The sequence below is a fragment of the Lithobates pipiens genome, unplaced genomic scaffold (genome assembly GCF_037356315.1).
Source record: "Lithobates pipiens isolate NorthernLeopardFrog02 unplaced genomic scaffold, aLitPip1_a1.2 Scaffold_8, whole genome shotgun sequence".
Taxonomy (NCBI): Eukaryota; Metazoa; Chordata; class Amphibia; order Anura; family Ranidae; genus Lithobates; species Lithobates pipiens.
The window spans coordinates 619,523,717-619,667,895 of NW_027507903.1; the positions used below are offsets into that span (position 1 = coordinate 619,523,717).

Sequence of the window (144,179 nt, forward strand, 5' to 3'; positions counted from 1 at the left end):
ACTGTGTCTCCATTGCAGCCTCACTGTGCCCTCATTGCAGTCTCACTGTGCCCCTTGTAACCTCACTGTGCCCCTTGCAGCCTCACTGTGGAAGAGGAAGGAAGAGGAGAGCCGGAGATCACAGAGTGGATAGCACGCTGTTACAGCTTACATGAACTTGCCTCCGCTCTGCTCACCATCACATACAGCCCCGCCTCCTCCTAACCCTGCGCCTGTGATAGACAGAACACACCCCAGCATTGGACCCGCATTCTGTCTATCACAGGTGTGGGGTTAGGAGGAGGCGGGCTGTGTGTGACAGCAAGCAGAGTGGAGACAATTTCAATAGCTTTGCTCTAGATCTGACCGCCCCTGATGGGGCCCCATGTGTATCTGGGGACCCTGAGCTGTACCCAGGTGTGCCCTCTCAGAAAGATGGTCCTGTGAATACCCCTTTCTTAGATGAAGGCCTGGTATTGATTATGGCACAAAAAAGAAGAAAAAACAGCCACCAGCATCCTAGCCACTGAAGGTGCTTTGCTGTCTGGCCACCCACATCTCATGATGCCATTGGTGGCCAGGAAACAAGCCAGGAGCTACATGGTCATTGGTTCCAATTGTGCGCCAAAACATAACAACCAATGAAGGTTTAAAAAAACAGCATGAAATCCCCCAAAATCAATAGAATAGAATTTCTGGTTAATATCTGACACCGTTGACCAGCATTGTATATCCATGTCAATCACAATGAAAAATGTCTTAATGGCCGAAATAAAACAGACTGAGACATCTCCTCTTGTCCACTACAAATGACAGCTCCTGAGTCCTTAGCTGAATGTAAACAAAGGACAAAGGACATGACTAAGTATGGACATGACAATATTTGATCACTTTTGTCACCATGGATGCTCTGTGACATCACTGACTATATAGTCCTGTCCATATTTGGTCAATGATGTCCCCTGTAATACTTTGCCTCTTTGTTTACATTCAACCATGGGCCTGGGAGCTGTCATTCACGACAAGCAATTGACAGAAGTGAATGTGTTGGTGTCAGTTTCTTTTTTTTTTGTCAGGTCTTTAGCATTGTTGTTTGTGATTGACATAATTCTACATTTCTGGATTACATGATTGATGGTAGATTTCATTGTGGGACTTTTTTGCTTGTTTAATAAGGGACATTGCCCGGTGTCAGTGTGTTTATTTACTATTGTTACTTTTTTGGTGACCTTACTCATTTACATAGGCAGGACTGGTCTCTTGGGGCTCCCTTATTTTGAAGGAAGTTTCCAGATTCTGATTAATCTCCTCCTCCAGCAAACCCCCACAATCACCCTACTTGGGATCATTATATAAGACAAAGGGGGAACTATGGGGACCTGATGTAATTGGAGGGGGGGTGCTCTGAGAGGGGAGGATTCTGATGTAAGGTGAAACTCTGAAGACCCTGATGTAAAGGGGGTCACCCTGAGGACACTGATGTTAGAAGGGGGGAACTCTGGGACCTTGATATAAGGGGGGACTCTGGGAACACTGATATAAGAGGGGATACTGGGGACCTTGGTGTAAGGGAGGACTCTGGGAACCCTACGGTAAGATGGGCTTTGGGGACCCAAATGTAAAGGGGTGACTCTGAGGACTCTGATGTAAGGAGAGAGGAACTCTGTAACATTGATATATAAGGATATAAGGAGACTCTTGAGACCCTGTTGTAAGGGGGAAATCTGGAAATCCTGATGTAAGAGGGGAAGGAAACTCTGGAGACCTTGATTTAAGGAGGTATAGTCCAAGGTGCAGCGCTTATACACGTTCCATCATTGAAGAAACCAATGTAAAGAATAGATAATGAAGAGACCTCCACCTTTTTCCAAAAAGGCTGGAGCCTTTTTACAAAGTATTCTATTATTTTATAATATTTTTTTTTAATTCTTCTTTCTTAATATTCAGCGTTTTTTCAGGAAAAGTATTTATTCATTTATTGCTAATTTTTTTGAGGATTAAGTGAACATTCCACCTTCACAGTGTGTACGTCCTGTTGCTTAACCTGACATACTTTGCATGCAGTTGAAAGTGAATTTGCCACCTGATGTTCATAATAGGTTATTATATATAGAGCATGCTTGCATCTTTTAGTCATGCCTCTGATGATAGCCCTTAGGATGAAACATGTAAGGCTGACTGATGCAAGCATGCTGGATGTGAAATTCTGACGATCTTTATTGCTACTTTTACGCCCGTGTATAACTGCATTCTTGTAAGTGTACTACAATAACGTTTTTTACATTTGCATAAGCGGGCTTCACTATGTTTTGTTGCTTCACTTCTTGCCTTGCATGGTATGTGTAAACTATCTGGAACGCTGGAGCTTGAAGTGTTATGATTGCTCCTTTTTTTCAATTAATATATGATGATTGAGGAGGATTGACATCAATTTGAATAGACCACATCCCAGTGATCACCCTTTTATCCAAGATGAAATAGAAGTTGTGCTGCCAAAAATAATTTTTTGATGCTCCATTTTATTTTATGACCTGGTAAGCAGATTTGATACACATGGGTGCTGTGTGATCTTTCCTGCACTTCTTGGAAAAAGGTGTAGATCTCTTCATTATCTATTTCTTACCTTGGTTTCTTCAATGATGGAACGTGTATAAGCGCTGCACCTTGTACTATATATTTTTAAGTTTGATGATCAATGAATTGTGCTAGCCGCTAGTCCTTTTTTCTTTGTGTTATTTTAGCGCTGTTACCTTACCTTCTTTTTATACGTATTACATTTGATTTAAGGAGATGCCTCTGGTGACCCTGATATAAGGGGGTACTCTGTGGACCCTGATGCAAAGGGTGAGGCTGTCACTAAGTAACTTCTATTATATACTATGTCTACTAATTCCTGTGGCTGAAATTGGCAGCTGTGTGTGGATAGCTATGGCCACTGAGCGTGTACAATGTAATGACAGTCTGCCAGCGGCCACAGATATTCCTGACGATTCGCACAGCCATTTCACCATTTTCAGGTGGACCTGATCAGAAGCTCCATGCAGGTCTGTAGGCAGGAGTATGTGAATGGACTTCTGTCTACTTACATCCAACTTCCTCTGAGTCTTCCATTTTTCTGAACCTAAATGTGGCAGATCAGAGGAAACCTAGTGTAAAAGGACACAAGTCTGTTAAAATCCAACAAAGATCTCAAAGATCCAACACGGGTCCGACAGCAGGGGTGGACCAGGCTGACCATTTCCTGGTTGAAGCAATCAGCCAGGAAACTGTCAGCTGGAGGACACAGAGCGCAAGGGCCGGACTGCCCTGGTGCCGCTTTGCACTGAGCTGAGGCTGCAGCTTTCCCCTCCATCTCTCTCTCCTTCTCCTTTTGCATGTCACGGAGCTGGGTCTGTGTTTGGGGCTGTGTTTGACAGTGCGGTGTAACAAGGTCTCGCCCCACTAGACCGACTCATGTAATGGGGCTAGGGGGGGCGGGACCTTGTTACACCATGCCACCGAACACAGACCCAGCTCTGTGACACACAGCGGGACATGTCCCCTGTGTGTGTGATTCATCATCCAGGTGAGTCTGCATTGATGGGGCACGGTAAAGCTGCATTTGATGGGGCACAGTAAAGCTGCATTTGATGGGGCACAGTAAAGCTGCATTTGATGGGGCACAGAGAGGCTGTATTGATGGGCACAGTGAGGCTGCATTGATGGGCACAGTGAGGCTGCATTCACAGGCACAGTGAGGCTGCGTTCACGGGCACAGTGAGGCTGCATTCACAGGCAGTGAGACTGCATTCAAGGGCAGTGAGGCTGCATTCATGGGCACAGTCAGGCTGCAATAATGGGCACAGTGAGGCTGCAATGATGGGCACAGTGAGAGTACATAGATGAGCATAGAGGCTGCATTTATGGGCACCGTAAAGCTCCATTTGATGGGCACAGTGAGGCTGTATTGATGGGCACAGTGAGGCTGCATTGATGGGCACAGTGAAAGTGCATTGATGGGTATAGTGAGGCTGCATTCATGGGCACCATAAAGCTCCATTTGATGGGCACAGTGAGGTTGGATTGATGGGCACCGTAAAGCTGCATTTGATGGGCACAGTGAGGCTGTACTGATATGCTTTATGTTAATTTTGTTAAAGTGTTGTTAATATTTTTTTTTGGAACTTAATTCTGCTTAAAACATTTAACAGTGTAATTTCATGAGATAATTTACAAGGGCGTGTTTAGGGGTGGATTTATGGGTGGGGCAGGGGAAAGGTTGGTGGTGGCATCTGGAGGTGAGTAACTCTTAAGGCCTGGCTAGTGGCTCAGGACTTGAAATTTTGAGCCCTGTTTTAGCCCTTGTACACAAGGTCGGACATTCCGACGGAAAATGTCCGATAGGACCATGTTGTCGGATAATCCGACCGTGTGTGGGCTCCATCGGACTGTTTCCATCGGAATATCCGACCGACAACATTTTAGAGCTGGGCTATACAATTTTCCGATAACCTGATCCGATCAGACTTTGCCAGATCATGTGTAGAGAATTCCGATCGGACAAAGTGCCACGCATGCTCAGATCAAATTCCTAGACCAAAGCTATTGGCTACTAGCCTGAACGTAGTCCCGTCGTAACGAAATAACGTCATCACGTTATGTACAATCGGATTTTCCGACAACTTAGTCCGACCGTGTGTATGCAACACCAGTTTCAGACAAAATCCGTCGGACATAATCCGACGGATTTTGTTGTCGGAATGTCCGACCGTGTGTACAAGGGCTTAGAATGTCCTTGCCGGATTCAGTATATTGGAAGGACCAAAAGAGAATTATGGAACAGATTAAGAGAGCATACTCCGAATATAAAAAATGGTTTTATCAAACATAGTTTATCTAGACATTATACACAGTATCATAATAGGGATCCTTCATCTCTGATGGTATGTGGGATAGAAAAGCACAAACCCCATTGGAGGGGGGACAATAAAATGATTAAATTGAGTCAGTCACAATCTCGCTGGATACATGAGTTACTTACTTTAGCACCATTAAGACATAATGTAGAGTTCGATTTGAACTGTTTTATATCCAATTTTTAAAATATATTTTTTCTCTTTTAAATGTTTTCCTTTTTTTCTGTGACTTTTTCCCTCATGGTCTATTTATAATTATCCACTAGATGTCACCATTGATTTTCTGTTTATGAATGAATGAATGAAATACTTGTATAGCGCACAATGCGAACTGAATCGCCTCTAGGCGCTGTGGCGAGCTTTGATCATCTGCTAAAAGAGGAAGGTCTTGAGTTTTTTCCTAAAAGCCAGGTGATTTTCTTCCAGGCGGATGTTGATTGATAGAGCATTCCATATAGATGGGTGTTGTATTAAGCTTAGCCGCTAGATGGCAGGGTTCGTTATTAGAATAGATTTATATTTAGAACGTTATTTAGTTATGAAATGTTTATTTTCAGATTGTTTTATTTATTTTTTGAAATGTATATTTATTGAAAATTTTTGCAAAACATAAGAACAACAAATATGTTACAATGTTGTTATTATCGACAAAGCACAGCGCTGGAATCATCCTTCAAGTTACAAAAAAGGAAAAGAGAAACATATACAAGTAACATACAGGAGAAAAAAAAAAAAGAAGAGGGAGGTACACCATGTATCTGTATAATGACTGCACAGTGATAAAACATGTTATGGGGGTAAGAGATAAAGGTACTGATGCGAAACCACAGTAGGTCGCCCTAGGGGGAATTGGCAATGGAACCAGGAGTGGATTCCAGGTTGAATAAGGAGTTGTCCCAGGGATCCCATATCTTAGAGAATCGAGGTAGGGAGTCCTGAACCACTGCCGACATATGTTCCATCCTACGCATCTGTGCAATGGTTGAGACTACTTGGGCTTGTGTTGGAGGAACAGGAGACAACCAGTGGGTAGGTATTACTCTTTTGGCAGCTAGAAGTATAAAGGCCATCAGTTTTTTTGGCATATTTAGGGATACCCAGGCCCGGAAGGCCCAATAAATAGTGTGCTGGATTCAGCGGAATATCTCTCCCCAATACTGATTGGAGCAGGGATTGAACCATGGACCAGAAAGGTATGATCAATAGGCAATCCCAAAAGATATGGTAATGCGTACCCACATCCTGTAGGCATCTCCAGCAAAGTCGGGATAGTGAGGGATCATATTTATGCAAAACTTCAGGAGTTTTGTACCAGAACATAAAAACCTTGTAGGCTGTCTCTCTCTGCTCCACGCACCTAGAGGCTTTAGAAATGGAAGTCCAGATCTCCTGTCATTGAGGAAGAGATATAGGAGTGGGTAAAATCTTGGCCCATTTCCGCATGTAGAGGTGAGATTCAAATGTTGGTGGCGATGAGTCATGGAGAATCCTGTATATAGAGGATATGAGATCTCTCTGGTAAGGACCATGGGTACACAGGACCTCAAAGGCTTTGGGTTTTTCTAAGGTCATGGCAGGAGATATGGAGCAGAAATAATGTTTAAGTTGGAGATAAGTAAAAAAAGACTGTTGTGGAATTTCGAATTTGTTTTGGAGATCTGGGCAAAAACAACTGTGTGGGAAATTCTATGTGATTTGTTTCCCCATATGAATTTAGTGAAGGCAGTTGAATATTCCTAAGCTGAGGCATAGGGAGTGCAATTGGTAAGGTTTTGAAAAGATACAGAAACTTTGGAAGTAAAGCCATTTTGAGAATGTTTATCCTACCCAGGAGAGACAAAGGACAGTCCATCCATTTACGGAGTAGGCTGTGTGTTTCCGTGATTAAGAAAAGAAAGTTAGCTTGGTATAATGCGTGGTAGGATGCCGTTAAATGTATGCCCAGATATTTGAGTGACACAGGGCACCAATGATATGGGAAGTTGTTTTGTAAGGAAGCAAGAAGTGTAGGAGGGATATGAATGGGGAGGGCTTATGTCTTGGCTGTATTAACTTTATAACCCGAGAGTTTGCCGAACGTTTCTAATATGGCGTGTAGGTTGGGGAGCGAAATGTGTGGTTTCGTTAGAGTGAGAAATATGTCTCCTGCGAATAAAGACAGCTTGCATTCCCCCCGTCTCAGGGAGACCCCACTTACATCCGGGCTCTCTCGGATAACTGCAGCTAGGGGTTCAAGGCACAGGATAAATAACAGGGGGGAGAGGGGGCAGCCCTGTCTAGTGCCATTGCTGTGTGTGAATATTGGGGATATAAATCCAATTGAACTTGTGATGTGGGACGGGAATACAAGGCTTGGAGGGCCAATACAAAAGAGCCTGAAAAAGCATAACGAGTAAGTGTGGCAAACATGTAGGGCCAACCGAGCCTGTCAAATGCTTTTTGTGCATCTAAGCTGAGGATAAGGGCAGAGTGGGAAGTTTTATCGAGCAGGTCAAATTTTCAGATTTTTTAACTTATTTATATGAAATGTATAGAAGGATGCTTAATATATATGCATTATGCTTGTTAATTATTGAGAATTCTGGAAGGAATAGGAGCTTTGCATATTAGTGTTACCATGACAGCGGAGTCTACTATTTATAACAGCATCGTACACCCGACTCCATACCTTTTGATGAAGTCACGTGTTCAGTGACGCAACGCGTCAGGGAGGAGTAGGGTGTCGTCACTTCCGGCCATGGCCGAGATCAGATGTTCCCTTGTTTGTGAAGCTGTACTGAGTGATTTTAAACTGTAATTTACTACACTATGGAACCCCCCCCCCCCCTTCCCTTTTATTGGATGTAAACTGCATTTGATGAGCCTGGAAATTCATCACTGGCGTTGTCTTGTCTTGGATACCTCTGGAAATTGATCGATCACTGTGGATTAATTATTCCATTGACATAGAGGCTTGACTTGACCTGTAGGGGTCTCCATATAAGGTGAGAGGCTGGGGCACACTAGTGATGCACAGCAGATGGTGGAAATACTTGGATGAAGTGGATTTCTTTGCTTTTTGCACTTGCACTTTATTTAATGAACTGCCTATTTGAATCTTCATGATTGGACACTATTTTTTGCACTTATTATCACTTTTTTGCGCATTTTGCACTTTATCTTTGAAGTCTATTTACACTTTCTCACAAAAGATACTAATGCTGATGATACTGTATTTATGCACTTTTTTATGAAGTCTCTCATTATTGGATATTCATTTTTTGCACTGTTTATCACTTTGGAGCATCTTGCACTTTATTTATCTTTGCACTTATCCATGAAAGTTATTAATGTTGATGTTATTGTACTTTTGCACCTTTCCATGAAGATTTTCTTAAATATTGTACTTTTTATTCATTGATTGTAGTTATTATTGGTTACAGAGTAAGCGCCACATTACTTTCTATTAAAAAAACATATTATGGCAAGACTTTTTGTTTTGTGAATTTAGTTTTAAACCTAAAATGGTTGTAAAGGCAGAAGGTTTTTTTACCTTCCTTTATTCTATGCATGAAGGTAAACAATGTTCTGAGTGCAGCTCCCCCCCCCCCCTCCAGCCCACTCTTATACTTACCTGAACCCGATCTCAATCCAGCGATGTGCACCAGAGCCGAGGCTCTCTGGGCTCTCTCACTTTTCATTGACTTAGAGACAGCAGCGAAAGCTATTGGCTTACTGAGAAATGATCAATGTGTTAGCTGGGTTAAGGATCTCTCAAGGGCAGTAATGGCGAACCTTGACACTCCAGATGTTTTGGAACTACATTTCCCATGATGCTCAACTACACTGCAGCGTGCCAGAGCATCATGGGAAATGCAGTTCCAAAACATCTGGGGTGCCAAGGTTCACCATCACTGCTCTAGGGAATGACCATTGTGTATGCTGAACACCATTCAATATGCAAGTGACCAATGTGTGTGCTGGAAGTGGGATCTCACCGAGAAAAGACCATCATGTGTGTGTGTGTGTGTGTGTGTGTGTGGGGGGGGGGGTGAGGTCCTACTTTGACAGACCAATGTATGTGCAAAAGGTGGCATCTCCCACTGGGGAAGGACCAATCTGTGTTCAAGGGGTGGTAATGTAATCTAACGTGGAGAAAGACAGATCTGTACTCTGGAGGTTGGATCTCAATGAGAAAAGAAAAGATCTCACTTGTGAGCTGGGGTAGGGATCTCACCAGGGAATGCCCATTGTGTTTGCCTAAAGTGGTTGTAAAAGCAGAAAGTTTTTTATCTTAATGTATTCTATGCATTAGGATAAAAAACCTTCTGTCTGCAGCACCCGCCTCAGCCCCCCTAATACTTACCCGAGGCCTATCTCGATCCAGTGATGTTGAGAGACTCAGCTGTCCAGCCTCCTCACTGGCGGAGACAGCAGCGAAGCACCATTGGCTTCCGCTGCTGTCAATTAAAGTCAGTGAGCCAATAAGGAGAGAGAGGGGGTGGGGCCAGGCAGCGGCTCCATGTCTGAATTGACACAGGGAGCTGTGGCTCAGCTCAGGTGCCCCCATAGCAAGCTGCTTCCTGTGGGGGCACTCAACGGGAGGGAGGGGCCAGGAGAACCAAAGAGGGACCTGAGAAGAGGAGGATCTGGGCTGTTCTGTGCAAAACCACTACACAGAGCAGGTAAGTATGACATGTTTGTTATTTAAAAAACAAACAACCAAAACTTTACTATCAGTTTAACACCACTCAATATACTGTACAATTGACCAATGTGTCCTGGGGGTGGAATCTCACTGACAAAAGACTAATGTGGGTGCTGGGGGTGGGATCTTACTGGGGGAATTAGCTATATGTGTTCAAGAGGTGGGATCTCCATGGAGAATAGCACTCAATATGCAATTTGTTTGATGGATTGTTGTTCCTGCAACCCATGTGCATAGTGGGAATGGGATCTCACTGGAGGAGAGACAAATCTGTGTTCAGAGGATGGAATCTCACTCAGAAAATACAAATCTGTGTGTGGTTGGTTGGCTCTCAATGGGAAAATACCAATATTTGTACAGGGGGTGGAACCTCACCTGGGAAAAACCAATGTATATTCTGGGCACTGTTCGATATTCAATTAATGTGATGGATTGAGGGTACTGCATGCCATGGACATACTGGGGGAGGCATCTCACTGGGGAAAGACCAGTCTGTGTGCGGGGGATCTCAGTGGTCAAATACCAATGTGTATGTGAAGGCGAATTTCACTGGTCAAATACCAATGTGTATGTGAAGGGGAATCTCACTGGTCAAATACCAATGTGTATGTGAAGGGGGATCTCATTGGTGTGATGTCACTACCGGGGAATGCTCTGCATTCACAACTAGAGGCAAAAGCCACCAGTGACACATGGCAAAATTAAATTAGAACTTATGCATTATATCAGTAAGGATATTCCATTCCCAATGTTATATTTGTATTAAACTTTTACTTGTGCCCTTGAAGTTCTCTTTATTCTATGTGATACGTATTCATTGTAATGTATCACAACACATTTATCGAATTTAAACACAACACAACACATTCAACATCTAATCTGATTCCTTAATTAAAGTATTATTTATTTAAAACGATAGCATGAATCATTTTATTGCAAGCAAATCTTCATATTTCTCTTCTTATTTCATTTATTTTTATAATTGTGATCCTGATTTTAACAGCATCTGAAAATAACATTATTCAGGGCCGTGTCATCATCTTTTCCTTGGGGAGGCTCCACTCTGGTTCTGATGCCACAGATTCCATTTTGGCACATGTTACTCCAATCTCCAAATGTTCCCCAGACTCCACCATTACCTGTCAGGATATTATTATCAGAGCATTGGAACATGATGTTGTTGACTGCAGTATCGTCACCCTTGCCCTGAGGCCACTCAACTTGCAGAGCAAATCTGATGAGAAACCCCGAAGGACACCACCGAATACCAGTCCAACTTCCCCATCTGTAATACAAAACCAATAATCTCATTGCTGGTCCAAGGAGATCTGCTTATTTTACATTGCAGCAATACTAGACTTTACTCAAATACTAGGCAATTGGCTTTACATTTGAACTTTGACCATGCACTTAGATGCTCAGAGCCACTGTTTCTACGCACCTTCCCTTTCACTGTTCTGCTATTCTGAAAATGAGAACACTGATGTCAATCTAAGGACTGTGTTGCATGGGAAAATCACAAGTTCACATTTAAAGTGGTTGTAAACCTTTACAGATCACTTTTTACTACAGGCAAGCCTATAATAAGGCTTACCTGCAGCTACCCCAGATATCTCCTAAACCTGCCCGGTTTAGGAGATATCCCCTGCATCATCGGCACATGCACACTGGAGCAATGGCAATGGTTGCTTCAGCTAGTGTGCGGTTACCGGCAGCTCCCACGCACATGCACAGAAGTGACATCATCGTGGGCTCTGGCCAATCACAGCGCCAGAGCCCACGATGCATATATATATATATATATATATATATATATATATATATATATATATATATATATATATATACTGTATGGTTTTGTCAAAGAAAAACGGAAGCACTCACAAGTGGTTATAACTTACAGTATATCATAAATACAGAATTATAATAAATTAAAAAATATAAATAACAAGTGACAAATATAATCAGTGTCAATCATCCTAATAACAGTCTTTTTAATCTTGTTTCACCCTTGCTCAAGTCAAAATGTACATCTCTGTATAAAATACATTGCCTATGGAAAGCAGCTTACTATTATAATATGACTCATTGTAATCAGTGTAGCTGTGTTTGATAGTTCTTGTCTGTTCTTTGTTTCAGTGGCTTTGGGATTAACTGCTTCCCCCTGGTTGTCCATAAATGTTATGGAAGTTAGTGGACAGGAAGGGTCTAAATCAGCAGCTGAATATTTATGTGGCCTTAGCCAATTCCTGGGGAGTTTTCCCAGAGGGTAGCTGGGAGAGAGCATAAATACACTGAGACTCAGGAAAGCTATGATGTAATCGGAATTGCTGAAACTTGGCTTCATTCCTCACATGACTGGGTTATTAATATTTCTGGATATGTACTCTTTCGGAAAGACAGGGTAAAAAGGAAAGGTGGAGGGGTCTGTCTATATGTGAGACGTGATCTCAAAGAGAGTGTGAAAGAGGACCCGGTGGATGGAGAGTGTGATGGAAAGGGCTGCAAGGGCTAGGACAGTGCTAATAAGGTTTTTTTTTAACTACCCAGAAATTGAATGGAGTAATGGCACTGCTGGGACAGTTAAAGGGCAAACATTTATAAACCTATTACAGGACAATTTTATGGTCCAGTTTATTGAGGCCCCAACTAGGAATGATGCTCTGTTTGGACCTGGTAATCTCAAAGCATGCAGAGCGTATTACTAATGTTCAGATAAAGGAACACCTGGGTAGCAGTGACCATAACATGATTTCATTTTATGTTAGCTGCAAGCAAAAATCACATATGGGAAAGATAAAAACACTTCATTTCAAGAGAGCAAATTTTCCAAGGATAAGGGCTGCTCTGCAGGACTTAGACTAGGTGAGAATATTGCCATCAATGGGCACAGAACAGAAATGGGAATTCTTCAAAAAGACTTTTTGTGAACTTACTGCAAAGTATATTGCCATGGGCAATAAGTTTAAAAGGCTAAAAATAAAACCTATGTGGCTCACGGCCAAAGTTAAAAAAGCTATAAACTATAAGAAAAGAGCTTTGAAAAAATATAAAAATTAAGGAACAGTAGTGTCATTTAAATGTTACAAAGAATATAACAGAATATGTAAAAAGGAAATCAAGGATGCAAAAATTCAAAACAAAAGACAGATCAAAAAAAAGATAGTAGGACAAACCCCCAAAAAATCTTCAAATATATTAATAGTAAAAAGGTCAGGTCTGAGCATGGAGGCCCTTTACAAAATAAGCTAGATTGGGAGACTGGGGACAAAGAGAATGCAAATTGAATAAATACTTTCTCTGTGTATACAAAGGAGCATGGGGGAGCTCATGTCCATAATAGGTGGTAGTGGCACAGCCCCAAATCCACAATGGCTCAAAAGTGATATGGTTCAGAAATATTTGGACAGAATAAAGCATCTGGACCTGATGGCATCCACTCACTGATCCTAAAAGAATTGAGCTCTGTAATTTCAAAGCCATTGTATGTAATTTTTAGGGACTCATTAATGACAGGAATAGTGCCACTGGATTGGCGCAGGGCCAATATGGAGCCTATATTTAAAAAGGGAACAAAGTCTTTACCAAGTAACTATAGACATGTTAGTTTAACTTCTATAGTTGGGAAGTTCTTGTTCTTGCAAGAAAAAAATATTTTAAGCAACAGACAGCATGGATTCATGAAAGACAGAAGTTGTCAGACAAACCTGATTTCTTTTTATGAGGAGGTAAGTAAAACCTTGGACAGAGGGGTATACTTGGATTTTGCGAAAGTGTTTGGTACAGTTCCCCACACACAGCTCATGTGTAAGGTAAAGTCAACAGGTTTGGAAATATCAGTTTGTAAATGTATAGAAAACTGGCTAAAAGATAGAGTAGTGGTTAATGATTCTTACTCTGAATGGTCTAAGGTTATCAGTGGTGTACCCCAAGGTTCAGTGCTGGGACCCTTACTTTTTCATATCTTTATAAATGATATTGGGTGTGAGATCAAAATTAACATTTCTGTCTTTGCAGATGACACCAAGCTATGCAGTGGAATAACGTCCTTACAGGATGTCTCCAATTTGCAAGCTGACCTCAATGCTCTGTCTAATTGGGCGACTATGTGGCAGATGAGGTTTAATGTTGAGAAATGTAAAGTTATGCACTTGGGGGCTAAGAATATGCATACTAGGGGGAGTACAACTGGGGGGATCCATAGTGGAGAAGGCTCTGGGGGTTTTGGTAGATCTAATCTGGTACCATGAGGTGAAAGTGTCTGGAGGATATTGAAAAGGGAGCAACCAATTTTCCAAGGACATTAGTTAGTAGGGATGGCCTCTCGGTTCACGGCAAATTTTGCGTGTTTGCGATTCGCCAAACTAGTGGACTATTGGCGCTGTTTGCCCATCAGACATATGTGTTTACAGTGTGAAAGAACTTTGACCCATGATGACACATCCATCATGGGGTACAGGACAGCCAATTGAGACATTTCAGCACATGGACAATTGGACATTCCCCCTACCTTATAAATAGACCTGATCTGGCGGCCATTTAACATTCTGTCTTATGTCAGTGTAGGGACAGGACGCTGTGTGGAGCAGGGAGAGACTGTAGTGACACAAATCACTAGCTATTAGGTCCACGAAAGTCCTTTTAAGGACTGGTATAGGTGTACTACAGTATATAGGGTTCAGTGCACTGCTGTGCTGGTGATTGCAGCTGTCTTTTGTCAGTGTAGGGACAGGACGCTGTGTGGAGCAGGGACAGTCAGTTTAATCACTAGCTATCTATTACTATTAGGTCCGCAAATGTCTTTTTAAGGACTGGTATAGGTGTACAATAAATAGGGTGCTGGTGCACTGCTGTGCTGCAGATTACTGCTCGTTTCTGCAGCAGTCTTTTATCAGAGTAGGGGCTGAGGGACAGTCTGCAAATCACTAGCTACTAGGTCCACAAAGGTCCTTTTAAGGACTGGTATAGGTGTACAATATATAGGGTGCTGGTGCATTGCTGTGCTGCAGATTTCTGCTCGTGTCAGTGCTCTCTATCACAGTGCTGATGTCAGTGCTCTCTATCTCGGTGCTGGTGTCAGTGCTCTCTCTCTATCTCGGTGCTGGTGTCATTGCTCTCTATCTCGGTGCTGGTGTCAGTGCTCTCTCTTTATCTCGGGCTAGTGTGGTGTCAGTGCTCTCTATCTCGGTGCTGGCGTCAGTGCTCTCTATCACAGTGCTGGTGTCAGTGTTCTCTATCTCGGTGCTGGTGTCAGTGCTCTCTCTCTATCTCGGTGCTGGTGTCAGTGCTCTCTATCTCGGTGCTGGTGTCAATGCTCTCTATCACAGTGCTGGGGTCAGTGCTCTCTATTACGGTGCTGGTGTCAGTGCTCTCTATCACGGTGCTGGGATCATCTCCTGCACCCTCTTCATAGACTACCCTGACCTTTCCTCTCCTCCATTGCCTTCATGTGCTCCTGAGTCCTGAATTTAGTCAAAATTTCACAGATAAAAAAAGAATGCTTGTCGTTGTCGATCCCAGATTCACTTCATACTTTTGTTATGTCAGTGGCCATGTGGTGGAATTATGTGTGCGCAGCTAGTAAGTATTTTGTGGCTGAAAATATGACCTGTAGGTTTTTAAGGTTCGCCTGCCATTGAAGTCAATGGGGCCCGCTACCAACTTTGCGGTTCGCAAACTTTTGGGCGCGTTTGCGGTTCGCGTTCACGAAACGTCCAGTCGGAAGTTCATCCATCACTATTATTTAGTACAGACTGGTGAGAGAGATCCAAGAGACTGTGTGCTGTTGCCATCCCTCTTATGCCAGAGTCAGTGTGTTTAAATGGGACATTGTGTTCAATTCTTAGTAAAAGAACTTAACTCGGATGCCCAAAGAGGAAGAGCAAGTTGCAACTACAAAGCTCAATCCATCTACTTGTGCAAAAACTTGTCTCACAGTTCTACAGGAAAATGTTTGATGTCCTTAACTAACTAATGGTTCCTAATGGTTACTGGAGTATCCTACCATTACCTGCTACCTATCCAAGTTCTCATTAACCACTTCCATACCAGGTACTTTCCCCCCTTCCTGCCCAGGACAATTTTCAGCTTTCAGTAACTGTGAATGACAATTGCGCGGTCATGCAACACTGTACCCATACTAAATTTTTATAATTTTCTTCCCACAAATAGAGCTTTCTTTTGGTGGTATTTGATCACCTCTGGATTTTTTATTTATTGCTAAACAAACTAAAAAAAGACAGACATTTGTGAAAAAAAAGTTTCATTGTTTCTGTTATAAAATTTAGTTTTTTTCTTCACTGACGGGCACTGATGTGGCAGCACAGATGGGCACTGATAGGTGGCACTGATAGGTAATATTGATGGGCACTAATAGGCGGCACTGATGGGCACTAATAGGTGGCACTGATGGGCGGCACTAATGGGCACTGATATTCGGCACTGATAGATTGCACTTGATAGGCAGCACCGATGAGGAGCTACTGACAGGCATTACTAATCAGCATCTGAAGGGCATTGACAGGCATTACTGATGGGGCACTGATTGGCACTGACAGGTGTTACTGATGGGGTACAGACTGGCAGCTGGTGGGCACTGATGGGCACCTCTCATGGTGGCTGAGCTGATAATCAATGTACTGATTATCAGCGCAGACCCTCCCTCTGACAGGGAGAGCCTACAGTTGACTCTCCCTGACGGTGCAAACTTAGGAAAGTCTTGTTCGCGCTGAGATCAACTGTGATTGGTCACAGCTAACTACGTGGTAAAGAGCCTCCGTCAGAGGCTCCTTACCATGATCGGAGATGTGGTGTGTCAGAGTGGCACACAGCATCATCGTTCGCCATGCTGTGTGCCCCCTGCTCTATATTCTGAATAATGCTCCTGATGCAGTAGGGAGAGGGCACCCACAAGTGTCAGCTGAGCTGAGGTCAATATATTCTGCTTTGGGTTTATAGAGTTTAGTTAGCAGAGCCAGAACTCACACCAGTGGCAGAACTATCAGGGTGGGTCGCAACATTCGCCCGAAGACTGGGCCCTCCCATTCCACCATTGTGGGGGGGGGCAGGACGGTCAAATAGTGCTCGGGTTTGGACAGACTCGGGGCAGCGGGGGGCGGCGGGGGGCCACGTGGTGACGTTCCAAGGAGGAGGAGGATAGGTCAGCACAAACCAATCCTGCAGAACATCTGCAGAGTCGCACTCCGGCTTGCCTGGTTGGGAAATTTCCCCCTCAGCTCACCATCAGCTGGAGCCCCCTGCCAAGCTAATGTCTCCATTGCTGGCGCCATTTTGTTGAAGTTTGCCAAGATACATAGAGTGGAGTTGGTGTTCAAACAAAATGGCGCACAAAACCCACAACTATGGGACAAATTTTATTTGTTAATGAGATAAACTACACTGAACGGATGGGTGATATGAAAAGGGGGAGTGGGATAGCCAGGAGAAGAGAAGAGGTATACGATTACATGTTTCAGGGTTTAACCCCTTCCTCAGATAAGGTTTAACCTCTTCCTCAGCTTGTTATCTGAGGAAGGTGTTAAACCCCGAAACATGTAATCATATACCGCTCAAGCTCCGGCACCTGCTGTGATACTCATCACATCTCCTGCTCTGATCCGTTCGATCCACCAGGCTTTGCCAATGTCTGCCTGCGGTTGGAGCACGTGAAATGGCTGGGGAGGAGTCCTGTGGTGTCCAGACACCTTGCAGCTCAGCCTCATACCCGCTGCCCCTCCAGCATCTATCTCTGGTCTCACCTGCCACTGCAGCGGCTCTGCCATTTTACACTCCCTGATGTAGCTCGGCTTTGGTTATGGTCGCCTCTCCCAGCTGTTGGGAAGTTTTTTCAGGCTTCCCATTTTTGGTCTGCAGCCCCCTCGGTCCACAGCCCTCACGGAAGCAGGACAGCCATTTCTCCACCACCTTTTGGCTCCATTGCTGCCACTATCACAGTGGGTTTGGCCATTCTGATGATTTTTCCCATTTGTACTGTGTATTGGTTACATATTTTATCAGCAATAAACTTTTAAATTTCACATGGATTCCATCTCCAATTGATTCCTTGCCACCTCCTGGATCTGCACTTCCCAATTCAGTTTTTTTTTCTGTTTCTCATTTGGTCATTTGAGTGCGGTAGCAGTGGTCCAGTGTGAGTTTTATAATTACTTTGGCTCCTTGGTTTAGTTTCTGTGCTTGGCTCCCTGATGGAATTTCTATTTTAGCCACCCAGATTGCACCCTTAAGCCCCGTACACACGAGAGGACTTATGTCTGACAGACTTCCGAAGGAGTCCTGCCGGAGTTCTGCCGGAGTTCCGACAGAGTTCTGACGGACTTTCCGAATGAACGGACTTGGCCACACACAATCACACCAAACTCCGACGGATTCGAACGTGATGACGTACGACTGGAGTCGAATAAGGAAGTTCATAGCCAGTAGCCAATAGCTGCCCTAGCGTCGGTTTTAGTCCGTCGGAATAGCATACACACGAGCAAATTTTTCGAAGGGACCAGGTCCGGCGGAGTTCCGTCGGAAAAATTTGAAGCATGTTCCATTTCTAAAGTCCGTCAGACTTTTGCGAATCAAAAGTCCGTTGCAGCCCACACACGATCGAATAGTCTGACGGAATCAGTCCGTCTGACTTTGGATGTTGAAAAGTCCGCTCGTGTGTACGCGGCATTACATTTCTTGTTGCATTATTTGTAAAGTTGGAATGCTGATGATGATCCCTCAACATTGTATTTTTTGAAGGCCTTCTTCTTTGCTTTTATATGCATTTTTATGTTGGAGTTAAGCCACCCAGGACTTTTATTACCTCTTTTAAATGTATTTCCCATTGGGACGCACTGGGTAATGCCCTTATTTAATATGCTCTTAAAGCATACCTGTAAGAGAATTCCGGTAAACAAACGTGCATAGGTGTGCAGGCATGTCCACACCAGAAACATGTATTGGCACATGCATGGGTGGGCACAAGCAGGCGTGCACGCACACACGCCTATTTAAACCAAGCAATGACATGAACACATTGCTGAGTGGTCTTTCAGCTTGTTCCTGTTGACCTGTGTCCTGATCTGTTTCCAGTTTACCTGTGTTTGACCTGGCTTCACCTGAATCCTCCGCTGGAGTCCAGACTTCTGCCTAACTACCTGTGACCTTGGCCTGTGTTTGACTCTGCTCTTGTCTCATGCTCCTGTACCTTGCTGCCCGATTGTGTACCGAACCCGGCTTGTATCCTGTCCCTGCTTCAGCCTCACATTCTTGTACCTGCTCTGCCCGGCTGTTGCTGTCCCCCTGGCTTATCTTCCAGCTATGCTTCCGCCTACTGATCCAGCGACATGAAGTTCCAGTTCCCAGTGCCTGTCCAGTGATCTACGGCCATCGGGTTCCTGTCAAGCATCAGTTGGTGCCACCTGCTATACTGGCCTTGTGCCACTCTGTGTTCTACATTCTCTGTCATCTCAATCAGGAACGTTGGATGGGAGGTGCATGAGAAGACCTCTCTACAGCTCAGTCTCCACTTGGTATGTGTCAATACCTATTTCTCTTCCATGTTCTTTGTTCCTAAGATTTTATACCAATTTGTATATTCTAGCAAGGCTCATAGTTGAGGGAAGTTGGCTCTTTTGAATTTCAGTGTCTTTGTATTCCCTTTATGTTTCATATTTGTGTGATTTATTCTGAAACGAATTGACCTCATGTGACATGAGTCACTTTTGGGCACAGGATGATTGAGAAAATATATTTTGGATTACTTAAAATGAGAAAGTATATCTTGGATTACTAAAAATGAGACAGTAATATTTATCCACAATATCTCCCAGGATATATGTAAAGACTATTCGTGCTTTGTTTGATTCTGAACCCAACATGTTAGTTGAGAGAGCTGATCGCCTTGGCCTCTAGAACTGGGTAGGAGCCGGACAGTCTACTCCTACTATAGTTTTTTGTCTACCAGACTGAAGAGGGGGGGAGATCACTGTTTGTATTGTTAATTGTAATTAGCTCCGGCTATTGTGAGAAGGTGTCCTGTGTTTATACTAATGTGCGAAGCTTGGTGACAACAAGTTTGACCTGTAGTGAAATCCTGATTAATAGTACAATGCCTAGGAGGGCACAGGGTCACATCGGCTGCTTTAAGGGGTTCGATAATTAGTTCATGTTAATTCTGTTTTTGGTTACAGTTGTATTGTTAGAGTAATATGAGCAGGAGGGGGGCCTCCTCTTCTACTGTATATAAGACTTGTAATGACACCCCCAGTATGAAAGGGGTTAAAGTTATTTAAGATATTCCCTTCCTGAACACCAAGGCAGCTACCGAACACTCCAATCAGCCGAACAAGAAACCCATATGAATAATTTTCCCCCAAGTACGAATCGAGGCTCTGTATTGTATATGCTCTGTATATGCTTCATGCAGAAGATGATACATTATCAGAAGTTTAAACACAGGACATATTCTCACAATAGCAGGAGCTCCACTAGGAGTCAGCCCGTCTCCTACATTGTACAGAGGTCAACGTAATCAGCTCTTTCAATTAAGTTCATGTTGAGTTCAGAATCAAACAAACCAAGAATAGTCTTTACATATATCCTGGGAGATATTTGGGATACATATTACTGTCCCATTTTAAATAATCCAATCACATCTCAGGGATCATTCTTTTTTTGGTCACCCTATGCCCAACAGTGACTCCCGTCACATGGCTTCCTCCTTTTGGGACACTCTGGCAGACCCGGCTTGATCTTTCTCGGGTCAACTTGGGGATGTCCGGAACTAGAAAGCTGGAGTGACGTCTGTTTGCTGGGGCAACCCATCAGCATTGCCATTTTGCTTACCAGGTCAGTAGCTGATGGTGAAATTGTAAGGTTGCAGGGCTAAGCTCCACCGCAGCAACCTGCCATTGTCTCCTGAGACCCGGTTAAGCCAGACCAATGGGTTGTGGTTGGTGACTAATGAAAATTCCTGTCCGTAAAAATAAGGGTTCAGCGTTTTAAGGGCCCAGACCAGGGCCAAGCATTCCTTCTCCACTGCCGCATAGCTCACTTCCTGGGGTAATAGCTTTCTGCTCAGGTATGCGATAGGGTGTTCTCCTCCATCCTCTCGAATTTGGCTCAGCACAGCCCCCAGTCCAAACATGGAAGCATCTGTGTGGACAAGGAATTTTTTTTTTGGTACTGGGGCAGCCAAGACAGGGCCATTTACAAGTGCTTGCTTGAGGCCTAGAAATGCGGCCTCACAAGCTGGAGACCACAGGACATGTCTAGGTAAATTATTTTTCGTCAGATCAGTAAGGGGCTTGGCGATAGCACTATAATCAGGGACAAAATGTTGCTAATACTCTGCAGTCCCCAAGAAGGCTAATAACGGGTCTTAGTACAGGGTGTGGGGCAGTTAGCTACTGCCTCTACCTTGGCTGGCTCTGGTCTCTGGTTCCCACACCCTACTCTGTGTCCCAGGTACTGCATCTCCCCCATACCTAGATGGCACATGTCTGCTTTCAAGGTCAGGCCTGCGGCTTGAATCTTGTCTGGAACCACCCCTACGTGAACCAGGTGCTCCTCCCAAGATCCACTGTAGATCGCAATGTCATCCAGGTATGTACATGCAAAATCCTGAAAGCCATTGAGGAGCCTATCCACCATACGTTGGAAGGTAGCCGGGACATTTTTCATCCCAATGGCATGACCATAGACTGGCACAGGCCAAACTAAGTAACAAATGCCGACTTGGGGATAGCATCCTTGGTCAGGGGAATCTGCCAATAGCCCTTACACTGGTCTATTGTAGTTAAATAATGTCCCCATGTTAAACGATCTAGCAGTTCTCCTGGAGAAAGCCTGCTGGCTTTCTCCACTACTAGGACTGCCTGGCTGGATTCAATGGACAGTCTGGCTTTTTGTGCCCTAGCTGTTTACACCCGAAACACCTGGTTGTGAGTAGTCCTGGGAGTTGAACCTGGGTTGCTGAGAATAAGTCGCCGCTGGAGGTGGTGCTGTATGATGGTACGACTGTGGTTGGTAGGAGTCAGCTGGAGGGGGTGCCGCTGATCGATACTCCACCCGAACTGTTGTCTTAACTACATGATTATCCAGTTTGCGGGTGTCTGTGTATTCGTCTGCCAGACAAGCTGCTTCAGGCAAGTTGAAAGGTTTTCGGTCCCAGACCAACTCTCTGACTTCTGGGGACAGCAGGAACAGCTGCAGCACCTTTTCCCCAGATACTGCTTGGCATCCAGTGACCCAGTGGGATGCTGTGCGGTGTAGGCGGCATGCCCACTTGGTATATGAGTCTCTAGTCTGCTTGCTCGTCTCTCAGAACCACCTCCAGTATGCCTCCTGTGTGACGGCATACCTGGCCAAAAGTGCTTCTTTTACCAGACCATAGTTCATAATCTCCTCATCTGGGATGGCCCTGAACGCTTCACTGGCCTGGCTGGAAAATTTCCCAGACAAAATGGTAACCCATTCCTCTGTGGGCACCCGGGGGGGGGGGGCTCACCAATATGGTCACATGGGAATTAACAGCACTGCGTCCGTTTTCAGTCCTCTTCACCTACTGCCGCTAATCCCCCAGACTCGCCTGCATCCCAGGACCAGGCATGCGGAGGAGGCAAAAGGACCAGCCGCAGACCTTAAAACTGCCCGATTTCTACCCGGCCATGACTCGCGGGTTACGACAAAATGGAGGCAGGAGTCCACAAGCGCTGCATATCACCAGACCTCTAGTGCCAGCAGTGCCTGATCACACAAGGAGAGCGGAGAGAGACACAGATGCAGATTCTGCTGCAGATGACACTCAATTTAATGACTTCAGCTCTCCCTGTGGCTCTCCCTGTGGCTCTCCCTCAACTAGGAGCCCTGTAAAATCCAAACCAAGACTAGATCCAGAGTCAGATACACATAACAACAGATACTCTGCACTATCTATGGAGGTGAGTGTATCCCAAAACATGGATGCAAATACTACACCGTTTCCCACCACGGGACAACCTATTTCTGACGTTACTATGAAAAAGATGCTGATGTCCTTAAGATCCTCTCTACATTCAAATATGATATCATGTATTCAATAGTGCAGAGCAGAAATGCATGACCTCGGGGACAGGGTTCACCAAGTGGAGTCAAGGATGTGTAAAATCACATCATCCTTCAATGCGTTTGTGGACTCCCACTCGTCACAACAAGAGGTCATATCCAAACTCCAGTTAAAATTAGCCGATCTCGAAGATCGCTCTCGCAGAAACAACTTAAAGATCTGCGGGATCCCCAAAACAACTACCTACCTATGTCCGTGGCCTCTTTCAAGCGGCGATCCCATCATTGCCCCCAACGGACCTCATTATTGACAAAATTCATAGGGTACCAAAACCATCCTTTCTGCCCAAGAGGTTCCAAGAGATGTGCTGCTGGGAGTTAATTTCTTTCAAACCAAAGAAAAAATTCTCAATGCATTCCGCAAATCAGAAAACCTCCCAGATCACGCTGCCAACCTGCAAGTGCTACTTAACTTCTCGCAACACTACAACATTACATTACAACAACGTCGCAACATGGCGACACTCACCAAAGCTCTGAGGAACAACAAGATAATTTACCGATGGAAATATCCAGCCAAACTCAGCATCTCCTACAAAGGCTCCAATCACCTTATCAACTGCCTGGAAGAAGGCCTTCACCTCCTGAAAAATTGGCGGATACTACAACCAGACATGGGACTCCTTCTGACAAAGTCCCCCAAGATTGGCAAATCAAACACCAGTGGAAATCAGTTGCAAAACAGCTATGGACCTTCCGTTCGACTCCTTCACTAGGATTCCTCGAGTGCCGTTGATACCTGTCACCGTACCATCACCCTGCTGTTTTTTGCAGCCTAACTGTCTTGTCCTTTCGGACCCCTTTCTTAACTTTAAGTTTGCTAGTTAAAGTTCAGTTTCTTGGTCCCCTGTTGGGATCGTTGCAGCTCATTTTTCACATTTAGCTTTCATTCAACCTTAAGCATTGGTATTCCATGTCTACACTCAATATAATTTCGGACATATCTCTCTCCACCTCTGCACTCCTCCCCCAACTTTATCCGGCACTTTACATCTTTCTACTTCCAAATTTACACTCTTGTCATATAAGAGAACCTTTCTCTCTTATCGAGATCAGTCAAACTACCCTCATGGATTAATATATCATCTGGAACTATACTCATGAATCTTAAACTCCTTTATATAAAGGCAAGAGGACTTAACCATCCTGCCAAAGGAATATCCACATATTCTCCCAGGTACAATTCCTATTCTAGGATAGATATGTTTTTATCAGATAAGATATTGTTGCAGAGAATGTCCCACTTATCTATCCAAGACATAAGGTGGTCCGACCACGCCCTCATCATAATTCAAATAGAGGGTGGGAATGCCTTTGCAACAACACGAATATGGAGATGCAATGAATCGATAATCCAAGACCCAGAATCACAAAAAGAGACAACCCAACAACTAGAAGAATTCTTTCGCCTTAACAACCCATGCAACGCTAATTCCTTTATTAATTGTAATGCCCATAAGGCATATATATGCGGTGTTCTTATACAAAGGAATGCCAGATTACGACGCACCTGATCAGCGAAAATTACGGATCTCCTTATCTGTGATTTGGAGTTGCAAAACCATTCAAACCAAACTACATATTTGGCCTGGAAGTTGTCCGGTCTTTGCTTCAACCTTAGAGAAATGTTCTGTACCCAAAATGATCATTATATGCGTAAGCTTAAATTAAATTACTATGCGAATAATAACAAAGCAGGTAAATTTTTAGCCAACTGTTTCAAAGTACAAAGAATTAAAAGTAAAATCTCACATAGTTCCCATTCCACAACCTCTGCCAAAGTTGAGAACCCGCAGGTAATTGCAGACACTTTCGCAGACAACTACTCTTCGTTGTACAATCTTAAAGATGATCCCACAACTCCACAACCGATCAGCGTGGACATGGATAACTTCCTGACCTAAATCACTGTATACCGCTCTTTCTATATCTCAGTTACAATCATTAAATACCCCATTCTCCTTAGCAGCGCTTGAGCGTGCTATACAATCTCTCCCGGCCAAGTAAAGCCCCTGATCCAGATGAACTTTCAAACGCATATTATAAAAAATTCAGTCACACTCTAATTCCCAACCTACTACCCCTATTCAACGAAGCCATGTCCATGGGCACTTTCCCAGTAGAAATGCTTAAAGCCTTTGTCATTATCCTGCCCAAGCCTGGAAAATCCACCATCTAACCTTCCTCCCATTTCTTTATTAAATGTGGACATCAAACTGTACGCTAAATTATTAGCAAACAGACTTTTCGACATTATGCCATTATTAGTGAGACAAGACCAAACAGGGTTCACTAAGGATCGCCAGGCCTCTGATGCCACAAGACGTTTACTAAATATTATCCACTAAGAATGAGCCAAACACCCCCCCGGTTCGGTTCGCACCAGAACCTGCGAACAGACCTAAACTTCGTGTGAATTTTAGAACCCTATTAAAGTCTATGGGACTTGAACGTTCAAAAGTTCAAAATGCGAAATTTAAAGGCTAATATGCAAGTTACTGTCCTAAAAAGTGTTTGGGGACCTGGGTCCTGCCCCAGGGGACATGTATGAATGCAAAAAAAGTTTTAAAAACGGCCATTTTTTCGAGAGCAGTGATTTTAATAATGATTAAACTGAAACAATGAAAGTGTAATATTCCTTTAAATTTCATACCTGAGGGGTATCTATAGTATGCCTGTGAAGGGGCGCATGTTTCCCATGCTTAGAACTTTCCCTGCACAAAGTGTAATTTCTGCAGGAAAAAAAAGTCATTTAAAATCACTTGCGGCTATAATGAATTGTCGGCTCCCGTAATACAGAGAACACTCATTGAAAGTCATTGATAAAAAAAAAAAAGCGTGGGGTTCCCCCAAATTCAATTACCAGGCCCTTCAGCTCTAGTATGGATATTAAGGGGAACCCCGTGTCAAATTTTTAAAAAAAATTGACGTGGGGTTCCCCCTAAATCAGTTCTGGTATGGATATTAAGGGGAACCCCGTGTCAAATAAAAAAAAAAATTGACTAAAAATCCATACCAGACCCTTTATCCGAGCACGCAACCTGGCAGACAACAGGAAAAGAGGGGGGGACGAGAGAGCACCCCCCTGAACCGTACCAGGCTACATGCCCTCAACATTGGGAGGACAAGGGGACCCCCAGATCCTGCCCCCCCCGTTTGAAATGGTAAGGGGGTACCCCTACCATTTCGCAAAGAAAGTGTAAAAAATAGTTAAATAAGACAAATGCACTTTTGAAAAATTCCTTTATTAAAAATAATTTTTTTTTTTAAAAGATTCCAGCGGTGGTAATCCACTCTTGCTATACAGTGACGGATGATCATCTCTCCGGGATCCAGCGATGGGTGATCTCTCAGTCCAGTGCAGCGCAGTCCATCCATGTAAAAAAATTTTTTACATTTGACGCGGGATTCCCGTGAAGGGTCTGGTATGGATATTTAGGGGAACTCCACGCCATTTTTTTTTAAAATTGAAGTGGGGTTCCCCTTAATATTAATAGTAATTGAATTTGGGGGAACGCTTTTTATTTTTTTTTTTTTTTTTAATCAATGACTTTCAATGAGTGCTCTCAGTATTGCGGAGAGCCAACAATTCATTATAGCCGCGAGTGATTTTAAATGACTTTTTTTTCTGCAGAAATGACACTTTGTGCAGGGACAGTTCTAAGCACGGGAAACATGCGCCCCTTCACAGGCATACTATAGACACCCCCCGGTACAAAATTTAAAGGAATATTACACTTTTATTATTTCACTCTTTTTGTATTTAATCTTCTTTATTTGACTTTTCTTCCTTCATACAAAACTTCATAATACAAACCAGCATAAAATCATGTAACAAAAAATTATTTTTATAAAAAATATCATTACTCCTGCCCTTCTCCTCCTCTGTTCCTTTCTTTTTTCCTTCCTTCCCTTCCTTCTTTCCTTTCCTTTCTTCCTTTCCCTCACTTTTTAATCAGATGGGATACCCCATTTCAGCCAGGGTCTCCATATTTTCTCAAACCCTCTAAGGTTTCCCCTTTGTATATATACTGTCTTCTCTTTCCATAATAGTTCACTGAATAACTTGGATCCATTCACTCAATAGCGGTGCCTCAGAATGCCATTTCTGTGTGATCAGTTTTCCTGCTGGAAATAAGCAGCGTATAACTGCCAGTGTGGTGCTCTTCCGTCCCCCTGGGGTCTTCCTGTATTCTAATACACAGAGTTTAGGCTCTTAAATCCAGCTCTGTCACAAAGATCTTATTTATAGTTTTAACAACTCCCCCCCAGTAGCGAAACAACTTTGAGCATCTCCATACCATATGTATACGATCCCCACACCCTTGGCATCTAGGGCAGTTGGCATCCGCTCTCCTTCCAAACAAAAACAACCTCTTGGGGGTATAATAGGCCCTACAGTATATACCGACATCAGGTGTGATACTTTTTGTGAAGGGGAGACCGATATCATTGGCCCCAACTTCATTATTCTCCTCTGAGATTTCCCCTATATCCTCTTCCCATCTCCTCTTTTGGTTAGAGGAGTCAGGGTCCATGTCAGAGCCGTTACACATCTGGCCATATATAGTAGATATGAATCCCCTTTAAGTATCTTTTGGGACAGGGGGGTTTTATCCCACAGAGGTATCTGTGGACCAAACTGGGCTACCAGGGCATGCCGGAGCTGTAAGTATCTATAAAATGTCTGTTGCGGTATATTATATTCCTTTTTTAAATCTGAGAATGTTTTTAGAATTCTACCGTCATATTATTGAATCAGCCTAGTTATACCCTGTCACTCCCATATATTAATCTTCCCAATTAATAATACTTCCTGTAAATTCTTATTATCCCACAGAGGTGTATACTCTAACGGTCCTGTACATCCCATCAATGTTTTTACTGTTTTCCATACCTTGCTCATCATATTTGTTATAGGGTTCATATACTGAAAGGAATCTGCCTCCAGCACATCCACCAGCGTTTCATGTAAATCTCCTGTCAGCATTATTCTACCACTTTAATTACCCCCCACATGATCACAACCCACCAGATGCTGCAACTGCGCCGCCAGATAATAGTTCCTAGGGTGGGGTACCGCCAGTCCCCCTCTTTCCGTTGGTAACTGTAATGTCTGGAGCCGGATCCTTGCCTGGCCACATTTCCAAATCAGCTCCCGAAAAAGAGTTTCAAACTTTTTAAACCACTTTTTGCATATCCAAACCAGGGCATTATGCAAGGTGTATAACAATTGTGGCATCCATATCATCTTGATCAAACTACACCGACCTGCCTCCGATAAAGGAAGCCAGCTCCAGACATCACAATTCCGTTTAAATTTACTCAATAGTGGAATTATATTTTTATTAATGTACTGATTAAGATCTGTTGTTAAGTATATACCAAGATTGCATCTACCACCTCCATTTGTGGTGTCCCCAGTGCAACCGCAGCATCTAGAGGGTCAACTCGAAGCAACTCTGACCTCCCCCAATTAATTACTAATCCCATAAATCTACCAAATTCTTCTACTAGTTTAATTGCCTTCCTAAGAGATTGACAGGTGTCTCCTAAAAAGAAAAAGGAGAACATCATCCGCATAAAATGCGATTCTCTCCTCCCCACCCCCTTTCCTCTGAAACCCTATTATCTCAGGGTTTGACCTAACTGCGGTTGCCAGCGGCTCCATTGCAAGTGCAAAAAGTAGGGGAAATAGTAGGCACCCCTGCCTTGTCCCTCTGCTCATTTCTATTTTTTCAGAATATTCATTATTAATTCTTACTTTGAACTAGGGGCTCTATACATCATTTTAATCCATCCAATAAAAGAAGGTCCAAAACCATATTTCTCCAAAACACCCCATAGGTACTCCCACTCTAGACTATCAAAAGCCTAAGGCCGCGTACACACGGGCGGATTGTCCGCCCAACTTAGTTCGTCAGACAGTCTGACAGACAATCTGTCCAACTTTTGAATGAACGACTTGACCACACACGATGAACGAACAGTCCGCTGAAAACTTGCGCGATGACGTGTACAGCACGTATGACGGGACTAGAAATTCGACGTCCAATACACTGCAATGCAACCTTCGCCGTCGAAATCCTTTCTGAGCATGCGCCGTACTTAGTCCGTCCAACTTGCCTACACATGAGCGGACTGTCCGCTGAAACCAAGTTTGGACGGACAAAATTACGGAAATTCCGTAAGACTTTGTTCGTCAGACAGTCCGCTGAAAAAGTCCGCTGAAGCCCACACACGAGCGGATTGTCCGCTGAAACACGGTTCAGCGGACTAAGTTGGGCGGACAATCCTCTCGTGTGTACGCGGCCTTAGTCACATCCAGGGACAGGATAGCTCTTAATTCCTTATTTACCGATGGCGTCTGGATATTCAGGAATGCCCTTCTAATATTCATGCTAGTGGATCGTCCCGCAATGAATCCTGTCTGATGAATTTATACGTTTTTTTAATGATTTTGTTTAACCTATTTGATAGTACCTTAGCTAAGATTTTAACTTCTGAACATAGCAGTGATATCAGCCTATACGAGGCTGCGTCCAAGGGGTCCTTTCCTTCTTTAGGTATCACAATAATAGTCGCCTCCATCATAGAGGCTGGCAACATCCCCTCGACCATCGCCCCCCTCAATGTCCTAAGCAACTCTGGGAGCAAGGTCTCACTATATTGTTTATATGTCTCCACCGGGAGGCCATCTGGTCCTGGAGATTTTTGGATGGCCATCCCAGCCACAGCCTGCTGTAACTCGCCTAGGGTTATAGGGGCCTCCAAGTCTTCCCTCTCCTCTTGAGTAAGGGTTGAAAGCTCCACACTCTCCAGAAAGGCACCCATATCTTCTTCCACCCTCTTTACTTGTGAGCTATAGAATTCCCTATAAAAGGCCCCAAACGTTTCTACTATCTCCTTCGCATGTGTAGAGACTGCCCCTTTCATAGTCCTGATCATTGGAATAGCAGATGAGGGGGAGTTAGTTTTCACCAATTGGGCCAACATTCTTCCCACCCCCTCCCCTTCCCCAAAGAGGCGCTGCTTCTGAAATAACCGCCTATTTTCTTCCCTTTTTATAATTGCTATCTTATACCCCTGCTGTTTATTTAACCATATTTTCTGTTTCTCAAGTGTTGGATCCTTAATGTAGTTATTCTCTGCCTCTATCAATTCCTTCCTGATAATTTCCTCCCATCTCCTAGATTTCTGTTTAATTTTGGCCACTGCTGAATCAAGATACCTCTGAGAAATGCTTTTAGGGTGCCCCAAATTATATTGGTTGGAGCAGTGCCTGTGTTAAACTCTATAAACACTTTTAACTTTGGTGGAACTTCTTCTACATCCTTCATTAATTCAAACCAAAATGGGCTTATTCTCCAACCCCCCGTTGTTCTCCCCCCCCCCCCCAGACTCAGTGACACCTTCAGAAGTGAATGATCCGATAGCCCTCTAGGGATAGGGACCAATGTGAGTGTATAATGTACAGGGATAGGGACAATTGTAGACACTCACTCAGGTTGAACTGGATGGATTGGTGTCTTTATTCAACCTAACTAACTATGAAACTATGAAACTATATACTCTATATTCCTTATGCTTTGTAGCGCTTCCACATTACCCAGGGCCATGTCTATTTTGGAAAGTGTGGAATAAGATCCTGAAAAACAGGAATATTGCTTGACACTCAAATTCCTCTCTCTCCACATATCCAGTAATCCCAATTCCTTCAAAAAATAGCTCAACCTTGTTGCCCCCAGTTCCCCTGTTTGAATTCTGGGGGCAAATCTATCAGCCCCACTATCAAGCACTTCATTAAAGTCTCCCATTATTATAAGCGGCACATCTTCCTTATCCGCCATGAAAACCATAAGTCTATACACTACCTCCATCTTAAATAGAAGCGGTATATAGACATTTGCCAACACATAGTGTTTATCCTCTAAGACACAAAAAATATATAATGGCCCAATTCATTAATACTGGCCTGTCTGCAGGAAAAAATCACCCCCATTCCTATCATCACACTCATCAGTGGCGGAATTATAGGGGCGCCCTTGCTGCAGGGGGGCCTTGAGGGATAGATTCATGCTTAGCATAGCATGAATCTATCCATGGCCACTGCTGCCATCCCCATATTTAGGTGTCTGGACCCTTTTGGGGTGCCGGGCACCTAAATCACAGCGGCGGGGGGTGTTTTTGCAGCACCTGATTAGAGCCATGGGCTCTAATAGGCTTCAAAATGGGTGAACTGCGAACGCCATGCTTGACGCTCACAGTTCACCCAGATGTGTTAGAAAAGTGAATTAATATTCACTTTCCTAACACTGAACCGCCTCTCCACCAATCAGGTGTGCGTGTCTGTTACCCATCACCTGATTGGCTGAAACGATAGGCGCAGCTATTGGACGACTATCAGGAGGAGAGGACGGGAGATGAGGATGGCAGGAGACACATGGAGGACCCCACTCATGGCCGTTACCCGCTGCCCCACCAAGACAGGGTAAGTGGCGGGCAGACAGCGAGCGGGTGGTGGGGATTCACAGTGGCAGCATTTGATGGGCACACCAACAGCATTTGATGGGCACAGCGGCTGAGTTTGATGGTACAGTGGTGGCATTTGATGGTACAGTGGTGGCGTTTGATGGGCACAGTGGTGACGTTTGATGGTACAGTGGTGGCGTTTGATGGTACAGTGGTGGCGTTTGATGGTACAGTGGGGGCATTTGATGGGCACAGTGGTGACATTTGATGGGCACAGTGGTGGCATTTGATGGGCACAGTGGTGACATTTGATGGGCACAGTGGTGGCATTTGATGGTACAGTGGTGGCGTTTGATGGGCACAGTGACTGTAATTGATGTTTTTTAAATCGGTTCCTTTATATGCGGCCACCCACTTGGGACTGGGCCCTGGTGTTCCACCATCAGGCACGGAGAAAAGAGCCCTGTCCGGAGGTCAGGGGGGGCCCTCCAAGGTTTCCTGCATCGGGGCCCTGAAGGTTCTAGTTAAGCCACTGACACTCACCCCCCTAGAATAGGATGTATAAATAGAGTGATACTGATTTTGATACCTCCTATTCTTAAATTGGGGTATAGTTAATTTTGTTAAGTGTGTCCAATCCCATGTCTCTCCAGCATAGAAAAAACTGTTGCTCTTTTGATCGGACTACCCAAGCTTCTTACATTCCAAGAGACAATATTACGTATTTTATCCTGCATTATCTAACTGTGATAAAAAAAAAAAGATAATTGAAGAAAGGGCAAAAATGTAAACAGTAAGAAAGGCAACCTTATAATATACAATTGCACCCAGGTTCCACTCACTTCCTCTTAATTTACCAATAATTCTATTTACTTGTGCTTTATACTTTAACCTCCGTGTACGTTTCACCATTGTAGTGATAACTAACATTTGAGCTATTATTTGTTTACCAACCATGCAATATTTAACCTTAAACATCTTGTGAGGATTTACATTAAATGTTTCTTTTCCCTCCCTCCCCTCCCAGCAACTCCTACCACCCCCACCTCCCTTTCCCCTCCAACCCTCCACCTACCTAGCTGCTCCCTAAGGGGATTTAACGTGACCATCTCACACACTACTCTTCCATCCCTCCCTTCATCCACGTTTCCAATCTCATTCCACCCTACCCCCAAAAAAAGAGAGGCAAAAAACAGTAATAGCAACAGAAAAATAAAAGAAAAAAAACCCCTTTAAGCCCCGTACACACGAGCGGACTTTTCAACATCCAAAGTCCGACGGAATGATTCCGGCAGACTATTCAATCGTGTGTGGGCTGCAATGGACTTTTGATTCGCAAAAGTCTGACAGACTTTAGAAAATGGAACATGCTTCAAATTTTTCCGACGGAACTCCGCCGGACCCAGTTCCTACCGAAAAATTTGCTCGTGTGTATGCTATTCCGACTGACTAAAACCGACGCTAGGGCAGCTATTGGCTACTGGCTATGAACTTCCTTATTCGAGTCCAGTCGTACGTCATCACGTTCAAATCCATCGGAGTTTGGTGTGATTGTGTGTGGCCAAGTCCGCTCAGTCGAAAAGTCCGGCAGAACTCCGGCAGAACTCCTTCGGAAGTCTGTCGGACATAAGTCCGCTCGTGTGTACGGGGCTTTATCCTCCCTTTCTATCATAATTTCACTCCTCATTTGTGTCTCCCTCAACTAACTCCCTATTAGCTAGTATTTAACCCTCTTCCCGCCTTTCTCCTTTTACCTTCCCTCCTCCCATCTCCCTACTACCTATCTTCCTTTTCTATCCCCTTAATGCATCTGTAATGCCCCCTTATTAGCATCTAGCCATGATGTCACATCGGCCGGAGAGTCGAACATCTGAATCCCACCCAGTGCTGCTACACGCAGCCGCGCTGGGTATAAAATTGCATATGTAACTTTATATGACTGTAAAGTACGTTTCATTTCCAAAAATTCAGCTCTACGTCTCTGCAGATAAGGCGAATAATCCAGATAAAGAGAGATCTTCGCACCATCATAAGTAATGTTACCCAGCTCTCTTGTTTTACGCATCGATGTCGCTTTATCATTGTAATTAAAAAATTTCAGCAACAATGGCCTAGGGTGACCTCCAGGAGGTGGGGCTCTAAAAGGAACTCGTGAGCTCGTTCTATTGAAAAAAAAAAGATGAAAAAGTTTCCTTTCCAAATAGTTCTATAAACCATGTCTCCAAAAATGTTATAGGATTAGAACCTTCACTTTTCCCAGGTAATCCCATCATCCTAATTTTGTCCCTTCGAAGCCTGTTTTCTATTTCATCCATCTTAGAAGCTTGGTTAACCAGTTGCTTTCTCATGTTTTTAACCTCTTGATGTAATGGATGTAAATCGTCTTCTACTTGACTTATCCTTGTATCTAGTGCTGCTGTTCTTTCCGCTGCCCTCTGCATGTCCTGTCTGACCAATAATAGTTCCTCCTTTCATACTTTTAAATTGATCACATAGTTCTCCTAATAAAGATTTACACACATTTACAGCTTAAAAAACATCTCTCAATGTTGGATCCTCCTCAACAAGGGAACTACTTTTGGAAACAGATCCAAGCTCACTTTGAGTTACCCCTTGGTGTTTATTACTAGCGTTATTTTGTCCTGATGTCCCACTGCAGCTGTTGAGGGTAGATGACCTTGACTTTTTCTGTCCACTAAGGCCCCCTGTTGTGTTTTTACTTGTGCCAATTGAACCTGTTGTACCGGCTGCTCTCCCTTTGCTGGGGACTGGCCTGGGGTGCGAACATATCGCTCTAGTTTCGCTGCAGCTTCTTGCACCAACTGAGCATTCTTTTCTTTTGAGGAGCTTGAGTTGTTGTGTCCCTCCATTCTCCTGTAGAACCTGTTCCTCTCCTCGCTGCCATGATATCTCTACCCTGGGTTTTTATAAAAGCACAGTCTTGATCAGCTAGATGGTACAGAAATCAAAAAACAGAGGAGTGACAAAAATAGAGAACAGGGGGATATTTGTTAATATTTACTTTCTCCTTTCCCCCTTTTTCTTTCTTTCCATTTTTCCCTTTTCCCCTCCAAAACCTGGGAGAGGGATCAAAACGAATATGCAGCTGTAGACAATTATACAACGCTTATGATAGAAATTAACGCATGGTGATTATCTTTCTAAATCACCTGCTGCACAGGGTAAAACACACTGATGAACTCAAAATACCGGTTTTCCTGTTGATTTCAATAGGTTTAAACGTTCCTTTAATGCAAGGCTTTATATAATATAGAGTATACCAGTACACTAGTTCCTTATATCAAAAACAGCCGCAAATGAAAAGAGGAGAAAAGACAAAAAAAAAAAAGAGCTGACCTTCCCCCCCCCCCCCCGACTCTTATGCTCCTGGCTCAGTCTGCCGCCGCTGCCTCAGTCCATCCACCTTATTGCCACAACACATACCTCCGAGGCCCTCCTGCTCCAGTCTGGTCCCACTCCTCGGGGGGGGGGGGGGGGTATCCCTTCCCGGCTACGATCAAGCCCCCGGGACCCAGCTCAGCCCGTTCCACTCCTCACAGTGCACCGCCGTGAGCGTTCAGCCCTGGTTCTGCTTTTGGCAATCCTCGGAGGTCCTCGGCAAACTTCGGCTTTCCACAGCAGTTTCCGGGAATCTTCGGCAGCTTTTGCCAGTCCATGGCCAGCCTCTGCGTCTCTGTATCCTCAGCGATCACCGCCCTCTCAGCTAGCAACCGCCAGCAATTCAAATCACAGGGAGAGAGCTCAGAGACAGCTCACTCACATCTCCTCACTTCACACGCTCCCAAACGCTCCATTCACATCCGGCTACTCCCCCGACCAGGGTTATTTCACTTTAATCATTATTAAAATCACTGCTCCCAAAAAAACAGCCATTTTTAAAACTTTTTTTGCATTGATACATGTCCCCTGGGGCAGGACCCAGGTCCCCAAACACTTTTTAGGACTGTAACTTGCATATTAGCCTTTAAAATTAGCACTTTAGATTACTCCCATAGACTTGTACAGGGTGTTCCGTGGCTTTTCGAATTTGCCGCGAACACCCCAAATTGTTCACTGTTCACTGAACAGGCGAACAGGCAATGTTCGAGTCGAACATGAGTTTGACTTGAACTCGAAGCTCATCCCTATTATCCACTATGCCGAATCTCGAAAAACACCTTCACTGCTTCTTTCTATTGGCGCTTCTATTGGATTTCAGGGTCAAATTCTTTCCGCAATACTCGCTCTGTACTAAAACCCCTCAGCACAAGTCCTCACCTCTGGCTTATTGTCGAAAAAACTAATTAATGCCAATGGTACCCTCCAGGGTTGTCCACTCTCCCCCTTTATTTTCAACCTAATGATGGAACCCCTGGAGGAGGCCATCCGTTCTCACCCTCATATTTCAGGCTTTAAATTCCAACAGAAATCACACGTAATAAATCTTTTCGCAGACGATATCATTCTTCTACTCAACAAGCCCACCATATTGCTGTCTTTCGCCCATGATACCCTTAATCTCTTCAGTTCCTTGTCATACTATAAAGTAAACTTTAGCAAATCCTTAATCCTAGATCTCGGAATCAACCACCATGCTCGTATGCACTTAAAATAATTACTTCCCTACACCTGGGCGGAAAACTCCATCCCGTACCTAGGTACACTACTGACAACTAAAACATCCCTTTTAGCAGAGACCAATATCAAACCTCTCCTATCAGACATTCGCAAAACTCTAACTTGCATAGCTAAAACTGAATTATCTTGGGTGGGAAAAATAGCTTCTTTCAAAATGCTGATCCTTCCAAAAGAACTGAATGCGATTTTCAAACATTATATCTGGCAGGGGAAAAGAGTGTGATGCTCTCACAAAATCCTCATTCAACATAGAAAGGTGGGTGGGGTGGGTCTACCAGACCTAAAAGACTACTATTGGGCAACTATATTATCACAAATAAAACAATGGTTTATGTCCCCCTAGGAACCCCTCTGGATGGGTGTCGAACCTGACATGGCCAAAACCCCCAACATGAAACTCCTACTGTTGGCAGATGCGTGGAAACAATTCACGCTTTCCACCCTCCCTCCAACAACCCAAGCTTCTCTATTAGAATGGAGACATTTACTGTCTCAATCCATGCATGACAACTCAACATCCACGATCAGACTCCCAATCCAAACATTAGAAATGTTAATCCCCTACTGTTCAGTGAACATATGCAAAGAAAAAGGCATAGAGTGCGTAGATGATCTCCTCGAAGAGGGATCCCCTAAACCATTTGCATCCCTACAGACTAAATACAACATTCCAAACTCGAGTCAATATTTACACAGATGTGTCGCCTCCTTTCTTGCTAAAAACCCACCCCCATCGATTAAGCTACATTCAAAAGTGTGCCATAAGTACCAATCATAACTGCAAAGGCATTTCTCTTAGCTACAATATGCTTCAATTTAAACAACAATTTATTAAAACTCCTACCATTTTGTCCTGGGAAAATGACCTGAACCAAGTATTTGACTCAGAACAATGGTCCACAGCGTTCCGATACAACTATGCTGCTTCTCATTGCATTAGTCATTGGGAACTTACTCAGAAAGTCTTAACTAGATGGTATAGAACCCCCCATCTGCTAGCCAAAATGTTTCCATCTCACTCCACACTTTGTTGGAGAGAGTGTGGCATCCCTGGCACAATTCTTCACATATTTTGGCAATGCAAGAATTTGTCTAGTTTCTGGAGGAAAATCTTCAGTGTTTTTGCAGATATTACTGGAATACTACAAACCCCAGAGTCAGCGTTGGCAATCCTTCACCTAGGTATAGACAAATACCCTCTGACTTCACGTATAGTAGTTGTCCACATTCTAATCACTGCAAAACTAGTTATAGCCAGACACTGGAGAAGTACTTATTCTCCTAACCCCTCAGAAGTTTTAGTACAGGTCAACCTCAACTACCAATACGAAAGACTTATAGCTATAAGAAAAACCTCTTGCGCAACTTTTGACAACTATTGGAAGTGTTGGAAAGAATGGTATAGGCGGTAATCCTTATAGTGGTTAAAGCGGGAGTCCACCGCTACAAATACTGCAGCTGCGGACTTTTAAAATAGTGACACTTACCTGTCCAGCGCGCCCGCGATGTCGGCACCCGAAGCCACCTTTTCTGCGGTCTACAGGAGGATGAGTAGATCTTTCCTTTGGGGAACTAAATCGGCACACGTCGGGTGGGGGCGAAACTAGTACTACCGAAATCTAAGGGGGGAATTGGCCTCCTGGATCTACAGCACTACTATTGGGCTGCACATATGACTAGAGTGAAGATTCATACCCGTTGCAAGGCTTGGGTGAATCTGGAACAAAGGATTTTGGGAACAGAGCTTGGCTCGGTCTCATGGTTCTTAAAAAAGCCAGCGAGACCTAGCCTTTCACACCCATCCCCCCATTGGAGCAACTCTCCTTGAATTTGAGTATGTAAAGTACATGCGCTGTCAGCCTTGGAATGTTTGATCACCCCCATTAGAGTTAACCCATACTTCCCCCCCCGGGATTAGACAAAACCTTCCTGGCATAAGAATGCCCATATGCAGAGATGCAAGCAAAACACTTCTTCCATAGAGGCATGCAAAACACTTCTTCCATAGAGGCATGCTCACCCGAAAAGCAAACCTGGAAGCAGTGTCAAACACTAAAACCTTTCCCTTCTGGTCTTATCTCCAATTAAAACACTTTTTAGATGATCCATTCACTTGTTTACCCACAAAGGTTCTTTGAACGTGAATACGCAGGAAAATGAGTATAAAATCAAAACCAGATGGTACAAGACTCCAGAAATGCTTCATAGGATTTTTCCGACAGTACCTGATCAAGCCGCGATGACGTCACTCCCGCACATGCGCACGGGAGCCGCCACTCGCGGGATATCGCTGTTGACAGTGGCGCGCTCAGTGCGCCTGCACACCTCTGTCTATAGCGCATGCGCCGTAGACAGCGATGCCTGTGTCTTAATCTAGGCTTACCTGTAGGTCAAAGTGGTTTCTAAGGGTTTACAAACACTTTACATTCCACAATAAAATCTTTATATGGTTAGGGGGCCTATAGCATACTCCCAGTTATTCTTTCCCCTTTGTTTCATCCCTTTGCAGCTCTACCCATAAGGATTCCACCTCCTTCCTTGCTCCCTTAGTGATGTCATCTCTCACAGTCACTTGTACATAATTTGTGATATACAGGCATACCCCTCCCCTTTTACCCTCTCCATCCCTGCGATATAGGGAATACCCTTGAATGGTTGCCCGCCAATCATGAGAACTGTTGAACCAAGCCTCTGAAATTCCTACAAAATCGAAATCCTCCTGGAAAAACAGTAGCTGTAATTTTCCCATCTTGTCTGCCCGATTCCTGGGATTGTTGAACATGCCACGTAGTTTAGACTGGTCACATACTGTATCTTTATTGGGTGTTCTGAGGTTGCAAATAGGACTTGTTACTAAAATTACCTCAGGGTTAGGTGCTTTAGTCAACCTACCACTAATGCCCCCAATGATACCCTCTGGAATATGTTACGCGCTGACTGACTATCTCTACCTCTGGACTCTCCCCCCGTTGCCTAATTTAAAAGCCCCTCTAACTTTTCATCCATCTTCACTCCCAACAGATCTGCACCCTCCTCATTTAGGTGCATTCCATCCCTTCTATACAGCAGGTGGCCGACTGAGAAGTCGACCTAGTTCTCCAGGAACCCAAACTTCTCCTTACTAAACCAGCTCCACAGCCACTTGTTTACTTCCCTAATCTCCCTCTGCCTTTCTGGTGTGGCTCGAGGTCCCAGTAGTATTCCTGAGAATACTACCTTGGAGGTTCCTTTCCTCAATTTAGCTCCTAAGTCCCTCAAATCATTTAGGATACTCCATATTCCTCTGCCTTTGCCATTGGTGCCATTGTGCACCATGACAGCCGGGTCTTCCCCAGCTCCTCCCAGTAATCTGTACACCAGATCCATGAGGTGCGGACCCAAACACCAGGTAGACAACATACAGTTTGGTGCTTCAGGTCTGTGTGACAGATTGCCCTCTCTGTCCTTATAAGAAATGAGTCTCTATCACCAGAATAGGTCTTTCCATTCCCTTGACTTTACTCCCACCCTCACTGGAGAAGTTATTCCCCTGGAAGCTAGGGGAGTCACTCAGCTCCAGCATTGCTGGTCCCTGACTGGTTTCATCAATGTCACTCAACAGAGCATATTATTGGGATGTTCCAGCACAGGAACTGCCTCCCTGGCATTTTCCCCTCTACCCTTCCTGACTGTAGCCCATCTACTCTGCTTTGGTGCCTGCCCCTCTTTATCTCCACCGCCTCTGTGCTGGCCCCACTCTCCTTTAGTGTGGAGGGTCTTCTCAGTGTTGATAGTTGCTTCCCTAGATTCAGAACCTGGGCTTCCAGGGAAACAGTGTGCTTACATTTTGCACAGCAGTATTCGCGCTCGATCAGATGATCAAGGAACGCATACATGCCGCAAGATGTACACCGAGTCATATCTCTACACCCGCCAGGCATCGTACCTACTAATCGGATGGGGATTGAGGATTATACCCTGTCCAAATTAACAAAAAACTAGCTTCCTGACACTAATACTCAACAATACACAGGTACTCAACAATACACAGGTACTCACAGTCCACGTGCACTCACAGCACTCATGCACTCACAGCACTTGTGCACTCATAGTCCATGTGCACTCACAGTCCACGTGCACTCACAGCACTCATGCACTCACAGCACTTGTGCACTCATAGTCCATGTGCACTCACAGTCCACGTGCACTCACAAAGCACATAATACTCTGGTACTAACAATACACACACTACACCAGTACTCACAATACTCAGGTACTCACGGTACACACAGTACTCAGGTAATCCCAATACACAGGTACTCCCAATACACAGGTACTCCCAATACACAGGTACTCACAGTACACTGTTAGTCAAGTTTTGTCGTTTGGGTCTGTCACTCTGCACAGCCTCCCCTTGTAATCTGACACTAGCAGTCAGCCACATTCAGTGCCGCCGCTTCCCTAATTTGTCTCACACACTGTCTCCTGCGGTCTGCACTTCACTTACCCGCCACCTCTCCCTGTCAGCCTTCCACCTCCCAGTCCCACTGGATGTGACTGGAATACTACCCATGGAAGATATTCCAGAGGGTAGTATTGGGGGCATTAGTGGTAGGTTGACTAACGCACATAAACCCAAGGTAAATATAGTAACAAATCCTAGTTGCAATCTCGGAACACTCAATAAGAGCATAGTATGTGACTAAACTATGTGGCATGTTCACCAATGCCAGGAGCCTGGCGGACAAGATGGGTGAACTAGAGATACTGTTGTATCTAAGGGGTATTTCGATTTTGTGGAAATTTCATAGACCTGGTTCAACAGCTCTCATGATTGGCTGGCCACCATTCAAGGCCCTTTATCGCCGGGATAGAGAGGGTAAAAAAGGGGGGGAGGTATGCCTATATATCAAGAATAATGTACAAGTGAATGTGAGAGATGACATCACTAAGGGGGCTAGAGAGGAGGTGGAATCCTTATGGGTAGAGCACCAAAGGAATGGCTAAGGGGAAAATATTACTGGGAGTAAGCAATAGGCCCCCTAACCTGAGGGAGGAGGGGGAGGGGGATCTCCTATCACAAGTTGGGTTAGCAGCAAGGATGGGAAGTGTTATCATAATGGGGGATTTTAATTATCCAAAGACTGGGTGGAGGGAACCACGCATTCGTCTAAGGCTCGCCAATCCTTGCAGGACAATTTCATGGTTCAGATGGTAGACACACCAACTAGAAATAAACCGTTACTGGATCTACTGATTACCAACAATACAGACTTGATCACTGATGTGGAGATACAGGGCAATTTAGGTAACAGCGATCACAGGTCAATTGGCTTCAGTATAAATCACACAAATAGGAAATATAAGATAAATACAAAGACAATGAATTTTAAAAGAGCCAACTTCCCTAAACTATGAACCTTGTTAAAAGACATGAATTGGGATAAAATCTTAGGAACAAAGAACACGGAGGAGAGATGGGTTTTCTTTAAGAGCATATTAAATAAGGGCATTAGCCAATGCATCCCATTGGGTAATACATTTAAAAGAGCAAACAATGGCTTAACTCAAATGTAAAAATCCATATAAAAGCAAAGGAGAAGGCCTTCAAAAAATACAAGGTTGAGGGATCATCATTAGAATTCAGACTTTATAAATAATGCAACAAGAAATGTAAGGGTGCAATTAGGGTGGCTAAGATAGAACATGAAAGACACAGCAGAGGAGAGCAAAAAAATCCCAAGAAATTCTTTAAGTATGTAAACAGTAAAAAAGGGATGACAGACCATATTGGCCCCATAATGAATGAGGAAGGACATCTGGTTACAAAGGATGAGGAGATGGTAAAGGTATTGAATGTATTCTTCTGCTTAGACTTCACGAGGGAATTGGAGGGCTTCAGTAACCAAAACTGAAGTGTTTATCTTTATGATACATCACAGGAAGCACCTCCATGGTTAACAGAGGACAGAATTAAAATTAGACTTGGGAAACTTAACATTAATAAATCACCGGAACCAGATGGCTTGCATCCGAGGGTACTTAGGGAACTCAGTCAAGTAATTGCCAGACCATTGCTCCTAATTTTTATTGACAGTCTACTGACTGGAATGGTACCAGGTGACTGAAGAAAAGCCAATGTAGCACCAATATTTAAAAAGGGCCCAAAATACATCCCTGGGAATTAAAGACCAGATAACCCAACATAAATAGTATGCAAGGTCTTGGAGGGGATGATAAGGGACTATATAGAAGATTTTAGTAACGAAAACGGTATCAGCAGTAATCAGCATGTATTCATGAAGAATCGTTCTTGCCAAACCAATCTATTAACCTTCTATGAGGAGCTGAGTTGCCATCTAGATAAAGGAAGGCCCGTAGACGGGGGGGTATCTGGATTTTGCAAAAGCATTTGACACAGTTCCCCATAAACGTTTACTGTACAAAATAAGGTCTGTTAGTATGGATCATAGGGTGAGTACATGGATTGAAAACTGACTACAAGGGCGAGTTCAGAGGGTGGTGATAAATGGGGAGTACTCGGAATGGTCAGAGGTGGGTAGTGGGGTCCCCCAGGGTTCTGTGCTGGGGCCAATCCTATTTATTTTGTTCATAAATTACCTGGAGGATGGGGTAAACAGTTCAATCTCTACATTTGCAGATGATACTAAGCTAAGCAGGGCAATAACTTTTTTTCCACAGGATGTGGAAACCTTGCAAAAAGATCTGAACAAATTAATGGGGTGGGCAACTACATGGCAAATGAGGTTTAATGTAGAAAAATGTAAAATAATGCATTTGGGTGGAAAAAATGTGAATGCAATCTATACACTGGGGGGGGGGGGGAACCTCTGGGGGAAATTATAATGGAAAAGGGCCTGGGTTCCTAGTAGATGATAGGCTCAGCAATGGCATGCAATGCCAAGCTGCTGCTAACAAAGCAAACAGAATATTGGCATGCATTAAAAGGGGATCAATTTCAGTAGATACAACTATAATTCTCCCACTCTACAAGACTCTGGTCTGGCCATACCTAGAGTATGCTGTCTAGTTCTGGGCACCAGTCCTCAGGAAGGAAATGGAGCGAGTACAAAGGGCAACTAAGCTAATAAAGGGTCTGGAGGATATTGGTTGTGAGGAAAGGTTGCGAGCACTGAACTTATTATCTCTGGAGAAGAGACGCTTGAGAGGGGATATGATTTCAATTTATAAATACCGTACTGGTGACCCCACAATAGGGATAAAACTTTTTCACAGAAGGGAGTTTAACAAGACACGTGGTCGCTCATTAAAATAAGAAAAGAGGCTTAACCTTAAAATACATAGAGGTTTTTTACTGTATGAGCGGCAAGGATGTGGAAATCCCTTCTACGGGTGGTAGCCTCAGCGGGAAGCAATCAATAGTTTCAAAAAACGATTAGATAAGCACCTGAACGACAGCAACATACAGGGATATACAATGTAATACTGACATATAATCACACACATAGGTTGGACTTGATGGACTTGTGTCTTTTTTCAACCTAACCTACTATGTAACTATGTAGGTGGAATGGCCTTATGTGCAAAGAAATAGTGACTGGGAACCTGCCACTGTGCTGCAGCACATGCTGATAATTAATGACAGAAAGGTAGGAGTTGTAAAGCCAACAATTTGGACAAGCTGACATTTAGATGTAGGCTCATGTTACTCCCTTCCTCTATCTCAGAACCAACATCAGTAACGCCTGTGTATCGTCAAGAAGCAATTGGCTGGCACTGTGTTGAAATTCTTCAGCTGACTCCTCCATGCATGATGCTGGGGCTATGGCAGGAGAAGCTGTCTACTGCTAAGGAACTGGCTTCCATTTTTGCTCAGGAGATCTTTTGATTATATGGGCTACCCAAGGTGATTGTCTCGGACAGGGATAGTCAGTTTGTGTTCTGGTGAGCCTTTTGCGCACAGTTGAGAATTCAGCTTGCTTTGTCCTCTGCGCCTCTGCGTCTCACTCGCAGTCTAATGGGGCCACAGAACGAGCCAATCAGTCCTTGGTACAATTCCTACGTTGCTATATTTCTGACCATCATAACAACTGGTCAGACCTCTTACCGTGGGCAGAGTTTGCTCACAATAGTGCCTTGAATTCTGCTTTCCAATTGTCCCCATTTATGGTGAACTATGGTTTCCAACCTTCCATGTTGCCTGACTCTTTTGTTCCGCAGAGTATTCCTGCGTTAGAGGAGCATTTCTGTGGTCTTCGTTCCAATTGGGCACAAGTCTAGGAGGTGTTGTGACATGCTAATAATAGGTACAGACTCCATGCTGACAGCAGACTCCTGCCTGCACCTTCCTACTAGGTTGGGGACAAGGTCTGGCTGTCATCTCGCAAACCTCCGGCTTCGTGTTCGTGTTCCCTCTCTGAAGTTCGCACCTCAGTTTACTGTGCCTTTCCATATTCTTTGCAGGATTAACCTAGTGGCATTAGCACTTCCTTCTAATATGCGTATCTCAAATGTTTTTCATGTCTCCTTATTAAAACCTTTTGTCTGCAACCGCTTTACCACTTTGGGGCCACATCCTCACGCTGTTCAGGTTGAGAACCATGAGGAGTATGAAGTACAGTCCATTAACATAACTAAGGAACAGCAAACAGATTATGCTAATCCACCACTAGCAATTAATATCTGACAGTAATATCATTAACATGAGCTTATAAACTAGTCACTTAAACCATCCTAGGTGGCGTGCACAGAACTCTTAAGGATTATAGTTGATAAATATTTCTGTCCCAAGTGAAGGAACCTCTCCAACCCAGTCTGCTGAAGGGCTACCATATTTCCTCTGACCATTAGCATGTACAAGAGTAATATTACATCTTTCTATCCACTTCAGAAGGAAAGCTTTATTGTACTTATTCAGAGCAGTAATCCAAGCTTCGCTCTATTACTAGAGATGGCCTTGCTGTTCGCCCGGCGGTCGGTTTGCGGCAAACTTTGCTTGTTTGCGATTCGCCAAACCGGCGGACTTCTGGCGCTGTTCGCGGCGGACATATTCGTTTACATTGTGAAGAACTTTGACCCATGACACATCCATCATGGGGTACAGGACAGCCAAATGAGACATTTCAGCACATGGACATACCCCCTACCTTTTAAATAGACCTGATCTGGCGGCCATTTTACATTCTGTCTTTTGTTAGTGTAGGGAAAGGACGCTGTGTGGAGCAGGGACAGTCAGTCTGTTACTATTATGCCGCATACACACGAGCGGACTTTTCAACATCCAAAGTCCGACGGACTGATTCCGTCAGACTATTCGATCGTGTGTGGGCTGCAACAGACTTTTGATTCGCAAAAGTCTGACGGACTTTAGAATATGGAACATGCTTCAAATTTTCCCGACGGAACTCCGCCGGACCCGGTCCCTTCGAAAAATTTGCTTGTGTGTATGCTATTCCGACGGACTAAAACCGACGCTAGGGCAGCTATTGGCTACTGGCTATGAATTTCCTTATTCGAGTCCAGTCGTACGTCATCACGTTCGAATCCGTCGGAGTTTGGTGTGATTGTGTGTGGCCAAGTCCGCTCAGTCGAAAAGTCCGTCAGAACTCTGTCGGAACTCCAGCAGAACTCCGGCAGGACTCCTTCGGAAGTCTGTCGGACATAAGTCCTCTCGTGTGTACGGGGCTTTAGGTTCACAAAAGTCCTTTTAAGGACTGGTATAGGTGTACAGTATATAGGGTTGTAATACACTTATAATATACTTTCTTTCAAATATAGAAAGCATATTATCGTGCACTGCAGTGTTGACCGATTCTGCAGCTGTCTTTTCTCAGTGTAGGGACAGTTTGGTGTTTGGAGCAGGGACAGTCTGCAATTCACTAGCTACTATTAGGTCCACAAAGGTGCTTTTAAGGACTGGTATAGGTGTACAGTATATAGGGTTGTAATACAAGTATAATATACTTTCTTTCAAATATAGCAAGCATATTGTAGTGCACTGCAGTGCTGCTGAAGGATTCTGCAGCTGTCGTTTCTCAGTGTAGGGACAGTTTGGTGTTTGGAGCAGGCCAGGACAGTCTGCAATAAACTAGCTACTAGCTAGCTACTATTAGGTCCACAAAGGTCCTTTTAAGGACTGGTATAGGTGTACAGTATATAGGGTTGTAATACACGTAAAATATACTTTCTTTCAAATATAGAAAGCATATTATAGTGCACTGCAGTGCTGCTGACCGATTCTGCAGCTGTCGTTTCTTAGTGTAGGGACAGTTTGGTGTTTGGAGCAGGGACAGTCTGCAATCACTAGCTAGCTACTATTAGGTCCACAAAGGTCCCTTTAAGGACTGGTATAGGTGTACTATTTGGTGTGCAATATATAGGGGTGTAATACACGTATACAATACTTTCAAATATAGAAAACATAGTATAGTGCATTTCCACTGTGCAGCATTGTGACTGCTGAGCGGTTCTGCAGCGATACTACAAAGAGTGACAAACGCAATTAGAAAAAAGTATTATAACTGGTGTGATAGACCAGTGGCCCCCCAAAACGACAGATTGAAGCGGGGTGTTATATACCTTCTTCCACATATACTGCACTTCTCTAGAGACTTTTGTCACAGGGTCATTTAAAAAATGATAGGCAGAGGAAGAGGCAGGCCCTTCCGCAGGGGTGGTAGGGGTAGGGCAGGAGCAACAGGCTTGAGCCAAAGTGGCAAATTGCAGAAGGTGCGTTCGATTACGTCAAAGGACGCATCAGACTTGGTTGAGTGGCTCACTCAGCCTTACTCTTCTGCACCCTCCTCATCCTCTTCACTCTCTGCTGTGTGCACCGCCAAATACACTACCACCAACACCACCACCATATAGACTTCCGCTTGAGTCACAGGAATTATTTTCCGATCCATCACAAGACATTGCCAATGCGCAGCCATTATTGGCATTAGATCAGGAAGAGGAGGTAGCAACAACTGCCACTTAGCAGTCTGATGACAGTACCCATATCAGCCCAAGGAGGTTGGTCCCCGGTGTTGCTGCCTACTCCGAGATCTCTACTTATATCGGTGGGGAAGGTGACGTCGATGATGACATGTCTAGTGATGTCACGTGGGTGCCCACAAGAGAGGAAGAGAAGGGGAGTTCAGAGGGAGATATGGACCAGCAGATAGGGAAGAGAAGCAGGGATAACTTACATTGCACAGGAGGGACAAAGCAGACTACTAATGTATCAGAAGCAAGGCATAAACCATGTACGGTCACATCTGGCGCTCCCAGGATGCCGGCACATGGCTCCGCAGTGTGTTTTTTTTTTTAACGTGTCCGCTGCTGACAATAGTGTTGCCATCTGCAGCCTTTGCAGTCAATGCATAAGTCGCGGTAAGCCCAACACTCACCTAGGGACGACCGCCTTAAGAAGGCACATGAGCTGCCATCACCGAGCCCATTGGGAGCAACGGAACCCACAAAGCCACACTCCAGGCTCTCACCGTCCAGCCTCTTCTACTTCTCCTTCTCATCTCTCCTCAGAATTGTCCTCCACTCCACCTTCCATCATGCCGTCCTCGCGTTTTTCTGGAAAAGGCAGGCTTCCGTGGGCAAAATGTTTGAGTGTAAAAAAAATGATGACACCGGATAACCCTCTTGCCCAACGGTGGACCGCTGGCTTGTCAGAACTGTTAGCCCGCCAACTACTGCCATATAAACTGGTGGACTCGGAGGCCTTTTTCGAAAATTTGTGGCCATTGGAACACCACAATGGAAGGTCCCAGGAAGGAAGTATTTCTCAGAGAAGGGCATCCCAGAGCTATATGGCCATGTTCAGCGGCAAGTGAATGTATCTCTGGCACACAGTGTCGGTGCCAAGATACATCTGACCACAGGCACGTGGTCTTGCAAACACGGGCAGGGAAGGTATATAACTTTTACTGCCCACTGGGTGAACCTTCTGACGGCCGTCAAGCATGTAACCTGTGGCACCCGTGTAGATTTGGTTTTACCGCCACGGATTGCATGCAGGTCTGGCTCTTCTTCTCCTCCTCCATCCTCCCTCTCCTCCTCGGCTGACTCCTCCTTTTCAGCTGCTAGCGTCTCTTCCGCTGCACCGCCCAAGATCCCCAGAACCTATTCGACATGCCAGGTGAGACGTTGCCATGCCGTGCTGCGTCTGTTGTGCCTGGAAGCCAAGAGCCACACTGGCCCGGCACTCCTTTCAGCTTTGTGTTCACAGGCAGATCAGTGGCTCACACCGCTCAATTTGACAGTTGGTAAAGTGGTGTGTGACACAAAATGACTACACTGTGCAGCATGCAGTGCGTCCCATAAATGTTGGTGTTCTACAAATGAGCGAACAGGCTATGTTCAGGCCGAACATTTGCTTGGCTCAAACTGTTCGCTCAAATCTAGCGATCAGTTGCGAATGAACAGATCATGCTTGATTAGCTTATTCAGCAGGCAGGAATGACAGCGCTAAAGCCAGAAGTGATGAAAAGTTAATTGTTTCTGGGTTCATTCACTGGAGAGATCAGTGAACCGATGTTGGCTGCTCTTCCTCTGCTCTAGAAGCTGGCCCCTGCCATAGCTGTCCCTGTATCACAAAAAAAAGATAGGGAACCAACATGGAGGTACCACTGGGTATTTATCAACACACTTGAATCCAGTGGCCAAAAAAGGCATATGTAAAAATATGCAGTATGCCAAAGAGAGGGCACAGTGCCAAGTGCCACACAGAAAGAGCCCAGGGAAATAACCAAAAAATTGGACATATTATATTAATTTATTGAAAAATCTGTATGACTAAAAGAAGGGGCAGCAGAGCATGGGGGGTGTTACATTCCAGTCAGGGCCTTCTTTAACGCAGGGCAAAAGGGGCAGCTGCCCTGGGCCCTGTCATTGCTGGGGGGCCCAAGGCAGCTGCCACTTAAGCCCTGCGCTTCCCGCAGTTTTCCCGGAGTAGCGCATGCATCCCATTTCATATCCCCCCGCGCTCTCCCAAGTGCTGGCCATATTTATTATACAGGAGAGTGGGACAGCTGTGGGCTTCGTGTGCTTGAGCCAGCTCTTCCCGCTTCTCCCTCTGTCAGAAGCTGCGGACCGGAGTCAATGACAGAGCGAGAGCGGCGCTCCATGTTCCTCCCGCCCCCACCCCCGCCTGGCAGACCTGTGCAGCACACAGCGAGTGAAGTTTTCTGGCTGTGTGCTGGGTCTGATAGACGGACTCCGGAGACTGTGTTGCACCGCCCTGTGATCAGGTAAGAAAGAACAACGTGGAGAGAAGGGGAAGGGGATTCATATGTGCAGACTGCAGAGAAATGCTGGTACTGGGGTGGACATGGGGGGTAGAGAAGTGAGAGGTGGACATGGGGGGGTACAGAGATGGACATGGGGGGGTACAGAGATGGACATCGGGGGTACAGAGGTAGACATGGGGGGGTACAGAGGTGGACATGGGGGGTACAGAGGTGGACATGGGGGGTACAGAGATGGACATGGGGGGGGGGGGTACAGAGATGGACATGGGGGTACAGAGATGGACATGGGGGGTTCAGAGTTGGAGGAGGTACAGAGGTGGACATGGGGGTACAGAGATGGACATGGGGCAGGGGTACAGAGATGGAGGAGGTACAAAGGTGGACATGGGGGGTAAAGAGATGGTAATGGGGGACAGAGGTGGAGGGGGTACAGAGGTGGACATGGGAGGGTACAGAGGTGGACATGGGGGGTACAGAGGTGGACATGGGGGGTACAGAGGTGGACATGGGGGGTATGGAAGTGGACATGGGGGGTACGGAAGTGGACATGGGGGGTACAGAGGTGGACATGGGGGGGTACAGAGGTGGACATGGGGGTACAGAGATGGACATGGGGGTTTCAGAGTTGGAGGAGGTACAGAGGTGGACATGGGGGTACAGAGATGGACATGGGGCAGGGGTACAGAGATGGAGGAGGTACAGAGGTGGACATGGGGGGTAAAGAGATGGTAATGGGGGACAGAGGTGGAGGGGGTACAGAGGTGGACATGGGAGGGTACAGAGGTGGACATGGGGGGTACAGAGGTGGACATGGGGGGTATGGAAGTGGACATGGGGGATATGGAAGTGGACATGGGGGGTACGGAAGTGGACATGGGGGGGTACGGAAGTGGACATGGGGGGGGTACGGAAGTGGACATGGGGGGGTACGGAAGTGGACATGGGGGGTACAGAGGTGGACATGGGGGGGTACAGAGGTGGACATGGGGGGTACAGAGGTGGACATAGGGGGGTACAGAGGTGGACATGGGGGGTACAGAGGTGGACATGGGGGGTACAGAGGTGGACATGGGGGGTACAGAGATGAACCCAGAGGTGGACGGGGGTACAAAGGTTGACATGGGGATGTACGGAGGGGGATGGGGGGGTACAGAGGTGGACATGGAGGGGGTACAGAGGTGAACATGGGGGGATACAGAGGTGGAGGGGGTTACAGAGATGAACCCAGAGGTGGACGGGGGTATAAAGGTTGACATAGGGATGTATGGAGGGGGACAGGGGGGTACAGAGGTGGACATGGAGGGGGTACAGAGGTGAACATGGGGGGATACAGAGGTAGAGGGGGTTACAGAGATGAACCCAGAGGTGGACGGGGGTACAAAGGTTGACATGGGGAAGTACAGAGGGGGATGGGGGGTACAGAGGTGGATAGGGGGGATACAGAGGTGGATGGGGAATAAATAGGTGATCTGTGGATGGGGGGATGCAGAGGCAGGGGCGGATCCAGAGTCTAATCTCGGGAGGGGCACTGCTATAAAATATGTTTTTTGGGGGGCAATTTATATGGGAAATGGCTGGTATTGGCGCTTCAATCATTACGGCACCATGGTTGTTATGGTGTCAGGATGATTGAAGCGCATTATTTCTATTAATACATTGTAATATAAAATTAAATGGTTCAACTCACCATAATGCAGAATCAGTGGGAGCCCTGAGGATGTCACTTGCCATGTCGCCTGCCACCAAATGTGGATTGTCACTTGTCACCAAATGCGGATTGTTACTTGCCACGTCACCTGCCACACATTGCGGATTGTCACTTGTCACGTAGCCTGCCACACATTGCAGATTGCCACTTGCCATGTCACCTGCCACACATTGCGGATTGTAACTTGCCACGTCGCCTGCCACCAGATGCGGATTGCCACGTAGCCTGCCACACATTGCGGATTGCCACTTGCCACGTCACCTGCCACACATTGCGGATTGTCACTTGCCAAGTTGCCTGACCCACATTGCGGATTGCCACTTGCCACGTCACCTGCCACACATTGCGGATTGTCACTTGCCACGTCACCTGCCACACATTGCGGATTGTCACTTGCCACGTCACCTGCCACACATTGCGGATTGCCACTTGCCACGTAGTCTGCCACACATTGCGGATTGCCACTTGCCACGTAGCCTGCCACACATTGCGGATTGTCACCTACTGGTGGTCTTTTGTTGGGTCCCAGAGTGAACATAGGCAGCAGAGAGATGATGCAATCTCTCTGCTGCACACAGCTTCCTACACAGTGAGGGCGGAACTGGAGGGACGCAGGGCAGTGAGAGATGATGTCATCTCCCTGCTCCCCTGCCTGCTGGCTTCCTGATTGGCCAGCAGCCCTCCTAAGCCGCCCAGCTGCCCCCCCTCACCCGTCCACTCAGCGCGGGTACCCGCGGAACCGGCCGCGATTGGACCCGCGGAACCGGCCGCGATTGGACCCGCGGAACCGGCCGCGACCGGACCCGCGGAACCGGCCGCGATTGGAGCCGCGGAACCGGCCGCGGGTACCCGCGGAACCGGCCGCGATTGGACCCGCGGAACCGGCCCGCGGGTACCCGCGGAACCGGCCGCGATTGGACCCGCGGAACCGGCCATTCTGTCATCAGCTGGCGGTATTCTCGGAGGGGGCAATTGACCCGTTGCCCCCCCCCTGGATCCGCCCCTGTGCAGAGGTGAACATGGATGGGGGGTACTACAGAGGTGGATGGGGAAAACAAAGGTGGACATGGTATTACAGAAGTGAGCTGTGGATAGAGGGGTACAGAGTTGAGCTGTTGATGGGGGCGGGGGACAGAGGTAGACAGGGAATACAGAAGTGAGCTGTGAATGGAGGGGTACAGAGGTGGGCTTGGACTACAGAGGTGAGCGGTGGGTGGAGGGGGTACAGAGGTGAGCGTGGAATACAGAGGTGAGCTGTGGGTGGAGGGGTACAGAGGTGGGCTTGGACTACAGAGGTAAGCGGTGGGTGGAGGGGGTACAGAGGTGAGCGTGGAATACAGAGGTGAGCTGTGGGTGGAGGGGTACAGAGGTGAGCGTGGAATACAGAGGTGAGCTGTGGGTGGAGGGGTACAGAGGTGAGCATGGAATACAGAGGTGAGTTGTGAATGGATGGGTACAGAGGTGAGCGTGGAATACAGAGGTTGGCTGTGGGTGGAGGGGGGTACAGAGGTGAGCTGTGGATGGAGAAGTACAGAGGTGAGCGTGGAATACAGAGGTGAGCTTTGGATGGAGGGGTACAGAGGTAAGTGTGGAATACAGAGGTGAGCTGTGAGTGGAGGGGGGTACAGAAGAGAGCTGTGAATGGAGGGGTACAGAGGTGAGTGTGGAATACAGAGGGGAGCTGTGGATGGAGGGGGTACAGAGGTGGGCGTGGAATACAGAGGTGAGCTGTGAGTGGAGGGGCACAGAGGTGAGCGTGGAATACAGAGGTGAGCTGTGGGTGGAGGGGTACAGAGGTGAGCATGTAATACAGAGGTGAGTTGTGGATGGAGGGGTACAGAGGTGAGCGTGGAATACAGAGGTTGGCTGTGGGTGGAGGGGGGTACAGAGGTGAGCTGTGAATGGAGAGGTACAGAGGTGAGCGCTGAATACAGAGGTGAGCGTGGAATACAGAGGTGAGCTGTGGATGGAGGGGTACAGAGGTAAGTGTGGAATACAGAGGCGAGCTGTGGGTGGAGGGGGGCACAGAGGTGAGCTGTGGATGGAGGGGTACAGAGGTGAGTGTTGAATACAGAGGTGAGCTGTGGCTGGAGGGGTACAGAGGTGAGCGTGGAATACAGAGGTTGGCTGTGGGTGGAGGGGGGTACAGAGGTGAGCTGTGAATGGAGAGGTACAGAGGTGAGCGTGGAATACAGAGGTGAGCCGTGGATGGAGGGGTACAGAGGTAAGTGTGGAATACAGAGGCAAGCTGTGGGTGGAGGGGGGCACAGAGGTGAGCTGTGGATGGAGGGGTACAGAGGTGAGTGTGGAATACAGAGGTGAGCTGTGGCTGGAGGGGTACAGAGGTGAGCGTGGAATACAGAGGTGAGCTGTAGGTGGAGGGGGTACAGAGGTGAGCTGTGGATGGAGGGGGGTACAGAGGTGAGCTGTGGATCGAGGGGTACAGAGGTGAGTGTGGAATACAGAGGGGAGCTGTGGATGGAGGGGGTACAGAGGTGGGCGTGGAATACAGAGGTGAGCTGTGAGTGGAGGGGCACAGAGGTGAGCGTGGAATACAGAGGTGAGCTGTGGGTGGAGGGGTACAGAGGTGAGCATGTAATACAGAGGTGAGTTGTGGATGGAGGGGTACAGAGGTGAGCGTGGAATACAGAGGTTGGCTGTGGGTGGAGGGGGGTACAGAGGTGAGCTGTGAATGGAGAGGTACAGAGGTGAGCGTGGAATACAGAGGTGAGCGTGGAATACAGAGGTGAGCTGTGGATGGAGGGGTACAGAGGTAAGTGTGGAATACAGAGGCGAGCTGTGGGTGGAGGGGGGCACAGAGGTGAGCTGTGGATGGAGGGGTACAGAGGTGAGTGTTGAATACAGAGGTGAGCTGTGGCTGGAGGGGTACAGAGGTGAGCGTGGAATACAGAGGTTGGCTGTGGGTGGAGGGGGGTACAGAGGTGAGCTGTGAATGGAGAGGTACAGAGGTGAGCGTGGAATACAGAGGTGAGCCGTGGATGGAGGGGTACAGAGGTAAGTGTGGAATACAGAGGCGAGCTGTGGGTGGAGGGGGGCACAGAGGTGAGCTGTGGATGGAGGGGTACAGAGGTGAGTGTGGAATACAGAGGTGAGCTGTGGCTGGAGGGGTACAGAGGTGAGCGTGGAATACAGAGGTGAGCTGTAGGTGGAGGGGGTACAGAGGTGAGCTGTGGATGGAGGGGAGTACAGAGGTGAGCTGTGGATCGAGGGGTACAGAGGTGAGCGTGGAATACAGAGGTGAGCTGTGGATGGAGGGGTACAGAAGTGAGCGTGGAATACAGAGGTGAGCTGTGGGTGGAGGGGTACAGAGGTGAGCGTGGAATACAGAGGTGAGCTGTGGAATACAGAGGTGAGCTGTGAATGGAGGGGTACAGAGGTGAGCATGGAATACAGAGGTGAGCTGTGCGTGGAGGGGGTACAGAGGTGATCTGTAGGTGGAGGGGTATAGAGGTGAGCTGTGGGTGGAGGGGTACAGAGGTGAGCATGGAATACAGAGGTGATCTGTGAATGGAGGGGTACAGAGGTGAGCGTGGAATACAGAGGTGAGCTGTGAATGGAGGGGTACAGAGGTGAGCGTGGAATACAGAGGTGAGCTGTCGATGGAGGGGTACAGAGGTGAGCGTGGAATATAGAGGTGAGCTGTGAATGGAGGGGTACAGAGGTGAGCGTGGAATACAGAGGTGAGCTGTGGATGGAGGGGGGTACAGAGGTGAGCATGGAATACAGAGGAGAGCTGTGGATGGAGGGGGGTACAGAGGTGAGCTGTAGGTGGAGGCATACAGAGGTGAGCGTGGAATACAGAGGTGAGCTGTGAATGGAGGGGTGCAGATGTGAGCGTGGAATACAGAGGTGAGCTGTAGGTGGAGGGGGGTACAGAGGTGAGTTGTAGGTGTTGGGGTACAGAGGTGAGCGTGGAATACAGAGGAGAGCTGTGGATGGAGGGGGGTACACAGGTGAGCTGTAGGTGGAGGGGTACAGAGGTGAGCTGTGGATGGAGGGGTACAGAGGTGAGCTGTGAATGGAGGGGTGCAGATGTGAGCGTGGAATACAGAGGTGAGCTGTAGGTGGAGGGGGGTACAGAGGTGAGCTTTAGGTGTTGGGGTACAGAGGTGAGCGTGGAATACAGAGGAGAGCTGTGGATGGAGGGGGGTACAAAGGTGAGCTGTAGGTGGAGGGGTACAGAGGTGAGCTTGGAATACAGAGGTGAGCTGTGAATGGAGGGGTACAGAGGTGAGCGTGGAATACAGAGGAGAGCTGTAGATGGAGGGGGGTACAGAGGTGAGCTGTGGGCGGAGGGGGTACAGAGGTGAGCTGTGGATGGAGGGGTACAGAGGTGAGCTGTAGGTGGAGGGGTACAGAGGTGAGCATGGAATACAGAGGAGAGCTGTGGATGGAGGGGGGTACAGAGGTGAGCTGTGGGTGGAGGAGGTACAGAGGTGAGCGTGGAATACAGAGGAGAGCTGTGGATGGAGGGGTACAGAGGTGAGCATGGAATACAGAGGTGAGCTGTGGGTGGAGGGGGTACAGAGGTGAGCGTGGAATACAGAGGAGAGCTGTAGATGGAGGGGTACAGAGGTGAGCGTGGAATACAGAGGAGAGCTGTGGATGGAGGGGTACAGAGGTGAGCATGGAACAGAGGTGAGCTGTAGGCGGAGGGGGTACAGAAGTGAACTGAGGGTGGAGGGGGTACAGAGTGAGTTGTGAATGGAGGGGGGGTACAGAGATGAGCTGTGGGTGGAGGGGGTACAGAGGTGAGCTGTGGATGGAGGGGGGTACAGAGACGAGCCGTGGATGGAGGGGGTACAGAGGTGAGTTGTGGATGAGGGAGCAGAGGTAAGCAAAGTGATGTGCAGAGGTGACCAATAGATGGTTACTTTGGGGGAGGGGGGAGGATATGCAAGCATTGGCCCTTGTGCTGATTTTTTCTGTGCCCTGTATGATACAAACACCTCAAAGTACACACCGCCAATTCCTGTGTGTCATCCTGGACTCCTATCTCCCCCCTTCCCCCCATCATCTTGAACTCCCCTATCTCTTCCCCCCCACCCCCAATCATCCTGGACTTCCCTATCCCCCCATCATCTTGGAATCCGCTATCCCCACCCACCCATCATCCCAGACTTCTCTATCTCTTCCCCCATCATTCTTATTATTATTAGGGATTTATATAGTGCCAACAGTTTGTGCAGTGCTTTACAACATGAGGGCAGACAGTACAGTTACAATACAATGCAATACATACCTTTACGTGTGTGTTTTGTTTTTTCGAATGTTGGGGTGGAGATACAATGTGCATGGGGGGGGGGGGGGGGCAAGAATTTTTTTTGCACAGGGCCCAATCAATAGTAAAGACGGCCCTGATGTTGATGGCAGTGAAAGGACTAAGCCAACCTACAATATTTTATAGATTATTTATAAAAACAAACAACTGTGCACGTAACAAGTGTAAAGTGTGCTGCTTTTACTTTCTGACCTGGCTGTTATTTCTCCCTGCTTTCCAGGGAGAACAAACAGCCAGATCGCTGTTCCTATACACACACAGAGTTATGTGTGTTTTTTACTAATAGGCTGTGTGATTATCAGCTGATTTCAACCAAAATCATTGGCTGAAAATTGCTGCCAAACTCATACTGTGTTCAATCTCAGTATGGGTTGGGAGGGGGTGCATGTATATAGGTACGTTGTCTGGCCTGCCTGTGCTGCCCGTCAAGCAAGCCCTTTCTTCTTTGTACATTTGGATCTAGTACTATATATCAGAACTGTGGGGAGTATGTGAGTCTCAGATCGCTCCACTGAGAAAATGTCAGTTTCAGATGGACTTGTTTTATTGTTGGGGTGTGCATAATGTAATATAAATATATGGACATACCCTGCCTCCTTTGACGTTATTTCTAATTGAACGGTTCTGTCTCCGGGTTTTGTACATAACAGTTTGATTGAATTTAGCGCCGTGTCATCTCCACCTCCTTGAAATGGCTCCACCTTAAACAGACACAAAAGTTTTATGAAAATATATTTTTGTTTAGTTCTTAGAGAATTTTTAATGATATACCTTTCTCAACCTTTTCAACAAAGAGGAACCCTTAAAAATAGTTCTCCAGTCTCGGGGAACCCCTGCTAAAAATTATAAATCTACAACTCATGATACATTAGTGTGATGGTCAATGGGAAGAATGGTCCTTACACTTGTGGTCATTGTAAAGAATTACCTCCTCACAGATAAACTAAAAAGATCAATGGTGTCGGTGGGAACTTATCTGAGAGGCAGAAATTGTCCAAAGCTGAAGGAACCCCTAGCAACCTTTGGAGGAACCCTGGTTAAGAATCACAGATATAGACTTTGCAATGAAAATGAAAATATGGTGTGTTTACGGCGTGACTTTAGAAATATTATTGTAGTGTTTCCCTTATGGGCATTTCTTCCATGTGTTGTTATTGGATTAAATACTAAGGGCTTAAAAAACAAACAAAAAAACCCCACTAAGGGCTTATTTAGACTTGCTTAAAAATCTGACATTGATTACACTTTATTAACTGCATCCCGACCAGCCGCCATTGTTATACTGCGGCAGGTTGGCTCCCCTGGGCAAGCCATCGTAGCTGTATGTTGGCCGCTTTAAGACTACTAGGGGGTGCTTGCACGCCCGCGATGCGATGACTGAGACAATGTGCGCGTCCAGAGGTCCCGATGTCCGCCGGGCATCTGCGATCGCTCCACACGGAAACAGAACGGAGGTCTGTTAATGTAAATAGACAGATCTCCTTTATGTCAGGGGTGAGGAGATTGATCAGTTGTTCCTAATGCTTAGGAACAAAAAACGGTCTCCTCCCCCAGGCAGTCCCATCCCCCACAGGTAGAATCACTCCCTAGATAACATATTTAACCCCTTGATCACCCCCCAGTGTTAACCCTTTCCCTGTCAATGACATTTATACAGCAATCAGTGGCTATTTTTAGCACTGATCACTGTATAAATGTCAATGGTCCCAAAAAAGTGTCAAAAGTGCCCGATATTTCTGCTGCAATGTCGCAGTCCGGATAAAAATCACAGATCACCACCATTACTAGTAAAAAAAATAAAAAAAAATAATAATAAAAATGCAGTAAATCTATCCCCGGCCTATTTTGTAGATGCTATAACTTTTGTGCAAACCAATAAATATACGCTTATTGCGATTTTTTTTTTTTACCAAAAATATGTAGAAGAATACATATCGGCCTAAACTGAGGAACAATTTTCTTTTTTTTTTATAAATTTGGGGAATATTTATTATAGCAAAAAAGTAAAAAATATTGTTTTTTTCAAAATTGTTGCTCTTTTTTTTATAGCACAAAGAATAAATATCGCTGAGGTGATCAAATACCACCAAAAGAAAGCTCTATTTGTGGGAAAAAAAGGATGACAATTTTGTTTTTGTACAAAATCACATGACCGTGCAATTATCAGTTAAAGCGACGCAGTGCCGTATATCAAAAAATGGCCTGACCATTAAGGGGCCAAATCTTACGGGGCTGACGTGGTTATAGCATTCTAAATGCCAATCGAAGCTCCTATCACTAAATATAATGGTTGCCTTACAGTCCAGTTCACACGCTGTGTTTGCTTAACTTCACCTCAATAATTATACCCCATGTTCCTTTCTTGGTGGCTTCAAAGCATCTTCAAAGCCTCCATAGACATCTATGACAACACTCGCTTACAGCACCTGCAGATTTTGAAAGACTATTATTCCGCATTAGCTTCACTTTGTTTTGGAGGTATTGCAGATATAAGATATCCCAGGATGCACTGAGAAATCAACAAGCAAACTGGAAAGACATCATCAGCAGTCTGGACTGTGGTGGAGCAACTAGCAGACTGCACACAAAGTATGCAACATGGGAATGCTACAGCATAAGATGGGCTTGGACCGGAGAGAGACAGGACAGATCAGCAAAGCATCAGCAGAGCTGGGGGACCGGAGCAGGAAAAAATAGAAAGGTTACATGTCGCAGCATAGGAGCAGTATAGTGGGAGGTGATCGGGGACCAGAGAGAGAGGTGGATAAGCAAACCAGAGAATCAGCAGAGCTGGGAGTTACTACAGAGTGGGGTATTAGCAGAGCTGGGGGTTACTACAGAGCGGGGTATTAGCAGAGCTGGGGGTTACTACTGAGCAAAGTATCAGCAGAGCTGGGGGTTACTACTGAGTGGGGCATTAGAAGTTCTGGGGGTAATTCTGAGCAGGGGATCTGCTGAACTAAAGTAGTACTAAGCTGGTGATCTGCTGAACAGGGGTAATAATGAACTGGGGATCTACTGAATGGGTGTATTACTGAGCTGGGGTTCTACAGGGCCTCTTTAAAACAAATCAAAAATCAACACACACACAGGGCATTTGTCAAGCTTCAAAAAAGCATCACCAAAGCATCATCGGACCATCAAAACACATCAAAAAAGCAGGTTGAAACGGTAGGCACTTTAATGTGTTTTAAAGTCAAAGCAAGGGTAATTGAGCCCTTAGGGCTTTTGATGTGTTTTTGAGGCTTTGATGATGCTTCTGAGGTGCTTCAATTATGCTTTGGTGATGCTTTTTTAAGCTTTAATGAAGCTTGGCACATGCCCTGTGTGTGTGTGTTAAGTTTCTTTTTGTTTTAAAGGGGCCCAGTAGAACCCCACCTCAGTAGTACACCCACTCAGCAGACCCCAGAACATGAATACCTCTGTTCAGCAGATCCCCAGCTTATCAGTATCCTAGTTCAGCAGACCACCTGCTCAGTAGCAATCCCAGCTCTCCTGATGCCCCACTCAGTAGTAAACCCAGCTTTGCTAATCCTCCGCTTAGTAGTAACCTCCAGCTCTGTTAATCCTCTGGTTTGCTGATCCTCCTCTCTCTGCTCCCCAATCACCTCCTGCTATATTGCTCCTATGCTGATCACCACATGTGACATCTGCTGGTTTCTCCTGCTCCAGTCCCCCAGCATTGCTGATCTTCTGCTGCTTAGTCCTCTCTCTCCGGTCCCCACGCATAGCTGCTCCTTTTTTTCCTTTTAGTGGCATTGACTTATACACCCTCATCCGGGTGTTTGTTCATGCCCTTTTGAATTTTCTGATTGGAATTTTTTGATTTGACTGGCTGCCTAACCAGGCTTACCATGTGTGCCTGTCTATAAATACTTGAATATTTTCTAGAAATTGAAAAATCAAAGAATATTCCATTTTGAGAACACTAATCTCGAAGACCGGGGCGCTGAAATACTCTCTGTTTGAATCAAGTTATCATCCCGTACCAGCATCATACAAATTGTAACCAAATATTTCTAGTAAGCGCCTCCGTTTTTTGTTTAAAATATGTTGCCATGTGTGTATGCCTTTGTCCTAATGTTCTGATGCATAAATCTTATTGTAGCGTCGGCTCCTGAAGAGCACGCGCTATATGTTTTGAAAGGTAATGTTACACCTGAACTGCAGTTTGGTTTGGGTATAATTGTTCCAAATTTGGACCTCAGCATCAGTCTGACTGGACTATAGGGTGTTCGGCCTGGCCATAGGGGGCACTGTCTCTTCTGGCAGGCATGGAACCACAGTCTGGTTGGGTGCTTTAAGGTTACTTTCTCTTGGAGCTCGCCCAGTGGGAGTGTCACTCTTGTTGTGCTTTCTGAAAGAGGGTACTTAAAGCGGGATTCCACCCTAAAGTGGAACCTCCGCTGATCGGATCATTCCCCCTCTCCGGTGTCACAATTGACACCTTTCAGGGGGGTGGAGATACCTGTCAAAGACAGGTATTTACACCCACTTCTGGGCATAGACTCCCGTGGGAGTCTACGCCATTTCCTGCCCTGCCGCGCTGTCTGCTGGGACACACACGGGTCCCAGTGACAGCGCGGAGATTTCCTATTGCGTGGCGCAACTCGCGCATGCACAGTAGGGAACCGGGAAGTGAAGCCGATTCGCTTCACTTCCTGATTCACTCACCTAGAATGGTGGCGGCAGCAGCCGAGGGCCGAGCGATCGATCGGCCTCGGCATCGCTGGAACCCGGGACAGGTGAGTGTCCATTTATTAAAATTCAGCAGCTGTAGTATTTATAGCTGCTGGCTTTTAATATTTTTTTTTTTTGGTGGAATCCCTCTTTAAGACGCGGATGTCACGTGGTTTGGGGGTTCCGGTCCAGAAGTATGTTCTGACTCCATGGTCCTGGTCCTCCTGACCAGCCCCCAGGAAAGCTATGGTCTGCGGTGCTGATCCTCCCGACTTTGTCTCGGGGCTGGTTAGCCCCAGCAAGGAAACTAAGGAAAGGATTCCGAGGTGGTCCGGTGCTGTCTCCAGTCGTGGAGAGGCCCATCAACTTTGTAATTATCCAGGGGAGGACTCTTCAGAAGAAGGCTACGTACGGGTTGGCTTCTTAGCAAGAGCCTGGCGGAGCTGAAGTACCTAAGTGAATCCAGTCTCGTGGGTATCGCCAAACTGGCTGATAGATCCAGGTATCACACGAGTGTTCTACAAGTCCTAGTTTCCTGCATGTTCTACAACAACGTATGTGCCAGAGACTTATTCCTGAGTAAGCACCTTGTTGGCTGCTAGGCCTTCTGAGAGAGGGACTATCCAACTTGAGTGAACATCCAGTTGTGAATGGCTATTCTCTGGATTTAGTCAAAGTAAGCAACCCTTTATTATTGACTTTGACACTAAGAGTACCTAAACTTTCTTCCTAACACTCTGATCCTATTTTAAGACTATTCGTTAACTACGTTTTTTGCAAATAAAAATCCCTTTATGCGGATCTGTCGTCAGTCTCTAAAGTTACTGGGCCATCTACCACAGGAACCCCTAGATGTAAATCGAGGAGAAGAAGGTAACGGTAAGCCCAATCAAACCAGCAGCTCCTTCGGGGGTTAGTGCTACATTATATATTATATTTCTAATTTGTACTTATTAGTCTTTATGCTAGACACTACAGTATATATCTTCATACCCCTGAAGAAGGAACTGTAATGATTTTTCCAAAACATGTTAGGTATCCTGTTTTGATATGTCAGTTTGTGCTTTTGATATAGAAAGAGTCTCTGTGGCCTGTTTTTCTGGAGCTTTATCTGTACTGTACTGTTCTATTTATTGTTTTATTATGTATTTTTATATATTTTTTGAATAATTTATTTTTATTTTTTCTATACTTCTTTAACTCATTGATACTCATCAAAACCCTTACCCGTACTATCCCTGGGACCTTTTTCCTCTGCTTTCTCGATTTTTCTGGGATGTGGTTTGGGTTATGTTATTGCTAGTAGGTCACCTCTATTTTTCTTACTCACCTTCCGCTACAGCATTCCCACATTGCACACCTGCGCTCCAGTCCAGACTAAACCGGAAGTGACTGCTGTTGACATCTTTCTGGTTCGCTTGTTGGTTTAATAGTACATCTCATACTTGCAATACCTCCAAAAGAAAGCAATGCTAAAGCTGAATTAAAAGCCTCTCAAAAACTGTGGGTACTGTAAGCGAACTTTGTCATAGTCTTCTATGGAGGCTTTGAAGCACCAAGAAAGTGACATGGAGTATACTTTTTGATGCGAAGCAAAGCAAACACAAAGTGTAAACAGGACTGTAAGGTAACCATTTTATTTAGTTACGGGCGCTTTGATTGGCATTCAGAGTGCTTTAAAAAAGCAGTGTCCGATCACACATATTGAAGCAAGTGTAAATAAACCCTAAGCCCTTGTACACGCGATCGGAGATTCCGACGGAATGTGTCCGATTGGAGCTTTTTGTCGGATATTCCTACTGTGTGTGGTCTGCATCGAACTGTTTCCGTCGGAATATCCGTCGGACCAAATTTTCCAACTTGCCGGAAATATTTTCAGACAAAATGCTCCGATCGGACATACTCCGATCATGTGTAGAGAATTCCGATCGGACAAAGTGCCACGCATGCTCAGATCAAATTCCTACATCAAAGCTATTGGCTACTAGCCTGAACATAGTCCCGTTGTAACGAAATAACGTCATCACGTTCTGAACGATCGGATTTTCCGACAACTTCGTCCGACCATGTGTATGCAACAGTTTCGGACAAGATCCATCAGACAAAATCCGACGGACAGAATCCGACGGATTTGGTTGTCGGAATCTCCGACCGTGTGTACAAGGGCTTAGTGTAAAGATAATAAGGTCTGAGGACCACAAACTCATGATAGGGTGTCATAAGCAGGTTATATTAAATCCCATTAAACTTTCTTAGAAGGGGGCGTGGCTTGGCCGTACATGCTAAAAGACGTGCCTCACAACGGCACTGGTACCCACCATTCCTCCTGCTGTGAGCATGATTACCTGCAGAAATTGACCATACACTTCACTCCTGGTGTGGAGCCACCCTTACAACGACCTCCAGTCATAATCTTCCTAAGGCAGGGAGGACTAAAAGGCAGGAAGAGAGCTTTCATGCCAAGCGGCAGATCCAACATGGCGGATCCCCGCTCCGGCAGCGCACAGTGAAGGACCGACAACACTTGGTCCAGCATCCATGCTGGAGAAGTATGCACACGGTGCAGGTGGATAGAAATCTGTGCTGCAGCCACACACTTCCTGTGCAGCCAAAGCGGCAAAGAACATCCCGCTTTGAAACCTCAGCACATGGAGCAGCATGTAGCAGAGAAACTGGCGACGGCAGCTAATGGGATCACAGTGAGTACTCCCTCTTCCCCCCTCCCACCACATGGAATAGCAGACCCCTCTGACTCTGAACATCAAGAATCCTCTCTGCCAGAAATCCTCACTGCAGTACATACCTATGGCTCCTCTCTTACTTAATTGTCAACAGAAGTTAAAAGTATGAAGGAAGGTATACTGCATATTAGACATGACATGCAAAAAAAAAAAATCAGAGAAAGGGCTACTGGTTTGGAGGGTAGGGTGAGCTCAATAGAGGATGAACTGCCTCCACTTCTGCAAGATGTTCAAATGAAAGTAGCTTAAATGACAGAAACAGTGGCTAGAGTTGAAGATATGGAGAACAGGCTGCACCATAGTAATATATGTATTGTTGGCATGCCTGAAAAATCTGAAGGAAAGAACCCTGTTGACTTAATTGAAATTTGGCTAGCTAACACGTTTGGAAGAAATAATCTTACTCCATTTTTTCTGTGGAAAGAGCTCACAGGGTGCCTGCCTTCTCTGCCACCTCCACCAGGGGGCAATAACAGACCATTCTTGCTGAAGCTCTTACACTATAAAGACAGAGATATTAGCCTTTGTGTGGCTAGGCAAAAGGCCAACATGGAAGTACAAGGCACCAAAGTATCCATATATCCAGATTTCTCAGCTGCAGTTCAAAATCAGAGGACAAAATTCACGGAGCTGAAAAAATATCTGTGTGCAATATCAGTAATTTACTCAATGCTTTACCCGCCCATACTACATGTAGTAGCATAAGGTTCTGTGCACTTCTTTGAAAACCCTGTTATGGCTACCAACTGGCTGGATGAGAGACAACTGCTAGCGGCTGCTTGTTGTAATGATCCAAGTTAGAAAATTGCATTAACCTGCCTACCTATATTTCTGTTTGCTCACCTTGCTAACAATAGAGCTCAAAGAGGAACACACCCGGATTTGCTGTTTTACTCCATCATTCACCAGCAACCCGTGTGCTTGATTTTAAGAACACGAGGTCCTAGCCCTTGCTAATCCCCCTTACATAGCCCTGCGAGGCACATTTGGAAAGCTTTCCAATGGGAACTTCTGTTTTTTTGGTTGGAAGACTGTTTATCTTTCTTTTATTGTTTTCAGGCCCAGGCTGGTTGGGCAATACCTCTGCAAGACACATTGTTGTTCTATTCTACCACAAGATACTGTTCTCCAGACTGAGATGATTCATGCCAGCTACATGGAGTACCCCCTGCACGCTAGAGTCCATGGTGCACTGATTGACCAGACCTCCGTGCCACACGGCCACGGGCCTATCTCCCACTGGCCCTGGATTTCTTCACATGTATGTTTAAATGAGTAACCATACAGATTTGGTCCTCTCCTGGAATGTGAGAGGCTTGCATGATAATTAAAAGAGGACTGTCGTTTTTACTTTTCTCTCACACTAAGCTCCCACTATTATTTGCTTGCAGGAGACTCATCTCACTAGTGACACTACAAATTTACTACGTCTCTCGAAATATCCTGTACAATACCATTCTGTGCATCGATATTCTAGGAGTGTTAGTGTATTATTTTCCAGAACTACCTCGTTTACTAAACTTGATACCCAAATAGACTCTGAGGGCAGGTTTATTTTTCTGATGGGTAAGGCATGTACGTAGCTATAGTGCAACGTAAGCGTAGGGCATACATGACAGGGTGCAAGGCTTACGCAGGGGAATGGTGCGAGGGGTTAAGGAAGCTTCAAGGCTTACCTGATTGGAGGATGGAGTAAGAGTGGGTGGAGTAGAGTTGATGTGAAGGCACGTGAGAGTAGGAAGGTCAGCAGTCTGGAGCAGCAGGTCAGGAGGAACGTTCCCGCCCACCCGCCCCTAATAGGGATATTTTGGGATATATTTGTTCATAAAGGGTGAGGGTGGCGGTAGGGTCCTTGACGGCTGGTATACAATTTATACTGTTTAAGATGAGGTTTTGCAAAAGGTTAGGACCCATCATAGGTATGGAGTCCTCCCGGGTGGTCTGGCGGCTGGCCAGACTGACGAGCTAATAAGTTGGGGGTCTGTGGTCAGTTGGTAAGTCCCTGAGGCAAGTTGGCGGCTGGGGACGAATGCCATAAAAAGTTGGGATTACAGGCTCAAGAAGAAATGGGGTCGTCAGGGATCAACAACTGTTTATCTGATGAGCTGGTTTTGGTTATAAGAAAATAGATGGTAAAATAAAATGGTTTACAGAAGTTTGAATGAAAGTTTAGTTTGGTTTATTGTTAAAATAAAGACCTGAAAGGCTATTTGCATCCAGCAGGTGTCTGTGTCTTTATTAATAAAATAAGGATTAAAAGGGTGTACATGTATGGATTGGCGTAGTAAGGCATCTGGCTACCCTTGTCATGTGGGAATCTCATGCTTGTGTGATTGCTAGTGTTTATGTGCCTCCACCTTTTACTTTGGTAGTACTACAATGTTTGTCTAGGTTTCTTGCTAATTATCCTCAGATCTCAGTGTATGTCTTAGGAGATTTTAACCACTTAAGGACCGCCATATTGCCATTGTACGTCATCGCAATGGCACAGGCAGGCACAAGCACGTACATGTACGTGCCTGCCTTCCAGCGGGTGGGGAGTCCGATCGGACCCCCTCCCGCTGGATACGGCAGTCCGGTTCGCTCCAGGAGTGATCCGTGATGAGGGGATGGCCGTTGGTTTCTGGCCACCCCCTCTGGATCGCTCCTGGCCAATGAGAAGCTTCCTCCCACTGTGTATTGTTTACACAGGAAGGAGGAAGTGATGTCATTCTCCTCGGGGCGGTCTTTTTGACCGGACTACGAGGAGAAGACTAAAAGTAAGTGTGCACCAACACTACACTGACATGTAGGTACACACAGGCACACAAACCCCCCCCCCCCCGATCCCCCCCGCCCCCCCCCAGTCACAGTGTCACTGATTGCATTGATAATTTCTTTACTGATCACTGCATTCAGTGTCAGTTGTAACAGTAAAAACTGTCAGGGCAGTTAGTGTTAGGTCCAGGGTAGCCCCCTATCACCCTCAATTAAGATTTAACCCCCTGATTGCCCCTAGAGTTAACCCTTTCACCCCCTTTTGCCAGTGTCACTAAGCGATCATTTTTCTGATCGCTGCATTAGTGTCGCTACTGTCGCTAGGTAGCTATTTTTTTTTTTAGGTTCACCGCCAGGTTTTTATATCGCTAGGTACCCCGATATACTACCCAATAATGGTTTTAACCCCCTGATTGCCCCTAGTTAACCCTTTCACCCCCTTTTGCCAGTGTCACTAAGCAATCATTTTTCTGATCGCTGCATTAGTGTCGCTACTGTCGCTAGGTAGCTAGTTATTTTTTTAGGTTCACCGCCAGGTTTTTATAGCCCTAGATACCCCGATATACTACCCAATAATGTTTTTAACCCCCTGATTGCCCCTAGAAAACCCTTTCACCCCCTTTTGCCAGTGTCACTAAGCGATCATTTTTCTGATCGCTGCATTAGTGTCGCTAGTGTCGCTAGGTAGCTAGTTTTTTTTTAGGTTCACCGCCAGGTTTTTATAGCGCTAGGTACCCCGATATACTACCCAATAATGGTTTTAGCCCCCTGATTGCCCCTAGTTAACCCTTTCATCCCCTTTTGCCAGTGTCACTAAGCGATCATTTTTCTGATCGCTGCATTAGTGTCGCTAGTGTCGCTAGGTAGTTAGTTTTTTTTTTAGGTTCACCGCCAGGTTTTTATAGCGCTAGGTACCCTGATATACTACCCAATAATGGTTTTAACCCCCTGATTGCCCCTAGTTAACCCTTTCACCCCCTTTTGCCAGTGTCACTAAGCGATCATTTTTCTGATCGTTGCATTAGTGTCGCTAGTGTTGCTAGGTAGCTAGTTATTTTTTAGGTTCACCGCCAGGTTTTTATAGCGCTAGGTACCCCGATATATTACCCAATAATGGTTTTAACCCCCTGATTGCCCCTAGTTAACCCTTTCACCCCCTTTTGCCAGTGTCACTAAGCAATCATTTTTCTGATCGCTGCATTAGTGTCACTAGTGTCGCTAGGTAGCTTTTTTTTTTTTTAGGTTCACCGCCAGGTTTTTATAGCGCTAGGTACCCCGATATACTACCCAATAATGGTTTTAACCCCCTGATTGCCCCTAGTTAACCCTTTCACCCCCTTTTGCCAGTGTCACTAAGCAATCATTTTTCTGATCGCTGCATTAGTGTCACTAGTGCCGCTAGGTAGCTAGTTATTTTTTTAGGTTCACCTCCAAGTTTTTATAGCGTTAGGTACCCCGATATACTACCCAATAATGGTTTTAACCCCCTGATTGCCCCTAGAGTTAACCCTTTCACCCCCTTTTGCCAGTGTCACTAAGCGATCGTTTTTCTGATCGCTGCATTAGTGTCACTAGTGTCGTTAGGTAGCTAGTTATTTTTTTAGGTTCCCCGCCAGGTTTTTATAGCGTTAGGTACCCCCATATACTACCCAATAATGGTTTTAACCCCCTGATTGCCCCTAGTTAACCCTTTCACCAGCGATCACAGTATAAGTGTCACTGGTGACGCTGGTTAGCCAGTTAGTTATTTAGGTTCCCCGTCAGGTTTTTATATAGCGCCAGGGACCCCCCATATACTACCTAATAAAAATTTGAACCCCCTGATTGCCCCTAGTTAACCCTTTCACCACTGATCACCGTATAAGTGTTACGGGTGACTCTGGTTAGTTTGCTTTTTATAGCATCAGGGCACCCACCATTTATTACCCAATAAAGGTTTAACCCCCTGATCACCCGGCGGGTCATATCAATTAGGTTTTAGGGTCAGGGTCTGCGTCGCCCCAGGCAGCGCTAGGTTAGTGCCAGTACCGCTAACACCCACACGCAAAGCATAAACCTCCCGTAGTGGTATAGAATCTGAACAGATCAATATCTCATCTGATCAGATCTATACTAGCGTCCCCAGCAGTTTAGGGTTCCAAAAAAACGCATTGTTAGCGGGATCAGCCCAGATACCTGCTAGCACCTGCGTTTTGCCCCTCTGCCCAGCCCACCCAAGTGCAGTATCGATCGATCACTGTCACTTACAAAACACTAAACACATAACTGCAGCGATCGCAGAGTCAGGCCTGATCCCTTGCGATCGCTAACAGTTTTTTTGGTAGCATTTTATATTTAAATCCAGAAGGCAGTGCTTGGTTTTCGGGGTCCCGTAAGTGGCTAGGCTCCCAAAAAGTCCCCCACATGTTGTATCCCTGTACTTGGGAGAAGCAGCAGAATTTATTTTGGGGTGTAATTTGACTTATGCCCATAGCATGTGTGAGCAATATATCATTTAGTGACAACTTTGTGCAAAAAAAAAAAGTTTGTAATATTCCCGCAACTTGTAGCAAAATATAAAATATTCCATGGACTCAACATGCCTCTCAGTAAATAGTTTGGGGTGTCTACTTTCCAAAATGGGGTCATTTTGGGGGGTTTTGTGCTATTTTGGCATTTTATGGCCTTTGAAACTGTGATAGGTAGTGAGGAGTGAAATCAAAAATTTGCACCCTTAAGCCCCGTACACACGAGCGGACTTTTCGACATCCAAACTCCGACGGACTGAGTCCGGCGGACTATCCGATCGTGTGTGGGCTGCAACGGACTTTAGCGAAGCTAAAGTCCGACGGACTTTAGAAATGAAGCATGCTTTAAATTTTCCCGACGGAACTCCGCCGGACCCGGTCCCCTTCGAAAAATTCGCTCGTGTGTGTGCTACTCCGACGGACTAAAACCGACGCTAGGGCAGCTATTGGCTACTGTCTATGAACTTCCTACGTCGAATCCCGTCGTACGTCATCACGTTCGACTCCGTCGGAGTTTGGTGTGATGGTGTGTGTCCAAGTCCGTTCGGTCGAAAAGTCCGCCAGAACTCCGTCGGAACTCCAGCGGAATTCCGGCGGAACTCCTTTGGAGGTCTGTCAGACTTAATCCCTCTCGTGTGTACGGGGCATTAGAAATCCTGAAGGTGGTGATTGGTTTTCGGGGTGCCGTGCGCGACTAGACTCCCAAAAAGTCCCACACATGTGGTATCCCCATACTCAGGAGAAGTTGCAGAATATATTTTGGGATGCAATTCCACATATAACCATGGCATGTGTGAGCAATATATCATTTAGTGACAACTTTTTGTAAAAAAAAATTATTTTTTTATTTTTTGTCATTCAATCCCTTGGGACAAAAAAAAAATATTCAATGGTCTCAACATGGCCCTCAGCAAATAGCTTGAGGTGTCTACTTTCCAAAATGGGGTCATTTGGGGGAGTTTTGTGCCATCTTGGCATTTTATGGCCTTCAAAACTGTGATAGGTAGTGAGGAGTAAAATAAAAAATGTATGCCCTTAGAAATCCTGAAGGCGGTGCTTGGATTTCGGGGTCCCGTACGCAGCTAGGCTCCCAAAAAGTCCCACACATGTGGTATCCCTGTACTCAGGAGAAGCAGCAGAATGTATTTTGGGGTGTCATTTCACATATGCCCATAGCATGTGTGAGCAATATATCATTTAGTGACAACTTTGTGCAAAAAAAAAAAAGTTTGTAATATTCCCGCAACTTGTGGCAAAATATAAAATATTCCATGGACTCAACATGCCTCTCAGTAAATAGCTTGGGGTGTCTACTTTCCAAAATGGGGTCATTTTGGGGGTTTTGTGCTATTTTGGCATTTTATGGCCTTCGAAACTGTGATATGTAGTGAGGAGTGAAATCAAAAATTTGCACCCTTAGAAATCCTGAAGGTGGTGATTGGTTTTCGGGGTGCCGTGCGCGACTAGACTCCCAAAAAGTCCCAAACATGTGGTATCCCCATACTCGGGAGAAGTAGCGGAATATATTTTGGGGTGCAATTTCACATATAACTATGGCATGTGTGAGCAATATATCATTTAGTGACAACTTTTTGTAAAAAAATTTTTTTGTCATTATTCAATCCCTTAGGACAAAAAAAATAAATATTCAATGGGCTCAACATACCCATCAGCAATTTCCTTGAGGTGTCTACTTTTCAAAATGGTGTCATTTGGGGGGGGGGGGGGGTTTGTACTGCCCTGCCATTTTAGCACCTCAAGAAATGAGATAGGCAGTCATAAATTAAAAGCTGTGTAAATTCCAGAAAATGTACTCTAGTTTGTAGACGCTATAACTTTTGCGCAAACCAAAAAATATACGCTTATTGACATTTTTTGTACTAAAGACATGTGGCTGAATACATTTTGCCCTTAATGTATGACTAAAATTTAGTTTATTCGATTTTTCTTATAACAAAAAGAAGAAAATATCTTTTTTTTTTCAAAATTTTCGCTCTTTTTCAATTTATATCGCAAAAAATAAAGGGGGGCGTGGCTTGGCGCCGAATGGAGATGGCCGCCTGATCCTCTGGCTCTGTCCATCGGAGGTCCTGCCGCCTGTCTAAAGGAGCGAACCTCACCGCTTTTATGGGGAAACTAAAGGGGAAGTCCCCGCGACCACGGTCCCGCTCCCCAAGGTGAACGGATCAGCCGCCTGAGCGCAATATACTGGACATATTCCGGGCCCGATCACGCAAGGCCGCGGCTTCACCTCAGGCCTACTCGGGAAACCGCTCCTCCAGCCTGAGCCCATCGCACAGGAGAGAAGCTTCTCTCACAGAGAGCCCCACTGCTGCCCGCCCGCTGAACATGCAGGACCTCAGAGATGTGGCAGCAGATATTAAGGATTCCTTGACAGCAGTGATAACTGACCTCAGAAGGGACATACAGTCATTACATGTGAGGATAGAGGAGCTGGAAGACACAACAGTCCGCCATGACACCACCATGCAGCAGTTACAACATGCCTCACAAACCCACAGCAGCCAACTCAGAGATATCCACAGACACGTGGAAGATTTGGACAACCGCGGACGTCGCCATAATCTGCGGGTAAGAGGCATCCCAGAAACTGTTGATCAAGCCCACTTATCCCAAGTGACGGTACAGATTTTTTATGATTTGTTGGGCAGACACCCTGAATCCCCTATTGAATGGGAAAGACTGCATAGAGCACTTAAACCCAGAGGTAGAGACACGGACCCCCCCCCAGAGACGTGATCTGCTGCCTGACGAGCTTTAGATTGAAGGAGGACATTCTGCGCAGGGCCAGAGACCGCCATAACCTGAACTACCAGGGGGCAGAGATTAAAATATTCCAGAACCTCTCCCCCATAACTCTTCAAAATAGGAGAGATCTCCGTCCACTTTTAGATGTCCTCCGCCACAAAGGGATCCAATACCGCTGAAAGTTCCCCTTCTGCTTATCGGCCTCTTCGGCAGGGTGAACAGCTTATCTGAGAGTCCCGGAGGACCTCAGGGAATTCTGCAGTACTCTACAAATCCCTCTCGTGGACCTTCCAGACTGGTACAGAGCCTACCGCAACCCGCCAATGCCGAGAACCAACTCTATGGAAGCCATTCCGGTCCGGGATGACTTCCACATCCGGAGACGCAGATCGCTGTCCCCTAGGCCGCTGAATCAAAGGTACCTGAGAGATAGAGACCGCCAGAGCCCCACTGCATCCCCAGCCCCCAGGAGAGCACGGCCGGATAGGCCTTGAGGTTCTGGTCCTCTTTCCAATATACATCTTCAGCTTCAACCTGCCCCAGAACTGCTATTTTTCTTTTTTCCCTTTTTTCTGAATTTTTTTTTTTTTCTCTGATTTTCTCCCCCTTTTCGCTCAGTCTCTTGTCCTGACTGTTGGGAATCTCCTCATAAAAATTCTCTTCTCTCCCGTATCTTCACATACCAGCATACCCGTTGTACTACATGGGACTGATTTCTCTGACATTTCACTTATGCTCCTGTGCTTGATTTTCTCCCTAGGGACCAGTGACCAGTCTTCGGATGGACAGATTTTCTGGTGCGAATCTACACTGTAGGAGGGTGGAGGGGTGAGGGGTTATTACAACCTTCTGCTTTTAGTGTAACTGTTCCCTGAAGACCTCAGCCGGTCATCGTACGTCTCATGTACGTACAGACATGGACTCCTCCAGCATGTCAAGATTCCTTCTTCCCTCTCTCCGACACCCTCTTTGTTTCTAGACACCAACACCTCCTTATTCTTCTTCTCCTCCTGCTCATAGACACCTTTTTCATGCTCATACATCCTGACTTGCTGCGATAAGATACATGGTGGTGGGAGGGGTGGGCTGTGGTCGCTCTCAAGATATTTTAAACACCTAATTTGGTTTCTGCGATTTATTATGCTACCAATGTTCTCTGTTTCTCTCATCCTTTACAGCAATCTTCCTGCATGTTAGAGTTTTTTTCCAGTAAGAATAGCCAGGCTTGATAAGGCTGCATCCCCTTGCCTACCACATGACTTAATATAGTTGTATTCCTTAAGGAGTTTGACTCTTTGGTTTACCTTGAGAAGCTATCACCTGCTCTGTGATCTAATGTCCCTAACCTTTCTCTTCTCCTCCCGAAACATAAAAATTAGGCACCTGCTCCAACACCTAAAGCCTTTAACCTTGACCTCCCATGGACCAGAAGCACCACCGACTGATACTTGGACGCCTTTCACCCCCCCACACAACGGGAAAGTGAATATCTCCGTTGACCCATACCGGACGCAATCCACTGCGACAGGGTAAAGTAGCTGGACTACACTCGCCCCCGGTAAGTTCCTTACCCGACACGCCAACCCCACCTTATTTACCCTTATCCCGCCTTCTTTACCCCAGCCCCTGGTAGATCTCCTACCTCTACCTTCCTTCCCCCTTTCTTCCTACTCCAGGGCCTCGCCTTCTCGGTCCCTCGCCAACCACCCTATCTAGCCGTAGCACATTCGGGGTCCGCATTCTACCCCCGATAAAGCCTATTGGGAATTGCCACTCGGCAGCAGGGTGTACTGAAGACTTTTTCGCACACCTGCCCGGAACTCGATCACTATGTCTACCACAAACCTTACCATGCCTCTGACCAAAGTTAAGATAATCTCACAAAATGTTAAGGGCCTAAACATCCCTGAAAAACGTAGCCAAGTCTTAGAAATGATGGCCAAACTGAAGGCGGACATAGTGTTCCTGCAAGAAACTCACTTCCATGCAAAAAGCATACCGAACTTTTCGAACCGTCTGTATCCGACAGCTTTCCATGCACCTAACCCGATAGCTAAAACGAAAGGGGTCTCGATCCTACTGTCAAAAAATGTCCAATGGCATACGATTGACACCCTCATAGATCCAGAAGGACGCTTTTTGTTTCTGAAAGGAACCATTCACAACAGATTGGTTACTTTAGCCAATGTGTATAGCCCTAATAAAGCTCAGGTCAGTTTTGTCCGATCTGTCGTTTCTGCCCTGATAGGTTTCCAATCTGGAATCCTACTTTTAGGAGGAGACCTTAATGTTCCGCTTCAACCCCTCCTAGATTCATCGTCCGGATCCTCATTTCTGCCGTATAGAGCGCTCAGACAAATTAAACTGCAATTGCAAGATCTCCTTCTACACGACACCTGGCGAACACTACACCCTACCGAAAAGGACTACACTTTCTTTTCGGCCCCCCACAATAAATACTCTAGAATTGATTACCTATTCCTCTCGCAGAAAGATCTACCCCTCATGACATCAGCTACAATTGAACCGATGCTCTTAGCAGACCACCACCCTATAACTCTCACCTTAACGTTCCCGGAACTATGCTCAACCACCAAAACATGGAGGCTTGATTCCTCCCTCCTCACATCAGAAAGAGATATAGCAGACATACGGGATCACATAACTCAATATTTCAGAGAAAATGCCAACCCGGAGATTTCTCCCATTACCTTATGGGAAGCGCACAAATGTGTAATTCGTGGCAAACTCATCAACCTAAAAGCAACCCGGAAAAAAGAACAACAGGCTATGCTCGCAGAACTGACCACCAAAATTCGGACATTAGAAAAAGCCCACAAACACTCACTAGCTCAAAGCACATACCTAGAGCTTACACAAGCCAGAAAATCGCTCTTAGACATTCTCAAACGCAGGACCCAATGCAAATTTACCCTGACCCACAAACTCTTTTATGAACAAGGGAACAAATGTGGGAAATTTTTAGCGAAAGCTCTCCAGAACAAAAAGGCCGCCACCAGCGTCCACACCATTAAAGACCCTAACGGTAAAGCTTACTCAGCCACACCCGACATAGCCACACAATTCGTGCAATACTTTAAAGATCTATACAACCTCCCCCAACAAACTGACACCCCTTCGAGTACTTTTAATAGACAAACGCTCATCACAGACTTTCTTAACAAATATAACCCCAATCCCATCCCGAGAGAAGAGGCTCGGGATCTAGACAACCCCCTATCCGAAGATGAATTCAAATCGGCCATTAAACAATTAAAGCCAGGCAAGAGTCCAGGCCCAGACGGCTTCTCAGCGCCATATTTTAAAACCTTCACAGACCTCCTCTCGACCCCATTCCTTAAGGCCTTTAACTCCCTTACACCATCCTCTACTCCTTTTCACAGGTTACTAGAAGCCCATATCACGGTCATACCGAAAGAAAACAAAGATATCACCTCTGTCACGAACTATAGACCGATCTCCCTACTCAATGTAGACCTCAAAATATTTGCCAAAATTTTAGCGAACCGCTTATTGCCCTTTTTACCCTCTGCTATAAGGAAAGATCAGGTTGGTTTTGTCCCTGGCAGGGAAGCCAGGGACAACACCATCAAAGCGATTAACCTACACCATTTGCTTACCATCCAAAATCGTAGGTTTTTTTTTCTGTCACTGGATGCAGAGAAGGCATTTGACAGGCTGGCCTGGGACTATTTAGGAGCGGTCCTGCACCATTTAGGAATACCGAATCGAATGTTCAATCTTATCATGTCCTTATATGTCAATCCTACGGCAAGAGTCAGGGTAAACGGCCACCTGTCAGATGCCTTCCCCATCCGAAACGGTACGAGACAGGGTTGCCCTCTATCCCCCCTCCTTTTTGTCTTGACCCTGGAACCCTTCCTTCAGTGCATACGTTCCAATGATAACATCAAAGGGATACCAGTAAGGGGACACACATATAAGTTAGTGGCCTTTGCCGACGATGTCCTACTATTCCTGACCGAACCACTGACATCAATCCCCTCACTACTGAAAGATTTCGACCTATTCCGGCGCATCTCTAACCTGAAGATCAATTTCTCTAAATCCCACGCCCTCAATATATCCCTACCCGAGGATATAGTTGCCCAATGCCAACACAACTTCCCTTTCGTTTGGAAAAAAGACGCCATTACCTACCTAGGGACTCAACTCACTGCCCAACTGTCCGATCTGTACGCCAAAAATTTTGCCCCTTTGGTCCACGCCATCTCTGAAGACTTACGAAGGTGGGATAAACCACATTTTTCTTGGTTTGGCCGTGCGGCCATTCTAAAAATGAATGTACTTCCACGTATCTTATACCTATTACAAGCACTCCCCATAAAACTCCCAAAAACTTTTTTCCAGACGTTTAGACACTTATCCCTAAAATTCCTCTGGAAACACAAACGGCTAAGGATCAGTTTCGCCCAACTTTCCAGACCCAAGGCCAAGGGGGGAATCGGCCTCCCCGATATTCAAAATTATTACAGGGCTTGCCACCTTGGCAGGATCGCAGACTGGACACTACACAAAGGAAGCAAGGACTGGGTTTCCTTAGAAGATTCCTTCTCAGACTTACCGCTGAATTCCATACCATGGATCCCAGTCTCCCTTACCCCTCACTCTCTAAAGAAGCATCCTCTCATAGGAGCAACCCTTAGTTATTTCAGAGAGGCCTGCAGGAGATTCCAGGTTTCCTCTAATCCAGGTCCTCTTACACCTATCCGCCTTAACCCGGCGTTTATCCCGGGGATGTTCGGTAACTTTCTAAAACATACATGGCCCCATGATACAGTCATTGTCCGTCACTTCTTTCATTCTGGTAGGCTCCTGGAACGCACCGCACTTCCCACCCTTCCAAATAGCTCTCCCATCCCATGCTGGACTTACTTTCAGATTTGTCATTTTCTCTACACAAACAACAAGGCAGCGTGTCTTTCACGGGAACTTACCCCATTCGAAACCTTATGCTCCCAATCTTCACCACAACAACACCTAATCTCAAATATTCACTCAATGCTGTTCTCATCAATCTCTCCTAAAAAGGGGAGGGCATGTCAAGCTTGGGAAAGAGACCTTCAGCTTGACCTGTCTGATGCAGAATGGGAACGACTTTTCACGATAGCTCACAAAGGTTCCCTTAACGTGGCTATACAAGAAAATAATTACAAAACACTCACTAGGTGGTATGGCACGCCAGAGCTTTTACACAAATTCAAACCCGACATGTCGGACAAATGTTGGAGATGCTCAGAAGATAAAGGTACTCTTCTTCACATTTGGTGGTCGTGCCCATCTCTACAGACTTTCTGGACACTGGTCCGTGATATAACTGCTCAAGTAACTACATATCCGGTAGAGTTTACACCAGCTCGGCTTATTCTTCACCACGCCTCTATCTCAACCCAATCCTATACAAGATCCCTGGGGATCCATATGATAAACGCAGCCAAATTATGCATCTCAACCCACTGGGGTACGTCACATACCCCAACGGTGTCTGAATGGCTTACATGTGTGGGAAGAATAGCCGAGATGGAAGAGCTGATCCACATAGCCCGAGATTCTCCATCTAAATTTGCACAGACATGGGCTTGCTGGTCCCACTTCCGAACTACGGAAAGATACTCCTCCCTGATGACCCTTACTACCCCTAATTGTTCCAATAGATGATAAATAGTAACATAAATAGTAACATTACTATAGTTGACCTCTCCCTGATAGACTATATTCCGGCTTTACCATTGAGAACCTCGAGACACCTTCTACAAGGCCCCAGAAGGAACTCCTGCAGGTCGGGGGTCCCCACGGGAAACCTTCCCCTGATGTTGGGGGGGCCGAGAAGGTGACGCCTATGGATTACTCCCGCCCTCCTCTACCTCCCCTACCCCCGCTATTCACCTGAACCTCCCCAACACTTCTTCCCTTGTCACTGTCCCTGGTATACCCCCCCCCCCCCCCCCCCACCTTGAATGACCGTTATCTCTCCTTACTACTTGAACCTGTCAACGACAGGTGACAACATTTTCCTGTTCAGGACCTCAGATCTCAGATGCAGTGAACCAGCACACAGACATTGCAGGTCAGTTTCCGCCTGAATAAGGGTGATTGATCTTCCATCCCTTACCGTGGAAGATAGGGCCCAACAAGCACACGTATTCTGCTTTGTAGTAAGCACCAACATTCAGCGGAGTTACAGCCAGTTATTGGAATATTGTTAAAACCTGCTTGTAACAAATGCTCAGTCAGATTTATCCTGTATTAGAGTATGAATACGCACGTCACCGGTTCATTCATTGTATACTTTACATTTCTGTATCGGTTTTGCCTCTTTGTTTTTTTCTCTCTGAAATCTCTAATAAAAATTTTCATGGAAAAAAATAAATAAATAAATAAATCGCAGAGGCAATCAAATACCATCAAAAGAAAGCTCTATTTGTGGGAAGAAAAGGACGCAAATTTCGTTTGGGTGCAATATTGCATGACCGCGCAATTACCAGTTAAAGCAGCGCAGTGCGAAATTGGAAAAAGACCACTGGTCCTTAAGGTGTTTATTGGTCTGGGGCTGTAGTGGTTAACAGTGTTCTTGACGTATCACTTGATGAACACTAGAAATACTGCCCTTGGGGGCCTAAGAAAACATGCTGCTTTTGCCAAATATATAGCAGAACTTGGATTACTAGAGCTCTGGAGATGTAAGTTTTCTCTCAAGGCTCAGTTCTCCTGCCAGTCACTGACCCACTCTACTCTATCCCCTATAGACTTTGCACTGGCAATATGTTGACCCACTGTTATGAACCTAAGGCCGCGTACACACGAGAGGATTGTCCGTCCAACTAAGTCCGTCAGACAATCCGACAGACAGTCCGTCCTACTTTTGAATGAACGGACTTGACCACACACGATGAACAGACAGTCCGCTGAAAGCTTGCGCGATGACGTGTACAGCACGTACGACGGGACTAGAAATATGACGTCCAATACACTGCAATGCAAACTTCGGCCGTGTAAATCCTTTCTGAGCATGCGCCATACTTAGTCCGTCCAACTAGCCTACTCACGAGCGGACTGTCCGCTGAAACCAAAGTTGGACGGACAATATTACGGAAATTCCGAAAGACTTAGTCCGCCAGACTGTCCGCTGAAAAAGTCCGCTGAAGCCCACACACGAGCGGACTGTCCGCTGAAACCCGTTTCAGCGGACTAAGTTGGACGGACAATCCTCTCGTGTGTACGCGGCCTAAGGCATCAAATCTGGCCACAGGCCTCTCTGACCACTCAACAGTGCAACTCAGCTTAAATTTCCCTAAGGTTAAGTTACTCATCCATTGGAAGTTGAATTCATTTTGGCTTCAGCTGTTTACTGACACTGAACATATACAGACTCAAATCTGAAATATTTCGTGGATAATAAGCATTCGTCCACTTATGGTGTAGTGTGGGATACCCTGAAGGCTACCCTGAAGGCTTTCATTAGAGGTTTGTGCATTAGAGCGATTGCTATGATTAAGACCAAAAGTAGACAATGGGCCAAAGATGGAAGTGCAGCTGTAGATAGGTCTGGGGAAGAATTTCTGTGAGCTCCTACACCTGATCATGAGAGGAAGTGGATAGATGCACAAAAACTCTACAGCATTATACATCAACAGTAACCAGATAACACACGTTTCTTGATCATACATCACGGGACACAGGAGCTTCATTACATAGTGGGTTATATAGGCACCTCTGGTGATTGGACACTGGTTGACCCTAATTAAAGAGAATTCCTCCCCTATATAACCCCTCCCATCTGGGAGGCACCTCAGTTTTTTCGCCAGTGTCTGGTTGATGGTCACGTAAAACTTAGCTCTATGCAGGTCCCTGCGAGGGCCGAAGGGCTACAACAAACCGGATCCATACCTCGGGCCGATATTTGACTCCCAAGATGGTATGGTACCCGGGCCTCGTCTGCCGAAGAAACGAGGTTTTGCCTGTAAGTCCTCTCCATTGGAAGACTGGGCTCTGGGAAAACCAGACTTGGGGTACTGTTTACTCAGAGCGCCCGTAAGTTTCTGGCAGAGCTTTCTACATGGCCCAGGTGGGAGGATCTTTTCGTAAGAGCCCCAGATATACCTGAAGGTTGGCTAACAATACCCGCCGTGATGGGTGAAGGCTGGAATTGGTCTGATATCAGCAATTCCTGCGGCGGGGACAGGTAAGGGAAGTCATCCTATATATTTAAATATATGAATGGATTTCTTCATTGTGAGTAGTTGTATGTCTTACCTGGTTTCCACCACTAGAGGGAGTAAGAGCAGCCTGATGCATACTTACATGCCTTTCAATACAAACACGCTCAGTGAAGGCCTGGTTCTCCAGCTACTCACGTCTCCTTACAGTTCCTGCCACAGTTAAAGTTAAAAAGGGGTCCCACGCAGGTCAGGGGTCCCACGATGCTCCCTTTGGGTTCTCCTTCCCCCCCGGATTCAGCGGTCCTCGTGCACGCACGCCGGGCGCGCTCCCGGCCTAATGGAGGAGGGGGAGGGTGTGGTTGCGAGCCGTGCACGTTAGTGTGCACGGCGCTGTACTGCGCAGGCGCCAGGCGGCAGTTTTAAAAAGCCCAGAGCGTCAGGGGACTGTAACTGGAGACACAGGAGCTGTGGGCTGTAAGCATCCATGGGGATTGGATCCAGGCAAACTTTAAGACACCTACTCAGCATCAGGTTGTGCAGTTTAAGCATATATTGATTTATTGTGAGACTTTAAGCGCAACAGTGATCGCATTTGTACTAGTACCTCTGCTTTGTAGCTTAGTACTATGTCTCCTCGTAAGAGGGTCTCAGGGGGAGGTAATAAGAGCACTGGCAAGTCACCGCCTAGGTCCAGGGGTTCCAAAAGTGCCTGTAAATTACCATCCCCCTCTGCAAGACTGGAGCCTGCCTCTCAAGACGAGTCGGTGCCCCTTTCAGGCTTTGCAGCCTCTCCTAATGTCGCAGCCCCGGTCTATGTCACTGAGGACTCCCTTAGGGCTACATTGGAGGGTTTTGAAGGGAGGATCATGAATTTTATTTCTGCTTCCCTAAAAGATAGCAGGAAAAGGGGTAGATCCCCTCCCTCTGCTGAAATCCCTCTCTCAGATAGTTGTTTTGAAAATGAGGAGGGATCCCTATCTTTGGATAAGGGATCATGAGCAGTCGGATGAGTCAGAGGAAGAGGAGATAGTCCCCTCCTCCCAGGCACTCAGAAAGCAGGTGCAGTATTATACTGAATTGGTGCATACCACATTCAGAATGCCGGCTGCGGAAGTCGCTACATCCTCTGTCTCTTCCCTGGGAGTCAGGAAAGCCCCACAGACTGCTTGTTCCTTCCCAATTCATCCTTTAATGGATAAATTGATGTATGAGGATTGGGGACATCCCGATAAACTGTTTACTCCTCCCAAAAGGTTTTCTATGCATTATCCTGTGGAGGAAAGTTTCACCAAGAAATGGGGGGTCCCATCTGTCGATGCGGCTGTTTCTTGTGTGAATAAAAACCTAACTTGTCCTTTGGATAATGCGCAGGTATTTAAGGATCCAGCTGACAAAAGGCTGGAAACCTTATTAAAAGCCTAATTTTCCATGGCTGGCGCTGTGGTGCAACCTACAGTCGCAGCCGTGGGGTTGTGTCAGTTCCTCAAGGAACAGGTTAAACAGATGTTTGGACTCCTTCCCAGTGAGGAAGTAGAGAATTATGCAGAGATGCCTCACATCTTGTGTTTCATAATTGATGCGATTTTGGATTCTGTCCAACAAGCATCGCGTTTGTCCCTCATGTTGGTTCACATGCGAAGGACCCTATGGCTAAAAAATTGGGCTGCTGAGATGTCATGCAAAAAGCATTTGACTGGGTTCCCGTTTAAAGGGGAGCGTTTGTTTGGGGAAGAATTAGATAAATTCGTCCAAAATATTTCAGGAGGTAAGTCTACTCTCCTTCCAGTCAAAAAGAGCAAACGTCCTTCATTCAGGCGTACTCTCTCTCCCGAAGCATCAAGCTCTAAACAGTGGCGACGGCCTTCCCAGCCCTCCTCTGCTAGAAAGCCTCAGGGCCGAGCCCAGGGACAGAAAAAGACTTGGGGGCGAAAGCCTGCCAAGCAGACCCCCAAGACCTCCTTGTGAAGGGGCGCCCCCGCTCGGCAGAGTGGGGGGAAGGCTCCTGCAGTTTGCAGGCGCCTGGCGGGAAGAGATTCAGGACAGGTGGGTGATCTCTTCGGTATCTCTGGGCTACAGGCTAGAGTTTCAGGAGATTCCACCTTCTCGTTTTCTAAGGTCAAGGATCCCCAAGGATCCAGTAAAGCAGAAGCCGCTATTCCTGGCCTTAGATCAGTTACTATCCCAGGGTGTGATAGTAGAAGTGAGCCCGAAAGAGCAGGGTTCAGGTTTTTATTCAAATCTCTTCACCGTCCCAAAGCCAAACGGAAGTGTCAGACCTATCCTGGATCTGAGAGACCTAAACCAGTTTTTACATATCCAGACCTTCCGGATGCAGTCAATACGCACTGTGGTCTCCTCCCTGCAGGGAGGAGAATTCATGGCATCAATAGATATCAAAGACGCATATCTCCATGTGCCAATATTTCCCGCACACCAGAAGTTTCTAAGGTTCGCGGTAGAGCGGCGCCATTTTCAATTTGTGGCCTTGCCGTTCGGGCTGGCTACGGCCCCTCGAGTCTTCACGAAGATTCTGGACCCTCTCTTAGCAATCTTAAGAGTTCAGGGCATAGCCGTCATGGCTTACCTAGACGACTTGCTTCTCGTAGAGAGAACTGCAGCGTGCCTAAGTCGCAGCGTCACCAGGACGCTAGAACATCTAGAGCGCCTAGGTTGGATTATAAACCTAGAAAAGTCGTCCTTGCAACTGACCACCAGGTTGGATTACCTGGGTTTGATTATCGACACCGCTCAGGGCAGGGTGTTTCTTCCAAGGCCAAAGGCCTTGGCCATTGGAGATCTGGTGCGCCTGATTCTGGGCAGAAGTTCTTCCTCCATTCGGTTATGTATGAGACTTTTGGGAAAGATGGTCGCCTCATTCAAGGCCGTCCCATTCGCCCAGTTCCACTCAAGGCCTTTGCAAATATGCATCCTTGCGGTTTGGAACAGGAAGCCCCAATCCCTGGATCTTCCTATGCGTTTATCCCCCGGGACACGCAAAAGTCTTGTCTGGTGGTTACAAACCAGGAATTTGCTGAAAGGCAAAACTTTTCTTCCCCTCTCATGGAAGATTGTCACAACGGATGCCAGCCTGACAGGCTGGGGAGCCGTATTAGAGGGAACGTGCTCGCAGGGGAAATGGTCTGCGACCGAAAGTCTGCTGCCCATAAATATCTTGGAGATTCGGGCAGTTTACATGGCACTCATAGAGTGGTCTTACAGACTGCGAGGTTTCCCAGTTCGGATTCAGTCCGACAATGCCACCGCAGTGGCTTACATCAATCACCAGGGCGGTACCAGAAGTCTGGTGGCCCAAAAGGAGGTGAATCGCATACTTGTCTGGGCAGAAGAGCATGTTCCGTGTCTTTCTGCAGTCTTCATCCCAGGAGTGGAGAATTGGCAGGCGGATTTTCTCAGCCGCCAGCAGTTATGCCCAGGAGAATGGGCTCTGCACCCCGACGTGTTTCAGAACATATGTCACAAGTGGGGCACTCCAGACGTGGATCTGTTTGCGTCCAGATTCAACAGGAAACTGGACAGGTTTGTGTCAAGGACAAGAGATGCTCTGACGGTTCCCTGGGATCAGTACAATCTGATCTATGCCTTCCCCCCGAGCCCGCTGCTATCGCGGTTCCTGGGAAGGGTCAAGAGGGAGTCGAAGTCGGTCCTTTTGGTGGCCTCAGCTTGGCCCAGGCGACCATGGTTTGCAGAAATCATGAAGTTGGCAGTGGGCAGGCCATGGACCCTCCCTCTCCGGCCAGATCTGCTCTCACAGGGTCCAATCTACCATCCTGCTTTACGCAGTCTGAATTTGACGGTCTGGCTGCTGAGACCCACATTCTGAGAGACCGTGGCCTTTCGGGGCCAGTCCTTTCTACTCTGGTCAATGCCAGAAAGCCGGCCTCCAGGCGTATCTATTACAAGATCTGGAGGACATATGTTTCCTAGTGTGAACTCAGGAGATGGCATCCTAGAAAGTATGTCATTAACAGAATCTTGGCCTTTCTCCAGTCAGGCCTAGAAATGAATTTGGCCATAAGCACCATCAAGGTGCAGATTTCGGCCCTGTCGGTATTTTTTCAAAAACCTCTTGCATCACACTCCCTAGTACAGGCTTTTATCCAGGGGGCTATGCGGATAAAACCGCCAGTTAAACCTCCGGTATGCCCATGGGATCTGAATTTGGTTCTCTCGGCCTTACAGGGCCAACCATTTGAACCTTTGCATCTGGCTTCTTTAGCTCTCTTGACTAAAAAGCTGGTCTTAGTAGCCATATCCACGGCTAGAAGAGTATCAGAATTGGCAGCTCTTTCCAGTAAAGAGCCGTATTTAATTATCCACAAGGACCGGGTGGTTATGCGTCCCAGCGGGTCCTTTCTACCTAAGGTGGTTTCGGGTTTCCATCTGAATCAGGATATAATCCTACCATCCTTTTTTCCGAATCCTCAGTCCATAAAGGAAGAATCTTTACACACTTTAGATGTGGTTAGAGCAATCAGTCTTTATCTTCAAGCAACTGCCCAGATAAGGAAAACTGACTGTTTATTTATTCTGCCGGAAGGCCCTAGAAGGGGTCAGGCAGCGTCAAAGTCCACTCTCTCAAGGTGGATCAAACAAGTTATTTTTCAGGCCTATAGCTTAAAGGGGAAGATTCCTCCTTTTCAGGTGAAAGCGCACTCTACTAGGGCTGTCAGTGCCTCTTGGGCAGTGCATCACCAGGCCTCCCTGGCTCAGATCTGTAAGGCTGCGACTTGGTCATCAGTCCACACATTCACCAGATTCTATCAGGTGGATGTCAGAGGGCAAGAGGATATCGCCTTCGGGCGCAGTGTACTGCAGGCTGCAGTTTAGGTCCTCAGGTCCCTGGCGGTCTATATTTATGATCTGTGTCTCCCTCCCCTCAACCTGAGCATTGCTATGGGACATCCCACTATGTAATGAAGCTCCTGTGTCCCATGATGTATGATCAAGAAAATGGGATTTTTATATACAGCTTACCTGTAAAATCCTTTTCTTGAGAGTACATCACGGGACACAGGGCTTCCGCCCCTCTTGGGTTTTACGTGGTTTCTTATTGCTTTTCTACAAAACTGAGGTGCCTCCCAGATGGGAGGGGTTATATAGGGGAGGAATTCTCTTTAATTAGGGTCAACCAGTGTCCAATCACCAGAGGTGCCTATATAACCCACTATGTAATGAAGCTCCTGTGTCCCGTGATGTACTCTCAGAAAAGGATTTTACAGGTAAGCTGTATATAAAAATCCCATTATAATTCTCCACTGATATATTTAAAAGAGAATAATCTCTTTCCTAACGCCTTCATGGCAGCACACACTGGGTTGTGACTCCCCCCCACAACCTGACAGGATTGGATAGCTATAAATTTGAAGGGGAGACCCCCCGCTGCATTCTCTTTTTTATCCTCACCTGACAGGTTGGTCGGACGCGTTTCAATGTGACAGATGAATTAAGCCTCTACCGCATTCGCCCCAGCAGATTCAAGCCTCTCCTGTTTGGAAGTCCCTCCTGTACAGTCTTTAAAGGAGCTTCTATGGAGGGAGCCCCCCGCTCTGGTGGTCTCAAGGGGTGTTTATTTTTTTTTTACTGGCGTTTTGACAAGCTTTAAAGAAGCTTACTCTGCAGTGGATTCCCCTTTCTTGCCTCTCTACTTCCTTCTCTGACTTATTTCTGCACCTGGCATCCTCAAGTTATGTATACTGTGGGGGAGATATTTTGTACCTTTTTCTTCCCAGCGGAGGGTACAGGTCTTACTGGCACCTGTTATCCCTCTTGTCCGCCATTCTGCGCATGCCCAGTCCTAAGATTTTTCTTCCTATACTTTTCTTAGGGCTTCCCTCTTCTAAGATGGCGCGGGGGTGCTCGTATCGCTTCCACGCATGTGCGGAGCGTCACACAGCGGCGGTATGGCGCCATTTTTTAAAAACACAGTGCTCCTGTGTAAATTTCAATGCATAATGTGGTGATGGCTGCTGCTGGAGAAAAACTGCTCTGCATCCCTAGATTCAATTTCTTCTAAAGGTAAGTCCCTGTGGGGTTTCTTATATTGCTTTTTTAACTATTTCTTGTTATGTTAAGTATTATTAAAATAATTATGCTTAAATATTTAATTTATATTTAATTTATATTTTGTATTTTTCTATGCATTTTTAGCAATTAAATGTTTTAAAAAAAAAAAAATGTTTCGGTGCGAATCATAGTAGTCCCTTCCTGTTTATGCGTTCCTTCTTACGTTTTAAACTGTCCTGTACCTTTTCCTTATGGAGTCCACTGCCCACGCAGACCACCATCAGCAAGTTAGGTAAGAGGCTTTTCCAGTTAGGTATGTATTGAAGGGGAGATCAAAAGAGTGCCAGATGCTTAGTACTGCCTTTTTTTCTTCCGGAAGCCCGGCTGAGTCAAGAACAGCAAGTTCTAGGCAGGGAAGAAGATCCAGTCATACCTCAAGCAGAAAATCTCGTAGAAGCCGCTCAAGATCCCCTTCACGCCACCGGAGGCATAGCCATTCACGGCATAGCCACACACACCGTAGCCAGTCAAGACGTAGGAAATCTCCTCCTTCGCACCATCAGAGTCACCATGCTCGTCCTGCACCAAATGCCTGCTGGGTATGCGGTGCCCCAGCTTTGCCAGACAAGCTTGCTTGTCGTTCCTGCTTCAGTGAGGCCACTAGGGAAAAGGAAGCAGATGCTAGAATGGCCACGGATCTCATTAGGGAGTCCGTACGAGAAACATTGCTGGAGTCAGCAACGGCAGCTATGGATAGAGCAGTTCCTAGCACATCCTCTGCGGAACCTCGTCTCACCCAAGCATCAGAATCCTCCTCTGAGGACGAGGTTCAGGATATGTCAGCCGGCTTTGACTTTTCCCTGGTGGAGCCTTTTGTGAAATCCGTTAAGGAGGTAATTGGCTGGCAGGAGGACGCGGCTAATCCTCCTAAGGTACGGAAATATTTTCAGAATTTGAAAAGGGATCCGGAAACCTTCCCTTTTATTGAGGAGCTTGAGGACCTCATCAAGGACGAATGGGAGAGATCAGATAAGAGAGCTAGCCTCTCTAATAGACTGGCAAAAATGTATCCTTTGAAGGAGGCGAAAGTGAAGCCCCTAATTAATGCCCCCATCGTCGACTCTTCATTGATGCGCCTGGCCCGTCACGTAACCTTACCGATCGAGGATGCGGTCTCTTTCCGGGATATTTTGGAGCGAAAAATGGATCTGGAGTTAAAAAAAGCTTATTCCACAGCTGGAGGGGCCTGTAGACCAGCGATTACTACGGCGGCAGTGGCCAGGGCCATCTCAGGATGGGCATCCGGAGTGGAGAAAGATCACAGAGACAGCGTTGAGATGGAGAAAATAATATCCTCCTTGCAGGAGATCAGACTCGCAGGGGATTTCGTGGCAGAGGCCTTGGTAGATATTATTAGATCTTCTGCGAGGTCAATGCTGGCTTCAGTGACAGCAAGAAGAGCTCTATGGCTCAAGCCATGGATAGCAGACGCAGCCTCTAAAACTAACTGGTGTCAGATTCCTTACGATGGTTCAAACCTGTTCGGTGCCAAACTAGATTCGGCCATCTCCAAAGTTTCCGGAGGAAAATCAGGTATGATCCCTTCCGACAGAAGACCTAGGGCACAGAGAGGTCCAGCCTTCAAGCGTAATTTGCCAGACAAATACCGGGAATCCAGATCCTACCGTCCAGGTAGGGAGTTTAGAAGGGATTGGAGGAGCACAAAAACCTCCTTCCTCAAATTACAGAAATCCAAGGCCACCCCGGCTGGGGATCAGCCAAAATCATTTTGAAGATCCGCCTGCCCACCCGGCCCAGGTGGGAGCCAGGCTGAAAAGCTTTTTCAAAGTTTGGGCAAGACACATAAAAGACTTATGGACACTTTCCACGATAAAATTTGGCCACAAATGGAAGTTCAAGAACGGTCTTCCGCCAAGCTACTTCCGCGCAACCAGGCTTCCGTCTTCATTATCCAAGAGGAGCCTGTTAGTAAAATATATAACGGAACTGAGACAAAAGGGTGCAATCCTAGAAGTACCATCACACCAAAGAGGGAGAGGGTTTTATTCCCCTCTTTTTTTGGTGAAGAAGAAGACAGGCGACTTGCGGCCCGTACTGGACCTCAAAAGACTCAACAGAGGCATCCAAGTGGAGTCCTTCAAAATGGAGAATTTACAGTCTATTCTCCTAACCATAAACCTGAACGACTGGATGCTTTCTATAGACTTGTCGGACGCTTATCTTCATGTGCCAGTTCACCTGTTTTTCCAGAAATTCCTGCGCTTCGCCATAAATCAACACCACTTCCAGTTTCAGTGTCTTCCGTTCGGCATCTCCTTGGCTCCCAGGACATTTACCAAAATTTTGCTACCATTAGTAGCTTTCCTCAGGGAGAAAGGATTACGAGTCCACCACTATCTGGATGACATCCTGCTGTTAGCGAAGGATCAAGAATCTCTGACTCTCCATCGGGAGATTCTCCTTGCGACCCTCCAGAAATTTGGGTGGATAGTCAACTGGAGAAAGAGCAGTTTGCAACCTACACAGAGAATGCTCTTTCTGGGGGCAGACCTGGACACCAGACTAAACAGGATACAGCTTCCACAGGAGAAGGTCAGACCTCTAGTACAAAAAATGCAAAGGCTATTGTCGACAGATCAGTTACCGGCCAGAGTCTGCCTAAGTGTTCTGGGGTCCATGTCAGCAACTATACCTATGATCCAGTGGTCCCAGTGGCACATGAGACCTCTCCAGAGCTCATTTCTCAGGCAGTGGGATGGAGTATCGATGCGTCAGACCATCCTGGTCTCCAGTACAGTGAAGCAGTCGATATGGTGATGGACTCACCACAGCAATCTCGGGAAATACAGGCCGATAGTCCCTCCAGATCCAGAAGTTATAACTTCGGACGCCTGCCAGGTTGGGGAGCCCATTTTCAAGACTTGGCAGCCCAGGGGCAGTGGCTTTTTCAGGCTTTGGGCTTAGTTTCCAACATCTTGGAGCTCAGAGCGGCTTTCCAAGCCTTGCGAGCCTTTGCACCACTCCTGAGAGGCAAGAATGTAGTTATCTGCATGGACAACAAAGTGGCAGTGGCCTACATTCAGAGGCAAGGAGGTACCAGGAGTGTCACTCTGATGGAGGAAGTTCGGCCCATTTTAGATTGGGCACAGATACATCTTTTAGGGCTGGGAGCAATATATGTTCCAGCAGCGCAAAACATGTTAGCCGACTGCCTGAGTCGGGAGACCCTTTCCAACAACGAGTGGTCCCTGAACCCTCGAACCTTCGCTCTTTTGACGGAAATTTGGGGAATGCCGGAGATAGACCTTGCGGCTACACCAGCAAATACCAAATGCCTCAGGTTCCTATCAAGAGGGTCATTCCCATCGGCAGAAGGGGTGGACTGTCTGAGTCACCCATGGAATTTCAGGCTGGGGTACATTTTTCCTCCAACTCCGTTGATAGCGAGATTTCTATCCAGACTCCGGAGGTCCTCAGCGACGGTGATCACAATTATCCCACTGTGGCCGAGGAGACCATGGTTCACGACACTTCTGCAACTCAGCCTTCAACCTCCTATTCCCCTTCGGGTGTCTCCGGATCTTTTGTCCCAAGGTCAGTTCCTGCACCCCGCTCCGGAGAAGTTGCACCTGATGGCCTGGAAATTGAGAGGGCTAGGCTGAGAGCCCAGGGATGTTCTCAGGAGGTCATATCTACTCTAATGCAAGCTAGGAGATTCACGACCAACTCTATTTATTCTAGAATTTGGGAAAAATTCTGTTCCATGGCTCAGCAGAGAGGATGGAATAGCGTTTCTCCAGAACCTGCTCACATTCTGGAATTTCTCCAGTCAGGGGTCAACAAGGGCCTGAGTCTAAGTACCCTCAAGGTTCAGGTGTCTGCCCTATCAATCAAAACGGACACGAAGTGGGCCTTTCATCCTCTAGTTGTCCAGTTCTTGAGAGCCTATCTAAAAATCAAACCCCCCAGGAAGCCGTCTTTTCCGTCATGGGATTTATCAGTAGTTCTTCACGCCCTGTCTTCACCTCCATTTATTCCATCTGAAAAAATCTCTCTATGGGACTTGACTTTGAAGCTGACTTTCCTGATTGCAATTACATCAGCAAGAAGGGTATCAAAAATACAAGCACTAATGATCTCGGAACCTTATTTAGTGCTTTTTCCTGACAAAGTGGTTCTAAGACCCTCAGAGCAGTTTATACCCAAAGTAGCCACTCCATTCCACTACAACCAAGATATCATTCTTCCATCCTTCCGTAACGATCAGGGGGATCCGCACCCTCTGGATGTGAAGTCAACCATTATCAATTATCTATCTGCTACTACCTCGTTCAGAAGGACAGATTCTCTCTTGGTCATCCCTCACGGTTCCAAGCCGGGTCAAGCAGCCTCTTCACGCACCATCGCATCATGGCTGGTTAGGATCATTAAAAAAGCATATTCCTCCCAGCAACTGACAATTCCTGAAGGCACCAGGGCTCATTCTACAAGGGCAGTGGCTACCTCCTGGGCAGCATATTGTAGGGTGTCTCCGGAGACGATATGCAGAGCAGCATCTTGGTCCTCCAGACATACCTTCATTTCCCATTACAAAGTGGATTCAGCTTACTTGTCCATGACTGACTTCGGCAGATCTATTATTAGAGCAAATTCTTCCGTGTTATAAGGAATTAAAGTTTATTTTTTACTTGCACCCACCCGACTGGCGAGTTATTTCCCAGTGTGTGCTGCCATGAAGGCGTTAGGAAAACGGAAAATTGTATACTCACCTTTCGGTAATTTTCCTTTTCTGACGCATCTTCATGGCAGCACACAATTCCCTCCCTGTCTCTTTGTGATAATATATACAGAGAATGCAGCGGGGGGTCTCCCCTTCAAATTTATAGCTATCCAATCCTGTCAGGTTGTGGGGGCGGAGTCACAACCCAGTGTGTGCTGCCATGAAGATGCGTCAGGAAAGGAAAATTACCGAAGGTGAGTATACAATTTTCCGTTTTCCACCTGGAAAGAGGGAATGGGGAGGAAATCGGATAAAAGTAGAAAATGCTCAGCTTAGACACATAATACACGGAGGGAAAATAATTACACAAGAAAAGTTAAAGGGGAGAAAAGAAATGTTTGAACTAAATGAATGGCGATATCTCTAGCTTAGACACCTGGTCTTGACCCTACCGGGCCCTTTGAGAGGCAGAGAAGAACTGACAGCCTTGGAGCGTATGTGCGATGGTAAAACTGTATGAATAGGAACCTCTCAGATTTATAAGATCTTGACGTGGGAGGAGGAGGTGGAGATACCGCCATATATAAAAAAATTGGAGAGGGAAATAGGACCACGAAATGATAAACAAGAGTTAGGGAAAATATTGAGACTGGCCCATAGCTCCTCAGTCAATATAGGAATAAAGGAAACAAAACTATAAATGCCTAGTGAGATGGTACTGATCACCGGATATAGTAACAAAATATCGAAGTGGGCAATCTGGTGAGTGTTGTTGGGGATGTAGACAGATAAGATCAATGGCCCACCTGTGGTGGAATTGTCCAAAAATGAAGAAATATTGGGAGGAAGTATTAACATATATATAGAAAAGATAATGAATGTTAGTGTCCCAAAAAACCCATGGGCATGCCTGTTCCATGGGACATAATTATCCTTAAAAGAGTATAGCAGATCCCTGATACCCCAACTATTAAATATTACTAAAAGTATGATCCCGAAGAAATAGAGAGAACTGGAAGAACCCACGATAAAAGAATGGTTTGGGAAAATAGACCATATTTTGAGGATGGAATATTTTGAAAGGGAGGAAGAAGGTGACAGAGAACCCCAGAGAAAATGGGAAATATGGAAAACATTCAAATTAACAAAGACATATAGCGAGGTCTATGGGTTACAGGGATAATTTTAAGAGGGGGGAGGAAAGAAAAAAAAAGGGTGGGAGGGCTAGGAGGGAGAAAGTAAGGTTTAAGGTATAAAGGGACAGAGAAATAGGAAGATTAGGTCTAAGATCACAGGGGGGTTGGGGGTAGGGGTTAGTTGGGGCCTATGGAGTATGGATAAGGAAAACTTGATATTGTCCTCTGCGAGTTATGTTGTTTTGCTGCTGCTGTATAAACCTTTAGATATGATTCTGTCTCTTATCTCTTTTACTTTTTACTTTACTTTATTTGTAATGAAAAAAAGAGATTTAAATAAAGAATTAAAAAAAAAAAACGACCACCTTCTCCACCGCTCCTTCTGTGACTGACCGAAGTCTCAGCAACACGTTGTCCAGGACCAGGAGTTTGTAACCTCCCAGTCTCTGGGAACGCATTGCACAGACCTTTCTGCAAGGCCTCCCGGAGATGTCTCATCCTCTGCTCCCTCTGTGATGGCAAGATAAGGTCGGCAACCTTACCCTTGTACCGTGGATCAAGGAGAGTGGCCAGCCAGTAATGGTCCCTCTCCTTAATCCAAAGAATATGAGGATCCTTCCACAGGCTTTGCAGTACCAGGGAGGCCATGCAGCGTAGGTTAGCTGAGGCATTCGGTCCGGAGTCCTCTGGGTCACTAAGGACAACATGATCGGCAGCCACCTCCTCCCAGCCACGTACAAGTCCACATGTAAATCATCCCTAAAAGACTGCTGCTGCTGATGCTGAGTGCCAGGCTCCACCTCCATGCTGACACAATCATCCTCCTCCTCGTCCTTTTCCTGTGTGATGGGTGGGAAAGCAGTAACACTGTCTGGATAAAGGGGGCCTTGAGAGGCAAGGAAGTCCTCCTCTTCTGGCCTCTGTTCTGCCTCAAGTGCCCTGTCCATTATTCCACGCAGCGTATGCTCCAACAGGTGGACAAGAGGTACAGTGTCACTGATGTATGCACTGTCACTGCTCACCATCCTCGTGGCCTTCTCAAATGGTGACAGGACAGTGCATGTATCCCTGATCATGCCCCACTGGCGCTGTGAAAAAAAAATGAGCTCCCCTGACCCTGTCCTAGTGCCGTAGTCGCATCGGTACTCATTGATGGCCCTCTGCTGCATGAGCAGCCGCTGCAGCATGGCCAACGTTAAGTTCCACCTGGTGCGCATGTCACATATAAGGCGGATCTTGGGCAGGTTCAACTCCTTTTGGAGATCAGCCAGCCAAGCACTGGCATTAAATGATCGGCGAAAATGCACACAGACTTTCCTGGCCTGCCTCAGGACATTCTATAAGCCCGGGTACCATCCCAAGAACCGCTGCACCACCAGGTTAAGGACGTGAGCCACACAGGGCACATGGGTCAGTTGTCCCTGTTGGAGGGCGGAGAGGAGATTGGTGCCATTGTCGCAAGCCACCATTCCTGGCTTAAGCTGGCGTGACGTCAACCACCTCTTGGCCTGCCCCTGCAGAGCTGACAAAATATCTGCCCCAGTGTGGCTCCTGTCCCCCAAACAAACTAGCGCAAGTACGGCATGGCATCTTTTTGCCTGCGTACTTGCGTAGCCCCTTGAACGCCTACGGAGCACCGCTGGTTCTGAGGACAGAGCACCGCTGGTTTCGAGGACAGAGCACTGGAAGAGGCCATGGAGGAAGAAGAAGAGGAGGAGGTGGAGGAGAGAGGTGTGTCACAACCAGTAGTAACATTTTGGAGGCGTGGTGGTGGAACAACCTCCAATACTACTGTACCTTGTCCTGCATCCTTCCCAGCTGCCAGAAGAGTGACTCAATGGGCCGAGAAAGATAGGTAACATCCCTGTCCATGCCTGCTGGACCATGAGTCAGCGGTAATATGCCCCTTACCGCTGACCGCCCTGTCCGGCGAGGCATAGACATTGCCTTTCACACGCTGGTAGAGCCGGAATCTCCTTCCATGAGAAAAAGTGGCGTTTGGGGACCTGCCACTGAGGAACTGCACATTGCACAAACTCACGAAGGGGGCCGAGTCTACCAACTGAAAAGGCAGCAGTTGAAGTGCTAACAATTTAGCCAAGCTAGCATTCAACCACTGGGCATGTGGATGGCTGGGAGGGAACTTCTTTCAACGGTCCAGCAGCTGGGGCAGGGAAATTTTCCTGCTACAATCGGATGTGGGTGTACTGCTAGCAGAGTGCCCGCAAGTACTTGGCTGTGACACACCTAATTCTACACCTTCATTCCTCTCAGTGCAGGTTTCAGAGAGAACTGAAGGTCTAGTGGGGTTGGAGATCCCAGCTGATGAGGAGCAAGGAGAGGTTCGCTTTGTTCTTTGGTGTGGGTCTTTAAGGTACACTTGCCAACGAGCTGCATGACAGGTCAACATATGTCTGGTCAAGCATGTGGTGCCCAAGCGGCTGATGTTTTGGCCACGCGGGATACGCTTGAGACATATTTTGCAAATAGCAGCGGCACAATCTGATGCACTCGTCTCAAAAAAGGCCCACACCAAAGAACTTTTGGAATAACATGCAGAGGCTGCGCCCTGCACAGGCGGAGCTCTGTGGTGTGATTCAGTCGGTGTGCTGCCCCTAAGCTGGCCCCCGGAGGGCATCCTGCCTCATTGGAGATGTGCATCCTCCTCCGCCTCCTCCTCTCTCCTATCAGGCACCCACATGGAGTCCGTGACCTCATCATCCCCTCCCTCTTCATCACTGGAGCAAACCTGGCATATGCTGCAGCTGGTGGAACATGACTACCAGATTGCTGTCCTTCTTGAGCATACCCTCTCTCTGCGCTCACACTGCTGCCTTCCTCTAGCTGGGAATCATCATCAGAGCCTTCAAAACGCTGGGCATCCTCCTGGGGCATGTACCCAACACTGTGCTCAAACAGTTCGGGGGACTCCCCAGGAGGACATGGTGGGTCTAGGGAAGGAGTGACTGATGACATTGAGATGAAGGAAGAGGACGCGTTGACAGCTGCTTTGCTAGTACCCTGAGCCTGGGTGAGAGAAGATGAGGAGGATGAGGAGGGCTTGGTCATCCTCTCTACCAAGTCTTCGGCATGATGTGGCTCAACACGAACAGCTGCCGAAAATAAGGACAAGCGTGTCCCATGGCCACGTGCTGATGACAATGCACCGCATTCACGACCATCACTGTTATCTCTAAACACAGAGCCTGCTTTCCCTCTTTTATTGGCTCCTGACTGTCTGCCTCTCCTTGTTGGCCTTCCAGACATAGTAATGGCTTCCAGGAAGATGGGAAAACCAGCAATTTTGTAGTGTATATTGTGCTGGAGGCACACAACTCCCACTGGAAATGCTGCAGATGCCTGTATTAGAGAACACCAGCAATAAAGGGTAGATACAGGTGTATACTGTGCTGGAGGCACACAATACCCACTTTAACTCCTGCAGATGCCTGTTTTAGAGAACACCAGCAAAAAAGGGTAGCTACAGGTGTATACTGTGCTGGAGGCACACAACACCCACTTTAATTCCTGCAGATGCCTGTATTAGAGAACCCCAGCAATAAAGGGTAGATACAGGTGTATACTGTGCTGGAGGAACACAACACCCACTAACTCCTGCAGATGCTTGTATTAGAGAACACCAGCAAAAAAGGATAGCTACAGGTGTATATTGTGCTGGAGGCACACAACACCCACTTTAACTCCTGCAGATGCCTGTATGAGAGAACACCAGCAATAAAGGGTAGATATAGGTGTATACTGTGCTGGAGACACAGAACACTCATTAACTGCTGCAGATGCTTATATTAGAGAACACCAGCAATGAAGTGTAGATACAGGTGTTTACTGTGCTGGAGGCACACAACACCCACTAACTCCTGCTGATGCATGTACTGCAATGGCGCAGTGCATTGTGGGCCACGAGCGCCACATGAATTTGGTGTGAACGGCCCATAACATTCGGTATTCGCCGAACGGGTGAACAGCCGGTGTTCGAGTCAAACATGCTTTCAACTCGAACACTAAGCTCAACCCTACTGGTTTTACACTAAAAAAACTGACCATCTTTTTATCATTGCTTGAAATTTTAGCAATGAGAAAAAGAAAAAAGAAGAAAAATAAACCTCTTTATGTCACTCCTCAAATCATAAGAGGCTAATGCTATAGCTGATACAAAGCATAAGAAAAGGATTTAAGAAACCCATTAAGGGAGGAACAATGACGTCTCGTTACACTATAAAGGAGAGGCGGGAATCTAGGTCCTCCACGTTCAGTTGAAGCTACGTAACGCTACGTTACGAAATGCATTGGCGTAAGTACGGATAGTGGGCCCTCACAGGGTATCTTCCATCAGGAAGAGTGAAAATCAACTTGTCAGCGGCAAACCTTTTTACGGGATTCGGACTGGCAGCATTGATTGCTTAAATCCTCAGGGGATAAAAGCGTAACCAGTAGCACATCTTGGGATGAGAATGCCTGACGGCTGAAATCATGCAGTGTGGAAGTGATAGCTACCATATACGTTCACCAGCATCAGCGTGTTAGGATATCTTAGCCCTTGTACACACAGTCGGACATTCCAACGGAAAATGTCTGATCGGACCATGTTGTGGGCTCCATCGGACTGTTTCCATCGGAATATCCAACCGACAAAGTTTTGGACTTGGGCTAGAAAATTTTCTGACAACATGGTCCAATGGGACTTTGTCCTATCGTTTGTAGAGAATTCCGATCGTACAAAGTGCCACGCATGCTCAAATCAAATTCCTAGACCAAAGCTATTGGCTACTAGCCTGAACGTAGTCCTGTCGTAACGAAATTACATCATCACGTTATGAACGATCGGATTTTCCGACAACTTTGTCCGACCATGTGCATGCAACACCAGTTTCGGACAAAATCCGTCACAACAAAATCCGACGGATTTTGTTGTCGGAATGTCCGACTGTGTGTACAAGGGCTTATACAATTAACTTTTTCACAGGCTGAATCGACTACTACTAATCAGCGCCCGCCCGGAGGTATCCAGGACCAGGAGCGGTAATGTAACCAGTGAAACATCAGTTACATTTTATACCCAATACATGCTTATTGCGTAATAATCTGCTGGCAATTAGCTGCACTTCATTGCAAGTAGGGATGGACGAACTTCCGACGGGACGTTTCGCGAACGCGGCCGATAGTTCGCGAAACGGAAAGTTTGCGGCGGGCCCCATTGACTTCAATGGGAGGCGAACTTCGCAAACCTTTAGGTCAAATTTGCAGCCACAAAAAAATTATTAGCTGGGCAAACATAGTCCCACCACATGGCCAATGACATAATACATGTATGAGGTGAATTTGGGATCGATAACTACAAGCATTCTTTTTTTATATGGGAAATTGTTCTGACAATTCAGGACTGTGGAGCGCATGAAGGCAATGGAGGAGACGGAAGGTCAGGGACCAGGGTAGGCAAAGAAGAGGGTGCAGGAGATGATCACCAGCAGCGTGACATACAGCAATGACACCTGCACCGTGATAGAGAGCACTGACATCAGCAGCGTGACATGAAGCACTGACATCAGCACCGTGATATACAGCACTGACAGCAGCACGGTGATAGAGAGCACTGACATCAGAAGCATGACATTAAGCACTGACATCAGCACCGTGATATACAGCACTGACAGCAGCACCGTGATAGAGAGCACTGACATCAGAAGCGTGACATTAAGCACTGATATCAGCACCGTGATATACAGCACTGACAGCAGCACCGTGATAGAGAGCACTGACAGCAGCAGCGTAACATTAAGCACTGACATCAGCACCGTGATATACAGCACTGACAGCAGCACCGTGATAGAGAGCACTGACATCAGAAGCGTGACATTAAGCACTGACATCAGCACCGTGATATACAGCACTGACAGCAGCACCGTGATAGAGAGCACTGACATCAGAAGCGTGACATTAAGCACTGACATCAGCACCGTGATATACAGCACTGACAGCAGCACCGTGATAGAGAGCACTGACATCAGAAGCGTGACATACAGCACTGACATCAGCACCGTGATATACAGCACTGACAGCAGCACCGTGATATACAGCACTGACAGCAGCAGCATGATATTAAGCACTCACACCAGCACCGTGATATACAGCACTGACAGCAGCACCGTGATAGAGAGCACTGACATCAGAAGCGTGACATTAAGCACTGACATCAGCACTGTGATATACAGCACTGACAGCAGCACCGTGATAGAGAGCACTGACATCAGAAGCGTGACATACAGCACTGACATCAGCACCGTGATATACAGCACTGACAGCAGCACCGTGATATACAGCACTGACAGCAGCAGCGTGACATTAAGCACTGACACCAGCACCGTGATATACAGCACTGACAGCAGCACCGTGATAGAGAGCACTGACATCAGAAGCGTGACATTAAGCACTGACATCAGCACCGTGATATACAGCACTGACAGCAGCACCGTGATAAAGAGCACTGACAGCAGCAGCGTGACATTAAGCACTCACACCAGCACCGTGATATACAGCACTGACAGCAGCACCGTAAGCAGCCCCAGGAGGAAGTCAGCACAGCACAGGGATGGTGTGATCCCCTCATAATAAGAACCCCCAGGAGAAAGTCAGCACAGCACAGGGATGATGTGATCCCCTCATAATAAGAACCCCCAGGAGTAAGTCAGCACAGGACAGGGATGGTGTGATCCCCTCATAATAAGCAGGCCCAGGAGTAAATCAGCACAGAACAGGGATGGTGTGATCCCCTCATAATAAGAACCCCCAGGAGGAAGTCAGCACAGCACAGGGATGGTGTGATCCCCTCATAATAAGAACCCCCAGGAGAAAGTCAGCACAGCACAGGGATGGTGTGATCCCCTCATAATAAGCAGGCCCAGGAGTAAATCAGCACAGAACAGGGATGGTGTGATCCCCTCATAATAAGAACCCCCAGGAGGAAGTCAGCACAGCACAGGGATGGTGTGATCCCCTCATAATAAGAACCCCCAGGAGAAAGTCAGCACAGCACAGGGATGGTGTGATCCCCTCATAATAAGAACCCCCAGGAGTAAGTCAGCACAGGACAGGGATGGGGTGATCCCCTCAAAATAAGCAGGCCCAGGAGTAAATCAGCACAGGACAGGGATGGTGTGATCCCCTCATAATAAGAACCCCCAGGAGAAAGTCAGCACAGCACAGGGATGGTGTGATCCCCTCATAAGCAGCCCCAGTAGAAATATGACACCGCTCAACCTCTTCAAAGAGGAGGGTAGGGGCATATAGTACGGTGTGCTTTTTTGGGACAAGGAAGTGAGCCAAATGAAGAAAGAAGGTCTGTGTGCTTGATTAAAAAAAATTGTTTATAGACATATACATGGTCTACTGGTCACATGTGTTGAATTCCTCCGAGATCCATGCCTCATTCATTTTTAGAAATGTGAGGTAGTTAACACTGTCGTGAGCTAGGCGAGTACGCTTATCGGTCACGATCCCCCCTGCTGCGCTGAACGTCCTTTCGGACAGGACACTGGATGAGGGGCAAGCCAACAGTTCGATTGCAAATTGGGCAAGCTCTGGCCAGAGGTCAAGCCTGCCCACCCAGTAGTCCAGGGGTTCATCACTCCTCAGAGCGTCCACATCGGCTGTTAACCCGATGTAGTCGGACACCTGACGGTCTAGGCGTTCCCTGATGCTGGATCCGGATGACACCTGTCGATGGGTCGGCTGAAAGAATGACCTCATATCCGAAGTCACCAACACATCTTCAAACCGGCCTCTTCTTGCAGGCGCTGTTGGATTGGTACCCGCAACTCCTTCTCTGGGAGTAGGAATTGCTCCTCTGCCATCGCTCGCAAAAGCAGAATGCAGCATTTCTCGAAGCAAGGCCTGGAAGTGCTGCATTCTGACAGCCCTCTGCGACGGCGGTAACATTTCCACCATTTTGTGTTTGTACCGGGGGTCTAAGTACGTTGCCACCCAGTACTGGTCCTTGACCCTTATGCTTTTTATACGGGGGTCCCTATTAAAACACTGGAGCATGAAGGCCCCCATTTGCACTAAAGTGGAAGCGGTGTGGTGGCCTGGCTCCTGCTCATCATCCAGGATAATGTCGTCCTCTTCATTCTCCTCTCCCCATCCACGCACAACAGGGATCCCAGAAAGGTTTAAAGCATGCTCTTCTTGCTCCGCCTCATCCGCCCCGGCACCATCCTCCTCTGACTCCTCATCAGACTCCTGTTGTTGACTTGTCTCAGATAGAGTAGCCCCCCCTGGGAATTCATCCAGCATTGCGACTTCCTCATCTTCCCGCTCCTGCTCCTCCACAGCTTGATCAATGACACGACGCAATGCACGCTCCATAAAGAAGGCATAAGGTACCATGTCACTGATGGCGCCATGGCTGAGACTGACCAGTTTGGTGATCTCCTCAAATGGCCGCAGAAGTCTGCATGCGTCGCGCATGAGCAGCCACTGGCGCGGTGAAAAAAAACCCAGCTCCCCAGAACCGTTTCTTTCGCAGAGTTCATACAGGTAGATGTTAACTGCACGTTTCTGCTGGAGCAGCCTATCAAACATATAGAAGGTTGAGTTCCATCGCGTCGGGCAATCGCAAATAAGACGTCTGACCGGCAGATGGTGTCGCCGCTGAATGTCAGCAAGGCGAGCCATGGCCGTGTACGATCTTCTGAAATGGGCCGAGATTTTCCTTGCCTGCTGCAAGATGTCCTGGACCCCAGGGTATTTGACAAGGAATCGCTGCACGACCAAGTTTAAGACGTGTGCCATGCATGGCACGTGCGTGATTTTGCCCTGTTTCAATGCGCTAAGCAGATTGGCACCGTTGTCACACACCACTTTACCAACTGTCAAATTGAGCTGTGTTAGCCACTGATCTGCCTGTGAACGCAAAGCTGAAAGGAGTGCCGTGCCAGTGTGGCTCTTGGCTTCCAGGCACAACAGACGCAGCACGGCATGGCAACGTCTCACCTGGAATGTGGAATAGGTTCTGGAGAGCTTGGGCGGTGCAGCAGAAGAGACGCTAGCAGCGGAAAAGGAGGAGGCAGCTGAGGAAGAGAGGGAGGAGGATGGAGTAGGAGGAGGAGGAGAAGAAGAGTCAGGCCTGCATGCAATCCGTGGCGGTAAAACCAAATCTACGCGGGTGCCACGGGTTACATGCTTGACGGCCGTCAGAAGGTTCACCCAGTGGGCAGTAAAAGTGATATACCTTCCCTGCCCGTGTTTGCTAGACCACGTGTCTGTGGTCAGATGTATCTTGGCACCGACACTGTGTGCCAGAGAGACATTCACTTGCCGCTGAACATGGCCATATAGCTCTGGGATGCCCTTCTCTGAGAAATACTTCCTTCCTGGGACCTTCCATTGTGGAGTTCCAATGGCCACAAATTTGCGAAAAGCCTCCGAGTCCACCAGTTTATATGGCAGTAGTTGGCGGGCTATGAGTTCTGACAAGCCAGCCGTCAATCGTTGGGCAAGAGGGTTATCCGGCGTCATCATTTTTTTACGCTCCAACATTAGGCCCACGGAAGCCTGCCTTTTTGCAGAAAAATGTGAGCTTGGCGTGATGGAAGGTGGAGTGGAGGACAATTGTGAGGAGGGAGGAGAAGGAGAAGTAGAAGACGAGGCTGGACGGTGAGAGCCTGCAGTGTGGCTTTGTGTGTTCCGTTGCTCCCACTCGGCTCGGTGATGGCTGCCCATGTGTCTTCTTAAGGCGGTCGTCCCTAGGTGAGTGTTGGGCTTACCGCGACTAATGCGTTGACTGCAAAGATTGCAGATGGCAACGCTATTGTCAGCAGCGGACACGTTAAAAAAAGCCCACACTGCGGAGCCATGTGCCGGTGTCCTGGGAGCACCAGATGTGACCGTACATGGTCGATGACTCGCTCCTGATACATTTGCAGTCTGCTTTGTCCCTCCTGTGCAATGTAAGTTAGTCCTGCTTCTCCTCCCTATCTGCTGGTCCATATCTCGCTCTGAACTCCCCTCCTCTTCCTCTCTTGTGGGCACCCACGTGACATCACTAGACACGTCATCATCAACATCACCTTCCCCACCGCTATAAGTAGAGATCTCGGAGTAGGCAGCAACACCGGGGACCAACCTCCTCTTTGGGCTGATCAGGGTACTGTCGTCAGACTGCTGAGTAGCGGTTGTTGCTACCTCCTCTTCCTGATCCAATACCAAGAGTGGCTGCGCATCAGAAATGTCCTCTTGATATGGATCGGAAAATAATTCCTGTGACTCAAGCGGAAGGTATGTGGTGGTGGTGGTGGTGGTGTTGTTGGTGGTAGTGTCTTTGGGGGTGCACATAGCAGAGAGTGAAGAAGAGGGTGCAGATCAAGAGGATGAGGAGGGTGCAGAAGAGTAAGGCTGAGTGAGCCACTCAACCAAGTCTGGTGCGTCCTATAAAGTAATTGAACGCACCTTCTGCAACTTCCCACTTTGGCTCAAGGCTGTTGCTCCTGCCCTACCCCTACCACCCCTGCGGAAGGGCCTGCCTCTTCCTCTGCCTGTCATTTTTTAAATCACCCTGTGACAAAACTCTTAGTCCCTATACCGATGAAGGACTGCTGCAGTATAGGTCAGCAGTGGTGCACGTCAACCCTATCTATTGTGGACCGATACCAGTCCTTACAGAACTGCAGACTGTACCTCACTCAACCCTATGTACTGTAGCACCCTTCACCAAGTTACCAGTCCTTATAAGGACCTTTGTGGACCAAGTAGGTTGTGTGTGACTGAATAGCAGACTGTACGTCAGTCCCTATACCAATGAAGGACTGCTGCAGTATAGGGCAGCGGTCAGCAGTGGTGCACGTCAACCCTATCTATTGTGGACCGATACCGGTCCTTACAGAACAGCAGACTGTACCTCACTCAACCCTATGTACTGTAGCACCCTTCACCAAGTTACCAGTCCTTATAAGGACCTTTGTGGACCAAGTAGGTTGTGTGTGACTGAATAGCAGACTGTACGTCAGTCCCTATACCAATGAAGGACTGCTGCAGTATAGGGCAGCGGTCAGCAGTGGTGCACGTCAACCCTATCTATTGTGGACCGATACCAGTCCTTACAGAACGGCAGACTGTACCTCACTCAACCCTATGTACTGTAGCACCCTTCACCAAGTTACCAGTCCTTATAAGGACCTTTGTGGACCAAGTAGGTTGTGTGTGACTGAATAGCAGACTGTACGTCAGTCCCTATACTGCTGAAGGACTGCTGCAGTATAGGGCAGCGGTCAGCAGTGGTGCACGTCAACCCTATCTATTGTGGACCGATACCAGTCCTTACAGAACGGCAGACTGTACCTCACTCAACCCTATGTACTGTAGCACCCTTCACCAAGTTATCAGTCCTTATAAGGACCTTTGTGGACCAAGTAGGTTGTGTGTGACTGAATAGCAGACTGTACGTCAGTCCCTATACCAATGAAGGACTGCTGCAGTATAGGGCAGCGGTCAGCAGTGGTGCACGTCAACCCTATCTATTGTGGACCGATACCGGTCCTTACAGAACAGCAGACTGTACCTCACTCAACCCTATGTACTGTAGCACCCTTCACCAAGTTACCAGTCCTTATAAGGACCTTTGTGGACCAAGTAGGTTGTGTGTGACTGAATAGAAGACTGTACGTCAGTCCCTATACCAATGAAGGACTGCTGCAGTATAGGGCAGCGGTCAGCAGTGGTGCACGTCAACCCTATCTATTGTGGACCGATACCAGTCCTTACAGAACGGCAGACTGTACCTCACTCAACCCTATGTACTGTAGCACCCTTCACCAAGTTACCAGTCCTTATAAGGACCTTTGTGAACCAAGTAGGTTGTGTGTGACTGAATAGCAGACTGTACGTCAGTCCCTATACTGCTGAAGGACTGCTGCAGTATAGGGCAGCGGTCAGCAGTGGTGCACGTCAACCCTATCTATTGTGGACCGATACCAGTCCTTACAGAACGGCAGACTGTACCTCACTCAACCGTATGTACTGTAGCACCCTTCATCAAGTTACCAGTCCTTATAAGGACCTTTGTGGACCAAGTAGGTTGTGTGTGACTGAATAACAGACTGTACGTCAGTCCCAAACCAATGAAGGACTGCTGCAGTATAGGGCAGCGGTCAGCAGTGGTGCACGTCAACCCTATCTATTGTGGACCGATACCGGTCCTTACAGAACAGCAGACTGTACCTCACTCAACCCTATGTACTGTAGCACCCTTCACCAAGTTACCAGTCCTTATAAGGACCTTTGTGGACCAAGTAGGTTGTGTGTGACTGAATAGAAGACTGTACGTCAGTCCCTATACCAATGAAGGACTGCTGCGGTATAGGTCAGCGGTCAGCAATGGTGCACGTCAACCCTATCTATTGTGGACCGATACCAGTCCTTACAGAACGGCAGACTGTACCTCACTCAACCCTATGTACTGTAGCACCCTTCACCAAGTTACCAGTCCTTATAAGGACCTTTGTGAAACAAGTAGGTTGTGTGTGACTGAATAGCAGACTGTACGTCAGTCCCTATACTGCTGAAGGACTGCTGCAGTATAGGGCAGCGGTCAGCAGTGGTGCACGTCAACCCTATCTATTGTGGACCGATACCAGTCCTTACAGAACGGCAGACTGTACCTCACTCAACCCTATGTACTGTAGCACCCTTCACCAAGTTACCAGTCCTTATAAGGACCTTTGTGGACCAAGTAGGTTGTGTGTGACTGAATAGCAGACTGTACGTCAGTCCCTATACCAATGAAGGACTGCTGCAGTATAGGGCAGCGGTCAGCAGTGGTGCACGTCAACCCTATCTATTGTGGACCGATACCAGTCCTTACAGAACAGCAGACTGTACCTCACTCAACCCTATGTACTGTAGCACCCTTCACCAAGTTACCAGTCCTTATAAGGACCTTTGTGGACCAAGTAGGTTGTGTGTGACTGAATAGCAGACTGTACATCAGTCCCTATACCAATGAAGGACTGCTGCAGTATAGGGCAGCGGTCAGCAGTGGTGCACGTCAACCCTATCTATTGTGGACCGATACCAGTCCTTACAGAATGGCAGACTGTACCTCACTCAACCCTATGTACTGTAGCACCCTTCACCAAGTTACCAGTCCTTATAAGGACCTTTGTGAACCAAGTAGGTTGTGTGTGACTGAATAGCAGACTGTACGTCAGTCCCTATACCAATGAAGGACTGCTGCAGTATAGGGCAGCGGTCAGCAGTGGTGCACGTCAACCCTATCTATTGTGGACCGATACCGGTCCTTACAGAACAGCAGACTGTACCTCACTCAACCCTATGTACTGTAGCACCCTTCACCAAGTTACCAGTCCTTATAAGGACCTTTGTGGACCAAGTAGGTTGTGTGTGACTGAATAGAAGACTGTACGTCAGTCCCTATACCAATGAAGGACTGCTGCAGTATAGGGCAGCGGTCAGAAGTGGTACACGTCAACCCTATCTATTGTGGACCGATACCAGTCCTTACAGAACGGCAGACTGTACCTCACTCAACCCTATGTACTGTAGCACCCTTCACCAAGTTACCAGTCCTTATAAGGACCTTTGTGAACCAAGTAGGTTGTGTGTGACTGAATAGCAGACTGTACGTCAGTCCCTATACTGCTGAAGGACTGCTGCAGTATAGGGCAGCGGTCAGCAGTGGTGCACGTCAACCCTATCTATTGTGGACCGATACCAGTCCTTACAGAACGGCAGACTGTACCTCACTCAACCGTATGTACTGTAGCACCCTTCATCAAGTTACCAGTCCTTATAAGGACCTTTGTGGACCAAGTAGGTTGTGTGTGACTGAATAACAGACTGTACGTCAGTCCCTATACTAATGAAGGACTGCTGCAGTATAGGGCAGCGGTCAGCAGTGGTGCACGTCAACCCTATCTATTGTGGACCGATACCGGTCCTTACAGAACAGCAGACTGTACCTCACTCAACCCTATGTACTGTAGCACCCTTCACCAAGTTACCAGTCCTTATAAGGACCTTTGTGGACCAAGTAGGTTGTGTGTGACTGAATAGAAGACTGTACGTCAGTCCCTATACCAATGAAGGACTGCTGCGGTATAGGTCAGCGGTCAGCAATGGTGCACGTCAACCCTATCTATTGTGGACCGATACCAGTCCTTACAGAACGGCAGACTGTACCTCACTCAACCCTATGTACTGTAGCACCCTTCACCAAGTTACCAGTCCTTATAAGGACCTTTGTGAACCAAGTAGGTTGTGTGTGACTGAATAGCAGACTGTACGTCAGTCCCTATACTGCTGAAGGACTGCTGCAGTATAGGGCAGCGGTCAGCAGTGGTGCACGTCAACCCTATCTATTGTGGACCGATACCAGTCCTTACAGAACGGCAGACTGTACCTCACTCAACCCTATGTACTGTAGCACCCTTCACCAAGTTACCAGTCCTTATAAGGACCTTTGTGGACCAAGTAGGTTGTGTGTGACTGAATAGCAGACTGTACGTCAGTCCCTATACCAATGAAGGACTGCTGCAGTATAGGGCAGCGGTCAGCAGTGGTGCACGTCAACCCTATCTATTGTGGACCGATACCAGTCCTTACAGAACAGCAGACTGTACCTCACTCAACCCTATGTACTGTAGCACCCTTCACCAAGTTACCAGTCCTTATAAGGACCTTTGTGGACCAAGTAGGTTGTGTGTGACTGAATAGCAGACTGTACATCAGTCCCTATACCAATGAAGGACTGCTGCAGTATAGGGCAGCGGTCAGCAGTGGTGCATGTCAACCCTATCTATTGTGGACCGATACCAGTCCTTACAGAACGGCAGACTGTACCTCACTCAACCGTATGTACTGTAGCACCCTTCATCAAGTTACCAGTCCTTATAAGGACCTTTGTGGACCAAGTAGGTTGTGTGTGACTGAATAACAGACTGTACGTCAGTCCCTATACTAATGAAGGACTGCTGCAGTATAGGGCAGCGGTCAGCAGTGGTGCACGTCAACCCTATCTATTGTGGACCGATACCGGTCCTTACAGAACAGCAGACTGTACCTCACTCAACCCTATGTACTGTAGCACCCTTCACCAAGTTACCAGTCCTTATAAGGACCTTTGTGGACCAAGTAGGTTGTGTGTGACTGAATAGAAGACTGTACGTCAGTCCCTATACCAATGAAGGACTGCTGCGGTATAGGTCAGCGGTCAGCAATGGTGCACGTCAACCCTATCTATTGTGGACCGATACCAGTCCTTACAGAACGGCAGACTGTACCTCACTCAACCCTATGTACTGTAGCACCCTTCACCAAGTTACCAGTCCTTATAAGGACCTTTGTGAACCAAGTAGGTTGTGTGTGACTGAATAGCAGACTGTACGTCAGTCCCTATACTGCTGAAGGACTGCTGCAGTATAGGGCAGCGGTCAGCAGTGGTGCACGTCAACCCTATCTATTGTGGACCGATACCAGTCCTTACAGAACGGCAGACTGTACCTCACTCAACCCTATGTACTGTAGCACCCTTCACCAAGTTACCAGTCCTTATAAGGACCTTTGTGGACCAAGTAGGTTGTGTGTGACTGAATAGCAGACTGTACGTCAGTCCCTATACCAATGAAGGACTGCTGCAGTATAGGGCAGCGGTCAGCAGTGGTGCACGTCAACCCTATCTATTGTGGACCGATACCAGTCCTTACAGAACAGCAGACTGTACCTCACTCAACCCTATGTACTGTAGCACCCTTCACCAAGTTACCAGTCCTTATAAGGACCTTTGTGGACCAAGTAGGTTGTGTGTGACTGAATAGCAGACTGTACATCAGTCCCTATACCAATGAAGGACTGCTGCAGTATAGGGCAGCGGTCAGCAGTGGTGCATGTCAACCCTATCTATTGTGGACCGATACCAGTCCTTACAGAACGGCAGACTGTACCTCACTCAACCCTATGTACTGTAGCACCCTTCACCAAGTTACCAGTCCTTATAAGGACCTTTGTGAACCAAGTAGGTTGTGTGTGACTGAATAGCAGACTGTACGTCAGTCCCTATACTGCTGAAGGACTGCTGCAGTATAGGGCAGCGGTCAGCAGTGGTGCACGTCAACCCTATCTATTGTGGACCGATACCAGTCCTTACAGAACGGCAGACTGTACCTCACTCAACCGTATGTACTGTAGCACCCTTCATCACGTTACCAGTCCTTATAAGGACCTTTGTGGACCAAGTAGGTTGTGTGTGACTGAATAACAGACTGTACGTCAGTCCCTATACCAATGAAGGACTGCTGCAGTATAGGGCAGCGGTCAGCAGTGGTGCACGTCAACCCTATCTATTGTGGACCGATACCGGTCCTTACAGAACAGCAGACTATACCTCACTCAACCCTATGTACTGTAGCACCCTTCACCAAGTTACCAGTCCTTATAAGGACCTTTGTGGACCAAGTAGGTTGTGTGTGACTGAATAGAAGACTGTACGTTAGTCCCTATACCAATGAAGGACTGCTGCGGTATAGGTCAGCGGTCAGCAATGGTGCACGTCAACCCTATCTATTGTGGACCGATACCAGTCCTTACAGAACGGCAGACTGTACCTCACTCAACCCTATGTACTGTAGCACCCTTCACCAAGTTACCAGTCCTTATAAGGACCTTTGTGAACCAAGTAGGTTGTGTGTGACTGAATAGCAGACTGTACGTCAGTCCCTGTACTGCTGAAGGACTGCTGCAGTATAGGGCAGCGGTCAGCAGTGGTGCACGTCAACCCTATCTATTGTGGACCGATACCAGTCCTTACAGAACGGCAGACTGTACCTCACTCAACCCTATGTACTGTAGCACCCTTCACCAAGTTACCAGTCCTTATAAGGACCTTTGTGGACCAAGTAGGTTGTGTGTGACTGAATAGCAGACTGTACGTCAGTCCCTATACCAATGAAGGACTGCTGCAGTATAGGGCAGCGGTCAGCAGTGGTGCACGTCAACCCTATCTATTGTGGACCGATACCAGTCCTTACAGAACAGCAGACTGTACCTCACTCAACCCTATGTACTGTAGCACCCTTCACCAAGTTACCAGTCCTTATAAGGACCTTTGTGGACCAAGTAGGTTGTGTGTGACTGAATAGCAGACTGTACATCAGTCCCTATACCAATGAAGGACTGCTGCAGTATAGGGTAGCGGTCAGCAGTGGTGCATGTCAACCCTATCTATTGTGGACCGATACCAGTCCTTACAGAACGGCAGACTGTACCTCACTCAACCCTATGTACTGTAGCACCCTACACAGACCAAGTTACCAGTCCTGATGAAGAGCTTTGTGGAACAAGTGAGTTGTGAATGATTAGCAGACTGCAGCAGAAGGGCAGCAGTCAAGTATAATATTCTTTCTATATTTGAAAGAAAGAATATTATACGTGTACAAGCCTATTACCGTACCACTGATACCAGTCCTGAAAAGAACCTTTGTGGAACTAATAGTAACAGCTACTGATTAAACTGACCCTCACTGCCTCACACACTGCTTCCTGCCTGTCCCTATACAAACTGGCAAAAAAGAGGAGACTGGAACAATTACTGGTCACTCGAATAGAACTTTTGTGGACCTGATAGTAACAGCTAATGATGAGGATGATGATGATGACTAATCCGGCCGTCCCTAAAATAGCAGCAGACACAGCGCTCTGTCCCTTTCTCTAAAATGACAAAAGACACTCAGGCTGCTGCAACAATCAGTAGCACAGCAAACCTATATACACCTAACACCTATACCAGTCCTGAAAAGAACTTTTGTGTACCAAATAGCTAGCGATTTATCTCTCCCTACTCCACACAGCAACCTTTCCCTATAGTGACAGAAGAAAGAATGTAAAATGGCCGCCGGATCGGGTGTATTTATAAGTTAGGGGGAATGTCCAAGTGTCCATGTGCTGTAATGTCTCAATTGGCTGTCCTGTACCCCATGATGGATGTGTCATCAGGTCAATGTTCTTTTACATAGTAAAAACACGGAAGTCCGCCGGGCGAACGGCGGCAATAGTCCGTCGATCGGGCGAAATTCGCCGCGAAACGACCGCCGGGCGAACTGTTCGGCCATCACTAATTGCAAGATCTGAAATAATAATCTGTGTATTTCTACGTGACCAACTGACTACAATGTATCTACCGTAGATATGCATTGAAAACATGTAGCATACTAAAATGTGCCAAATGATTGAGCTACAAATTAAGGAAATGATTAACGGTTTGTTACAAACGGAATATTGGTAGTATGCACAAAAAAGGACTAGTATCATCAGAATATTTCTCCTCTCATTAGCAGCTTAAAAAAGAACTGTGTTTTATTTGCCGATATTTTATAAGAAAACATCTTCTGTAATTCTCAAATGAATCATCTTTATGCTTGCAAAGAAACATGAACTATGACTAATAAGGAACTATTTCATCCGTTCTAGGTCCAACTTACCTAATATGAACTGCTGCAAATTTCTGTAGAACCTGATTGCTAATGATCCATTCAGGCAGCTTGTTTGACAATTCGATTTTTCTGACTTTCTATCCATTAGCTGTAAATTTCATGCTATCGATTATCGTTACCCTAGGGACCACATACGTGTCGATCTCCCATCAATATTACCTTGATAAAGTACGTCAGATATATCTATATGCATGACCGAATATCGGCAAGTGTGTGGCTACAAAGGCACCTCACCCGTTTATTGTTGCATGTATGTTATATGTATGTCTTTTGTGTTTTGTGGTGTTTGTGAATATTGTTAATATCATTTTTTGGGGTTATTTAGTTATATTTAGTATTTATTGGGGCACCTAGGATTGACCTTTAGTGAAGTTATTTTGCTGGGTCAATTTTCTTTACACATAATTTATTTGTAATAGAAATAAACTTTTTGGATATAGATATTTTTTCCAAATTCTTTTTTTGTCTGCTATAGCCTTAAGTAGCTACTTTTTCCCTGAGACATCCCTTCTCTTAGTGGTGCCCAGGAAGGGATAAAAATCCTTTTCTCATCCCTATTGGTCAATACTTACTTTGGGGGGGGGGGGGATTTTCTCTCACTTCCTCTTGTGGTATTATGGCATAGAAAGTGAAGGAAATCTCCCCAATGGGACGCCACTTGGCAAAAAACAAAACAAAAAAACACTGACATTATAACCCTCCCTTACGCTAAAATGAAAACAAATGTTCTACTTTCAGGCTGGACCTTCAGATTCTAGCGCCGGGTTCTCTTTCAGTCAAATCGAAAATTTTGGGAAAGCTTACCTTTAAATCAAAGCCCGTTGCTACTGTGTTAGATGGGCACACATCCATCCATTCCCACGAACCCCAGCCACCACCATTGTTTACATTAATTTCTTGGATGCCATGGATCAGCGTGGTGTGGAGGAGAGTCAAGGTGACAATCCAGCTCAATAGCATCTTCCTCACCATGGTTCTTCAGAGTAGACCAGATATTCTGGGACTCGTCTACCGAGCTCCAATATTTATAGCAATGATACGTCAGCCAAAGGACATTGGGTTGGGCACTCACTGAATTTGTTAACCACTTCAGCCCCAGAGGATTTGGCTGTTCAATGACCAGAGCACTTTTTACAATTTGGCACTGCGCTGCTTTAACTAATTGTACGTCATGAAATGCTGTACCCAAACCAAATTTTTAGCCACAAATAGAGCTTTCTTTTGATGGTATTTGATTGCCTCTGCAATTTAAATTTTTTGCGATATAAACAGAAAAAGACCGAACATTTAAAAAAAAATTATATTTTTTACTTTTTGTTATAAAAAAAATGCAATAAACTAAATTTTAGTCATACATTTAGGCCAAAATGTATTCAGCCACATGTCTTTGGTAAAAAAAATGTCAATAAGCATATATGTATTGGTTTGTGCAAAAGTTGTAGCGTTTACAAACTAGGGTACAATTTCTTGAATTTACACAGCTTTTAGTTTATGACTGCCTACCTCATTTCTTAAGGTACTAAAATGGCAGGGCACTACAAACTGCCCCTAAATGACCCCATTGTGCAAAGTAGACACCCCAAGGAAATTGTTGAGAGGCATGTTGCGTTGAGCCCATTGAATATTTAATTTTTTTGTCACAAGTGATTGAAAAACGACAAAAAAAAATTACATAAAGTTGTCACTAAATGATATAGTGCTCACACATGTCATAGTTATATGTGGAAATACACCCCAAAATACATTCTGCTGCTTCTCCTGAGTATGGGGCTTCTGATTCTGTAGGCATTGCTCTTGAGGGAGGAAACCAAATTTACCACCTGTGGCCCGGGTTACTATCACTATCAAGCTTATTGCCAAATATTCCCTCAAAGGGAATTCAGCACAAAGCTTGTTTCGAAGCCGGATCCACCAACCATGGACGAAGCCATAAAGCATGACGCATGCGTGAAACCAAGCCTCATTTTGGAATCGGGTCCGTGCATGCACAGAGCGCACAGCGGTACCTGGAAATAGGAGAGAGTGGGTGCTGGAACACAGAAGTGTCAGCGCCCAGCACAGACACCAGCGAAATTCAGATACAGTAAAGCAAGGTACAAAACAACACATAAACACTGCTGCCATGAAATTACAGAGACTCACCACTCCACCAACGATCACCTGAGCGAGATGTTTTGACACAAACACACCAGTCATTCTGGCAGATAATGGCTGCCTAATAGCAATAGGCAAACAGGCTGTGCGCACTTTAGCTGAGCAGGATCCACTCCTTCAGCACTACTCTGTAATACACTCCATACCCTGCTTAACAGTCAGGGCCTATCGAAGGAACGTAACTTGTCACTCGGCCAACTTTGATCGTAGTGAAGTCATCTTCAGGTAGGAGAACCAACCTGGTCCTATGGAGGAGGACAAAAAAGCAACACGGATAGCAGCCTAGAGCAAAGATTTATGGGAGAGGGGTCCTATTGGGTAGTTATGGAGGCGGGGCTAACCCACACATATGCTGCCATGGAGCATGTCAGGAAACCAATTTAAAATAATGCAAACTAACAGCAATGAAATACAAATACTTAAAACAAGGGAATGGCAAAATTGTATCAAAAAATTACCACAGTTTTCCTGGCGCCAATACATAGCAGCAGGGTTTTTTTTCAGCAGGAACGCAGTTCCAACACCTCCAGAACTGAATGTATGTAAAGACAAGGGGTACTACAGTGTGCTGGAGGATCTTTTGCTTTTGATTCTGTCTGTTGGGGGAATCTATGGTCACTGGGGGACCTATTGTTGTGGGGGGGCTAATGTTTGCTGGAGAGGGTTAATTGTTGATGGGAGGGATATACTGTTGAGGGAGGGGTCTTATGTTGCTATTATATTGTTGTTTGAGTGGGGCTATTTTTTTGTGATGCCTCTATTGTTGCTGAGGGTCCATTATTGATGGGCCATTGAAATCTATGCTCGGATAAGGGTATGGTATGGATTTTGGATGGGTCCCCACAAGATTCATACCAGACCAGAAGGGCAAGACTTCAGTGGGGCTCACCATTCAGGTTAGAACTTTTCCCTTGTTTGAGAGTTCTGCTGCAATATAAATAGGTGGGAGTTCTGCCCATCTCTATTCAGGATCATGTATTGTACAGTCCAGCATACAGAGTGCAATGATCTGGAGTATGTAATTGTTAAGAAGTTTTTGAGGTAATTAATATTTTAAGTAATAAGGGTTTCTGAAAATATATGTATGTTATATGTTCGGTGGTTAAGTGATGGTTTCTGAAGGTCACACTACAGCAGATCATATAGAGAGGAGTGGTTTTGCTGAGTAGGTATTTATATTTTGAGTTACTAGTCAGGACAATGGGTGGAGTTATGCTACTTATCTATAGACTGAACCATATTGGGTATATATGCAAATGTGGGAGTTATTAGGATTTGCTGACATAACATCTTGAAACAGTATAAGAATGGGGTAGGATTATGGGAAGAGCAGGAATGGTGGGATGAGAAAGGATTCTACACGTTGGAGAATGTAGATCAGAAAACCTATTCCTCCTTCTGAAGCCATCACCATGCCATATGTTACCAGATGTCAATCTTGTCTTTGCTTGTCTTTCTGAATAATAAACGAACTATTGGACGAATGAAGGATTCTTCAATTACTACTCCTGAAAGTACGTTTGAAATGCCTTGGAAGGAAGACAGACTTTACTGATTCACATATAATACAAAGACTTTGCTATTCATTAAGAAACGCCCCTGTGAGTGAGTATGTAGAGTTGTATTTACACTACATTACATTTTACTCTCCTATACTCACTTTTTAACATTGTCGTGCCAGCCGAAATGATCAATTCCTTGCCAAAGGGGGGATATTAGATTTGTCAAGTTTTTGGCAACAAATGATCAAAGAACCTAGAAGGAGGCGTTTGCGTCAGATGCGGACAAACAGTCCAGAAGAAAAACAGTGAAGGGTGAGTTTTTTTCTCTTTGTTTTCTCACCTCTCTGTACACAGAATTAAACAAAAAAAAAAAAAAAAAGATACAGCCTACGAAGTTGATTGACAAGGCCAGTTGGACGGTATACTTCAAGTTATTTTTGGAAAATCCAGGACTTTGTGAAGACGTAATTTAGTTACGTACGTGAAGATATCTGCCAAGGTTTGTTCCTAAGAAGGTGAGAGAGTCTCACATAAGAAAATATTGGGTTGTTACCCAAGAAGAAAAAAGTGTTGAAATAGGAACAAAAACTTCACGTTATTTGAAAAAGTCACCATTGTAGGTACAGAAGCAAATGTACACTTTGGGTGAGCTAATATGGAAGTCGGATTTTGATGTTTGAAGATGGAAGGTCCAAGCACAAAGGCAAAGAATCAACAGGCTATACACTACAGCACATTACAGCACACAATTCAAGAATTCAAGAAACAAGGCAAAGAGCTACAAAAGAAGAAAAAATGAAGATAAAGCAACGAACAACAAAGTTAAAGGGACATTATTCATCTCTTGTTTTATTTTAAGTACACACAGGACTATCATACTAACAAGGGGTGAGTGTGTTTGTTTATATAACAGGGTAATATGGCAATGGTTAATCTCTAGGCTCAGAAGTAAGTCTCAGTACGATCGGGAAATGTATATATTTCATATGTATGGAATATAGGAATACATGCAGTAGTAAGGTAATTAATTAATTTATGACCAGAGTTTATGACTAAAGGTCAGTAGGTCAGTGGTTTCACAGATAAGAAAACACATAGAGAGTGTGTCATATAATGGAACAGTATACTTGAAAAAAAAAGATCATTTTTAAAGTAAGATCATAGATTATCCATAAAATATTTATATGATATGGTTAAAGTTATAAGAGTTTCACAAGAATTTAAATACATTTATAAAGTTGAAAGAAGAAAATATTTAATATTACATGATTTAGATGGAGAATAAATTAAAATTAAATATAATTTCTCAATGGAATGAAATATTTAAATATTTTTCATAGAAACATCTCAGAATTTTTGAAAATGTTTATGTACAATTCTGACTCACTAAAATGTATTAATGTTTATTGTATTGTTTGTATTGGAAAAAAGAGAATCAGAGACATTTATTATTTAAGATGAATGCACTTATTATTTGTTGAATATCGTGCATTGAGGGGGAATTGTTAAGAAGTTTTTGAGGTAATTAATATTTTAAGTAATAAGGGTTTCTGAAAATATATGTATGTTATATGTTCGGTGGTTAAGTGATGGTTTCTGAAGGTCACACTACAGCAGATCATATAGAGAGGAGTGGTTTTGCTGAGTAGGTATTTATATTTTGAGTTACTAGTCAGGACAATGGGTGGAGTTATGCTACTTATCTATAGACTGAACCATATTGGGTATATATGCAAATGTGGGAGTTATTAGGATTTGCTGACATAACATCTTGAAACAGTATAAGAATGGGGTAGGATTATGGGAAGAGCAGGAATGGTGGGATGAGAAAGGATTCTACACGTTGGAGAATGTAGATCAGAAAACCTATTCCTCCTTCTGAAGCCATCACCATGCCATATGTTACCAGATGTCAATCTTGTCTTTGCTTGTCTTTCTGAATAATAAACGAACTATTGGACGAACGAAGGATTCTTCAATTACTACTCCTGAAAGTACGTTTGAAATGCCTTGGAAGGAAGACAGACTTTACTGATTCACATATAATACAAAGACTTTGCTATTCATTAAGAAACGCCCCTGTGAGTGAGTATGTAGAGTTGTATTTACACTACATTACATTTTACTCTCCTATACTCACTTTTTAACAGTAATGTATAGGGATGAGCCCATGGTTTGAGTCGAACGTAAGTCCATAACAGCCCCTTTGGGTGTGGGGGTCCCCCCAAAATCCATACCAGACCCTTATCCAAGCACGCAACCTGGCAGGCCACAGGAAAGGGGGGTGAGAGAGCATTCCCCCATCCTGAACCATACCAGGCCACATGCCCTCAAAATGGGGAAGGTGCTTTGGGGTCCCCTTCCAAAAAACCTTGTCTCCGTGTTAATGGGAACAAAGGCCTCAACCTTACAACCATTTGCCTGGTGGTTGTGCAGGTCTGTGGGTGGGGGGCTTATTGGACTCTAGAAGCCCCCTTTAACAAGGGCCAGTTTTTGACAATTCCTTTATTATTTTATTTTATTTTTTAAAGTATCCTGCAATGTCCATCCATCTTCAAACACAGCGCTGACAGTCCCGAGGAAAAAATAAATGGAAAAACTCTGCCTCTATGGCAGGCATCCCACCGACTGCAGCCTTTTTTCGTGGTGACAGCTGTTATATAGCAAAGGGCAGGGGCACACGGTGATATGAATGGCTGACACCACCCCCCCGGATGTCACTTGATGTCACATGACCTCAGAAGGGGGTGGGGTCACCCGGTTACATCACCGGGTGGCCCTGCCCTTGGCTGTATAAGAGCTGTCACCGGGAAAAGGCTGTAGTTGGCTGGACGCCTCCCAAGGAGGAAGAGCTCTTCTGTTTTTCAATTTTTTTCGAGACCATCTGCGATATGATGGATCCAGATTCTGATAAGCCCCTGCCCGCAGACCCCCACAACCACCTGGCAAGGGTTGTGGGGTTGAGGCCCTTGTCCTCATCAACATGGGGACAAGGTGCTTTGGGGGTCCCCAAAGCACCCTCTCCATGTTGAGGGCATGTGGCCTGGTATGGTTCAGGAGGGGGGAGTGCTCTCTTGCCCCCCCCCCCCCTTTTCCAAGCCAGGTTGCGTGCTTGGATAAGGGTCTGGTATGGATTTTGGGGGGACCCCCTTGCCATTTTCTTTTAAGTTTTGCCCCAAAGGGCCTGGTAGTGGACTAGGGGGTAACCCATGCCATTTTTTTTCAATGATTTTTATCTATATTGCCGGGATCTGACAATACATTACAGCCGCAAGCAATTTTAAATTACATTTTTTCCTTTAGAAATTTCATTTTGCGGTGCTACTGTTATGAACACTTTGGAAAGATGCACTATTTTACAGGCAGACTAAGGGGACCCCCCCCCAGCACAATATTTAAAGGAATATTTCATTTTTATTGTTTCAATTTAAGCATTATTAAAATTATTATTATACAGGTTTTATATTGAGCCAACAGTTTGCGCAGCACTTTTAAAATCACTGAAAAATCTGACGTTTTTAAAACTTTTTTTTGCCTTGATACATGTCCCCTGCTGCAGTAACTGGGTCCCCAAACACTCTTCATGGCAATAACTTGCATATAAGCCTTTACAATTAGCACTTTTGTGTCCTATAGACTTTAACAGCGTTCGTGTGTTTGCACAAGTTTTTTGCCTGTTCGCATGTTCTGCTGAGAACCGAACCGTGGGGGGGGGGGGGGGGGGGGGGGATGGGTGTTCGGCTCACCCCTAGTAATGTGCAGTCCAACATACAGAGTGCCGGTCAAGAGTATATATTGTACAGTCGCCGGGAGTATGCAATGGAAAGTCCAATACACAGAGTGCAGTGACCGTAAATATGTAACATTATCAGTTAAGCTGATCATATATTAGTAGATTTTTCGAATGTTCTCAGTACGCTCAATGACTTGACAAATGTCGTTTGAAAGTACTTTTGCTTGCTGTTAACAATTTATTTTGGAATGAATGTATTCTGCCAAACAAAAACAACATACACTATTTTTCCATTCTGCTTATCCTCTTGGCCCCTGGTCAGCCTGTCCTCCTGTTGATGTCAGAGCTAGAAGCTGAGAAGAGGTTGAAGAAGTCCAGGCTCTGGGAGGTGCTGGAGATGCTGTGCCCTCTGCTGCTCATTTCTTCAGAGGTCAGGTCTTCTCCCTCCGGAGATCTTGGTCCTAGCCTTACTTACCTAGGTCGATGCAGCATTGATCCAATGCTGCACCTATCCTCCCATCGGCTCTACACTGAGAACTGAGCAATTAAACACTGCTGATCGCTCAGTTCTCCCCCTCCACTCTGAGCAGAGAGCTGTAACTATCAGTCAGCAGCCCTCTGCTCTCCCCTCCAGGACTTGCTGGAGCTCTGGGCTGTGAAAGGTCTGTCTCAGGCTCTTGGCGTATAGTTGAGAGGCTGTTCCAGGTGAAGGTGACATCCATGATGACATCATGGAGCTGGTGGATGTTGGAGACCTTGTGCTCCCCCACCTTCCATTTGAGGATGCCCCACAGATGCTCAATAGGGTTTAGGTCTGGAGACATGCTTGACCAGTCCATCACTTTTACCCTAAGCTTCTTTAGCAAGGCAGTGGTCATCTTGGAGGTATGTTTGGGGTCATTGTCATGTTGAAATACTGCCCTGCGGCTCAGTCTCTGAAGGGAAGGAGATCATGCTCTGCTTCAGTATGTCACAGTACTTGTTGGCATTCATGGTTCCCTCAATGAACTGTAGCTCCCCAGTGGCGGCAGCAAGCTTGCAGCCCCAGACCATGACACTCCCACCACCATGCTTGACTGTAGGCAAGACACACTTGTCTTTGTACTCCTCATCTGGTTGCCACCGCACATGGCAGGCCACAGGAAAGGGGGGTGAGAGAGCATTCCCCCATCTGAAACACCACCTGAACCAAATACGTTAATCTTGGTCTCATCAGACCACAGGACATGGTTTCAGTAATCCATGTCCTTAGTCTGCTTGTCTTCAGCAAACTGTTTGTCGGCTTTCTTGTGCATCATCTTTAGAAAAGGCTTCCTTCTGGGATGACAGCCATGCAGATCAATTTAATGCAGTGTGCGGCATATGGTCTGAGCACTGACAGGCTGACCCCCCCCCCACCCCTTCAACCTCTGCAGCAATGCTGGCAGCACTCATACATCTATTTCCCAAAGACAACCTCTGGATATGACGCTGAGCACGTGCACGCAACATCTTTGGTCGACCATGGCAAGGCCTGTCCTGAGTGAAACCTGTCCTGTTAAACCGTGGTGTGGTCTTGGCCACCGTGCTGCAGCTCAGTTTCAGGGTCTTGGCAATCTTCGTATAGCCTAGGCCATCTTTATGTAGAGCAACAATTCATTTTTTCAGATCCTAAGAGAGTTCTTTGCCATGAGGTACCATGTTGAACTTCGCAGTGACCAGTATGAGTGAGTGAGAGCGATAACACCAAATTTAACACACCTGCTCCCTATTCACACTTGAGACCTTGTAACACTAACGAGTCACATGACACCGGGGAGGGAAAATGGCTAATTGGACCCAATTTGGACATTTTCACTTAGGGGTGTACTCACTTTTGTTGCCAGCGGTTTAGACATTAATGGCTGTGTGTTGAGTTATTTTGAAGGGAAAGGAAATTTACACTGTTATACAAGCTGTACACTCACTACTTTACATTGCAGCAAAGTGTCATTTCTTCAGTGTTGTCACATGAAAAGATAGAAAAAAATCTCACAAAAGTGAGTACACCCCTGACATTTTTGTAAATATTTTATTCTATCTTTTCATGTGACAACACTGAAGAATGTATTTTCTTTTGAAAGCCCATGGCGTGTGAAACATACTCAAAAAACGAGTGAAACACAAAAAAGTGCACACAAGCCCTCAGAAATCAGAGGGCCTTTCCCTGAATCCCCCGGGGCGTTAGGCTCCTGACGCGGACAAGGGTACTTAAAACTTGGTCCATCTGCCCAAAACCAGACAGACCCCTTTCTCTCCAGGGTCTGCCGAAACAGACAGACCTAAGTACTGGGTGAGGCTTCCCCGAAGGGAGACCCCATGAGAGAGGGTGGACTAAGCCAAAAGGCCATGATCACCCCCTCCCAAGACTTTTAGGGTAGGCCTGAGGACCTGCAACCTGAGATACTCTATAAACAAAGTAGATTACCAATTAAGAATACATGTGAATATTGCAATGCGGTTTTAATTTTCAACTTGTGAGTTAATAACTCCAGGTCACGGTGACATCAATCAAACAATCAAACAGGTCAAGCAATTGTACTCCAAGGCAGGAATCATTAGCTATTTGCAAAGTATCGTTTACATAAGAAGACAATGATATACAGGGGGTTATTTACAAAAGGCAAATCCACTTTGCACTGCAAGTGCACTTGGAAGTGTCTAAGGGGTAGATCTGAAATGAGTAAAAATCTCATTGGATGAGAAATCTCTGCTGATTTTATCATCCAATCATGTGCAAGCTAAAATGCTGTTTTTTATTTTCCTTGCATGTCCCCCTCGGATCTACAGGGACTTTACTTCCAAGTGTACTTGCAGTGCAAAGTGGATTTTCCTTTAGTAAATAACCCACACAGTGCCTTGAAAAAGTATTCATACCCCTTGAAATTTTCCACATTTTGTCATGTTACAACCAAAAACATAAATGTATTTTATTGGCATTTGATGTGATAAACCAACACAAAGTGACACATAATTGTGAAGTGGAAGTAAAATGTAAAATGGTTTTGAACATTCTTTACAAATAGATATGTGAAAAGTGTGGGGTGCATTTGTATTCAGTCCCCTTTACTCTGATACCCCTAACTAAAATCTAATGGAACCAATTGTACTCAGAAGTCACCTAATTAGTAGAGTCCACATTAAGAGGTTCGTTAGAGAACTTTAGTAAATAAAGAGTATCATGAAGGCCAAAGAACACACCAGACAGGTCAGGGATAACGTTCTGGAGAAGTTTAAAGCACGGTTAGGTTATACAAAAATATCCCAAGCTTTGAACATCTCATGGAGTTCTGTTCAATCTGAAAATGGAAAGAGTATGGCACAACTGCAAACCTACGAAGACATGGCCGTCCCCCTAAACTGACAGGTCGGGCAAGGAGAGCTTCAGAGAAGCAGCCAAGTGGCCCATGGTAATTCTGGAGGAGCTGCAGAGATCCACAGCTCAGGTGAGAGAATCTGTCCACAGGACAACTATTAGTCATGTTCTCCACAAATCTGGCCTTTATGGAAGAGTGGCAAGAAGAAAGCCATAAGAAGTCCTGTTTTCAGTTTGTGAGAAGCCATGTGGGGGACACAGCAAACGTGGAAGGAGGTGCTCTGGTCAGATGAGACCAAATTGAATTTTTTTGGTCTAAAAGCAAAACGATATGTGTGGCTGAAAACGAACTCTGCACATCACACTGAACACATCATCCCCACCGTGAAACATGGTGGTGGCATTAGCAGGGACAGGGAAGCTGGTCAGAGTTGATGGGAAGATGGATGGAGTCAAATACAGGGCAATCTTAGAAGAAAATCTGTTATGCACACGACCGGACTTTACGTCGGAATGAACTCTGACGGACTTTTCAACGGAAACGCTGAAACAGACTTGCCTACACACAATCACACCAAAGTCTGATCATTTAATGTGATGACGGGACTAGAAAAAGGATGTTCAATAGCCAGTAGCCAATAGCTGCCCTTGCGTCGTTGTTGCATACAGACGAGAGGTTTTCTCGATAGGAACTAGACGGAGTTCCGGTGGAAAGATTTGAAACATGTTCTATTTCTAAAGTCCGTAAGATTTTTCGACAGCAAAACTCAGATGAAGCCCACACACAATAAAATTGTCCAACGGATTTGTTCCATCTGAACTTTGCTGTGGAAAAGTCTGGTTGTGTGTACACGGCATTAGAGTAGGCAAAAGACTTGAGACTGGGGCGGAGGTTCACCTTCCAGCAGGCCAACAACCCTAATTATACAGCCAGAGCTACAATGGAATGGTTTAGATCAGTGGTCATTAAACCTGTATTCAGGGCCCACTAACAGGCCAGGTTTGCAATATAACTGAAATACATCACAGGTGATATAATTTGCTGCTCAATGATTGCAGTATTCTAGTCTGCATCTCCCCAAGGTAATACATAAAACCTGGCCTGTTAGTGGGCTGTGAGGTCAGGGTTGATGACCACTGGTTTAGATCAAAGCATATTCATGTGTTAGAATGGTCCATTTAAAGTCCAGACCTAAATCCAATTGAGAATCTGTTGGAAGACTTGAAAATTGCTGTTCACAGACACTCTCCATCCAATCTGACAGAAATTAGCTATTTTGCAAAGAAGAATGGGCAAAAATGGCACTCTCCAGTTATGCAAAGCTGGTAGAGACATCCCCAAAAGACTTGCAGCTGTAATCGCAGTGAAAGGAGGTTCTACAAAGTTATTGGCTCAGGGGGCTGAATACAAATGTACACCACACTTTTCATATATTTATGTGTAAAAAAAAATTGAAAGCTATTTATCATTTTCCTTCCACTTCACAATTATGTGCCACTTTGTGTTGGTCTATCACATATAATCCCAATAAAATATATTTACGTTTTTGGGTGTAACATGAAAAATGTGGAAAATTTCAAGGGGTGTGTATACTTTTTCAAGACACTATATGTCATTGTCTTTATATGTAAATAATACTTTGCAAATGTCTAATGATTCCTGCTTTGGAGTACAATTGCTTGACCTGTTTGATTGTTTGATTGAAGTCACCGTGACCTGGAGTTATTAACTCAAATGTTGAAAATTAAAACCGCATTGCAACATTCACATGTATTCTTAATTGGTAATCCGTTTTTTTGTTTATACAGTATCTCACAAAAGTGAGTACACCCCTCACATTTTTGTAAATATTTTCTTCTATCTTTTCATGTGACAACACTGAAGAAATAACACTTTGCTAAAATATAAAGTAGTGATTGTACAGCTTGTATAACAGTGTAAATTTGCTGTCCCCTCAAAATAAATCAACACACAGCCATTAATGTCTAAGTAAAAATGTCCAAATTGGGCCCAATTAGCCATTTTCCCTCCCCGGTGTCACGTGACTTGTTCGTGTTACAAGGTCTCAGGCAGGACTGGACTGGGACAGAAATTTGGCCCTGGACTTCATCCAGACCGGCCCACTTACATTTTGAGTGTCCCATCAGCACTCCCTTACATCAGAGTGTCCCACCAGCATCCCCCTTACATCAGAGTGTCCCATCACCAGCCCCCTTACATCAGAGTGTCCCATCAGCATCCCCCTTACATCAGAGTGTCCCATCAGCATCCCCCTTACATCAGAGTGTCCCATCATCATCCCCCTTACATCAGAGTGTCCCATCACCAGCCCCCTTACATCAGAGTGTCCCATCAGCAGCCCCCTTACATCAGAGTGTCCCATCAGCAGCCCCCTTACATCAGAGTGTCCCATCAGCAGCCCCCTTACATCACAGTGTCCCATCAGCAGCCCCCTTACATCAGAGTGTCCCATCAGCATCCCCTTACATCAGAGTGTCCCATCACCAGCCCCCTTACATCAGAGTGTCCCATCACCAGCCCCCTTACATCAGAGTGTCCCATCACCAGCCCCCTTACATCAGAGTGTCCCATCACCAGCCCCCTTACATCAGAGTGTCCCATCAGCACCCCCTTACATCAGAGTGTCCCATCCCCAGCCCCCTTACATCAGAGTGTCCCATCACCAGCCCCCTTACATCAGAGTGTTCATCACCAGCCCCCTTACATCAGAGTGTCCCATCACCAGCCCCCTTACATCAGAGTGTCCCATCAGCATCCCCTTTACATCAGAGTGTCCCATCAGCACCCTCTTACATCAGAGTGTCCCATCACCAGCCCCCTTACATCAGAGTGTCCCATCAGCAGCCCCTTTACATCAGAGTGCCCCATCAGCACCCCCTTACATCAGAGTGTCCCATCACCAGCCCCCTTACATCAGAGTGGCCCACTGAGCCATTGGCCCACCGGGAAACTCCCAGAAGTCCCGATGGCCAGTACATGCCTGGTCTCAGGTGTTAATGGGGAGCAGGTGTGTTAAATTTGGTGTTATCGCTCTCACTCTCTCATACTGGTCACTGGAAGTTCAACATGGCACCTCATGGCAAAGAACTCTCTGAGGATCTGAAAAAAAGAATTGTTGCTCTAAATAAAGAAGGCCTAGGCTATACGAAGATTGCCAAGACCCTGAAACTGAGCTGCAGCAGATAGATAAAACCGATGTTCAGTCGGGGGAGATTTGGGGCTGCACAGGGCACAATGAGAGCTCTCAGCACTGCTTCACTCCACTTGTATTTATAGGATGATTGAATAAATAAAACAGTCAATAAAAGGAGCCAATTTATCATGTTGGAGAGAGCCAGCAAAGTTCTGCTGGGAGAGTGCGGTCTCCCATGGCAACCGGAGTGAAATTTATGCCTGAAAGGAGCTGCAGTAGAGGTTTGGTTCAGCGTCCCCACAAAGAGGCCTGTGCATTCCGGCCAGCTGGGAATCACCAGGAGAGAATCGCTTTGGAAAAAAATCGTCCAGTACCATGCCTGGAATGTGGCCAGCTGGGGCATGGCATGTTTTCTTGCCCTAGGTTGTGGAATACGGCTGGAGATAATGTTGCTGAGAAAGTTTTGTCTGTAGGCCCAGATTCCGGTGAAAATATGTTTGCAGTCACCCCTAGCAACAAGAAGTTTCCTGTTGTGCCTGCAGGGGGTGCTAAACGGTGGGAGATGCCTGCTGTAGTTTCATCCCATGGCCACCAGGAGGAGTTGGCCAGTAAAAGTGCAGCAGAGGACTGGTGCATAAGACGACGTACTCAAATGAAGATGGTGACACCAACTACTGCGGTGGGTAAGACTGTCTTTAATGAAATGATGGCTGGAACTGCTGATTTCATGTATAAAAGGACTGGTTACGAGACTGTCCATGACGATGTGAGAGTGACCCCAGTTAGTGGGGCCACTGAATGTGCACTTGAGAATGACTTTTCCCTATATAGTGGGAATGCAAGGGTTAAAATCCAAATAGAACCTGTGTTGATGACTAAAAGTGTTGTGTCTAATGACTATCAGGCTCAAGTTGACCATGGGCTAGGACAGCCTACAAATGCGAAAAATGCTATAAGTGTTACTGTTAGTTTAATGCTGTTGGGAAAACTTTTGCTCTGAAAGAACCTGGGGTTATCAAAAATGGGCCGTTGCCTGTAGCAACTGGTGGCAAGACAGCACAGTTGTCCACAGGAATCTCCAGGGAACTTCATATGTTGGAGTCAGAGGTTGTCCTGGACAACTGCGATGTCACTCTGGTGGGACAGAATGGAACTGTACTGTGTAATGGTAATGTGTTAGTGCAAGCTGCTAGTACTAAAAATGTGAAGGTAAATGGTGGATTAACACAACCTGTGAAAAATGCAAAAGTGTGTGAGGCTTATGAAATGCAAGCAGAGAAAGGTGGTGAATATGGTGTATTGCAACCTGTGCTACCACAGTCTGACATGATTTACAATGACTGGTGTAATGAGTCTGCAACTAAGCCAGTCTGTTCTTATGTGTCTCTTTGGGCAGAAGGATCGGTGCTGAGGAATACCGCAGAAGGGAGCTCACATACAATAGATTGGAATAGTTGGGGTGAAAATCTTATCTCCCTGATAGATAAGGCTTTTATGCACAAAAATAAGGTGGACACGGTTTCTGCTGGGCCAGCAGGAGGGGCTGCAGAACAGCCTGTACCTGAGGGCGCGGTGGCTGCTGCAGGGGTTAACCCTGGTGAGCAGGATGAACCAAATAAGGGCACAGCAGAGACATTGTCCGTGACCCACAAAACTGAGGTTGGCATGGAGTGTCAACGTGACGTCACTGGTAATGTTCTGGAGCAGTTCACTGATGCTGAGCCTGAGAAGTTGGGTATGAGTCCAGCCATTGGCAGCGCTCTGGTGGAGCACCAGGCTGTGTTTACCTCCAGCTGCGAGGAGGTTCCGTTAACCATCGCAACTTTTCAAGTCTCAGCAAGTGAGTCTCTCTGCATCCCCAGTGTCATGAAAATCCCCAGGAAGGACTTAGGTCTGGAGTCAAGGGCCTGGTTTATAACCGAAGCATTAAAAGAGATGCTTGAACTTTGGGATGTACAGCCAATCTATACTAGTGTGTCTCCTCCACAGTCTGATGGTCTGGTATTGCGGAGTACCACTAGGTGGAGCACTGTATGGCAGGCTGTACAGAGCAGAGCAAAACAGGACAGGAATGGTTTATTCCTAAATTTGCTACTTTTGTTAAAAGTTGCCGCTACGTATGCTGCTAGATTAGATCCAGAAGAAATATTTGAGACAGATGTTGGAGAAGTTGAAAATAAGCCTAAATTGCCTGTGGTTACACCTCCTAACAGCCAGATGGGAAGCATTTCTGCTGCTATGGTCCAGTGTGGTGCTGTTCAGTTGGTGAAGGGCATGTATACTGCACCAGTAGAAAAAGCACATGAGGTGGAAGGGCCATGTGTGGACCTGAAAGCAGCAGAGATCCTGACCAGGGCTCAAACAAAGGTGGTTAAAGAGACTGGGGTCCCCAGTCCAGTGGTTGGTTTAGGTGACAAACCTAATAAGGTCCCCAAGGCAGGGGAATGGGCAAGGAGCGTGGTAAAAATTGTATGTGGATCAGACGAGAGCTTGCCTGTTCCGGTGGATAAAAATACAGATGACATCAGAACGGGTCAAGTGGTAGGACAACTGCCTGCAGAGTGGGTGAACCCAGGGGAGGTGGCGTCCTGTGAGGTTCCTGTGGGTGATGGCGGCCCTCTGGTATGTGTGCCCTCTGCAGACTCTGCCCTAGCAAATTTTGAAAAAAAAGGCATTGGTGACATGTGCAACATTGAGAGGTCTAATGTTGGTTTGAATATGTCTGTCAATGATGAACCAAATAATGTGTTAATGGTACATGATAATGTGGTGCCCAAAGGTACAGGTAAACCTGGTAATCAATTAGTGACTGCTGAGTCAGGTACCAGAAATAAGAGGTGGGTTTCCGTTCTAAACACTATAGAAATAGGCCCCCTACAGTCTCAGAACAGTACTGCTGAGAAAGTTTTGGGGAAACCTGGGAACCTGAAGCGTGGAGGCAGAAGGGTTGGTAGGAAGACCAACGGGAACCCATTAAGATTTCAGGAGAGGAAGTGCTTATGGAAATGCACTCGGAAGAAAAGTTGGGAAGGTTGCATCAAAGCTCATAGCAGAGTGACAGTAAGGCTTAGAGGGAGACACCAAAGGAGGCATTGGGTAGAGTTCCCTGTTAGGAGAAGCGAGGTTGGACAGGAGTGTACTTCTGTAAATGGTATCTGGCACAGAGGTGCCAAAAGTAACTTGGGGGTTCCGCCCTCTGGGTCGAAACAAAGGGGGGGAATGTTCCTGGAAGCACACCCGGGAAAAGGTTGGGCCTACGTGGCTGACAGCCAGCACAGAGGTGTCCCAACCATCATGATGGGTGCTGGTGTTCCTCCCTCCGGATCGAAACAAAGGGGGGGGATATGTGACAGAGCGAGGCTCTGTCCCTGTGAAATTGGGGGAAAGAAGGATCTCCAACCATGTGTCCAGGTCTTGGTGATAACGAGCAGGGTGTGTGCCCAGCTGCACACAGCCATATAACGAAGGGGCTGTTGGTGAGGGATGGTGGAGTGGAGTAGCTTGAAGCTGTGTGCATGTCCAAAGAGCCCAAAGCTGTGTGCGTTGAAGGGTTGAAGCTGTGTGCGTCCAAAGAGCCCAAAGCTGTGTGTGTCCAAGGAGTCCAAAGCTGTGTGTTAAAGGGCTTGAAGCTGTGTGCGTCCAAGGAGCCTAAGACCGTGTGCGTCCAAGCAGTTTGGTGGACGGAGCAAGTACCTATAGCAGCACTACTGCTGAAGAGTATCCAGGTGGGCTAGCATTTTCATTTGGATTTTTTGTGTATTTAATGTAAGCTTGGACCCCTGCGTGGGATTTCTGGATGGACTAATATTTTGTTTTCTTATAATAAACGTGGGCTACCAGGCCCTTAACCATAAACGCCTGCCTGATGTGAACTAAAAATTGCATCTACTAATTGAGCTAAACACCCCAATGTTACAATATATATATACATATATATATATATATATATATATATATATATATATATATATATATATATATATATATATATATATATATATAATATATTAATAAGTAATTTGAATTGTGTCCGGGTAAGTGAATCTGGTTTAAGATTGGGGCAATATGGATGTCTAAAGCTTTAGAGGCCATTGCAAATATGTTTTTCCAAAATTCTTGAGCCACCGGGCAATCCCACCATATGTGGAGATGTGTACCAGGAGAAGAGCAACCTCTACAACAATTATTAGGATAAGAAGGAGAAAATTTTGCTATTCTAGCTTCTAGCTGGTACTAGGTACCATCATGTCAGAACTTTGAAGTTGGTTTCCAAAGCATAACAATTGGCAGATGATGATTTAGTGGCTAACCAAATGTTAGACCAGTCATTGTTATCCAATAACCGTCCCATATCCCGTGCCCATTTAACACTATACCATGGAAGTACCTCGTTAGTAATGAGAGTCTGATACACAAATGAAATTAACCCTTTAACAAGTGAGTCACTTATACAAATGTGTTCGATTGGAGACATTTGATTAAGTGATGCACTTGACCTAATGAGAGGCATATAGAAAATCTTAATGTGTAGATAATGGAATATCTCATTGCTCTAGAGCCCATAATTCGTACATAACATAGGAAATGTTTGAATAGTATCGGTAGATAATAGCTTATAGAGTCTAGTTAAATTTGTAGAAGACCATGCTGAGAAAGATTTTGGAAATTTCCAGGCAGGATAAAAGGCTGGATTCTCTAGAAAGGAAAGAAGTGGATTATGTACTGATTAGAATTTATATGAGCTACCAAATGTGTCCCAAATGTTAGTCAGATGAGATCTATCTTTTGGCTGAATTCATAGTAAATTGGCCACCAAAATGGGGTCACTATCAATAGCTTCAATAGCTACCCCTACTATGTCCTCTGTTGAGTGATATTTAGTCAATATTGATAATTGAGCTGCGTAGTAATAAGAGGAAAAGTTTGGTAGCCCCAAGCCCCCACTAGATTTACTAAGATATAAAGTGGATTTAGGAATATGGGGTTTAATATTATTCCAAATAAAAGACATAATCTTACGTTGTGTGAGCCGTAAAAAATATGATGGTATAGAAATGGGAAGTACCCTATACAAATATAAAAACTTCGGAAGTATTGCCATTATTATAGCTTTTATCCGTCCTAACCATGATAATGGTAATGAGGACCATTGCTTCATTAAGCCTGTAACTTGTTTCAACAAAGGTAGATAGTCCACTTAGCCCTCCTAAATTTGGTAATTGACGATAAACCCAATTGAATGGTAAAGAGGTTTGAGCCTGGAGAAGGTGAGAATGTTTTATAGAAATATTCAGCGCATTTGATTTGGTGGGGTTTGCGAAGAGTCTGGAAATATGTGAAAATGTATGCAATATATTAAAGCGGGAGTAAACCCAGTTTCAAAAAACACTTAAGCCGCGTACACACGGGCGGACTGTATGGCCAACTTAGTCCGTCAAAACACATTTCAGCGGACAGTCCGCTCGTGTGTGGGCTTCAGCTGACTTTTTCAGCGTGCAGTCTGGCGTACTAAGTATTTCGGAATTTCCGTAATACTGTCCGTCATACTTTGGTTTCAGCGGACAATCCGCTCGTGAGTAGGCTAGTTTGACGGACTAAGAATGGCGCATGCTCAGAAAGGATTTACACGGCGGAAGGTTGCATTGCTGTGTATTGGACTTCCTATTTCTAGTCCCGTCGTACGTGCTGTACACGTCATCGCGCAAGCTTTCGTGCATCCGTGTGTGGTCAAGTCCGTTCATTCGAAAGTAGGACGGACTGTCCGTCGGATTGTATGACGGACTAAGTAGGCCATACAATCCGCCCGTGTGTATGCGGCTTTACATTCCCGGCATGCCGGAAATGCTAATGTTCACATTGGTTGTGCTCTCATCCAATGGCTGGTGTCATAACTGATCACATGTGCAGCATTATGGCAGTTGAAGAATTATTAGAGGCCAAGATGGCGGCTTCCTTGACTGAAAACGATAGAAGGGTTTACTTCCACTTTAAGAAGATTTGGGGCAGAAATGCGGGGATGAGATAAAAAAAAAAGTATATTGTCCACGTAAAGACAAAGTTTATGATGGTGTCCACCTAGTTCAATACCTTTGATATCTGGGTTGGATCTAATTAATTGTGCCAAAGGTTCTATAAATAGGGCCAAAAGCAGTGGGAATAAGGGACATCCCTGCCTTGTGCCTCTTCTAATATCCATCATTGCTGATTTGTAGCCCGCATATTTAATATACACCCTGGGATTATTATAGGGAGAAGAGACCCAAGTCAAGAAATGGTTACCAAAACCCCATTTTTGAAGAGTATATTCCATATAAGGCCAGGTGACTGAGTCAAATGCCTTTCTGATATCTAAAGATAGAAGGCAAGTTGGGATACGTCTGGTTTTGGTGGCTTGAATGAGTAAAAGTGCTTGTCTAATATTATCTCCTGCCTGTCTCTTGTGTGTAAAACCTGTTTGATTTCAGTGTATTAGGTGGCCTATAAAATTGTTCAAACGAGACGCAAGGATCTTGGCTGGTAATTTAATGTCTAAATTGAGGAGAGAAATGGGATGATAATTAAACCAGGCAGTGGAATCAGAGCGTGGTTTAGGTAGCATAACTATGATAGAAGATAATGACTCAGATTGAAACAAATGACCTGACAAAAGAGAGTTAAAGGCTCTAGTAAAGACTGGAGTTAAAATGTGCTCAAAATTTTAATAATACGATGCCGAAGACCCGTCAGGGCCAGGCCTTTTATGTGATTTCAGTCCTTTTATAGCAGTCTGAACTTCATTAGCTGTAATAGGGCGCTCAAGACTCTCTCATTGTCCATTATCAAGAGTAGGGAGCTTAATATTCGAAAATAGCTTATTCGCAATACCCTGATTGAAATCGGTAGCGGGAGAATATAATTTAGCTAGGTTAGAACGAAACACCTCTACTATTTTAACTGGATTACTGGTATATGTATCTCGGGACATTTTCAATCTTATGGAGGACCTTATTTAATTTATTGATTTTAAACTTCTAGCCATGAGGGAGTCAGGTTTATTAGCTTTAAGGTATTGGATATGTCAGCGTTTGCGTAAAAGTTTGTCTGCTGAATACGTTAAAAATAGATCTGAATCTAGATAGATTTTATCTAATTTAGCATTATTAATGGCATTCGGGGATGATTGAAACATATCATGACAGGAAGTAAAGTTAGTTTCCAGCTTTGCAAACATGAGTTTATGTTCTCTTTTAAGCTTCGTTGCTTGTTGTATTAATCTGCCCCAAATGATAGTTTTAAGGTCAGAAATATCACCCGTATCATTAGATAAAAGATAGTCGTTTATCTCTTTTTCGTCGTTTGATACACCAAGTGGTGTCATGTGACCTGGGTATTATAGAAGCAATAGTTGTGTATGTTGCACAATGGTCTGACCAAGTAATGGGATAATGTTAGAATATAAAATTTCAGGAATCATACTATAAGGGACTAGAATATGGTCAATGTGGGAGAAAGATTTATGTGGGTAGGAGTATTATGTAAAATGTCTACTGGTCGGATTGGTTTCACGCCATGTATTGGCCAAATCGTGTTTGGTAAGTAGATGTTGAAGGTTGAACTTATTGGAACTGGTAATAGGAGCTGAGGGAGACTTATCTAAGAAAGGAAATACCGTCGTATTCAAATCTCCACATAAGACTACAGTACCACATTTGTGTGTTTAAACCACTTGGAAAAGATGGGATAAGAAATATTCAGTTTTTTTATTCGGGGCATAGTATGATACTATGGTAATAGCTATATCTGATACATAACCACTGAGAAGTATATATATACCCTTTAGGATCATTAAATTGTGTTAAAAGGGTAAATAGCATTGATTGGTGAAACCCTAAAAGAGTTCCGCGTTTTTTAACCGTGGTAGAGGCAGTATAAAATTGTAGGTATGAGGAGGAAACAAATTTAGGGGCAGTTTTGTCAATGAAATGGGTTTCCTGCAAACAGATTACGTGCTCCTTCTTGGCTGAAAAGGATCTCATTGCTTTTGTTAGTTTATGTGGGATATTAAATCCTTGTACATTTAGAGATAAAATATTTATGGGGGCCATAACAAGTCAAAATTAACTAACTCAAAATAAGAAATATGGCCTGAAATTAGAGCATTGGTCACCACCTTGAGAGAAAAAAGAAGAAAAGAAAGGACAGAATAAGGAAAGACATTGTTTGGTTGAATAACCCTAATATGAAAATACTTATTTAATTTAATTTAAGCAGTGAAAAATTTCTAGGGTGTGGGAGCAACTCCCAGGAGTAAACAAGAGACTCCCAGGGGCTCCAAAGCCATCTTCAGAATCTCGCATAATAAAGGCAAGGGTCTGCAGGTGGCAAAAGGGAAGCAAGTAGTTCCAAAAAGCACGAACTGTGCCAGAGAACTATAGGATCTATACTTCTATAATAATAAATGTGAATATATAAAAAAAAACTGTCAAAGCCATAACCAACCAGGAAATGACCTCATTAGTATCATTAGCCAAAGAGAAAAAAAGAAAAAAAAGAAACGCCATTAAAGAATTATAAGCAAGAAGGCCATAAAATGCCGGTTTTAACTTTTGATTTTGTACCTTTCAAAACCATCTTTATTTATGCCTGAGGTTTTGTGGAATGTATATCTATTGTTTCTGGAAAGATGTAGAACCTCTGGGACCTGTAATCCTCCGGCACGTCACAGGAGCGGAGCTCTAAGCCGGAATTACCTTCCTCCTAGGCTTGCCCAATGTTTAACTGTTTTAATATCGGACATTTTCACCCCCTTCCTGCCAAGGCCAATTTTCTCATTTCATTGCTGTCGCACTTTGAATGAGAACTGTGCGGTAATACAACGCTGTATCCAAGTGAAATGTTTATCATTTCAGGGCCAATCATCACTGTCCAGACAGAGGGTCAGGGGTCCTGCGGCCTCATAGGACAGTCAGAGGAGAATGAAAACTCCTCCTACAAGCTTTAGCAGGACACTGACAGAAGTCACAAGACTGCGATATACTGCTGATGAGGAAATGTATTTAACAATTTATATTTATTAAAATAATTTCATTTCCATGTTCTGAAAAGTTTGAAAAAAATATGTTTTTAAGTAATTTTTCTCCTTCACTGATGGGCACTGATGAAAATGGCACTAATATGCAGCACTGATAGGCGGCACTGATATCCAGCACTGATGTGCACTGATAGACGGCACTGATGGGCAGCACCTATGGGCACTAATAGGTGGCATGGATAGGCAGCACTGATGAGCAAGCATGGTTGGGCACTGAAAGGCAGCACTGCTGGGTAATGTTGGGGCTGCACTGATAATCAGGGCACTGATTATGTGTAATAAGAACAGAAAAAAAGGGGAAAAAAACTGCGCTAAGGTGAGACACTAGTGACTGCAGATGTCACCTCACTATACACTAGCATCCCACATCATCTGGGTTTGGAAGCAGTCAGATTATATCTTGAAAGGGGGTCAGGCCTTGTATCTACACAGATTGAGTTCATCATGGAACTCTTAGAGTATGCAGCCAGTCACAACTATTTCTGGTTTGACCACCAATTTTATCGCCAGGATAGGGGAGTGGCTATGGGGGCTAAATATGCCCCCAGCCTTGCCAATCTATTCATGGCCAAGTGGGAGGAGAACGTCATTGATGCTCCCAGGAGGCCAGAAGTGGCCTTATGGGCACGTTACATTGATGACGTCCTCCTCCTATGGGTTGGAGAGGAAACGGAATTACATACATTTATGGCCACCCTCAATACGAACAATAGGGGCATCAAATTTAACTTTGAGGCTAGTCAGGAAGAGATTTTTTGCCTAGATCTAAGCATCAAAATAGAAGACAACCGATTTGTGACATCCACTTTCTTTAAAGCAACTGACCGTAATTCCTATATCCCTTTGGATAGTTGTCACCATGAACCCTGGTTGAGGGCTGTACCTCAAGGGCAGTTTACGCATCTTAGACGGAACTGCACCGAAATAAGCACTTTTGAGGATCAGGCAATTCTCCTTTCAAATAGATTTCTAGAAAAGGGATACAGTAATGATTTTTTATCAAAAGCACTTCAAGCGGCTCGGGAGAAAGAGAGGATGACATTGCTAGGCGATAGGAGACCTGTAGACATGGAGGTACAGAATAGGATTCCATTCATCACTACCTTTTCGGTGCAGCATCGTAGTATTAAGCAATTAATACAGAGACATTGGCACTTGTTAACAAGTGATCCAGTTCTTGGTGCCATTCTGCCAACTAAACCACAAGTAGTGTTCAAGGGGGCATCCTCGTTGGGCAGTCGCGTGGCACCAAGTGTGCACGACCCTCCAAATACTAATAGATCTTTTTTCCAGAATTTGAAGGGATATTATAAATGTAGAAATTGCCAAATTTGCACCCTAAATAGTTGTAAGGACAGGAAGATTTGTAAGTTTACATCTACGAGTACATCAAGATCCTAGGATGTTGAAGCATTTATCACCTGTTCATCTGAAGGAGTAGTTTATTTGATACAGTGCCCTTGTGGCCTCCAATATGTGGGGAGGACCAAAAGGGCACTGAAAACAAGACTCAATGAGCGCATAGGGAACATTAGGAGAGGTTTTGACAAGCACCTGGTGTCGCGTCATTTTGACCAAATGCACAATAGGGACCCCTCCAATACGTTGTATGTGGGTATTGATAAGTACAGACCCCATTGGAGGGGCGGGTTACTGGTTAGGGAGATTTCTAAGCAGGAAATGGCCTGGATATATAGGCTTAGGACTTACGTCCCGTATGGCTTGAATGTCGATACGGATGAGAACGCCTTCATTAATAATTCGTGAGGGCGTGCACACCCCGTTCGTATTTTTTGAGCACTTTGGGACTCCCTATAGACAAGGTTATGGGCATTGGATGTAACCAATGTCCTTTGAGAGTTGGCTTTTTGTGTGGTTTTGAGAAAAAATATTTTTTGGCCCCTTTATATATAACATAAAGAAATGGTGAATATAGGTTTTGATTACTTGATACATTGTTATATATATTGTCAGAAGAATGGTGTAAGTTGTTTTAAATCATATCATTGCATGTATCATAAGCTCTCCCCAACAGGTCTATACTCTGGGCCGGTGGCTTTATGGCCTTATGGGGTATACACCTAATGGATGTGTGTGTAGGCTTCCTTGGATAGGGGTATGGGATACAACATTTCTGACATATCTCAATTCTCAGGGTTCGAGTGTGCCAGCAGTGTAAGACTGAACTTGTCTCTATTGGATTCGGGGTGAGCCCTGTATTTAGCCTTTTAGTTTTTACTTTTAATTGTATTATTTTTTATTTTTGTTTCCCCCCCCCCCCCCCCCGATGGAGCTGTACTTTACATTTTTATTTTTGGAAGTGTTTAGGCTGGTCCCTAACACAGTGGGTCTGTTTTTATAAGGCATTTGGGGAAGTTAAAGGTAGGAGTGTTAGGCCTGAAGTGTGGGTGTGGCCTGTCTGCGATGGTGGGCTATCTCACATCTAGCACGATTGCAAGCATTCATGTGAAGCTAGGACTCATAGGGTAGCTACGAGTGAAAGTGAGGCTTGGGTATACAGGAAGTGACTGTGTATTGGATAGGACTGACCGGAAGTCATTTGAGAGTGAAAGTGAGGCTTGGACAGACCGGATGTGGCCGCAGACCGGATGTGACGAACCGGAAGTCATTTGAGAATGGAAGCGAGGCTTGGTCAGACCGGATGTGGCCGCAAACCGGATGTGATGAACCGGAAGTAGAGCGGAGGACGCCGGATTTTATTGGTTTCCTCTGCTATTGTTGTTTTGGAAGTGACCTGTCAGTGGTTAGACATGGTGCCCCGGAAATACGGCGGAATACACAGTGTTTCATTGGTCCCTTTGTGAGGTTGCTGATCCAATGGCAGCCTCACTTGTATTAAGCACACCGGTAATTGGGTGGATTCCATATGGAGTTAGAATGAGGCTTGGTCAGTTTGTAGTCCCTGAGTGGTTTATTGATCTCATTGGTGGGATTAATGACTGGGGGAGGGCCTGGCGAATCAGAATCTGACACGGGAACGAGGCTTGGTTTTGGCGGTAACAGCCTGGTGCCCAGAGTGAGGCTTGGAGGGTTAGGGACAGTATAAATGGAGGTGATGCAGCGTGCCGCTCGTGCCCCTGGATGACGCAATTTTTTTGCGAAACGCGTAGGGCTGAGCGATGCGCTAACGTCATCTCGTGTTTGGAACAGTTCCAGGAGAACGGGTCTGTGCGCATGCGTCCGGCCGGCGCAAACGGACTTAAGGCTGATGATTTCTTTATACACTGTAAGTGCAATTTTACTTTTTAGTTTTTAGTAATAAAGGGTTTTACACTATTTGGAGTTCTATTTCTCTTCCATGGTTTTGGTATACCTATCCTGAGTCCCTCTGAATTTATGAGAGAGATTTTTTGGGAGAGTTTTTCTACAATCCTTATATTGGAGTGGTGGCGCAAGGAGAATATCGAGGACCCCTCTGGATTGGGAGACGATTATATATTCATATGCCTTTTGTGACCCTCTGTAGTAGGGGGTCATGATTTTCTGGTAAGCGGCAAATGAAATTTTTTTGGTGGCGGAACAAGCACTACTTAATCGCACACAGCAGTGGATCGCTTATGGTTCATTTGTGGAGGACTTTATTCACATTCTTGAAAGAACTCTCTTTTGATTTACACATACAGACTTGTAATCCATACACTGGGTGTATTTAGAGTTTGTATTGCTATACATAAGAGCATGCCACTTGGTCCTATACTGCAAGGAATAGGCGGTTCGCATGGTTTGAGTTTGTAATATGTTTGTGGGATTTAGCGCAGCTTATATTTTTATCTACTGATTATGTGTGCTGGTCTCCCCTGTGAGGAAATGCCGCTGATCATTCCTACCACGCTGTCAGTGTGAGAATAGGAAAGCCGATAACTGTCATTTCCTTGTTTGTATTTGATCAGCTGTGATTGGACACAGATGATCACATGTGTAAAGATCCTTGTCTTTGGCTCTTTACCGAGATCAGGGATACACTGCACCCTAGGGACACAGCGTGCCACTGATCGCCATGCTGCGTGCCGAGAGTGGGACGATGTTATATGTGACTTTGTTCCAGAATGAGAAAGCCACCCCGCTGCCATCATTTGTCTATGCAGCGGGTTTAATGTTGAAACACTAAACATTAAAAATACACAATTACTTTAAATAGCCTGCCTGTGAAGTGGCTCACCCATGGGATGTACAAAAGTGACATTTACAATGGGAGTAGAGCACTCTTTAAATTGCTGACCGTTAAATGACATTTCCTTGCCAGCTTCCTTCTGTCCCTCGCTCATCAGAAGTTCTCCTTGCATATCAGAGCTCTTTGTTAGCACAATAGCGTCCCTCTTTGTACTTCAGAGCCCCCATTGCAGATGTAGCACCCTGATGTTTAGGCGGGGTTGTACCTGCCAGGTGTAGTTACCTTTGCTCATTGTTAGGGGTCAATTGGTTTTGCCCTAAATCTAGAATTGCTGCACTTCTCTCTTCTGTCACTAGATGGCCGCGTATTTGCTGACATTAGATAAGATAAAGCAAAGCAAGGACAGATTAGGAGTATATGGAGTATCTTAGTCAATGGGCAGTGGTTTTCTTGAATCCCTTTGCCTGCTGGGAGAACCTATATATATTTGGGTGGAGTCAGGTGATCAGTGTTCTGTGCCACCTGGATGGCTGTCTGGGTAGACGTATGTTGTGCTGCCTGGGCTGCTAGGCCAGAGTTTGGACCTATCCCGGGGACATCTGGCTTCTGGTCTGTCTGAGCGCCTATCCAGAAGCAAGAGAGCAGCATAGGGTTTGGATTGCGGCTTGCAGTCCAACAAAAAGTGACAGTTCTGCCTGCCAGTGAACCTGTTGTGGTCGGAGGTAGAAGGGAAGTTGTCACCACTTAGGGACCAACCACCTTGTTACCAGGGACCACAGTGAGTAGCTGAAGCAAGTACCGGAGCAGTATTCTCACCAACTGAGGTTAGCGAAGGTTTGGGAAATTCAGCAGGTACCAAGCCAGGGACACAGCCAGCAGAGGTGACTCTTGCAGAGCAGCTTAGTGTGCCAAGCCAGGGACCCAGCAGGGAACGCTTGAGGAAGATACTAAAGTGGGAAGATTGGAGAGCTCAAGGGATTCAGTGGCAGTGAATCAGCAAGTCTACAGAGAGAGACTGGGAGCTCAGTGGGTTGAGAACCTACAAGAAGTGATTGTAGAGAAAGTAAAGGAGTTTGTTACAACTTGTGTTAAAAACTGTTCTAAGACTGTTGCCATAGGAGACAGCACTCCTACACGTGCAGATGTGGTGTTTTGCTGAATGCTTTTCCCTGCATGGCTGTCTACCTATAGAAGTTTTGGAGTCTGCTAATTAGCATTGCAACCACCTAAGGGTATCCTAGCCCAAAACCCTCTTTCCCACAGTTCTGTTCAAGAGAAATAAAATCTCTTTGCATTTAAGAAGTGTCTGGCGCCCGAATCTATCTTGTATTACACCCACTATGCCTTACAACCCATTCTATACAGAAGGAAGTCAGCAGCTCTGGGCTCTGGAGGTTCTCATTAGACTAAAGGAGGCCTGGGACCTTGCTACACATATAAGAATCCCCCTTACACATCAGAGCCCCTATTGCATATAAGAACCCCTATTGCACATCAGAGCCCCCAGCCCGATGTAGAGCCAGTCCTCTACTGAATGCTGGGGCTGTCCTGGATCAGTGTTACATTTCCATAGTGAAGTTGAGTCGGCCACTAGCACCATAGCAAGAAATTATTCTGTGTGTTCTGGACTTGCAGCTTTATTGCTTATTATGCTGCACTATGGAAATATATGATGTAAGATATGGGGCAAGTTGCTTTGTGATGGGTAAAATCTTCTAGTTGGCTGTATATGGCCCATGAATCATAGTTTGAATACCCCTTTATTAGATGAATGTCTGGTATTGACTATAGGGGGAGCCCCACAAAACAAGAAGACAAAAACAGCCACCAGCATCCTAGCAACTGAAGGTGCTTTGCGGTCTGTCCACCAACATCTGATGATGCCATTGGTGGCCAGGAAACAAACCAGCAACTACATGGTCATTGGTAGCAATTGTGCACCAAAACATAACAACCAATGAAGGTTTAAAAAAAAAACAGCATGAAATCCCCCAAAATCAATAGAATATAATATCTGATTATTCATTCACAAAAAGTAAATAGACACAATGACACCGCTGACCAGCATTGTAGATCCATGTCAATCACAATGAAAAATGTCTGACAGCCAAAATAAAACAGACTGAGACATCTCCTCTTGTTCACTGCAAATGACAGCTCCTGAGTCCTTAGCTGAATATAAACGAAGGACAAAGGACATGACTAAGTATGGACATGACAATATTTGATCACTTTTGTCACCATGGATGCTCTGTGACATCACTGACTATATAGTCCTGTCCATATTTGGTCAATGATGTCCCCTGTAATACTTTGCCTCTTTGTATACATTCAGCTGTGGGCCTGGGAGCTGTCATTGGTGACAAGCAATTGACAGAAGTGAATGTGTTGGTGTCTGTTTTTTTTTTTTGGCAGGTCTTTAGCATTGTTGTTTGTGTTTGTGATTGACATAATTCAAAATTTCTGGATTACATGATTGATGGTAGATTTCATTGTGGGACTTTTTTGTTTGTTTAAAAAGGGACATTGTCCAGTGTTGGTTTGTTTATTTACTATTGTTACTTTTTTGGTGACCAGATGTACTTTGTAGATCTTACTCATTTACATAGGCGGGGCTGGTCTCTGGGGGCTCCCTTATTTTAAATGAAGTTTCCAGATTCCGATTAATCTCCTCCTCTAGCAAACCCCACAACCACCGGACCAGAGTTGTAAGGAGTAGGCCCTTGCCCTCATCAATATGGGGATAAGGTGCTTTGCTAGGAGGGTCCCCCTGGCAAGGTGTCCTCCTCATGTTGAGGGCATGTAGACTAGTATAGTTCCGGAGGGGGTGCATGCACTCACTGCTCCCCCCATTCCTGGCCTGCCGGGCTGCATTCTCGGATAAGGGTCTGTTTTGTATTTTGAGGGAGAACCCTATTCTGCTTTTTTGGGGGTTGCATTGGGTTACCCTTTAAAATACCCTGGATAATCATTTACAAAAAGAAAAATAGCAAATAAACATTCTCAATATACCTTAATTTTTTTATTAAAATAACAATAATGTCCCCACAATGTCCAAAAAACAATGTCCCACGATTTCCAAAAATAAAATCCCATGATGTTCAAAAGCTAAGAAAATGAGAGCAATATCTTCAATATTGTCACTCACAATGGAATAGTCTTTGCTAGGAAGCTGGCTAAAGGCTTCCTAGCAGCCAACAACATACCCATATCACTATTCACTGCTGGCCGGGGAATTCCCAGGGTTGCAAACCCTGCAACTTCCCAAAATCAAACCTCATCCAGAGAGAGCAGCATAACCCATCTAGTGTAGCATTTGAGTGTGAAAAGGGTACATAGAAAACAATGGTGTGGTTCAATTTATGGGTATTCACGTTCCTTCCTTTTTCGTATACTCCTTTTCCAGACTTTTTTTGTAAAAGTTGGGTCTGATGTTAATTTCTTTTAGACATTTTTTGTATCCCTTAACAATCTATGTATTTTCACATCATAATTCTCTTTGCCCATCAAAACTACACAAACTCCTTTATCTGCCGGTCTAATTATTGATCCAGTTCTGGTCTATTAATCTCAGCTATCATTTTGTATTTTGGAAAAAAACGTTGGTCATTATATACAACTTTTTGCTCTTTTAATAAATGTTTCCTAATGCAAAACTTTCTCATATATTGTTTTACACTCACAAATGCATTATACTTATATATTATATTTTGTAGGGCTGTGGAAATTAAAGACGAATTTCTCAATTAATCATTTCTTTTTTGATCGATCAAAATTATTTTGATCGGTACTCACCTCTCCGCCAGCTTCCGGGTCTTCAGGGAGTTCCGTCGGAGATCCGGTGGCGTCATGGACATCAACGTCACTGGACTCCTCCCTGGACTCCGGTGACGTTGAAGTTCTGATGGAACGCAACGCGTACGGGGAGGAGCTACGCATGACATCACCCGCTGCTGCCCTACAGAACTAACACGATTGTCAGCGTTACATGCTGTGTTTTTATCATCTTTATGTGAGTAATTTGTGTTTTGAACACAAAAATGTAATCTTATACTTAAGCGGTGAGCACTTAGATCTTTTCTTTCTACCCATGACCTGGCGTCCTTCCTGAGATCTCTGATCTCTAAGGAGATGTGAGAGAAGTTTATGGTCCGTGTTAACCCTTTTGATACCCGCTTGCATGACCACCTGTTTGCACAGGGGCCCCTGCCATAAGGTGGGAGTGATTAGTTAGACTGGAGGTGGAGGGATTGTCACGCTACTGTGTAAAAAAAAATTACTTAGGTCAGTGCTACAGTTTGAATTTAAAATGTATTTGTGTGAACTGTGAAGTTAAGTCATGGATTGTGGAGACTAACTAGTGTCGGGTGATTGTATATAGCGTATACCACATTTACCACTGACTAATGCAGAGTTGCAATGCAAGGAGATCAGCTAAAAGCAGTTGGATCTGTATGTGCGTTATAATTAATCAAAATTAGTAGATTAATCGATTTTTAAAAAAAAAACGATTAATCGAACACGAAAATTTTAATCAGTAACAGCCCTAATAAGTTGCAAGAATGTGCACATTTCAACCTTTCATTGAGAAGAGATGTTTCATGTCAGTGTGAATGTGTGCGCTACGGTTGAAAAGTCCAGACATGTCTACAGGTTGTTGGTTCTTTTGTTTGATGCATTTCCCCCTTCTGCCCCACTTCTTCTTTTTTGTATTTTTACTGGGTGTAAGAAATGGAACCCCTTACCTGACTACTAGTCCTTGTCTGATCCATATTTGTTCATCCTATAAGTGCAAGCAGGTCAGCCATCAGAAATTGTGGGTCCCCTTACACAGTTTTATGCCTGGGTCCCCCCAGGGCCTGACCACCAACATTCCACAGGGCCTGCCCACTGGCACCCGTCCCACCGAATTCTATAGCAAAGAGACAGCCCCATATATTCAGCAAAGGGACAGCCCAATCCTGCATAGACATTCCCATATTTTCCGTATTTTCAGTAAAGAGACACCCTAGTCCATCAAAAAGACAGCCTAATCCAGCAAAGAGATATCTCAATATAGCAAAGAGACAGTCCAATCCAGCAAAGAGACATGCTCATCCAGCAAACAGACATCCCAATTAGGGATGGCCGAACTGTTCGCCCGGGGTCGGTTCGCGGCGAATTTTGCGTGTTCACGATTCGCCCGATCGGCAGACTATTGCTGCTGTTTGCCCCGGCGGATATATGTGTTTACAGTGTGAAAGAACTTTGACCCATGATGACACAGCCATCATGGGGTACAGGACAGCCAATTGAGACATTTCAGCACATGGACAATTGGACATTCCCCCTACCTTATAAATAGACCTGATCTGGCGGCCATTTTACATTCTGTCTTATGTCAGTTTAGGGACAGGACGCTGTGTGGAGCAGGGAGAGACTGTAATGACAGAAATCGCTGGCTATTAGGTCCACAAAAGTCCTTTTAAGGACTGGTATAGGTATAGTACAGTATATAGGGTTCAGTGCACTGCTGTGCTGGTGATTGCAGCAGCCTGTCTTTTGTCAGTGCAGGGATGGACAGGAAGCTGTGTGCAGCAGGGACAGTCAGTTTAATCACTAGCTATTACTATTGGGTCCACAAAGGTCCTTTTAAGGACTTGTATAGGTGTACAGTATATAGGGTTCAGTGCACTGGTGTGCTGGTGATTGCAGCAGCCTGTCTTTTGTCAGTGTAGGGAGGGACGGGACGCTGTGTGCAGCAGGGACAGTCAATTTAATCACTAGCTATTACTATTAGGTCCACAAAGGTCCTTTTAAGGACTGGTATAGGTGTACAATATATAGGGTTGTACACGTATAATATATTTTCTTCCAAATATAAAAAGAATATTATACTTGACTGCTGCCCTATTCTGCAGCAGTCCTTTATCAGTGTAGGGACTGAGGTACAGTCTGCAAATCACTAGCTACTAGGTCTACAAAGGTCCTTGTAAGGACTGGTATAGGTGTACAATATATAGGGTTGTGGTGCACTGCTGCTGACTGCTGCCCTATTCTGCAGCAGTCCTTTATCAGTGTAGTGACTGAGGGGTAGTCTGCAAATCACTAGCTACTAGGTCCACAAAGGTCCTTGTAAGGACTGGTATAGGTGTACAATATATAGGGCTGTGGTGCAGGGCTGTGCTGCAGATTACTGCCCTATTCTGCAGCAGTCCTTTATCAGTGTAGGGACTAAGGTACAATCTGCAAATTACTAGCTACTAGGTCCACAAAGGTCCTTGTAAGGACTGGTATAGGTGTACAATATATAGGATTGTGGTGCACTGCTGCTGACTGCTGCCCTATTCTGCAGCAGTCCTTTACCAGTGTAATGACTGAGGGACAGTCTGCAAATCACTAGCTACTAGGTCCACAAAGGTCCTTGTAAGGACTGGTATAAGTGTACTATTTGGTGTGCAGTACATAGGTGTGTAATACACGTATAAAATACTTGCACATATAGAAAGCATAGTATAGTGCATTTCCACTGTTCAGCATTGTGACTGCTGAGCGGTTCTGCAGCGATACTACAAAGAGTGACAAAGGCAATCAAAAAAAAAGTATTATAACTGGTGTGATAGACCAGTGGCCCCCAAAAACAAGAGATTGAAGTGGGGTGTTATGTACCTTCTTCCACATACATACTGGACTTCTCTAGAGACTTTTGTCACAGGGTCATTTAAAAAATGTCAGGCAGAGGAAGAGGCAGGCCCTTCCGTAGGGGTGGTAGGGGTAGGGCAGGAGCAACAGGCTTGAGTCAAAATGGCAAATTGCAGAAGGTGCATGCGATTACGTCAAAGGACGCACCAGACTCGGTTGAGTGGCTCACTCAGCCTTACTCTTCTGCACCCTCCTCATCCTCTCGATCTGCACCCTCTTCTTCACTCTCTGCTATGTGCACCCCCAAAGACACTACCACCAACACCCCCACCACCATATACCTTCCGCTTGAGTCACAGGAATTATTTTCCGATCCATATCAAGACATTTCCGTTGCGCAGCCACTCTTGGCATTGGATC

The 144,179-nt window shown here is 45.7% G+C and overlaps 1 protein-coding gene across 1 annotated transcript; it reads right to left on the reverse strand.

The window, feature by feature from the left end:
• Positions 1 to 10,549: 10,549 nt before the first annotated feature.
• LOC143961445 (vitelline membrane outer layer protein 1-like) lies at positions 10,550 to 111,030 on the reverse strand. The gene is made up of 3 exons (XM_077470739.1): positions 110,863 to 111,030; positions 56,576 to 56,688; positions 10,550 to 10,846 (listed from the first exon to the last, which is right to left on the reverse strand). Exons 1-3 carry the CDS (start codon positions 111,028 to 111,030, stop codon positions 10,558 to 10,560), a joined length of 570 nt encoding a protein of 189 aa, XP_077326865.1. The 3' UTR covers positions 10,550 to 10,557.
• Between the last annotated feature and the right edge of the window lie 33,149 nt (positions 111,031 to 144,179).

Bases quoted from the DNA above. Each gene is read 5' to 3' on its own strand.
- LOC143961445 (XM_077470739.1), bottom strand. From the start codon at position 111,030: ATGGTGAGGAAGATGCTATTGAGCTGGATTGTCACCTTGACTCTCCTC. The intron at 56,689-110,862 runs GTAAGCTTTCCC...TGTCTGTTTAAG, and splicing joins CAACGGGCTTTGATTTAAAG to GTGGAGCCATTTCAAGGAGG. The intron at 10,847-56,575 runs GTATGTCCATAT...TTTGTATTACAG, and splicing joins ATAACGTCAAAGGAGGCAGG to ATGGGGAAGTTGGACTGGTA.